Genomic DNA, 132,401 nt, shown 5'->3' with positions numbered 1-132,401 from the left:
CAAACAAATATACTTTAATCTTATTTAGAATACTTTTCATTTAAATGTTGTATTAAATATTGAAAAACAATTCAACAATCACTCATTAATAAAGCTTTCACACCTTCAATATAGCTGGTTTTTAATGCCTATACCGCCCGATGATAGTTAACATATTTTGCAGGGACAGCGACAGTTCGAGCTCGTTCTTTGTTTGCATTAGGACACTGTGACGAGGAGTTTTGAGTTAAATTATATGTTTTCACTGAGGCTACGAAAGCCTTATATCATTTTTATATTTGGGTAATTTCACTCAATGGAGCACCGGATTCGAGTGGTAGAAATCATCTCGGAAATCATAGTTCTCCCATAAGGAATATTGCGCGTATTGAGAAAAAAATCAGTTTTGGTGGTTTTCTTGTAGGGGTCTAAAAAATACGAGCGTAAGCGTTTTTGAAATTCATCGCAGCAACCACGGGGTTGGGCACTTCTTTCATACGTAGCGCATATGGAGCGCATTTCGTATATATCGTAAATATTGGTAAATTTCTCGGTGGCAGCAACCGTGTTGAATTTCATTTTCCATTGCTGTCAATTTACAAAGGTTGAGAAAATTATGATCAGTAATTCCGCCAGATGCAACGGTTTCGTGGCCTTTGCGGCAGGCATGGCGATCCTCGGTGTCCGTACCGGGTCGGATGGACGCTCTGTGGGTGGTGATGTCTTTGTCGGGCCGAGTTGTCCCTCGTTGGTGAATCGACGGCACTTGTATACGCCATTCGAGCCGGGCCACCGGATGCTTGGGCTGCCGATTCAACTCCAAAGATTTCTGCCCGATGAAAGGAACGCAGTGCGTTCATCCAGCCAGGTGCGAAGCTAAAAAACCACCAAGCCCACCGCGAAGTCCAATAGAACCGCTGCACAATGCCCAGAAAACCGGCCAACCGCAGGCGTTCTTTTATAATGTAACACATTAAGGGGGTGGGGTTGGGGGTGGTTTGGCTACGGTGTCGAAGACTGTTACATTTGAGAAACCGGATGTGGCCACCGAGGAACATGGAAAACTTGTCCAGAAGACGAAATTGAACTAGAGACACTCTATATTCAAAAATTTCTATATGTAGCATGATCAGTTTCTACTGTTTCCTCAATACGGTTCTGGATGTGGCCAACGGAGAAATGAAATGAAATCAGTTATCGTATGAATAAACTTGATGAAAATTCAACAAACTTTTGATCTTTGGTTCGTGCAGTGTGATTTTTCATTACATTCTGTTTCTGTGTGAAAAAATCAAGCTTTTGTAGTTTGCACGAAACCATCTTTTTGTAAATGTTTTGGTCTATTTTCCCCGTCGTCTTGCGCCTTTTAGCGCCAACAAAATCAGGCGGCTTAACGTTCAAAAGGTTCTCCTTAGGACATTCCCCGATAAGCGTATGCCTGGGCAGCAGGTTCGCCAACGAGGGGAGGGGAGCCTGCCCGACGAAGCCAACAACGCCCGCAGTGCCTCAATTCGATGGTACGGTACAGCTTATCCCGAAGGTCGCAGATTCCGGCACCAGTACGGATGCAACCGAGCCGGCCATGAAACTCGCAGAACCGCAGATTCCGTCACCAAACATCAGTCAGCTAACACCAACAAGCAATCGACAGCCAGCAGCAAAAGTCCCTACGATTTTGCTCATATTGACAATCAACATGTTTTTAATTTTTTGTCTAAGCCTACTCTCTTGCCTTCTCTATAGGTTTTTCCATTGCGACGGTATCTTTCTGCGGCGATTAATTGGAGCGCAGGATTCTAATTTTTCATGAAATTATTAATACATTGTAGAAAAAAGCAAAAACTGCTCGAATGGAAATGCTCCATTTTCGTTGTATTCTGTATGAAGTTCACTCAATTCTGACAGATGACACGGTTAACCAGTTTTAACGAGAACCAGAAAAACTTTTAGAGTGCACGTAAATGTTTAATTTTTTAGACTATTATATCACAGATAAACAGACGTGACTCTCCATACAAATATTTTTTGAAATTCATCGTCCTTCATCAAACCACCAAATCACGGCGACGCCAGCGCTGCCTGGTGAGCTTATGCCGAAGCGCAGCCCAAACATACCAATACAAACCCATTACTGTCATGTGTCATGTCAGTGTATGCGTGAGACAATCAAGCCTTAACGATTGTAATCATCAACAGCTGATTTAAATAATGTTGTTGTTGCTTATCGTCAGTACTCGATGAAATAAAAATTAACACCGACGGCCGAAGATGACGGCCAAACCATGCGGCAGCATCAGCAACGACGCACCACAACCGCAACGACAGAGACCAAACCACTGGTCCTCCCCGTTGCTCCCAAAAACATCCGCGTTTCGTTTCGAAACATCCGCGGGAAACATGTTCACGGCGGACAACTGTGGATGAAGATTGAGTGGCGCTCACGATCGACGCAACATCACCAAAAGGACGACCAGCAGCAGCAATCTGAGCAGCAATCCATGAAGGATAAGCAGGTTGCTTCAAGGTTGCTTCAAGGTTGCTCCGAAGGAGATGACTTCACCACAGAATCTGGCTTCCTCCGCAGTAGCGGACGCCTCATCAGCAGCCTCGGCAGCGGCAGGCCTACCGGGTTAATAGTGGGGTAAAGGGTATGTCCTCGCTAGTCAGCCGCTCATCTGACCCTGGTCGAAACTGCCCCAATCTTGTCCCGCAACGTGCTCACGCTCAACTTTACAACAACAAAAACACATTACACACACTGAGGAAAGACGGGCGAGCTGTCACGACAGCAGCGCCATCAGCGCCGGGTGAGTGGATGCCGAAGCTAAATTGCATTTGAAATAACCGTTTTGGCTCGGTTATTGAAGGACGATGGTTCCGAACTCGAGTGTCCCGTCTGTTTGTCTGTGATTATATGTTGAGATTTTTTTCGTTTTCAGATATTTAGATACACAGCTAGATACAGAGCGAATTTATGAATTGTTAAACTAATGTTTAACTTTTCGACCGTATGACCCGAGGGGCGAGACACAGTTAATCAACTATAATTAATCTAATTAATTGGAGCTGATTTTGGTTGATTAGCTAATTGATTAGCGCTGATTTGACAACCCATTCCCATCCTACGTCAAATTATCTTGGCATGTCGAGAAAAGTTGTTTTGACAGCTACAAAATGAGTTTTGCTTTGAAATGAGGGAAGAAAAAAAAGATTTCCTTGAAAACGAATTTTTGTCGATGGTAAGTTGACTTAAAATGTAAATCTTGCCCATTTCTTAAGTTTCGTTATCCTACAGCAGAAAACAGATTTAACGTCACCGTCTCTCGTCGAAATAGAGACTGGTTTAGTTCCTGCACATCCAGCGGCAAATGATCAAGGAAATTGTTGGGTCCAGTGTTGAAGAAACCGTAAGATCCGGTGGTGGCGCACAAGAATAGGAAGTTTTCCGGCCAGCCGTATATCGTCGTGGTTCATTCCGGGCCGAATCAGGACTCGCCGAGCAGTCGACTCCAGAAGTGGTACTCGCTGTTTGCTGTTTGATTCGGTGGTTCCGATTAAGATACCTCCCGGGGGAATCATGAACAAGCAATCAATGCAGACGACGCCGGTTCTGTTCGTGATTGGCCAAATGTCCACCCCAACCCGACGAGACAGCCGAAATCCAACCTATAGCTTTCGAACAACAGCAGCAACCTGGCCGCGACCGGCGGTTCAGCGATTATCCCACAGCGGCCACGGCCTCACCACCAATTGCCGCGAAACGAAAGCACCGCATGTACCCGTCTGCCGGCACCGTGGACGGGGAGCAGGCCAAAGCTGCTCAAACCACAAACAACCCGCCAAGCGAGGCCCAAAGGTCCCAAAATAATCCCGCGCCGTAAAGTTGGTCCTTCAGCAAAGCCAAAAGGAACTGGATGTGGCCATCATGAGCATTCTGCCGGACGCGGACAAGGTTCCGGAAGTTAAGAAGAAGGCATCCCCAGTCACCAACTTACAACCAGCGGCTTGGAGATTCAAACACCATTGATTGTTTGTCACTGTGCAGTTTCGGTGTTTACAAAATAATTAGTTTTTATTTTTATTAGTTTTTCACGGTAATAAAAAAAATCGGTTCTTTTGTTGTTTTTCTTTGGCCACAAGGCCCGATGATTAGTCGCCTTTTAGTAATTGTTATGAGACAATAACTACCCCGTTTGGGCCCAGTACATATTTCTGAACGGAACAACCTGATTTAATAATTAAAACAGAATGTTGCGTCTAAAATAACTTAAATTCAATAAAAGAAAGTTCAATCTTGGACAGCCTTTTGATGATACCGGTCTAACCGGAGAAACCCACAGCTCTGCATATCGTCCAGAACCGTGGAGTTTTCCGCCCAGAAGGCTGTTCTGGATGATGACGAAGCACCACTTCCGACAAATCCGTTCGGTTCCGTATAGCCTTCTGTAGACATTCCTGCGCAATCCGTTTGTGAAAATTGACAAGACTTCCAAGCTGTTATTGGCCAACCCGGCCTTTTCGTTGAAAATCCTCATAAAAGTCGTTCCGGAGAAAATCCGCAACGCTGTCCGCTTCCTCAGCCTACTAAAACACTTTACTCCGAGCACTGTAGGACGCCGACCTACTTATTTCTACCCTCAGCAGCTTCTCCATCCATCCAATGGGTAGTTTGGTCTTTAAGACTCCGGTTTCAAAACAAATTTGATAAATTTCAGATTAGTTTCCATTATCCATGCGAATATTTTTTGTTTTGCTTTGATTTGTTTGACGTTTGTGCGACAGACCAAGGCAAATAGAATGGTGGGAATGCGCAAATTGATTAGCGTAATGCTAATCAACTAACTGAAATTTCTAATCAACTAGGCGATAATCTTAATAGATTAGGGCATGTGTCTCACCCCTCGGTATGACCCCTAACCTACCTATTGAAATTTTTATCTTTATTTTTCTTTATTTTTTATTTTGTAAATTTCTTTTCATTTTTTATTGTTATTTTTTTAAAGGTTTCCATTATTATTTTTTTTATTTTTTAGATTTTCTTTATTCTTTTATATTTTTAATGTTTTTGAATATTTTATTTTTTTTATTTTTATTATATTTTTACATTTTAAAATGCTTTAAACTTTTTTAAATTCTTAAATAAAATCGTGCCTGATTCGATTTTGCCGTGTATAGTTCAATTTGATGCGGTAGCAAACAGGCTAAACACCGGGTAGATTTTTAGATTTTAAGATTTTTAGATTTTTAGATTTTTAGATTTTTAGATTTTTAAATTTTTAGATTTTTAGATTTTTAGATTTCTTGATTTTTAGATCTTTAGATTTTTAGAATTTTAGATTTTTAGATTTTTAGATTTCTAGATTTTTAGATTTTTAGAGTTTTAGATCTTTAGATTTTTAGATTTTTAGATTTTTAGATTTTTAGATTTTTAGATTTTTAGATTTTTAGATTTTTAGATTTTTAGATTTTTAGATTTTTAGATTTTTAGATTTTTAGATTTTTAGATTTTTAGATTTTTAGATTTTTAGATTTTTAGATTTTTAGATTTTTAGATTTTGAAATTTGTAGATTTCTAGATTTTTAGATTGTTAGATTTTTAGATTTTTAGATTTTTAGATTTTTAGATTTTTAGATTTTTAGATTTTTAGATTTTTAGATTTTTAGATTTTTAGATTTTTAGATTTTTAGATTTTTAGATTTTTAGATTTTTAGATTTTTAGATTTTTAGATTTTTAGATTTGTAGATTTTTAGATTTTTAGATTTTTAGATTTTTAGATTTTTAGATTTTTAGATTTTTAGATTTTTGGATTTTTAGATTTTTAGATTTTTAGATTTTTAGATTTTTAGATTTCTAGATATTCAGATTTTCAGATTTTTAGATTTTTAGATTTTTAGATGTAATGGTTTTGAAATCTAGATCTTAAGATCTTCAGATAGTTATATTTTAAGATTTGAAGATTTTAGATTTTTTACTCTTACACCTTTTAAACATTTTTAATGTTCAAACCTTTAGGTATATTTAGGTTTATAGATTTCTAGATTTTCAGATCTACAGATTTCTAGATTTCTTGATGTCTTGGTTTTCAGGTTCCAAAATTTTCAGATTTCTATATTTTTTTATTTTTTAAGTTTTATATTCTTATATTTTAAAATTGTAGTTTCATGATTTCCAGGATTTTTTGCCTTTTATGGCATACCCTTCAAAAGGGTACCGAATCTGTACTGATTTTGACAAACCCTTTCGAAAAGAGTGACGCCGAGTGAACTTGAAAAAAGGATGAAAAGTAAAAGGGTAGAAAGTGTCCTTTTGAGGGATAATTTTGATTTAGAGTGTAGATAAATCCCGTTTTTTCCTAGGTTTTTTCCGATTTTCAAAAAAGGTAACATTTACCCAAAAATTGGCAACATTCGAATAGCCGTGTACTCATCTTTGTGTGCGATGCAATTTTGCTGCATGGACTTTCGATACTTTTGACAGCTTGACGTCCAGGTTGACGTTTTCTCTCTTCGCTCTCCGGGATTTCGTCGCGTCAAGTTGGCAATCGGCACGCCGTCGACCGATCTTTTCATCATCCGGTCCTTGACAAGTTCAGACGTAAGTTTGCGCGTGTGGCTAAATTTAATTCTGATTTTACTTGCATTTGCTTTGCAACTGAAGTGAATTTTGATTAATTTGTTCCCGTTTGTGTCGTTTCAGTTGCTCCGAATCGTGTAAATCCAGCAAAATGGTTACCGCCAAGAAGCAGGTTGGTTAAATTGAATCTCGTCGAAATTGCACGTGGAGTTCTAACATTTTTGTGTTTTCCTTCCCCCCAACAGAAAAAGGCTTTGGATAGCATCAACGCCCGTCTGGCGCTGGTCATGAAGTCCGGCAAGTACTGCCTCGGATACAAGCAAACCCTGAAGACCCTGCGCCAGGGCAAGGCCAAGCTGATCATCATCGCCAACAATACTCCCCACCTCAGGTAAAGTGTCCGCCGATTACTGAGAAGTAGTCTTTCCGCCCGGAACATGTCCGCTTTTGGAACCACATATGGAGTAGCCCTTCGAGCGCGCCACTGAGAAGTATGTGTTCCGTTCCGGATGCTTTTTCTCTACGGGAATGGCTATGGAGTAATCGCTCTCGTGGTCGTCGTCGTCGTCGGGGTTGGTGCGTGTGGTTCCAAGGGTTTGCAACGGACGGATCCGGTAAGTTGGCCGCCGTAATCGCTAACCCTTTTTGGTTCTTTCCCCCACATATATAAAAAAACAGGAAGTCCGAGATCGAGTACTACGCGATGCTGGCCAAGACCGGCGTGCACCACTACAACGGCAACAACATCGAGCTGGGCACGGCCTGCGGCAAGTACTTCCGCGTGTGCACCCTGTCCATCACCGATGCTGGAGATTCGGACATCATCCGTACCCTGCCGGAGGCCCAGGCCGCTGGTACCCAGTAAGGGAGTGGGATCTTTCCTTTTCGTTTATTGATATTCAATAAATGTGTGTAAATGTTGCGCAAGAAACAGTTCAAGAACACCTTTGAAATGTGTAAAAAAAGAGCATTAATAAACTGTAAGATCACTTGAAACCATCGAGAGATCTTTCTTTCCCAAAAGACGACTGTTGTTGTGAAATATCCGAAATTCCAAAAGGAACTAGCTGTAGCTGTTTCAAAACGAGAATGAAATAAAAACATCACCGAATTTAGAAAATTTACCCCTTTTTGCCTTTCTTACTAAAGAAAGGTATAGTGTTTGCTTTTGGCTCCGACGCCAAATCAAGCTTCGTTCCCAAATCATTTCTCGAGAAATATTCATTCGAAAAATCTGCAAAAAATCATGGACGTTCGATTTTTGACGCCCGATCGTTTGACAATGACAGAATTGGTCTATCTTCAATATCCGAATTTTGGCGCTTAATTTACTGTAGAGCACGCGTGACGTCCGTGTGTGGTAAAAAAGTGCTCAATTTTGTGGTAGGGGGTTTCTCAGAGCCCACATTATGGATTTAGGCTCTTTGGGCGCATTTGAAAGGGGATGTGCTGAACCTGAACCAGTTCCATACCAAATTTGAATTTATCCATTTTTTAAGGGGCCTCGGAGTGTGTTTTCGCCTGATCAGGCGGTTTTCAAATGAAAATTCGGTCGAAAATTGAAGTATTGAAATCGTTTATTTATCCAAAAAATTGTATTTTTCGAGCCCTACATCCTCCCAAATTTTCATCCATGTCGGTAATGTGGTTCTAGATTTACAGCTTGAGGACTAATTCACTGTGAGGGGGAAAAACCCCTAAAAAAGGTAAAAGCTAATTTTCACCAAATTCCAAAACTATTCCTTTAGCATTTTATCTAATTTTTTTTCTCCATATCATAATCTAGACCATACTCGAGGTTCTGAAACAAATTTGACCTCATTCGGATTTACCGTTCAGATTTTAGAAAATTTCCATTTTTGCCTTTCTTACTAAAGAAAGGTATAGTGTTTGCTTTTGGCTCCGACGCCAAATCAAGCTTCGTTCCCAAATCATTTCTCGAGAAATATTCATTCGAAAAATCTGCAAAAAATCATGGACGATCGATTATCGTCGCCTCGTCGGCAAGTTGTCAAGTTGAGCTTCACATGCAGACGCGAGCAATGCTGGCGCGTGATGCTGGCGCGTATAGAGTTTTGATACTAGATTGCTCCCTTTTAGTGCAAGTTGCTTTATCGATTGCTCGTTCATCACACATCGCCTATCATGATTATCTATGCTAAGCTTCAGTGAACGCAAACTAGACGCAAGCAGCTATCCGTTCTGAAGCCCCATGCTCATTCTTTTGTATTTATTTTTTGAATTGCTCATTCTCTGATCGATCTCTGAGTGAACGAATTTCTGGTGAGCGTCCAAGCTTCCCATGCGCCAGTGACAACGCACATCGCGGGCAGGGCTGAGCTGTAGGTTAGTCGAGGTTAGTCGTCGACTAACAAGTTCTTTAACAAAAATGTCGCCCTCCTTAAACCATTTGGCGCCCTTAGCAGGGCCCAAGAGAAACTTTGCATTTTGCAAATTTGCCAAGTTGCCGATTTGTGCTGCGCTTTCTTGAAAAAGATAAAGCGCCACCTCAAGAAGCCCCAGGGCGCCCAAAATGACATTTTCGAAAATTAAAAAAAAGAGCCTAAGGGAGATCAGGGCTAAGCTGTAGGTTAATCGAGCCGCGTTTGTTTGGAATCAACTAGCAGTGCTCTTCAACTTGTTCCGTTTTGATGATTCTTTCCTTTTTCTAGATGCTGCTACGTTGCTTGGGTCGCTGTTCGTTTTATGCATCGCTAGCATACAATGACCGGTGTTATGGTATATCTGGGTCGGGCCTGTGTTGAAAATATACTTTTTTGTTCGCTGCGATGATTAAATTTATTGCGGCTGGAGTGGCTATTTTTTGCCAAATCAATCAAAAACTTACCTTTAGTAGGAGTGAAATTTTCACTAACAAAGATTTTTCAAAAATTCAACCATTAGTAACTCTTTGGAAAGGGTCGATTCCTTTGAAAGAGTAACACTGCTGAGTGACTTGTTTTGATCATTTCTTAGTATTTGAGCATTATTTCAGTTTCAATTTTAAAACGATTAATCAAATTTAAACATATTTTTGGAAAATGTTGGTAAGCTATCTGAAATCCTTCGTAAAAAGAAAACATTACGAACATCGCAAATTGTGAGCTAATTCTCTGCCTCACAAATAATTTGTTCTGATTTAAAAAACGAAAATGCTTGTGTGCGAGCACAGCTTACACCCGACCATGGCAAATGAGGCAAAAACCAGCGCTTTTCAGTTTTATGAAAAAATCATGTTGAGTTTTGAATTGGTTCTTGAATGGACCATTCTTTATTTTGCTATTTCTTTGAAAAAATTCAACTGCCGTTATCTTCCTTTTGTAAGAAAGGCTCTATCTCACCCCAGGTGGGATTAAATCGGGTCTAGCTCATTTCCCCGAATGACATTTCCCCGAATGCCATTTCTCCGAAAATCATTTCCCCTAAATGGCCACATCCCCGAATACCACTTCCCCTAATCAGCTACATCCCCGAATGCCATTTCCCCGAATATCATTTCCCCTAATCGGCTATATCCCCGAATATCATTTCCCCTAATCGGCCATTTCCCCGAAGTGACACTTACGCCAATTGCCGTTTATTTAAATTTAAATTTTCATATCCCCTAATCATCATTTTCGCTAAAGTCTTTTCCATGACTAACAGTTATTTTCTTTCTCAATTTTACCGAACAAACAGCTTTTTGGGTATGCTGTTGATTAAATGTTGTAAATTGGGTAGTAAAGCTCTTTGCCAATTTTTATGATCAACGGTAAAAAAACATAATTAAAAACCATTTCTGATGACTTTTTTTCATTTTTATGCAAATAAAAAGTTATTGACAAGACAACATTTTTTCGATGGATCAACTATGGTCCCCTTGGAACGAGCTGTCAAGTAGAAGGTTTTATGCCAAGAAGGGCCGTGGAATGATTTTTTTTTTAAATGAATTAAAAATCCATTTTAAATCCTTTGCGGTCGTTCAAAGGGTCATTGTACTTAGAAATATAAGCCTTATCGTTGTAACAATGATATCACAAATTATAGCGGAATTAAAAGGAACAACTCGTCTCTTTGTATTCATAGTAAAACATTCTGCTAAAACGCTCAACCAAACCACAACAAATTTAAGCTTAATTTTAGGACCCAATTACAGTCCAGACTCGATTATCCGAAGTTTCGATTATCCGAAGTTCGATTATCCGAAGATTTGTATGGGACTTGGAAAAATCGAATAAAAAACAAAATTTTGTTTTCGTTTTTTTTTCTTCTTTTTCTTGTTTTAAACATCAAATTTGGGTTCTGCGACCCCATTTTAGTAAAATTTGAATAGTTGATTGCCTATTAAATAATAAAATGCTTTTTTTTTCAATATTTCAACACCGCCATATTGGGCTTGGGTTTAAAAGTTCTAAATCACTTTAACGTAGTTTAGGGGACATACGCTCGACAATAAAAAATAGGCATAACAATTTTTTTTCGTGATTCGATTATCCGAAGTGAAATTTTTCCGAAGCCTTCGGATAATCAAGTCTGGACTGTACTAGATTTTTTTTGTTCAATTAACATTTGTATTCAACCGCATAATTAGATGTTGTTTTTGAGAAATTTGCAAGGAAATTTGTCTTTTTTCGAATTTTGTCAAAGAACCCAAAAATCGGACAAATAGGTACATAAGGCTGGTTCAAATTTTATTTAAAGTTTTTGTTGATTATACTTTTCGCCAAATCCCAATCCAGCAATAAAATGATCAGTGTGTACGGGGTTCTGTACTACGTTTTTTGAATCATAAAAAATAACAAAACTGTTATTGCATTATTATTATCATGTCTATAAGAAAAAAGTATTTGTTTTGAGAATATATGTATAAAAAAAGGTCTGTAACAATATTCATTGTATTTGAATTTGTATTGAATCCCACCTAAAATGCTACTTCTGTTCTGAATGAAGCCAAAAAGAAAATTGATTATTCAAGGCCAATGCGAACCTTTAAATATGTTGTTTGATGCGATAAAAATTGTCATCATTTTTTTTCTTTTAAAATGCCATTTCCGCTTGACCGCGTTCGGGGAAATGGCATTCAGGGAAATGACTATTCAGGGATATGACTAATCGGGTAAGTGGCATTCGGGATTGTGGCCCATTCGGGAAAATGGCATTCGGGGATGTGGACGATTAGGGGAAATGGGAAATTCGGGTAAATGGAATTCGGGGAAATGACTATTAGGGGAAGTGTCTTTTCGGGGAAGTGGCATTCGGGGAAATGTCCCTTCGGTAATATGGGTTTCGGGGAAATGTCATAGATTCGATTAAATCGGGTTTTTTGTACATTGGAGTAAGATTAAATTTTAATCGATTCGATGTAAAAGTACATTTTCTCAGCAAATTTATTCTAGATGAAACAAGCTACAAATCGTTTTTTTAATTGATATTAACAGTCAGGACCCGATGCCTGATTTTTCTGATACATTCTTATTGGAATTCCATATAAACTGTAACGGGAATCGCAGGCACCGGGTCCTGACTATTAAATTGAAATTATTTCCAGATGAATCAGAAAACAAAATTGTGAGAATAGACCTATTTTGCGGCTGAGTGGTTCTCTACGTTTTCGCAAATCGACCTTTCTTTGTTTTGTTTTATTTGATTGAAACTAAGTCCATTTCTGGAGCTTTTTTTTATATATATACCCAATTTTTTTTATTTATATACCCAATACCCCTGACTCAAAGCGGTTTCAAAAACACCCAAAAAGCAAAAGTTGAAAATTTTGTTTATTGGACCTTTTTAAAAAAAACTCCAGATTTCATTGAGAGAATACGTATTTTTAAATGTTCGAAACTTCTAAAAAATAATCTCAAATTTTTGAATCTTTTTTTTTCAATGGTCTACAGATAGTTTCCCTAATTTCATGATTAGACCAAATCATAAAACATTAGAATATTTTGATTGAAAAGATGAAAACAATTCGTTTGCGAGATTTCGTCAATTGAAGATTACATGTAGGATAATTATTAGGTGCTCCAGTCCAGACTACGAAGGCCTTGGCAAAATTTCATTTTGGATAACAGAACACGAAAACAAAATTTCTCTTGTTTTAGGTTGTCGAGCTCAAGGATAATCCCTAAACTACGCTAAAGTGAAAAGAGCAATTCTCTACTCATTTTACAGTTAGTGCCCATCTTCGTCCACTTTTGAAAAAAATATTATAATATTTTGTTTTTTTGAACTTTGTTGATATGACCCTTAGTAGCTGAGATATTGCCATGTAAAGGTTTAAACAAAAAAAAATGATGTTTTTTAAGTCTCACCCAAATAACCTAATATTTTCTAATGTCAATATCTCAGCAACAAATGGTCCGATTTACAATGTTAAAATGTGAAACATTCGTGATATTTTCCGATCTTTTCGAAAACAATATTATATTTTTTTTAAATCAAGACTAACATTTCAAAATGGCGTAATATTGAATGTTTGGCCCTTTTAAAATGTTAGTCTTGATTAAAAAAATGAAAATATTGTTTGCGAAAAGATCGGAAAATTTCAAGAATCTTATCAGCTTCTCAAAAATATTTTTTTCAAAAGTGGGCAAACATCGGGCACTAATTTAAAAAAATGAATAACTGCGATTTTTTTTCAAAAAAGTAACCTGAAAATGGTTATAACATGAAAACGACGCACTTTATCAAAAATTTTGATTGCAAATTCGATTTTATACAGAAAAATAAAGTTGAAAAATGTTTGCGACCAATATTGCGTTTTTTAAAATCGATATTGATTCAAAAATTCATTACTCGGTCAAAGAATGTTGTCCCGTTCTGGAAATTTCTGAAAAGTTGGCATTTGATGTCCCATAAAACATATCAGAAAATAAAAATAGTGTGTTATTGCAAATAAAATTTTAGTGACAAAAAGTGAAATTAAAAATCACAAAAAAATACCGTTTATCATTCTTTTTCAGTGTAGTCTTTATTCATTGTAGGTATGAATAATATTCATACCTACAACTTTGCCGAAGACACCAAATCGATCAAAAAAATCCTTCAAAAGGTACAGATTTTCGAACAGTCGTATAGCATTATCATTTTTGTATGGGCAGCTGCCAAATTTGTATGGAAAATTTTATGGACAAACTAATGATGCAAAATGGCTTTTTTGGGCATACCGAAGGCACTTCGGAAGGCACCAAAAAAGTTTCAGCCGGATTTAAAAATACAAGAAAAAACGAATGAGCTATATCTCAGAGATTTGCTCAATAGTATTTTTAAATCCAAGATAGCGGCCAAAATGGTGGTGATGAAATATTGAAAAATGTATTTTTTTAAATTAAAAGACAATCAACTATTTAAATTTGACTAAAATGGAGTTGCACAACTTAAAATTTCTGTCAAAGACAAAAAATAAAAAATGCGTTTTTTTTGTTCTTGTTTTGATAATCCGAAGTCCCAACAAACATTCAGATAAAGCGAACTTTGGATAATCGAAGTCTGGACTGTACTTAAGAAAAAAAAAACATTTTCATTGTTTCGAATTCCTTGTGTGACTATATCTCAGAAACTAATTGCCGATTTACAAAGTTCCAAACAGAACCCCCTCCCCCTCCCCCTTTCTTCAAAATCGGCTCCAAAAATTAAAAACTTCAACGGAAATTCAAGTTTAATTAGCAGAAATCATTCCCCTGCGTTTAGAATTGCAATTTTGTGACTTTTTGATGTTTATTTTTGCTGAACAATCGCAAAGCAACTGAACTAGTGTAAAATGAATTTTGAAAAAAAGTTATTGAAATGTTGAAACTATGACATGTTATTGAATTTTTTATATTTTTGCAGAGCCGAGCCAACTTTTTCAAATATTTGCATCGGCCTAAATCGAAAATTTAAAAAAACAGGTATTTTGGGAATTCAACTGTTTGTGATAAAAAGATAAATTTTTAAAATCGGATTTTTTCATGTACCTTGTTTCCATAAGTCCATATCCTACAACTTTGCTGAAGACACCAAATCGATCAGAAAATCCCTTCAATATACAGTATTCCATACATTTACATATCTATTTTGTATGACCAGCCCCCAAAATTTTTTGAAGACTTGTACGGAAAAACTAACCATGCAACATTGCATCCTTCATCTAGGATCATCTATAGACATCCTTACTGTTGGTTGTTTTCCAATTATTATCGTCTGTCTGCTGTTTTCATAATTTTAATTTTTTTTTAAATTGAAATGAAGTTTTAAATATGTATAAATTATCAAAATAAAAGAAAAAAAACATTTTTATTAAATTGTTTAAAAAAATTTAAACTATTTTAAAAATAGTTTTTTTTATTTTAGCAAATTTTGATGTTTTTTAATTTTTCAAAATATCAAAGAAATTAAGACATTTGTTAAAGTAATTTTAGGTTTAAAATATATTGAAAGATTTTTTTTCGAATATTTTTTTTTAAATAAAAAAAAAATATGGAAATTTAAAAAATAAATAAAAAATAAGCATTCAATTTTTAAATACAAAAAAACTAAACATCCGTTATTCCCGAAATATAGATTGGAATTTTTGAATTTCTATTTATTTGCGTTTGATTTTTTTAACTTTGAAATTTAAACAATTGTGATTTTGATCAGCAATCTCAATCGAGGATTTGAAACAAAGTAAAACTAAACTTTTTTTTTATTTTATTTAAAAATTCAAAACACAACAACAACTTTTTATTATATTTAAAAAAATGTTGAGGTATTTTGAAAACGATGAAAAGCTTAGAAAGCGACTATTGGAATCCAATGAACCATGTTAAATAAATTTACGAAATCACGACAAAATGAAATCTACTTTTAGGCGATTTTAGGAGCACAAGGGAAACAAATTGATTGTAGCCGGATAAATGTTCTATGTCACAAAAGTTTCGCCTTCCTCACCTCACTGAGGCAAGGCTATAAAATCATTCGAAAAATGAACTTTTTAAATACACCTCCTAGATATACCTTCACGTATACCTAAGGTTACCAACTCTTGCTGAGCAAAAATCCGTACACTTTGCCGTAACAAAAACTGGCAATGAATTATTTAGATAAATTAAATTTAATAAATTTGAGAATTAAAAATACAAAATTGTGTCGTTTTTACAGCTAACAAATTTCACAAAATGCTATCAGAGTGCTTATGACTTGCACGTTTAAAAGTATTCCAAAAATAAACCGTGATTTGAATCAAATCATTATGTTCTTCATTTTCTTTTTGTTAAACGTTTAAAAGTTTACGAAATGTCAAGTTTGCTTTTACGAATAATATCGTTCTTAGTGTTTTCACGAACACTTTTCCAGAGTTTTTTTTTTATTGAAAAGGTCATTGAAAAGGTAACATGTGAATCACAACAGTTTATAGGACCTTTAAAAAAACTCTAGATTTGTTAATTCAAATGTTCAAATGTTTTCACAAGTCTTGGAAAGCTGTTGGAAATTTATAAATATATTTAGTAAAGAATTTCTAAAAGAACAATTCTAGAGTTTTATTTAAAAGGTCCTATCAACATATGAAAGACAATAGTTAAAAAACTCTAGAATTATTGATAAACAAGATTGAATTGAGGAAACTCCGGAAAACTCTACCTTTTTAAATCAAACTTACAGAAAAATAAAAATTTCTAGTTAACAAAAGCTTCGACCAAATCAAAAAGCAATTCAATGATTAAAAAGTTGTTAAAATTCCGTACAAATCCGTATTATGCGTAAAATTCCCTACAAAAATTCCGGCCTGTTAAAAATCCGCGAAGAGGTTCGAAAATCCGTATGGCAAGGAAAAAATCCGTACAGTTGGTAGCCTTACGTATACCTATCGACTTAGAATCAAATTCTGAACAAATGTCTGTGGGGATGTGTGTAGACACGATTTTTTTCCACACGATTATCTCAGAACTGACTGAACCGATTTTGGCCGGATCCGCCTTATTCTGTTCGTTTTGAGGTCCCCTAAGACCCTATTAAATTTTATTTTGTTGAGTAAAGTATTTAAAAAGTTATGCCAAGAAAAAGATTTTTGTAGATACAAAAAGGGTGATTTTTTGCATAACCTCAAAAGACCGGGTCTTTTTGTTTACGTGCGAGAGTCGCGCCAGATGCGAAACGCCCGGTTGCCATATTGCTTCAAATGAGAGTCTGCATGTTTCCTGGAAAAGTCTGTATCAGGTATATATTTTTTCATAAACTTATTTTCATTATTACTTTGTAATTGTGAGGAAGGCACCACCCACCTAATGGTGGATTAAGAAACGTTGTTGCATAAACATTGGACAGTTATGCAAAAACGGACAGGGCAAAAGAAACCGAAAAGCTACGATATCTTACATGTTGTATGAAACATCGGTAGACAAGCTACTACAAACGAGTATATCTCTAGCTACAAAATATATGCGCCAGCATTCTCGCGCCAGTATTCGAAGCTCAACTTGACAACTTGTCGACTTGTCGGCGAAGCGTCGAAAATCGATGCAGTGTGATTTTTTGACGATTTTTCCGATGAAAATTCATTCTGAATCGTCATATTTACGAATATGAAAATGACTTCCAGCCATAAAGTAAAACCTATACCTTTCTTTAGTAAGAAAGGCAAAAAGTAAATCGTTCTAAAAATTGATCAGGATAGATAGATGTCAAATTTGTTTCAGATGCTCACTCATGGTCTGTATTATGAATGTAGAAAAAATTTCCGATAAAATTATAATTGATAAATGTTGGCGAAGGTCACCTTTTACCTTTTTTTAGGGATTTTTTTCCTTATGGTAGGTTAATCAAACGGCTCTAACTCCAGAACCAAATTACGAATCTCGATGAAAATTTGGGAGGTTGTAGAGCTCGAAAAATGCAATTTTTGAGATAAATAAAAGATATGAAAATGAAAAAAATTTACTATATTTTCATTTGAAAACTGTGTTTTTTTTTATGTCAGGCCAAATCCGAAAACAGATGGATATTTCTAAATTTGGCCTCAAAATGACCCGGATTCAGCACACCAGCTTAAAAAATGCACTTAGAACAATTAAAATTGAATGCTTAATTTCTAAATTTTTCTATGTATTTTGTTTAAAATTTTTGGAATTTTAAAATAATTCAATTTTTAAATTTAAACGATTGTGACATTTTGATCAGAAATCTCGATCAAGAGAGCATAGGAACAAAAATACCTTAACAATTTGTTTTAGATTTAGCATATAATATCATATATAGAATGTATAAAATATTAAATTTCTGATTTTTTATTTTTTCAGATTATCTTTTTTTGAATATTTGAATATTAGAATTTTTGTTCTATCAATTATTCAAATTTTTGAATTTTCAAATTTTAGCGATCGTAATATTTTGATTGGGAATCTCGAACCATGAGTCGAGAAATTGGTGATCGAGTGCAATGTTCCCCACGACTTATTAAATTTCTGAATGTTTTTCATTATCATTAGCTCAGCTATCGAAAGATTTACCAAAACAAATCCTTAAATATGGAGAATCGCCAAATTGGATTAATATAGATCCAAAGATAGGATTTTTTTGCTTATTTCCCAAAAAACCTTGAAATCAAGTTTGACCGGACATAACTTAAAATTCAATTGCTATTTATTCAAGATTGATTTTCTATATTTGTAATACAATTAACCGTTGATAAATTAAATTAAAAATCTCTATTCAAATCTAGATTAGAGTTAAAAACTTATCCTAACTTAATTTACCAAAACTACAGCTCAGTTTGAACCTTCACTTCGCCAATGTCGTGATTTTCGTTTTCATCCGCCGAGTTCGCTATCTATTAGAAGGGGAGGGAAAAGAAAATTTTGCTGAAAAGGTGCGGATATGCCAAAAGAAAAAGAGGGGAGCGAGTGGGGCCAGGTTAATCTAATTCAAATTTCTTCAACCAACCAACTAACCGCAAGTTGACCTTCGGGGGAACCTTCTCCATTTAAGCGTATTTGATTTTTTTTCGCTCCTTCGGTGCAATAAGCATGGTGAGAAATGAATAAAAAGTTAGGTTTAAGTTTGTTTTTCTCTGGACGAACGTTGTTTTTATTGAAGTGTGACGAAGTAACGTCAGAGTCATGCGTTTGAGAATAAATAAAGCAACCTCCTCACTGCAAGGTTAGAAACATTTGAGCAAACAATAATGAAGTGTAACCCTTAACCTTTTGGAACCCCTGAACCGACATTGAAATCTGGGAATGTTCGCGCCTGTGTGCGATTATTTGACCTTCTGCTTGTCGGTGTCCTTCTTGGCGCCGCCACCTCCGAGGATCTTCCGCCGCTGGGCGAACATGTGCAGGTACATCTGGGGGAAGAGCGGAATGTACAGCGCCATCACGGTCCACAGGAAGTAAAAGTAGGAGAAGGTAAAGTTGGCCGCGTTGGGCATTTCGATGCTCCACTGTTTGGACTCGCGCACGAAGCTCTGGGCCCAGTAGAAGCAGAGCAGCTCGCCGGTCACCCCGATCGGGTAGAGCGCGATGAAGGTCGTGTAGCGGAGGAACACGAGCAGCTTGGGCACGGCGTCGACCAGGTTGAGCGCGTAATAGCCGTACCGGATGATCTCGGTGACGGACCAGGCCAGCAGGGCTAGCGGGAGTCCCGGGGAGGTCTTGCCGGTGGGGGTGGCCATCACGACGCCGCACACCACCATCACGCGGGAGAGCACCTGGAAGGTGGTGATGACCGGATTGGACGGAACGATGCGGGTCGCTGCGTGGAGAATCTGCCCGAAAGAGGAGAAGAAGAGGGTGATGAACCATTACGCACAGTTGTAAAAAAGAGAAAGTTTACGCTCTCACCTCAAGCACTGCGGCATTTTGGAAGATTTGCACGGTCGTGCCCAGGTACTCCCACAGGGTCTTGCCGCTGCCCTTGTCGAACGTGTAGTACCCGACCAGCTGGTACAGCATGTACGACCATCTACGGAAACCCCCCAATGAATGACCATCAAGCAAATCTAAAGCGATGTCGCCAAACTCACCCCGCAACCTGTGCGCCGTTGTACAGGATCAGGTACAGCTTGGTCAGCGCGGACGGTTCCTTGGGGGCCATTTCCGGATAGCGTTACGTAATAGCGAGACGGCTTTTGACCCTGTCGGGTGGACAAAAAAACCCTAATACGGAAAATGTGCAACGTAACTCCAAAGTGGTCGTAGAGAATAGTAGGCGACGACGAGCAATTCTGCTTGCGTGCACACAAAACACTTACTACTGAATGTGGTCGGGACAGGGGCAACAACAGCAGCAATCAGAGGAACCAGTCAGGGGTTCATTTGAAATGTAAATAAGAAAGGGAGAAGCGCAGACAGACGGGGGGAAAGTTGTGAGTGTGGCAAGTGGAGAAAATGATAAAGGAAAGCTGTCAAAAATGTGAGGATGAACTTGAAAGAGTTCATTTAGACAACAGTTATCAGAAACAGCAATTTTGGTGTATACCTTCAGGCGTAACCAAATGCTTTATATCCCAATCACTGACTTCACGTTCAAGTACCTCATAGTCTTCGACTTCGAGATGTGCTTAAACGACAAACCTGCAAATCACACAGGTCTTCCGGCCAGGTGCTTGATTCCGAAGTTACGATGGAACATTTTCACTCGCAGTTTAGCTCATAACCTCTTGGTGGTTAAGAAAGACGTCTGATAATTTCTAGGTTTATTTCCCTAATGACACAACGGCATTGTTGATACTCTGTGATTACTTGATCTTTTGTGAGGCAGCTTCCCACCAGCCGCTCGATTCTGATGTTACTATCGGACATCTTTACCGTTGCCGGACCCATAACCTCCTTGTGGTTGAGCAAAAACATCCGATATCTTCTAGGTTTATCCGACTTATGACATAACTCAATGTTGTTGACACGCAGTGGTTACTAGATTGCTTCAGTCGTCACATCAACTAGTTGTTTTTGGGCAGCTTCATTGTATGCTTTGCATCTTTCTTTCATCGGTAATGTTTTCGGTATCATGATTTGTATATTTGTATTTTGGGTACAAGGATTCGTTTTATCTGCTGTTATCTGCTTGTCTTTCTTTGGAAATTGTGGCTAAGCTTCAGTAACCAGACGATACACTCGGATGTCGATCCTGCAACAAAGAAATAGTAAGAATTATGTTATTTTGTAGCACACTCAATCCATTGAGTCATTTTGACAACAATGCATGTCAATCCAGGATTTTCGGCACAAATGACACCGACCAATTTCAAACCAAAAGCGTATTATTCAAACATTAACACTCAAACGCTCGGGTAGTCATTTGACCCCTATTTTGACAAAGAACTTTGTCCTAAGGTTTCTATACGTGGTGTCAATCCAAAATTTTCGCGAAGCGAAAACGTTACGTGACGAATTCCCCTCTCGGCAAATTTCCCCTCTTTTTGGTGCACGCTGGTTGGATGAACGAACGTTTCCCAATCAGTCGATCGAGAGACGTGAGATTGATGTATCTAAAATCTCCCCCACTCCACCTCATAATTTTCGGATCGTCGACGAGCCAACAAAACTCGGCTCGGTCGGTCCCGAAAATTCATTCTATTGCTGGACGACGACGAGGACACATCAGAAGCAGATGGCCTGGTGGCCCGGTAGCAGACGGCCTGGAGGTCCGGGAGCAGATGGCTTGGAGGCAAGGACCAGCTAAGACATGCCGGTCGCGTGAGTCGATCATTGGAACTTGCCACCACCTGGAGTGGCCGGAGGCCCCGCGGTTGTTCCGATGGGGGGACATTTGCCGGACCGTAAGAGTTGGGGCAATATGGGTATCAAACTTTATGGTTTTTGATACTGGATATGAAATTTGACATTTCGGCAGTAGTGGGTACAATCCGGAGTGGCCGGAGGCCCCGCGGATGTTCCGATGGGGGGACATTTGCCGGACCGTAAGAGTTGGGGCAATATGGGTATCAAACTTTAGGGATTTTGATACTGGATATGAAATTTGACATTTCGGCAGTAGTGGGTACAATCCGGAGTGGCCGGAGGCCCCGCGGATGTTCCGATGGGGGGACATTTGCCGGACCGTAAGAGTTGGGGCAATATGGGTATCAAACTTTATGGTTTTTGATACTGGATATGAAATTTGACATTTCGGCAGTAGTGGCCACAATCCGGAGTGGCCGGAGACCCCGCGGATGTTCCGATGGGGGGACATTTGCCGGACCGTAAGAGTTGGGGCAATATGGGTATCAAACTTTATGGTTTTTGATACTGGATATGAAATTTTACATTTCGGCAGTAGTGGCCACAATCCGGAGTGGCCGGAGGCCCCGCGGATGTTCCGATGGGGGGACATTTGCCGGACCGTAAGAGTTGGGGCAATATGGGTATCAAACTTTATGGTTTTTGATACTGGATATGAAATTTTACATTTCGGCAGTAGTGGCCACAATCCGGAGTGGCCGGAGGCCCCGCGGATGTTCCGATGGGGGGACATTTGCCGGACCGTAAGAGTTGGGGCAATATGGGTATCAAACTTTATGGTTTTTGATACTGGATATGAAATTTGACATTTCGGCAGTAGTGGCCACAATCCGGAGTGGCCGGAGACCCCGCGGATGTTCCGATGGGGGGACATTTGCCGGACCGTAAGAGTTGGGGCAATATGGGTATCAAACTTTATGGTTTTTGATACTGGATATGAAATTTGACATTTCGGCAGTAGTGGGTACAATCCGGAGTGGCCGGAGGCCCCGCGGATGTTCCGATGGGGGGACATTTGCCGGACCGTAAGAGTTGGGGCAATATGGGTATCAAACTTTATGGTTTTTGATACTGGATATGAAATTTGACATTTCGGCAGTAGTGGCCACAATCCGGAGTGGCCGGAGACCCCGCGGATGTTCCGATGGGGGGACATTTGCCGGACCGTAAGAGTTGGGGCAATATGGGTATCAAACTTTATGGTTTTTGATACTGGATATGAAATTTGACATTTCGGCAGTAGTGGGTACAATCCGGAGTGGCCGGAGGCCCCGCGGATGTTCCGATGAGGGGACATTTGCCGGACCGTAAGAGTTGGGGCAATATGGGTATCAAACTTTATGGTTTTTGATACTGGATATGAAATTTGACATTTCGGCAGTAGTGGTCACAATCCGGAGTGGCCGGAGGCCCCGCGGATGTTCCGATGGGGGGACATTTGCCGGACCGTAAGAGTTGGGGCAATATGGGTATCAAACTTAATGGTTTTTGATACCGGACATGAAATTTGATATTTCGGCAGTAGTGGCCACAATCCGGAGTGGCCGGAGGCCCCGCGGATGTTCCGATGGGGGGACATTTGCCGGACCGTAAGAGTTGGGGCAATATGGGTATCAAACTTTATGGTATTTGATACTGGGCATGAAATTTGACATTTCGGCAGTAGTGGCCACAATCCGGAGTGGCCGGAGGCCCCGCGGATGTTCCGATGGGGGGACATTTGCCGGACCGTAAGAGTTGGGGCAATATGGGTATCAAACTTTATGGTTTTTGATACTGGGCATGAAATTTTACATTTCGGCAGTAGTGGCCACAATCCGGAGTGGCCGGAGGCCCCGCGGATGTTCCAATGGGGGGACATTTGCTGAACCGTAAGAGTTGGGGCAATATGGGTATCAAACTTTATGGTATTTGATACTGAACATGAAATTTGACATTTCGGCAGTAGTGGCCACAATCCGGAGTGGCCGGAGGCCCCGCCGATGTTCCGATGGGGGGACATTTGCTGGACCGTAAGAGTTGGGGCAATATGGGTATCAAACCTAATGGTTTTTGATACCGGACATGAAATTTGACATTTTGGCAGTAGTGGCCACAATCCGGAGTGGCCGGAGACCCCGCGGATGTTCCGATGGGGGGACATTTGCCGAACCGTAAGAGTTGGGGCAATATGGGTATCAAACCTAATGGTTTTTGATACCGGACATTAAATTTGATATTTCGGCAGTAGTGGCCACAATCCGGAGTGGCCGGAGGCCCCGCGGATGTTCCGATGGGGGGACATTTGCCGGACCGCAAGAGTTGGGGCAATATGGGTATCAAACTTAATGGTTTTTGATACCGGACATGAAATTTGATATTTCGGCAGTAGTGGCCACAATCCGGAGTGGCCGGAGGCCCCGCGGATGTTCCGATGGGGGGACATTTGCCGGACCGTAAGAGTTGGGGCAATATGGGTATCAAACTTTATGGTTTTTGATACTGGGCATGAAATTTGACATTTCGGCAGTAGTGGCCACAATCCGGAGTGGCCGGAGGCCCCGCGGATGTTCCGATGGGGGGACATTTGCCGGACCGTAAGAGTTGGGGCAATATGGGTATCAAACTTTATGGTTTTTGATACTGGGCATGAAATTTTACATTTCGGCAGTAGTGGCCACAATCCGGAGTGGCCGGAGGCCCCGCGGATGTTCCAATGGGGGGACATTTGCCGAACCGTAAGAGTTGGGGCAATATGGGTATCAAACTTTATGGTATTTGATACTGAACATGAAATTTGACATTTCGGCAGTAGTGGCCACAATCCGGAGTGGCCGGAGGCCCCGCGGATGTTCCGATGGGGGGACATTTGCCGGACCGTAAGAGTTGGGGCAATATGGGTATCAAACTTTATGGTATTTGATACTGAACATGAAATTTGACAATTCGGCAGTAGTGGCCACAATCCGGAGTGGCCGGAGGCCCCGCGGATGTTCCGATGGGGGGACATTTGCCGGACCGTAAGAGTTGGGGCAATATGGGTATCAAACTTTATGGTTTTTGATACTGGGCATGAAATTTTACATTTCGGCAGTAGTGGCCACAATCCGGAGTGGCCGGAGGCCCCGCGGATGTTCCGATGGGGGGACATTTGCCGAACCGTAAGAGTTGGGGCAATATGGGTATCAAACCTAATGGTTTTTGATACCGGACATGAAATTTGACATTTTGGCAGTAGTGGCCACAATCCGGAGTGGCCGGAGACCCCGCGGATGTTCCGATGGGGGGACATTTGCCGAACCGTAAGAGTTGGGGCAATATGGGTATCAAACCTAATGGTTTTTGATACCGGACATTAAATTTGATATTTCGGCAGTAGTGGCCACAATCCGGAGTGGCCGGAGGCCCCGCGGATGTTCCGATGGGGGGACATTTGCCGGACCGTAAGAGTTGGGGCAATATGGGTATCAAACTTTATGGTTTTTGATACTGGGCATGAAATTTTACATTTCGGCAGTAGTGGCCACAATCCGGAGTGGCCGGAGGCCCCGCGGATGTTCCAATGGGGGGACATTTGCCGAACCGTAAGAGTTGGGGCAATATGGGTATCAAACTTTATGGTATTTGATACTGAACATGAAATTTGACATTTCGGCAGTAGTGGCCACAATCCGGAGTGGCCGGAGGCCCCGCGGATGTTCCGATGGGGGGACATTTGCCGGACCGTAAGAGTTGGGGCAATATGGGTATCAAACTTTATGGTTTTTGATACTGGATATGAAATTTGACATTTCGGCAGTAGTGGTCACAATCCGGAGGGGCCGGAGGCCCCGCGGATGTTCCGATGGGGGGACATTTGCCGGACCGTAAGAGTTGGGGCAATATGGGTATCAAACTTTATGGTTTTTGATACTGGATATGAAATTTTACATTTCGGCAGTAGTGGCCACAATCCGGAGTGGCCGGAGGCCCCGCGGATGTTCCGATGGGGGGACATTTGCCGGACCGTAAGAGTTGGGGCAATATGGGTATCAAACTTTATGGTTTTTGATACTGGGCATGAAATTTTACATTTCGGCAGTAGTGGCCACAATCCGGAGTGGCCGGAGGCCCCGCGGATGTTCCGATGGGGGGACATTTGCCGGACCGTAAGAGTTGGGGCAATATGGGTATCAAACTTTATGGTTTTTGATACTGGATATGAAATTTTACATTTCGGCAGTAGTGGCCACAATCCGGAGTGGCCGGAGGCCCCGCGGATGTTCCGATGGGGGGACATTTGCCGGACCGTAAGAGTTGGGGCAATATGGGTATCAAACTTTATGGTTTTTGATACTGGGCATGAAATTTTACATTTCGGCAGTAGTGGCCACAATCCGGAGTGGCCGGAGGCCCCGCGGATGTTCCAATGGGGGGACATTTGCCGAACCGTAAGAGTTGGGGCAATATGGGTATCAAACTTTATGGTATTTGATACTGAACATGAAATTTGACATTTCGGCAGTAGTGGCCACAATCCGGAGTGGCCGGAGGCCCCGCGGATGTTCCGATGGGGGGACATTTGCTGGACCGTAAGAGTTGGGGCAATATGGGTATCAAACCTAATGGTTTTTGATACCGGACATGAAATTTGACATTTTGGCAGTAGTGGCCACAATCCGGAGTGGCCGGAGACCCCGCGGATGTTCCGATGGGGGGACATTTGCCGAACCGTAAGAGTTGGGGCAATATGGGTATCAAACCTAATGGTTTTTGATACCGGACATGAAATTTGACATTTTGGCAGTAGTGGCCACAATCCGGAGTGGCCGGAGACCCCGCGGATGTTCCGATGGGGGGACATTTGCCGAACCGTAAGAGTTGGGGCAATATGGGTATCAAACCTAATGGTTTTTGATACCGGACATTAAATTTGACATTTCGGCAGTAGTGGCCACAATCCGGAGTGGCCGGAGACCCCGCGGATGTTCCGATGGGGGGACATTTGCCGAACCGTAAGAGTTGGGGCAATATGGGTATCAAACCTAATGGGTTTTGATACCGGACATTAAATTTGACATTTCGGCAGTAGTGGCCACAATCCGGAGTGGCCGGAGGCCCCGCGGATGTTCCGATGGGGGGACATTTGCTGGACCGTAAGAGTTGGGGCAATATGGGTATCAAACCTAATGGTTTTTGATACCGGACATGAAATTTGACATTTTGGCAGTAGTGGCCACAATCCGAAGTGGCCGGAGGCCCCGGGGATGTTCCGATGAGGGGACATTTGCCGGACCGTAAGAGTTGGGGCAATATGGGTATCAAACTTAATGATTTTTGATACTGGACATAAAAAGTTGCATTTGGCCATTATCTGAAATTAAGCAGTTAAAATATGCTAATGCTAAGCAGTTAAAATATATTGCTTATTAGGCAGGAAGTAATAAATAGACTACTGCAATGCACATTTTTTTGTGCCACTGTGAAAATCTGTTTCTGGAAATTTAGAATAACTATCTCGTAATCATTAAGAGCCCTGTAAAGGGTAGTTTTTAATGTCTGCTGTTCAAATTTCCTTTACTGCCGCCGATTGCTTGCAACAGCCTTGCAAAAACATTCCCGCATCTTGGTAACTTTCGAGTGGTGAAGGAAAGTAAATTGATTTCACTTCGATTTCTATTTCAGCTCCACTTGCATTTCCGTCCCCTTAGTTCGATAGGACGGTTATTATAAGGGGGGAATTTGGACCGGACATTCTAATCGAAAATTTCAACAATCATCTTGCAAAGTTCTTTGTCATACTGGTCATGTGTAACATAACCACCTTCACCTTTTTTTTCTTAAAAATCTCATAACTTTTGGTAGAATTGACCAAATTGGATGCTTCCGGTTGCAAAAGATCCAGATTTGTCTATATTTTGAACTGTCAGATGGGGGACAAATATGGTCCACTTTTACCGGAGATATTCCGGATTCCGTTGGGGTACCTCGACCCTCCTATTTGGAGTTTTGGTCAATAGAACAAAAACCATTGCACAGAAAAATGCCGGAAATGATGCAAAACTTCAAGGCATCATTCTAATACATCATCCTGCATAGACACATGGCATGGCCAAGACCTTCGGGCACCGAAACAGGTTCCAACCGAAAACGGTTCACTGAGCTGATGTCGATTGGTGCCCAGATGGAAGCGGTTCCAGTGCACCGTATGACTTAACCATGTCAATTATTTTTGCTGGATGATGTATTAGAAGGATGCCTTGAAGTTTTGCATCATTTCCGGCATTTTTCTGTGAAATGGATTTTGTTGTATTGACCAAAACCCCAAATAGGATGGCCGAGGTACCCCAACGGAATCCGGAATATCTCCGGTAAAAGTGGACCATATTTGTCCCCCATCTGACAGTTCAAAATATAGACAAATCTGGATCTTTTGCAACCGGAAGCATCCAATTTGGTAAATTCTACCAAAAGTTATGAGATTTTTAAGAAAAAAAATAGGGGTCAAATGACTACCCGAGCGTTTGAGTGTTAATCAATCGCCCCCGCAAATCCTCGCCGCTCAGCGGCAGCAGTCACTTGACCTTGGCGTGACGTTCGGCACCGCCACCAAGTGCCTTCCTCCGCTGGCCAAACATGTGCAGGTACATCTGCGGAAAGAGCGGCAGATAGCCGAGCGCCATGATCCAGGTGAAGTAGTAGAAGGAAAAGGTAAAATTGTAGCGATTAGGCATCGCCACGCTCCACATGTCCGTCCGGCCGATGTAGTCCTGGGCCCAGTAAACGCTCAGCAGCTCGCCGATAAATCCGCCCGGGTACAGTGGAATGAACATGGTGTAGCGGAGCCAGGTCATCGAGCGCGGAACCCGCGCCAGCGCCAGATGCATCAGGTAGTAGCTGTACCGGATGGTTTCCGCCAGGCTCCAGCAGAACACGCACAGCGGAACGCCCGGGGACAGCTTGCCGGTGGGGGTCGCATCGATGGCCGCCACCACCACCATGCTGCGGCCAAAGACTTGCGCCAGCGTGATGAGTGCATTGCTCGGGACGAGCCGGAACAGCGCGTGGAAGAACTGTGTGAGATTAGATTGCGTTAGTGATTTATCGGGGTTCAAAGTTCAGTCGAGCGCTCACCTCGAGGAATGAAATCACCTGGAAAAAGTACACCGCCGAACCGACTCGAGTCCACAGGGCTTCGCTGGGTTTGCCTTCGACGAAGAAGTGCAGCACAAACTGGACGAAGATGTAGAACCACCTGCAAAAACAAGCTTGTTTTAGTTGAGTTGATTTTGAAGGGTTGCCTCGCGAAATTACCCGAGAAACTGCGCTAAGTTGTAGAGGATCAAGTACAGCTTGACAGCCGCACTTTGCTCCTTGTTTCGATCAGCCATGATGGCGAGTGCACTCTGCAGTACGAACGAATAAAAATGATTTGCAGTTTAATTTATGAATACTTAATGAGAGCACTTTTCCTCCTTCGAACGAAATCGTTCGCCGGCTTTAAAATAGTGAACGAACTTGCATAACAAAAACAACACAACCAAAACATGACAGGGCTGCCAACGTTGACGTTTCGAAATGAACCCACAGCGTTCATTCGCCGAACGCGTTCAGCTTACTCACGCAGTCAGTCGAAATCCGAAGTCACGTCAAGATGGGAGCGAGCACCAGGACTGGCAAATTTGCCGTCGGCTTTACGGCGGTCGCGTTCCTCTTTATCCTGATCGCGTTCGTGTCCCCGTACTGGCTGCAGACCGACGGCCGGCTAGAGAATCCCAAGTTTCACAATCTGGGTAGGTTTCGGGGCTTGCTGAGCTTTGGTTGGGACTCCAGGGTGGGGTGTGTCACCCGAGTGAATTCCATTAGTCTGGGACGCGGCTACTGCGATCTGTCAGCGAGCGTAAACAAACTTGAACCCTTCTTTTTTTAGGCCTCTGGGAACTCTGCTTAAACGACTTCCAGGACATCCACCGCTTCTACGACACTCGCTTCTCCGGCTGTATGTGGATCTTCGAGGAGGAGTACTACATCCTGCACGATTACATCCTCCCCGGATTCTTCATAGCGGTTCAGTTCTTCTTTACGCTATGCTTCACCCTTCTCCTCCTGGGAATCCTCATGACGCTCCTCTTCCTGGTTTGCTCCAAGGACAACGATCGGTACATCATGCTGCTGCTGACGAACGGCACGACCATGGTCGTCGGTGCCATCTGCGGCCTGATTGCCGTCCTAACGTTCGGATGTTACGGGGACAGCCGCGACTGGATGCCCAACTGGGAGCACAACGGCATGGGGTGGGCATTCGCGCTCGGGGTTGTCGGCGTGTTTGCGCTCTTCCCGGCCGGGATCCTGTTCATCGTGGAGGCGCGACGGGCCACCTACCGCCGGCTGAACAACATTGCCAACGGCGAGATGGCCGCGTACACCATGGACGAGCGGAAGTACCGTGGAGGGCACACCGATATCTAAGCGGGGGAGAGCGAGTATTTTTTTTAGGTTTTAGATTTTAGACTAGGAGATGCGCAATTCTCAGCGACGAAGGAACGAATGAATATCAAACTAGACCTAGGTAATTAGGCTAAGCTATAGAGACAGAGCTAACGCTTCACATTCCGTCCGGATCGTGCGTAAGGGTCACGATCAATGTATTTTGATGCAAATTTTTATCTTTAACGAAATAAAGAGGTTTTTAAATAACACAAAAGAGAAGTTTTAATGCTTTTAACGAAAGCTATAATCACAATCCTAAATCTTCAATTGGTTTTAGAACGTAATTTTGCTTAGCTGGAGACGGTGATTTTAACGGATTCCAGACTGGATTTCGCCTTGTATATATGATGATTTTCCTTAATTGGGAATTCAACCAATTTCATCTGAACCAGGTTCCATTACCGGCCGTTCCACTCGTTCCACCGTGCACAAGGGACAAGGAATATGATTTGGAAGACGAAAAGAGTCGATGCTTCACTTTTTTTTAAGGAGACTGTGTTTCTGTGTATGTTTGAACTGCTCTATGAAATGCTACTTTTAATATGTATTTTGATGCAAGTTTAGGGTAGCTTTATTCCCCTTCAGTGTTTTGCGGAAGTCTTTCGAAAGATGTTTCCAAAATACTCAACTTATTGATTTCCTATTAGTTCCAAGCAATTCGCATATAATTGAAAATGAATTAAAATGTTTTGGATGTGTTCTCAATATATTCACACAACAAATAATCCTGTGATCTTCTTTTACAATTTCCAAGGAATCCATCGATGAATTAAAAAATATTTAAAATCGGAGTTATTCCGGTGACTGTAAAAATGTAAAGATCAAGCCCCTTCAAATGAATTTTTAATAAACCTTTAAAAATTTTGTATTTCCCAATTTTGACATTATTGATAATTTTTAAAACTAATTTTAACTCAAACATACCAAGTCTTCCAATTCTCTCCTAAGTATCAAGTTCAAACTTAATCTAATCAAAATCAAATACTGTAAAGTTTAACAAAAGAGATAACAGTTGAATTTTGTATAAAATTAGGATTACACATTTATAGCTAAAATTTATTGAAAGAAATACAAATAAATAAAATAGACAAATGAGCATGAGCATGAGCATGAGCATGGTTGACTGCCAATGAGCTGCTACTCCGTTATTGACGGATCAGCTGAAGTTACACAATGAACCAACAGATGAGTAGTGGGAGCTAATCATCCTCACTGTATAACCCCTGAAGATCTCTGCTTTAAGTCAATACCGGCGCCCCCCCAAGGAGATGCAGTTCAACAAAGGTAGGAATGTTAGTCCGATAGTTGAAGTTGCAGACTCATCAGACACAGAGTTTGTCGCTCTATACCTGTTGACACCGCATGAGACCGTTGAATCCACAGCATCTCCTTCAAGCATCACGGGAAGTGGGGGAATTGTGTTAGTAGGGGAAGGAAAGGGAAGGTCAGGATTCATCTTGGTAGATGATATGACCAGAATGTGAACCATAATCGTTGCCTTCTGAGCTACGACGCTATGAGAAGGACTTATCATTCGCGTTTTTTTACTTCTTACCGCCGGCGTGCCATCCGAGCAACGATGCTTTGGGATGGGCTTTCAAAACGAAATGAAATTATTAGTCACGTATTATTCGTTATCATGTAAACTTCTTTGCAACAAACTTCACCACGAATTTGCCCAGTTTGGACCGCGAACAACCAGCTCAACTATAGAAATTCAACATACACACGACGACACGAATCCTTCTTTCAATAAATTCAAGAATCTTCCACTACTTTCTCGCGAGTACTAATTTATTCCTCAAACGCGAATTTCCCGCCGGCGTGCTTTCTGAGCAACGATGCTTTGAGAAAGTCTTTCAAAAGAAAATGCATGTTTTACTAACTATTCGACGACGAACCTTCCGAGCGGCGGTGCTATGGAAAGGGATTATACTTGAAACAATGTAGAATATAATATCAACACACATTTAATTAAATGTCTCGAAAATTTTCGCAAACAATACATTATTTCGCGTTTAAGAACCAAACGGCGACTACGATTATTAAAGTTAGCACGAACACAACTCGAATTGTATCTAACAACTTGACCGATTCAAAAAACTACTATCGAACGACGAACGAGAACAAATTTCACCGCGAGACTGTTCGTATTTTTTCAGTTAAGTCCAGTTTTTTAACAACCGCGCGCGCGACCGAGAGAGCCCGACGATCGACTGGTCAGCTCGAAGGCCCCAAATCAACTGAAATCTTCTTTTATCGTTTCACTTCTCCTTCCCCCACAATGAATCTTCCAGAATTTTCCGGAATTCTATTTTTTCACACACGCGCGCGACGGAGAGAACCCGACGATCGACTGGCCTACTCGAAGGCCCCAAATCAACTCACAAATAAATAAAATAGACAAATGAAGAAAAACGCAATTTCTAAATATAATCATAATTGACAAAAATTGATGCTAAAATATCACAGGATTTAGGCATGCCAGTCGTTAAAATAGAACTCGTTAAAATACTTTATTTTTTCAAGTTTCAAGTCTTTTTGGGATCTATGGTTTCAAAATTACTGATTTATTTGTGTAAATATGCACTTATTATATGGAACTTTTTTTTGTGAGTATCCCAAAAAATAATTTGAAATAAAATATAAATATTGAAATATATTACCAACCAAGAAATTTTACAATTATTTTTTCAATCAATTTTGAAACCTAGACGAAAAGTTAAAAAAATGACATCGAAAAAATAAATTTTGTTGTTCTTCTTGCTTAGTTCAATTTAGGAAGTTTACTAAAATTTAATAAATTCTGTTTAGAAAAAATTGTTTAGAAAATTTAAAATAGTCAATACAATTTCAAAAACGGATAAAGTGCATTTTCCTACTCTGATTATCCATTCTAACCTGTTTGGATTAAGTTTAAAATATTTTTAGCTTAAGTGAAACTTTGACTTCAAAAACAAATCGTGGAAACTAAGATATTGTTTTTTTTAAGTTTAAAAAATGCCAAAAAAAAATGCGATTCCTTCATTCTATCACGGGTATGAATCTTCAAGCAATTCCAGTATGGCGACTTGTATTAGAAGGAAGTGAGGCATTTTCGCTAGTTCTCACTGTTCTGTGTTCTGCGTGAACGTCCGCAAACATCGGCCACACACATACTTATACAAAGCGCCACCAAGAGGCAAAAGGTAATTACGAATATTTTTGGCACTTTCGTTAAAAAACATGCGGTTTTGCAAAAACAAATAACAAAACTAACTTTTAAGTGTAGTTTGACTATCAAACTTGTAAATTGTTGCTGATTTGTTCGAAAATAATACGTTTTTTGCAGCACCTCTTTTGGACGGACATTTCTGTTGCCACCTTTTGGTTCCTTGGATTAGCCATGGATAATTTCACAGTGTAATAAACAGGGCAGCTACCACCACGCGGCGCCACTGTTTTGCATGAGAAAATGATACACGTCTTTCAGACGAGTTTCAATTCCCTGATTCTATGGAGACGAAATGGCCTACTTATCACCAAAAATAACAGTGCTGAAATAGTAGTTTTTTGCAATTCCGTTGTAAAACTGTCAACTTATCCTGTATTTCTGGAGAAATGAAACGGCCTTCTTTTCTCTTCCAGAAATAACAGTTTTTGTTTTCTGGGTGTTTAATTCATTATTCATTAAAAATAAAATATCAGGAGCGTTTGGTACGGTATGTCCACGCATCCTTCCTCCCCTGTAGATTCTGTGAAATGTGATCCGTTCACAGAATCCTCTCTGCGGTAAACACAACGCAGTAGGGCTGGCCGCTTTAATTTTTGTATTACATTTTCGGGTGATCTCGGATGTATTGCAATGATTAATATTGACAAGAAAAGTGCTTGGGGCGTAATCTAATCACAAGACTTTCCAGCATGCTTTCATCGGACTGGCTGCGTTTGTGCTAGATTAGATTAGATTAGATTAGATTAGATTATTCATTAAAAATAAAATATCAACCCGCAAACGCCTTCCAATATTTTTTCTTTGCAGTTTATGGTTAAATACTGATTTTCACCCATTCCTGTTTCCCGTTTTCCCCGAACAATTTTACATAAGAATCAATGCATGTCTCAAACTAAACCAAACCATTGCCGAGAAGCAGCTTTTAAAAAATAAAAAGCTCGGAATTCCATATGCAATACTGGTTGCGCCATGTACCAGTGCATTGAATTACAAAACCCTGAAAGTAGGCCTTGAGCGCGAGCGTAGTCCTCCTGCTGTTGTTGTGTGCTTGTCCTGTGGACTAGCACACAAATTCACCGTATACTATTTTTTAAATTTAAGATTATGCAGCAGTTGCCTACAGTGGTGTACATTCAACTTTTGCCTAATTTGCTAATGATTATTTGGGATGAAATCTTATTTCAATAAATAACCAGGTAGCAGGTATTGATCAGTGCGCCCGAGTGCTTCTAGCAGATGCGGCGAATAAAGCTAATTTAGGTAATCTCAAATACTCAAAACTTTAAAATTCGATATCTCTGGAACGAAACATATTCCTTTCTGTCGATAAGTGATTCTCATGTTAAACAAGCCTTACCCGACAAACTTCGTTCTGCCTTTTTTTTCGTTTGTTGACGTTTTTAACTTTTTTGCTTCTTCAGCCTCCTGTGATCTAAATTTGATGTTACGTAACTTTTTCCATACAATCTGCAGATTTTCCGGAATCGGTTCCAGAGTGGCCAAAGTTGTAACTTTTTGGCGTAAGAACCTTCCTTGGGCTTACACGAACCTAACGCAACAAAAAGCGCCTCGATCCGACGTTCCGTGTTCAACTGATTCGCGTTCGAACAAAACCGTCGAAATTTTTTATATATATAGAAGACAGATAGATAGATTGGCCGGGGAATACGATGGTGAGGTCAAATTTAAAAAATAAATAGGGCTGTTTTGAGATACAGCTATTTAAAGTTTTCAATTGCGCAATACAGGTAGAAAACATATCTTAATCTAAATTTTGATCACAAAAATGGATTCTACGCCCAATTTCCTTCAAAATTGAGTCTAAGACCGACCCTCTAAGATTTGTGGTTCCTGAGTTATCGCCGTTTGAAGAAAGGGTTTTGCTCAAAAATCGGCAAAAAGTCGATTTTTTGGGAGGGTACAAAAATGGAGGGGGTGGTCTGACCCATATGCAAAATAAAAAAAAAAAAAATAAGAGGCCAGAGTTTCAACATTTCATGAAAAAAGGCCGGTTTGTAATCATTAGTTTTCAAAAAACCTAAGTTTTAACGATTTTTTTGCGCAAAAAAAAGACATTTCGCAGTACTAAACATCGAACATCCACTAAAACTCAAAATATTTTTTAATTTACTCAAACATGTTGAACAAATTTAAATTGAGTTTAGCTGATTGCTCTCAACAAATCATTGAAATTTCGTCATCTATAAAAAAATTTGGCCCCCCGATTTTTTGACCATTTTTGAAGGGGGAGAGGGAGACAAAAATTTTGGAAAATAAATATTTAGTTTTTTTTTTTTAATTTATGATTGTCAAACAATTCAACTTGTGTATGATGCATTTTAAACCCCTTTTTTAAATGTTGAATCCAAGGCTTGTATTCTCATTTGATGCCTCAATGTTCATGTGTAAAAGCGTTTGACGATCTTAAAATTTAAACCAGTGCTGAAATTGAATGAAAAATTAGAATTCACAAAAATATGTATAAATGGTTTCTAGTTCAGTAAGTAATTTGATATAACTTGCCTAAAAAGAAAGAATTTCATGTGTTACAAGTTTACATTTAATTTAATCAATTTTTCCGCCAGCTTGAGCTCATGAAGCTGAAGACCACTGACAAAGTAATCCATTAAAAATATATTAGCAATCCAACCAAAGGTTCATCGCTTGATGAACCCTCGCTCAAGTCTTTCAAGTCGCTGCGGTTGGCAGCTTAATTGACTTACATCCAACGCACTCTGTCGCAACAGAGAGAGGTGCTACACGAAACCTATACGCGGTCGATGGTTTAAAAGCCACTTGAATGTATTGGGGGAAGAAGCGTTCATTCATGAGCGAGGAAACCTCGCAGGGGGTGGAAGGACATACCACTACATCGGAACAGGTGACACACCTTGCCGCGAAGTACCCACACTCTGACACAACGCCGAGCGGTTACGCGGTCTGGTACCTTCATTGTATTAACGGTAACGGCTACGACAAGCTACAAGGCACGGTCAGTCCGGTTTTGTACTCCACGCGCGCGCCAGTATACGTGTGCGTTAAGGTGGATATCTCAGCGAAACTTGAGTCGCGAAGGGGTGTCTGCTGCTGCCTTTGCTACTTATTCTTTATGTTTGTGCTGGCATCTGCTTCCCACCGTTGTCGCAGCGGTCGTCGTGTCGTGTAAATGCAAGCAAATTCGGAACTTATATCTGGGCGTGCCAAGACAGCGTAAGTTGCGTGAGTCGTGTTGTCAGTATCGTTGCAGCATCCGAAACGTGAAGAATTCCAACGAAAGAGAGTGTGACGGTTCGTACGACGAAGGTGGAAAATGGCGGTGGCCACAGCGCCAAGACGGTCGTAAACAGAACAGAACTAGTAGGCCGTGAAAAGGTGTTGGCGAAGGAAACGCAGCAAAGAACTTCAAGTGCCGTTTCCAGCAGGAATATCAAGCAAACACAGTTGTGCAATCCAAAGGAAACCATCCAAGCAATCGACGACGACAGAACGTAGAGAATTCAATTAGTGAATCACAATCGCAATCGTAGTAGACCCGACCAGAGGGGTGAGGTAACCATGGCGCGACGGCAAAAGGGTACCTCATCAGCTCCATCAACACCTACTGGTGAGGGTGCGTGTATCGTAGTGTGCGTCCATTGAGCTATCCAAAGAAAGTTGTTTACCCTCGGACATTCGGACATTCTAGCGCAGAAGAGAGGTCATAGTTCTCTTAATTGCCTCCAATAAACGCGCTCACTCCATTGTCAGCGCCTACTGCGCTCTACTTTTCTGAATGGTTTGTGTGGAGGAGGACAGGAAGATTGCAGCGTCGGTGAGCAGGTCATCGAGTTGCGGACGACACGAATTAATTGCCCGACGTCGTGTCGATCGTTCTATATGACTTTGAAATGTTTTCCGCGCCAGGTCATCGGCGAAAACGGGACGGACAGACAGTCGGACGAGTTGCGGTTAAGGCAGGAGTGCAAGTGTTTTCAAAACACACGTTGATTTCAGGGAGCTGATAGCGTGGACTTTGGGTGCGCTCGTGCGGCCTACCTACCTATAGTCTCCGTAATGGGTTGCAGGTCAAATTGAGTACAGGGGCCTTCGTTCTATTAAACTGTAAGCACATTTGCAAAGCAAAGTGTAAGTGAAGAACAGTTCCGTTGAATTATTCATGAGTGAAATTTTATGCCTATTGATTGTGTATTCTAGGCGTTGGCTAGAAAAAGAATGGACTAAACGGGAGGGTTATGAAAGTAACGCTTGTAGAATGTAAACCATACGAAAAATCCATCAGGCCGATGCAAAAGCAAGAATTTCCACATTTCAATGTTTTTTTAAATGCATTATACACCCGTTGATTTACAAAATTGCGGAATTCTCTGATTAGCTTGCAATACGTCGTAAAAGCCTACACGACTTTCGACACTTGTCTGATTTTTTTGCTGAAACAAATCAAATTTTTATTGTTTCTCAGTAAAGAGCATTTAGAGGACGCATTTTTGAATTTGATAATTCGTAAATTGATCGAGAACCGATCGAAAAACGGCTTGTTTACAACTAACGCTTAGGCTCTTGTACATCAAAAATTCAATAAATATAAAATATGTTTTGAATAAACCCGAACATGCTAAAAATGATTCTAAATGCAGAGGAGTGCACTTTAAATTGATTTCAGCTGATTGCACTTGAATTTAAATTAAAAGTTTTATGTTGCCTCCCGATTTTTGTGCCCATTTTTGAGCTGTTTACCCTTTTCACTGTATTCTCCTTTTTTTTGGGGTAGAAATACAATCAATCTTTGCTATTTTTTAATCATCCATTTATTGTTTTAAACAAGTTTCAGGCTGGTCACTCAAGTCGAGAAATCGGGAAAGTCGGGAAACAATATTTGTAATATTTTGTACAATTTACAAATTAAAATTAAAAAAAAATATAAAAACTGAAATAACAAGCCCTGATTTCAACATTTCAGTGCAAAAAATTGATTCAAAGTGCATTGTACACCTGTCCAGTTGTTTTGGAATAATAAGTTTCCAAATATCTAAGAAGGATTTTTTTGACCCGAATATTAACTTTTTGCGGTCCTGTACACTGGAATTTCACAAAATTTCAAAATATTTTCAATCGATCTCAACCATGCTTCATATGTTTTAAACGCAGAAAAAAAGCATTTCAAAATGTTTTCAGTCGAATAGACTTCAATTTTCATAAAAATATGAAGTTTTTTGACGACACTTCTTTACTTTCTGATTTTTTGAGCCTCTTTTGAAGGGGATGACATAAACTGTCTCTTCAAATATTTCACATAAAATAAGTGGTAAAACATCAAATCTTCGCAAACCTGATTATTTCATTAAAAAAATTAAAGCAGATAAATCAAAATAGATTCAAGAATTTAACATAAAAATTTACATAATTTAGCTTTAAACATTTTTCAAGCGAATTCTTAGACATTTTTCTTAATTTTTCGAAAGAATAAAAGCAGCAATAATGTTTTAAGCGTTCTTTGATTAATATTAAAATAAAATCAAAAATAATATTTTACACTCAGTTTTCTTTAACTTTTTGTCCTATATGTTTGCCAACGTTAAAAATAAATATTGAAATTATAAATATTGTTAAGCTTTCGGTTATTTTTCTAAGACTAATTGTTTATGTTTCTACTCTTAAACTAAATAATAAGTGCTTCCATTTTTGTTTTTTTGGGAACTTGTTCTCAAGTTTCTGTTTTTATGAAAATTGTCAATAGTTTGTTTTTTTAAATTCATTTAGATTTTTTATTTGTTGATATTGACTTTTTATTAAGAGTTTTTTGCTTGAAATCATTCTTCAGATAAGAAATGTATTTTATTTAAGTTTCTGGAAAAGTCAAGAATTAGAAAATGGGATTTGAGTGGTCACCCTGTAAGATTGATTTTTGAAAGAGTTTAATTTCTTACCAACATGGAATGCTTTTTTAATGCATTACACTGCCGTTCTACGCATAATTGTCCCATGTTCAAAAAAGTGCAACTGAGAAAAACGCGATTGATATTTTTCGACCGATTTTTGTGTTTCTACGCATAATTGTCCCGTGGGTTCCTATTCGCCCTATGTGTCCCTAAACGCCCCAGTTAGCAGTTTATCACACTTATTTGTGATTCTCTTGCTATACAATAGGTAAACAAGACATAATGCTTAGTAAAACTAATGATTCCGTGTAAGAAAATACTTGGTGGGACAATTATGCGTAGAAGTTTAGCGATGGGACAAACAGACTTGGTGTTGTTTTCAATGATTTTCTGAACAAAGTACCAGATTTTATGTGTTTTTCTTAAAGTACACATCAAACTAAACTTAAAAATGTCATAAAGTCAAAATCGTCCAAAACTGACATGGGACAATTATGCGTAGAACGGCAGTACAGCACATTAAAAAAGTTAAAATAAATGAAACAATACAGGAAACTTGATTTCCCGTGATCAAACATTAGGTCTATTCCCGTACCTGCAGAATTGCAGAATTTCTGCAACTTCTGCAGAATTCTGCAGCCAGCATAAGTCACTTTTTAGCAGCACGTTCCCGTACTTTTCAGCTCGCTCTCTTCATCTCTCTCTTTTGCAGAAGTTCTGCAAGGAGAGAAGCCACAAAACTTTTGCCTGGGTAGCGCGTTCCAGTACTTTTTCTGCAATATTGTACACAGTTGAGTGGATTTACTCAAATTGGGTATTAAAGTTTTTTTTTTATTATTTAAAAAAGGGATTGACAAAAATTGTAATTTGTAATTGAAAGAAGTTTACCTCTAGAACGGTGACTTATTTTTTGTGCAACTCAACATTTTATTTAAAAGATGCTTATGATTAGGTAGACATTTAACATTACAAACAATTCAATTTTTTTACATCAGGTAAAAAATAGAAATGAGAGTGGCAAAAATGACAAACAAAGGTTTAATATAGAAGAGATCATAAATACATGTTTTGATAGCAGAGCATTTGAAGGTTTTTTTTTTTTAATTCAGGACATAACATAACAAAATTATGGATGTCACATGGAAGAACAACGGTGACGCAGCAAAATTGAAAAATATTAGAAAGTTATTGAATCACAAACTCAAAAATATGGAAACACATAGATTACGAAATCATAACTAAAAACTAATATTTTTAAATTGAGTAACTAAAAAAAAATCAGGTACTTGAGAAATTTAAAATGCAAATATTTATAGAAAAATAAAAAAAAACACAAATTCAACGCTTCAAAAATTCAAATAATAAAAAATTAAGTAATTCAAAATGTTTGAAGTTTAAATAATCTTAATATAAAAACTCAAAATAAAAAAATTAAGGTTGAAAAATACAAAAGGTCAGACCTCAAAAATTCAAATATTTTGAATTAGAAATAAAAAAAAAAATCAGAAGTTTGAACTTCAAAAACTCAAAATCCACAGTTAAAAATTTCAAAGAAATTATAATTTGAAAAACGTAAAATTTAAAAAAAATTGTGAATAAAAAAAATATTATGATTGAGTTTCAATTATAAAAAATAGAAACAGTTTGTACTCTATTATTCGACGGCCTCTTCAAAATTTCTAATCTCTAAATCCTCTAAATATGCGTTTCTAACCTAGAATATGACTCCAAAATATGTGTATTTTTTATGATTTAAGATGGCGGCATTTAAGAATTTAAGAATTGTGGTGTAGAGTATACCGTATAATTTTTAATAAAATTTATATCAATTTTAAATAATATAAAATATGATGTGTAAACAACGTAACTCATTTTCCAGCAATAATTTTATGGTCATCAATTGTATAATCAATTATATTGATTATTTGTTTGGAATAGTCTTATACCTTTTTTATGATTCCTTCATTGAAAGTTCAACAAAATACTTTTAATATTTTGGTTCATATAAGACAAATTAGTAGCACCGTCACAGGTACAATTTATAATTTGCCAATTAAATTTACCTATAATTTTAACACACATATTTAGTCTGTTCAAAAACAACTGAGGATCAGTAATCAATCCTTAAACAAATATTTATTTGAAATTTATTCAACTCAAAAGCAATGTGTCTTTTAATAGTTTTTTAAAAACAATTTATTTTTATGATACAAATTGTTTGATGAGTTAATAGCCGTGCTGTAATACTGGATTAACTTAACAACTTTTGATCAGGTTGCTATACCATTACATTCATGAACTAAGCCTGAAATCGTTAACATAAAATATCGTACTCAATAAAACCAGACATTAAAAAAATACCCCAAAAACCATCAATTCCAAATATACAAACGTCCCTTCAAAAAGACTACTTAAATTTAGTAATAATACAACATCAAATTTATTGCAACTACATAATAATAAAATGCTTGATTTAACCCAACTTGCAAATTTTATGTAAGCGTGTACTCACACCAACTTGCAGTTACTTTTCAACACGAAAGAGAAGAGAGAGCTTGCAGAAAAGTACGGGAACGGTTTTGCTGCAACTTCTACCTCTCTCATTGCAGAAGTTCTGCCTGAGATAAAAGTTACTTTTGCTGCAGAAAAGTACGGGAACGCTCTGCTGCCAATTTCGTGCAGAATTACAGAATTCTGCAGTACGGGAATAGACCTATTGATGAAACATTCAAATCAAAATGTATTAATATTAAACTTATTAATTTTAACTATGTTTTTGCTGAAATCAGAAAAAGTCTGAAATTCTCTGCAACAAATGTTATTAAATTTGATTGACTTTAACTTTTGTCATACTTTGGAACAGGAAATTACATGTTAAATATTTCTTCAAAGTTTATGTCAAAATCGGCTCGAAAAATCGGGCCCTCATTTTTTACAAAAAAACTTAAACATTTTAATGGAGATAGAACTTTTTTCATCTCAAAACAAATTAAATGCATTTCCTTGCGTTAATAATTAAGCATGTTTGGGCTTTTTTAAAAATTAATCCTATTTTTTTTTTGAATTTCAAGTGTACATCACAGCAAAAACTTTTATTCCGCAAAAAAAAAATGTTTCGTAAATGCTTAGATATTTTGATAACTAAAGATTGCAAAACAACTGGACTGGTGTATAATGCATTTTAAAACACTTTTTTTTAACTAACTTTTTTTCTTCCAAATAATGAAACCGTGGCTTTTTCAAATGTATCAAAATTAGCATTATTTTATTCACATTTTGTAAAGTTTATTTCCCTCGATAACTGAAAATTGTTATGATATGTTATTACAAAAAAGCATTCAAATTGCCTATCAATAATTTATCTGATATTAGAGATTACTCCATCAATTTTCAATTATAACACATTTATTATGTTGGAAAAGAACCATTTGGAAACAAAGACATTTTCGATCGGTTCTGAATCAGTTCACTTATACTTGATTCCAAGACTTTTTTTTTATTTTTTTCATATGAATTTCTGTCAATTTTTCACAATCAAAATATAATTTGTAAAAAAGTTTACTTTCGTGTTCTTCAAATTGGTATGGCGGGCCTTTTTTCACGTCAATTTCAAAACGGCCTCATGGGCCACAAAAGTCAGCTTAATTTGGCCACCCCTGACTTTAAAACATTATTTTACGAATATGTTATATTTTGTGTGAATCTTTAATCATCCATGAAATCTGCTTTTTCAAAAAATATTAGGCCAACATTTGATCAAATTTGGTTTGAAAAAATCTAAATGTTTACCAAACACACTAATTCGATCCGATATTTTTCAAGGCACTTTTGAATGAACAGCTGTCAAATTTGTATGGCCACAAGCCGGCAAGGAAGTTATGAGAAATAATAATTTGAAAATGAAGTCTTAAAAAAAAGAGAAAAAATATTTCAAAAACTAAAATGATAAAGTGGCATTTGTCTGGGCACCCTAAATTAACGACATTCTTCCACAAAGCCTATAGTTGTGTACAGTTCGCGTGTGACCCATTTTCACGGTAGGCTCGCTATCACGTGTGTCCGTTTCGGCCAGGCAGGTCAGTTACGTCCTTCCCACAAAGTCCATTGTCCTGTCCGGGGTATATGGTTCAGTGCATTCGTTCTCTATTTATACGGTTATGTAAGGTAGAATTATTGTTTGATGAGTCAACGTGTTCCAATAGAACAGGGCGGTCATCTTTTGTTTTTAAAACAACTGCTGAAAATACATCGTAATTGTTCTATTGTTGGCAGGTTGTAAACTTTTTGCGCTATAGTGAAGATATTCGAAGTGGAGAAAAAAAAATATCTTATCGGCTTCCCAACGGGGAAACACAGAGGTAGAAAAAAGAATGCAGGTGCTAAATGCAATTTGTCGTTCGGAAAAACTTCCCACGCTTCTCACTCGTCAACGTTGATGAAAGTTGCTCCGTTGTTCGGCTTCCAGCAGTAGTGGCCCCGATCAAAATATCGCTCCGCGACGGCCCCCTTGGAACCCAGCGCACAGCAGGCCGCCTCGAATCCAACATTCACGCAAATCGGTTCCAGCAGGCCGTCCAACATGGCCGCCACAAAGCCACTGGTGAAGCTGTCCCCTGCGCCGGAAACGTTCACAATGCGGTCCATCGCGCGACCCCGGTAGAACCGGCACTGAGTTCCAGATCCCAATCCCGGCGATTTGTAGTCACCAGTGTCCGCGCTGAAGAACGGAACCTGTTCCGATGTTCGGCGAATCACCACGACGCCGTACGCGCCCAGCGTAACGATCACGTTGTCTACGTGACGGTTGACGAAGCTTCCTAGGAGGCGAACTTCGTGCAGCAGATCGGTCAGTTCGAAGTCTTCGACCTGGGTCGCGGCAATCGCACCCTCGTAGCGCAGGTTCCGCGCAATTTCCCGTAGTTCGTACAGGTTCGGGCTGATGAAGCGGATGGCCTTGGCTGCCAAGGTGGAGGCGTTGAAGGGTTTGGCCGCGAAACGCATGTCCGTGGGCTCGAAGAACACTGCAAAGATAGGGGGAAGAAAATAAGGCGCAAATTAAGAACCTTCCCGACTTCATTGCCCTGTCTAACTCGGTGCGAGTCGGTCGTGTTTAGCGAGTCTCTTACACGCGAGTTTTTTGTGCGATTTTTTCGGCGTCTTCGACGGCGATTTCCCGTTCCGGCGGTTGCAGGTGGTGCGGACCACGTTCCGGAAGAAGTGGACACGGCGACGGCCCAGAAGCGGCAGTTCCCCAAGGCAGCTTCCCGAGTTCCCGCTCCCGTGAGGCGGCAGCAGGAGAAGGCGGCGGCAGACGCAAACGAGCGGTGGTCGCAGGAGGCGGCCCCGGAGAGTCGACTGCAGTCGACGGACCAGTTTCCGGCCAGGCCAGGTCGGAGACAACCCCGGTGTTTGTGTGTGGCTGGCAGCAGGCAGCACAACAACAACAACAACAAGCGCGCGCAAACGAGCTTCCCGCGCATCCCGCTGCGGGCGGCAGCCAGTGCGGCCAGTTCGGCGGTGAGTGCAAAAGGCGAGTTTTTTGTTTGCTTTTAGTTTTTTTTTTCTCATAGTTTTTTTTTTTTTCTCCTGTTAGTTTTTTTTTTCTCATTTCTTTGCGTTATTTTAGTCTCATTATTTTTAGTTTTGATTAGTTTTCTTCCGTTTTTCCGCAATCATGGATCCGACCGAGTCGGAACATGAAGAATCTGAATTCGATTCTACCCTTGAGGGTGATGAGGACGTGGAAATGGCGGACTCCGTTTTGGGAGTTCCTTCAAACACCACCAACAGGGACCTCTTCCTGAAGGATAAGGATGCTGGCGGTAAAGGGGGATCCTCGGACGGGTCTAAGACGAAGAAGCGAAAGCGTCCTAAATCAGATCCGAATCCGGTTCCCCCTCAACCACCAATTCCTTCCTTGACTCCAGACCCGATTCCTCCCTTGACTCCAGACCCGGTTCCTCCCTTGACTCCAGAACCGATTCCTCCCAATCCAGATCCAATTCCTCCTAAAACACCGGTGCCGAATCCGGATCCAAATCCCCCTCCGCCCCTGAATCCTCATTCTCAAAAACCGATTCCTCGTCCTCGTCAGTATCAAGAGGGATCGCAAACGGAATGGGTGGTCTTCTTCCGGCCCAAACAGAAGCCGTTAAACTTTGTACAGATCACCAAGGATTTGCAGAAGCACTATCCTGGGGTGGTCGAATGTACCAAGCTGAACAAGAGCAAGCTCCGCGTGATCGTGAACTCCGCGGTGCAAGCTAATCAGATCGTAACTGATCTGCGGTTCTGCATTGAGTACCGTGTTTGGATTCCGGCCCACAAAGTCGAAATCGACGGCGTGGTGACCGATGACAGTCTGTCGCTTGTCGACCTCTCAAGGGCGGTGGGACGCTTCAAGAACCCTAAACTTCCTGCTGTGGAGGTACTCGAGTGTCGGCAACTGGGCAACGTCACCACCGAGGGTGGCCAGAAGAAGTTCATTCCTTCTGCTTCGTTCCGGGTGACTTTTGCAGGGTCAGCTCTGCCGGACTACATTGAGCTGTACAAGCTTCGGCTTCCAGTTCGATTGTACGTTCCGCGAGTGATGAGCTGCGAAAACTGCCAGCAGTTGGGACACACCAAGACCTACTGCAGCAACAAGAGCAAGTGTTCAAAGTGCGCCGGCCCCCACAAGGACGTGGATTGCCAAAAGCAGGCTGAAAAATGCCTGCTTTGTGGCGGGGAACCGCACAAAACTCGGCAGTGCCCAAAGTACAAGGAGCGCGAGGACAAGATGAAGCGATCCTTGAAGGAACGCTCCAAGAAGTCCTTCGCGGAAATCCTTAGTCAGGTGACCCACTCCAATCGCTTCGCTCCTTTGGCGGACGAAGATTCGGGGGATGAAGATTCCGATGTGGAGGTCCTCTTCCAGAGAGACGAGGAAAGTGACTCTTCCGGGCCAAACCCGAAGCGCAACAAGGCTTCCAAGTCCAGAAAAGCCGCTGGCGGCAAGGGTAAGGAAAGTGACTCGTTGAACTTCGAGGAGGATTTTCCTTTCGGTCCGTCAGGTAAGCCCGCTCCGAAGCCGACACCGAAGCCGGCACCGATTCCTCTCAAGCCGCTGAAGCCCGTTCCCAAGCTGCCAAAGATCCCCCTCAAACCGGTTCCTCAACCGAATCCGATCACCGATGCCTTCAAAGGAGTCCTTCCTTTTTCCACAATCGTGGAATGGCTGTGCTCTTTCGTGAGTGAACCGACGCGTTTAATCATAAAGCGGTTTGAGCCTCTCGCTAGACACATCGGGAAACAGCTTGCTACCACGATGCCCCTCTTGTCGTTCATTTCCTTTGATGGGTAATACACCAAAAACGAAAAATGGCATCTCCTTCCTACAATGGAATTGTAGAAGTTTAACCCCCAAGTTAAACGATTTTCAACAATTCGCATTCGAACGGGACTGTGATGTGTTTGCGCTGAGCGAAACGTTTCTTATCGGAGATGAGACGCCAGCTTTCCGGGGGTACAACATCATCACAGAGAGCAGGGCAGGACCAAATAGAGGTGGAGGCGTACTGATTGGGGTCAGGAAATGCCACACCTTTAGAAAGGTCACGCTCCCGAAGCTAGGAGGAATCGAAGCAGTCGCAGTACAGGCCAGGATCAGAGGACTGGACATTTGCATTGTATCCGTCTACGTTCCCCCACAGGTGTCGTTAACTCGACAAAAGTTGTGGGGTATGCTTGAGCTGTTGCAGGCACCGCGACTGGTTCTGGGTGACTTTAATCTTCACAGCACCGAGTGGGGAAGTCACAAAACAGACCCTCAAGCATATCTGATTCATGAACTGTGCGACGACTTCCAGATGACCCTCCTAAATAGGGACAAGCAAGTTACGCGGATTGCAACACCACCAACGCCAACCACGTCCGGCACGAAGGCGAGTGCCATCGACTTGTCGCTCTGTTCCAACAGTCTGGCAGTTCTCTGTGACTGGAACGTGCTTCAAGATCCTCGTGGCAGTGATCACTTGCCGATCGCTATTCTGGTTAGCCATGGCCCACAGCAATCGACAACGGTGGAGATGCCTTACGATCTGACGCGAAATATCGACTGGAAACAGTACGCGGAGGCAGTCTCCATTGGAGTTGAGTTGCGAGATGGGTTGGCACCGCTTGAAGAATATGCGTATCTGGCTAATTTGATCTATGACAGTGCGTTACAAGCTCAGACGAAACCCGTCCCGGGACCGTACATCCGAACGCGCCCTCCACTCCCCTGGTGGGACAAGGAGTGTACGGATCTCTCGGCGGCCAGGTCTGAAGCTTATGTGGACTTCTGCAAGTGTGGAATCCGAGCGAACTTCCAAAAGTACAGAGCTCTTGATCGCAGGTACAGTAATACTCTGAAGCGGAAGAAGCGAATGTACTGGCGGGAGTTCGTTGAAGGACTACCAGCAGATACGTCCATGAGCACTCTGTGGCGCGTTGCGAGGGCCATGCGTAGAGGTTCCGTTCCGAACGAGAGTGTGGAAAAATCGGACAAGTGGATATTGGATTTCGCCAAGAAGGTGTGCCCGGACTCGGTGCCGACACAACCATCATTCGACGTTGTTGATGGGAGCGATGCTAATCCTCCCTTCTCGATGGTAGAGCTCTCCATAGCACTATTGACGGGCAACAACACTGCTCCTGGTCCGGACAAGATCAAGTTCAGCTTGCTGAAGAATCTTCCGGACGTCGCCAAGCAGCGTCTGTTGAAACTGTTCAACACGTTGGTGGAGCAGAACGTAATTCCACACGAATGGCGACAGGTCCGGGTGGTTGCCATTCAAAAGCCCGGTAAGCCGGCGTCCGACCACAACTCGTATCGTCCAATCAGCTTGCTGTCGTGTCTACGCAAGTTGCTGGAGAAGATGATCCTCGACCGCCTCGAACCATGGATGGAACGAGAGCACTTGCTGTCAGACACGCAGTATGGCTTCCGGAGAGGCAAGGGAACAAGCGACTGTCTAGCCTTGCTGGCCACAGGAATCGACATAGCCCGTGGTAAAAAACAGCAAATGGCTTCTGTCTTCCTAGACATCAAGGGTGCATTCGATTCAGTCTCCATCGATGTGTTGGGAGTAAAGCTGCGGCGGAGCGGTCTCAATCCGACGATGTGCAACTTCCTCATCAACCTGTTGTCAGAAAAACACATGCACTTTGTGCAAGGTGATCTGGCAATCACCCGGATAAGTTACATGGGTTTGGCACAAGGCTCACGCCTAAGCCCATCCATGTATAACTTCTACGTCAGCGATATCGACGATTGCTTGACCGGAGACTGCACCCTTATACAGTACGCAGATGACGCAGTGGTTTCAATCGCTGCCAAGAAGGAAGTCGATCTGCTAGAACCCTTGCAAGATACCCTGAACAACTTGGCCCATTGGGCAGTTGGAAAGGGTATTGAATTCTCTCCGGAGAAGACGGAACTGGTCGTTTTTACGGGGAAGCATGAACCGCCGCAGCTCAATCTTTCTCTCTCGGGAAAGACTATCGAGCAGTCGGACCACTTCATGTACATGGGTACCATCTTTGATCAGAAGGGAACATGGGGGAAGCACATTAACTACCTGAAGCAAAAGTGCCTGCAAAGAACTAATTTTCTGCGCAGCGTCTCTGGCAACCGGTGGGGTGCTCATCCTTCTGACCTGCTTCGACTGTACAAGACAACGATACTCTCAGTGCTGGAATATGGCAGTTTCTGCTTCCAAACAGCTGCGAAATCACGCTTGTTGGTTCTCCAGCGGATACAGTACCGAAGTCTTCGCATTGTCTTGGGATGCATGCACTCAACTCACAACATGACCCTCGAGGTCTTGGCGGGAGTATTGCCTCTGCGAACTCGTTACTACGAACTGTCTTACCGGTTCCTGATCCGGTGTGATTACAGGAATAAACTGGTAATTGACAACTTTGAAACGTTGCTGAACCTTCACGTTGAGTCTCGGCGCATGCTTCTATATTATGACTTTATGTCATCGTGGGAGGGGAGCCCGAGCACAACGGTACAGCGCACGCCTCCGTTAACCAGCAGCACCCTGATTGGCTTCGACACGTCCATGAAAGCCGATACTCGCGGTATCCCAAACCATCTTCTGCGGGGAGTTGTACCGTCGATCTTCGCATCAAAGTACAGCCATGTTCCTCCAAACAACAGATTCTTCACCGATGGCTCCAAGCTCGACGGCTGTACGGGCTTCGGTGTTTATCATGAATCTTATCAGCTGTTCTTTAAGCTGAAGGACCCGAGTTCGGTTTATGTCGCAGAGTTAGCCGCGGTTTACTGCGCACTGCGAATCATCGAGACCATGCCACCTGACCACTACTTCATCTTCACCGATAGCTTTAGCTCTGTTGAGGCTATCCGGTCTCTGAAGCCGACCAGGGAGTCTACGTTTTTCCTCACGGAAATACGTAAGACTTTAAACAACCTGGCGGCTCAGTCCTTCAGCATCACGGTGGTATGGGTCCGCGCTCATTGCTCGATTCCGGGTAATGAGAAAGCGGACTTGCTCGCCAAGAAGGGTGCTGAGAGTGGAGACATTTTTGAAAGGCCAATTAGCCTACAAGAATGCTACGGTTTTCCGAGGCAGCGTGCGCTTCTGGATTGGCAAACACAATGGGACGGCGACACCAAAGGACGTTGGATGTATTCCATACGACCTAAGGTGCAAAGAAAAGCCTGGTTCAAGGGAATGGACTTGACGCGTGGATTCATCAGAACGATGTCCCGCCTTATGTCGAACCATTACTCGTCCAAGGCTCATCTGTACCGTATCAACATGAGTGATACGAACCTTTGCGACTGTGGGCAGGGTTATCAGGACATCGACCATCTCGTATGGGCGTGTCCAGATCACCAGGCTCACAGTATTAAGTTGAAAGATACCCTCAGGGCCCGAGGAAGACCACCAGAAATCCCGATGCGAGACGCGTTGTCTCAACTTGACCTTGATGTTCTCTATCCGATCTATCAGTTCCTCTCAGATTCCAAAATATTCATTTAGTTTTCTTTCAGTTAGTTTTCCTTCAGTTAGTTTTCCTTCTGTTAGTATAACTCGCCTTCGCACAAAGCCGTCGTTTCTGGATTGCACCGGAAGCAAAGCAAGAACGCCCCAGCAGCTGGACACCGAGTTGCGGCTGAGGACAAAACGCAAAGGCCAGCAGAGCCAACCAAGACCCCTACACAATCCCCCTTCCCTTCCCACGCCTTGTCTTTAACATCAATCCCTTCCCTACTAACCCCGAGTAGGCCGCGGGTAATCGGCTCCCCTCCCACTAACATTTACACACAAGATCCTCTGTAATTATTAAGCCAAATGTAATTACAAAAGCCGACTCGGTCCTAACCAGGTCCCAGTACCGAAAAGGACCTAATAAAAATAATTTTATGAAAAAAAAAAAAAAAAGGCGCAAATTAAACCTTGACCATTGTCGTTGTGGTATCAGATAAACGTGCTGGTGGGAAACTAGTTGTACTTAGAGATTGTTAGTTTTGCATGTGTCGTTCGCTGCTGATTGGTATGAATCACCAATGTGCATTTTACATTGCTCTTTATGCATCCGTTACTGCTGAGTTTCGATTTTTTTTCACACGTTCATGTCCCTTGAAAATATTTTTGTTTTAGTTATTATAATTTCTGTTAAAAATGCTAAATATTTAGAATTAATGAAACTATTTGCTTCTCAAAGTTTCATTTCGACGCTGTCGTGCTATCTTATCGCACCCGCCATTTCAACGTTCCGAGAAAAACGCGTTTTAATGTTTGACCTTGAATAAACAAAAACTAGAGCACGCAATGTAAACAATAACAAACACGTTTTGTTTGGCTGACCAAACTGTGCATTGTCCCGAAGTTTGGTTGAAGTTGGTTGCTGGAGTCTCGAGTTATAATTACAAATGTTTACGGTAATCTAACTTGTACGTGCGTCAAACGCGTTCTGACCTGAAATCCCTTTGGCCAGTTGTCGCAATTACATCAATTTTCAGGGAGTGACAAGTGACATGATTGAAACTTTTTTATATGTAGAGTGACAACAATGCACGCAGTTTTTCGGATTTCGTTGAATATCTCAGATGTTAAATCTAATTTTGGGGATCTGTGAAGGTCAAAACGCGAGGCATTGTGAGCTTCACAAAATGGCGTTCTTAACTCTACTGGCCCAAAATGAACGTGCGACAAGTTAGCACGACGGCGACGATTTTCAATATTTTGAAAAATTATGTTTTTTTTTGAAAATAAATATTTTCTGTAAACAAATTTGTCCATACTTCTCTGTTTCATTGAATTTGGGGCTCAACAAACCTTGTAAAAAAAAAGTGTATCCTTTTCACTTGAATGACAGTTTACATAAGTTGTGAGAGCAATTCCAGCTCAAATCAGGAATTTTTCTGGTACTTTTGTACTCGACCCTCTCCGATTTCAATGAAACTTTGTAGACATGTTATCCTAGACCTATATAAGCCAGTTTTGTGTATATGGAGCCAATTGTACTCGAAAATAACATTTGAGAAGGGCGTAAGGTATTTAAATAATTTTGTATTTTGCAATTTAAAAATAACTGTATCTCAAAGCCGTTGTGACGTTTCAAAAAGTGGTCAAAGACAAGCTTGTAGGAAATTGGACGAGCTTTCTGAAAAAAATACACTGAAACAAAAATACACGCCAATTATATGAGATTTTTTGATTTTTAAGTCTAAAACTTAAATTTAAAGGTGATGCCACGATTTCTTTTCGTTCAAATTTTTTGAGGAAATAGCCTAAGATGTTACCAAAAGACTGACGAAAAATGCAGGATGGTATGTCTCTCCTAAAAAAATACGAAAATCATTTACTGAAACTGTTTTTTTTCAAATTTTCAAAAACCGGTAGTGGGAATCGATTCCCCAGACAATTTTACATAAAAGTCTCCATATTCACCATTGTCCTATGTCCAATCCTTGGGAAGATACAGCGGCTTTAAAAATTAAAATGTTGAAAAAATGGGTTTTTTGGTGGTTTTTGGCAATTTCTATATGACAGACTTGGTTTTTCAGTTTGGTAAATATTTTTACCGGAAAGCTCGTCCAATTTCCCATAAGTTTGTGTTTGACAGCATTTCAATTGGATGTAGGGGCTTACAGATATAAGCTTAATTACATTACTAATAACTCAAAATAGAATATTTTTTTCAGTGTGGTAGAAACCTGGATAGTAAATTAGCTTACGTAAATATCAAAACGAGTCAAATCAAAAAGCTGACAAAGACAAACTTATGGGAAATTGGACGAGCTTTCCGGTAAAAATATTTACGAGACTTGCCAAAAACCACCAAAAAACCCAATTTTTCAACATTTTTATTTTTAAAGCCGCTGTATCTTCACAAGGATTGGACATAGGACAATGGTCAATATAGAGACTTTTATGTAAAATTGTCTGGGAAATCGATTCCCACTATCGTTTTTTTTAATTTTGAAGTTTAGACCACTTTAAAAAAAAAAAACAGTTTTAGTAAATGATTTTTGTATTTTTTTAGGAGAGACATACCATCCTGCATTTTTCGTCAATCTTTAGGTAACATCTTAGGCTTTTTTCTTAAAAATTTTGAACGAAAAAAAAATCGTCACATCTCCTTTAAATTTAAGTTTTAGACTTAAAAATCAAAAAATCTCATATAATTGGCGTGTATTTTTGTTTCAGTGTATTTTTTTCAGAAAGCTCGTCCAATTTCCTACAAGCTTGTCTTTGACCACTTTTTGATACGTCACAACGGCTTTGAGATACAGTAATTTTTAAATTGAAAAATACAAAAAAATATTTAAATACCTTACGCCTTTTTCAAATGTTATTTTCGAGTACGATTGGCTCCATATACACAAAATGGCTTATATAGGTCTAGGATAACATGTCTACAAAGTTTCATTGAAATCGGAGAGGGTCGGGTACAAAAGTACCAGAAAAAAAAGAGGGATACAGTTTTGATTTTTTTGGTCCTGTTTTTCTCAATCGGCGAGAAATTCCGGGGGAGAATAGGCAATTCTAAGCGTTTTTCAAATGTTTTTTGCATGTTTTTTTGTTAATAGAATAGTTTTATTTATTCATGCAATTTTCTCAAACATTTGTTGAAAATATTAAATGGGGTTTCTTTAATAATTAATTTTGAACGTTCACACTCATTGAACATAAAAAGTAACATTTATGTGAGTTTTTGCACAGTTTTGAGCTTCCAAATTTTGAGAATATATAATAATAATGGATTTTAATTTTTTTTTCTGAATTTTTGCTTTTACCAAACAACAAAAATTTACTTAATTTTTTTTTGAAAAAAATGGCTGAGTTTAAAAAAGAGTAGTTTAGTCGCATAAAAAACCTAATAATAAATGTACTGTATTCAAGCACGAAAAGCTAGGATATGATTAACCCAGAGCAAAATCTAGATTTTTTTACGGGTTTCCCTGCCATATTTTACAGAATTGACCAAATTCTGGTGCAACCATGGGCGTTATAGGGTTAATACAAAAATATTTGATGTAAGTTTTTGCATTGCAGGTAATGAAAAAATGTTTAAAAAACAAGTATTTGTCTCTTGAAAACAAGCCAAGGAAAGAATGGATCGAAAAAGGATGAGAACCAATGCTCTAAAATACGTAAAAATATATAAAGAAAAGTTTACTTTTTGTGTTTTTTTTAATTGTTAATTTCTACACTGTCAAAATAACCCTGCAAAGTTTCAAAAACACGATATTTCTAAACTATTTCCTTTTGTTCCAAATGATAAAATGACCCTTCGGATTTATTGCAGCTTTGAAAAGAACATCAAATATTCCCTAAAATTACATGTTCCAATATTGTTTTCAGTATCAAATCGTTACTAACAATAAATGCCAGATTTTGAAAATATTCTAGCCTTTTATAATATTTTTTTCTCAATTTTGAGTTAGCCATCAAATCTGGCAACCAATGTTACATAAAAGTCCCTATGGCATAAAATTTCCAAATTATCACTATAACACGTATTTTTTCAAACATTCAAAACTGAAAAGGGGTAGTACCGCCTCTCCGTCACGAGAAGTAAAAAAAAATCACCTCGGATTTGTGATCATTAGGGTGGTCCAAATCCGGGAAGTTTTTTTTTTGTAGAGCTGGTCTTAACAGGGCAACATGGTAAAGCTTTAATACCAACTTTGAACCCGTTTTTCGAGTATTCTTAGCCAAATACCGTAATCCAGGGTGACATTGATAAGATTTTAATTTATTTTTGGAATATTTTCCAACTGGTAAGGGTTTTCTCAAGACTATTTTTTAAGCATGTTCTGGGGTAGGCCACACAAGGTTGCACTATTAAAAAAAAAGTTTTTTTAAAAGTGTTTAAAAAAATCGTTGCGTTAAAAATTTGAATTCCGGGGTGAGTTTTTCTTGTTGAAATCAGATTTAATGTGTTCAAATTTTATGTTTACGTCAAATGTAGCATCAATAAGGTTGCTAATATAGTTTTTAAGAAAAAAAAAATGTTTCAAAACACGTAATATATATTATTTATAAACTTATTTTACTTTTACCTAGTGTAAAATTGTCCAAAGAATCCGAAAATGCATTACGTTTTCCGATTTAAAACCATGTTCATTGAGAAAAATCATGACACTTTGAGCATATTAAAATAACGCTATTCATCAACATTTTCTCAGCTATCTAACCTTTTAATTTTTTCAAAAATTTTATGAAAACTTCTTCTAGCAGTACTTTGAACACTTCTGTACCACGGTCAATATGATTCCTTACCATTCCATAAGCATTTAATATCTTATATTCATTTTGCGGAAAATCTCAAACCCATCAAAGTCTTTCGGTATATATTAAATGAGATTTAATCTTTAAAATCAAAACATTTGGGCAATTATAGAATGTTTTAGGTTTTTAATCATTTTTTATATTTTTCAAAAAAACTGTATTTTTTTGTAGCAAAATTGCTAGAGATTCTGCCGCCTTGATTTTTTTTAAAGATACATAACAATTCCCTTCTAAACTATAATTTTCCTTAATGTTGAACAGAATTATAAAAACATCAAATTTGCTTTCAAAATACAAAACTATCCAACGATCGCCTTGATCAAGATATCCCATACGACAGTTTGAATAAAACACAACGATTGTTGAAAACTATTTACGATGTGGGAAAAAAAAGGCTAATTTGCATTTGACCAAACCACACGAGACACCACACATGTGAACAGACAGAGAAGTAACTAGAATCCAACACATTGTGCAGTTACACATTAGAAGCTACGAGGCATATGAATAGTTGAATTGAGGAATGACCTTTCAGCGGATAGACTCGTCACCACAACAATGCAGCGGTTTGGGGTTAGCGGTTTTGGTCTTCAACTTAATTACCGGCAGTACGGGACACAATCGAGAACAATAGTGCCGTACACAGTTCGTGTGCGATATGACCTTTTGGGACGAAATTGTAAATAGTTGTAAAGGTTCATAAAAATGCAGCAAAAAAGTCACCGATTGAGCTTTTTAAAAAAGATGTTTTCCATCATGTTGAAGCTTATGTAATAGATGCGATGCAAGGTTTGTAGAGCAACCTGGGTCATGACCTAACCTGCGCAACGCGTTGTTGCTGTAGCAGTGGGTCGTTACGCGTGAGTTCACACGTGGTGAACATCGTATCGAACATAATGCTAGTTCGCCCCTAACGGTTCGATATCATCCTTTCTATAAAGAACCCATCACATCGATTACCCTCTGTCAGTATCAATTTGCCAACGTATCCTGCAGCAAGACTCGTTCCACTGTAGTTCCGACTACCTGCCGCCAGAACCATGCTGAAGTACCAGAAAAGGTATCGTGAGCTTCGCGTGCCGCCGTTGAATTAGCGTGAAAATGTGCAATTAGAAAAGTTTTCAAGTGTGGTATGATGAAGCAACAAGTTCTGGAGTGCAACTCGATCAAAAAAAAAAAAATCTCTCAAAAAGTATGCGAAACATGTGTCGTCACGCTTGGATGGTTCCCCTATAAAAAGTGTTCCTTTAGGAAATGATAAACTTGTTGCGATGTAGTTCCCCCTTTTCGCGAAAAAACAGGAAGCACAAATAAAACAAGAAGAAACTTTCGCGAACTGTGCCACCGCCACCGCGAACAAACAGTGCCCACCAAATTTGTGAGAACACCAACATAACCTCATTCTTTTCCCCCCTACCCCTCTCTAGTGAAATTCCCATGATGAAGCGTCGCTCGTTGGCCGGAAATTGCGGCGTCGGGGTGTTTGTGATCGCGCTGGTGACGGTGCTGGTGGCGTTCGCGACGCCCAGCTGGCTCGTCAGCGACTACCGCATCACGGGCGCGAAGCTGGACCGGTTGGGCCTGTGGACGCACTGCTTCCGGTCACTGCCGGACGTGAACGACGACTACCAGCGGCGGTTCTTCGTGGGGTGCCGCTGGGTGTACGACCCGTTCACCACCGGCTACGACGAGATCCGGGGCTTCCTGATTCCGCGTGAGTATTTTGTGGGAAAATGAAACGATTGGAAGATTTTTTTTGCTAATTTTAAGGGAACAGTTAAATTTTTATATATCATATTGATACACGCCAGTGTTATTTATATAATCGAAAAAAGACCATAAGCTATGAAATATATTAAAAAATAAATAAATTGAAATTACTAGCTATCAGTTGTTTTGCAAACATTGGTATTAAAAATATCTGCATTGGTGATGTTTTTTTGCAAAAACATAACTTTTTGCGGTATTGTGCATTGCAGATTATCAAAAAATCGAAATATTTTTTAAGTTAATTGGACTTCTAATAAAATTTTAAAGTTTTCGATTTTTTTTAATTGAAAAAGTAGTTATTTAAGGTGACACGGGAAGGCAGCGCTATATTGACACCACGACTCGAGTTATTGGAAACAGCTTTGAGTAAAACGCCGTAACTTAAACAAATTTTGTCTGTTGCACCCATTGAATACAACTACAACGATAACTAGCAATCTGTTGAGTTCAGAAATTGATTTAAGCTGAACAGAAGTTTTCCAAGAATTGGCATCCCGTTTCACCTTGAACAATGTAAGTATAAAAAAAATAAAAATAAATACCGTTTACTCACATTTTCAAAAAATTGAATATGGGTATAAAAAAAAAATGCAAGGTTTTTCACAAAAAAAAAATCAGAATATTCCACATGACAAACGAGAAATGTCACATATATTTTTTTACTTTGTTCGAATTGTTACTGTAGAATTTATTTTTTAAACATCTTAAAGCAGAACTGCTAAATTCTAATAAAAACAAAAATTGAATGAGATATTAATAAAAAAAAAATTAAATTTTAAAATCTACTCTAGTCAAAATTGTCTGCTACGATTTCAGGATTTTCTGTAGTTTTAGTTTTTACTGTAAAATGCTCGAATTTTCACAAAATATCATATTTTTTTGAAAACTCAAATTTTCAAAAATTGAAAGAAATGTTTAAAGGTAAAGGTTATTTTAAATTTGAATTTTAGTATTAAAAACACCACGGTATTTTTTAAACTTGAAAATTGCATACTAACGTTTTAAAACAAGTGATTTTTATTTTTAAAAAAAATCAGCATCGTTTCATACCCATATCAAACGACACCAAATTTTGTAAATTTTTTGATCTTACGATGAAATACTTTAAATTTCTCAAAATAACGTTTTTAAGTCGAATATGGGTAATTTTTTGAATAGATTTTAATAAATTTAACAAATACTCAAATTTGCTCAAAATACTCAATTTTGTGAAAATACAAATATTAACATAAAAGAATAAATTTTGTGTAAATTTTAACTGTGTTTGTTTATTTATATTAATGCAAGTTACGGAATTTCTAGTAATTTAAAAAAAGTAAAGCGTGAAAATTTGACTTTTTGCACTTAAGAGCGAGTCCACGAACAGGCCATACCCCTTTGTATGGGACGTCGTTTGGACCTCACCAATCTGCCTGAAATTTTCAGAGGTTGTTTGTACATATAAAAATAGCATCTGGCCAAAATATGAGCACTCTAGGTCAACGGGATGTGGGCCAAATCAGGACACAAAGTTTAAAGGTTCAAAAACGTAAAAAATCTTAAAAAGGCTATAACTTTGGCAAAATTCAATTAAATTTCAAAATTCAAAATGCATCTGAAAGGGCTTTGTTGAGTTTGAAAATTATGCTATTTTTTCACTAAAATGCCAATAACTCCCTTTAGATTTAAACAATCGGGATGCTCTACCCTGCATTTTGTTGCATTTTTTGAGCCCTTTCAGATGCATTTTGAATTTTGAAATTTAATTGAATTTTGCCTAAGTTATAGCCTTTTTAAGATTTTTGACGTTCTTGAACCTTTAAACTTTGTGTCCCGATTTGCCCCACATCCCGTTGACCTAGAGTGCTCATATTTTGGCCAGATGCTATTTTTATATGTACAAACAACCCCTGAAAATTTCAGGCAGATTGGTGAGGGCGATGCGAGATGGGTATGCTTTGCTCGAGGACTCGCTCTTAACAATCTAATGTAGTGAAATATTGAACCACAGTTTTCAACATTAGATACCTTTACAGTCCAGACTCGATTATCCGAAGTTTGATTATCCGAAGGTTTGTATGGGGCTTCGGATAATCTAATCACGAACAAAAAATATTTCTTTTCGTTTTTTTCCTTTTTCTTGTTTGAAACATTAAATTCGAGTTATGCGACCCCATTTTAGTATTTATATATACTACAGTAGTTGTTTGGTAACTGGGCTGAGAACGTAGCCCAGTCACCGAATGTTGCTCGTTAACTGGGCTGAACAAAAAATAACGAGGGGACCACCGATGCATAATATTTTCCAGATGAAATATAAAAATAAAAGTTGCTCAAATTTATTTACAATGCTTACTTTTCATATTTCTTTAATTTTAACTTGAAATTAAACAAAAGTTTGAAAAAAGTTTTTAATGATTGAATATAATTTTTGAATCCATTAACCCCTCGATCATTTTGATTTGTTTTGGTTTTTTGACGTTTGCCTGCTTTTTAACTGGGCTACGGCCCAGTTATCGAGCGCCCAGTTAAAAAGCAGCCCAGTTAAACAACGCCCAGTTACCGAACAACTACTGTATATATTTTTTTTTCTTGATTCGATTATCCGAAGTTATTTAAAAATATCCCATATTTTAAATCATGAAAATAGAATTGTTTAAAAACGCTAAAATCTAGTAAAATTCTTTATTAAATTTTGTGTAGCTTCACTATTTTTTTTAAATAATAATAACAGTGTTATACTTAAATTTTCATAAAATATAGTTTTTTCAATACCTTAATTTTCATAAAATTAAATTGCAATTCAAATGACACAAATGTTTGTATTGATGTTCATGAAATCAGAGTTTTTAGTGAAAAAAATATATATAATTTTCCCTTAACACGCATTTTTTTAACACTCGTATTTTCGAAATTTGCAACATACGCAATCCTTCAACAAAACTGGAAATGAATTATATTTATATTTGGTTCAAACTTTGTGAGGTGGGAAAAAGCCATTTTATGTCATTGGCTCACCCATACAAGAGTCCATAAAATCTATAACTTTTGAAGGAAATTACTTATCGATTTGGTGTCTTCGGCAAAGTTGTAGGTTCACTATTCAGAAAAAATAGATACACGGAAAATATTGAGTCGATTAATATTTTTATTTTCACAAGAAAAAAATCCCAAAATCGGTATTTTTAATTTTTTTGAATTTTTTTGATATTTAATAAAGACAAATAACCGCAACTTTTGAGCCATTTTTATGATTTTCAAAAAATGTGTTTTTTGGAAAATATATAAATTTTATTAAGCAATATTTTTTACTTCTGTTTTCAATGTAAAATTCAATTTGCAATCGAAAAGAGCTTCACAGATTTTTTATAAAGATGATCGTTTTCTAGATTATAATTTTGACCGAAAAAATCCCGTTTTTCGATTTTTTGAAATATGCATGCAATTTAAAATATTTTTTTCGATTTTCGATCCATTCAGAAAATTTCGAATAAAATTGCCTAAGAGACATTAAAGATAGGACCTTTGGTTGCAGAAATAAGGCGAATAAAAGAAACAAGAAATTTTATTTTTTCAAGTCTCATCCAAACATCCAAACTAATGGTCCAATTTTCAATGTTGAAAAATGAAAATTTGCGAAATTTTATGATCTTTTCGAAAAAAACATTTTGATTTTTTTTTAATCAAGACAAACATTTTATATGGGCGTAACATTGAATGTTTATTCTTTGTGTTATAGCAAGTTCTAACTATTTCAAACAAACCTTTCCTCAAACAGTTTTAGCTTCCAAACTTTGTGAATGAAGCCCATTCAACAGCTTGTTACATCTCGCTATATATGCATAGAGTTTCGCGTGTCGGAACTCGGTGTGCTTAGCCTAATCTGTTGTGTACATTTCACGTCACGTCACCATCACCGCCGCGTACAACTCCCTCAACCTACCACAACAGGAAGAGCTTTCAGCTGACACTGACATGCATTCATGTTTTTTTCTTAAATAAAAAAAACGCTCACATTTTTTGACAAACTGATTCCGTGCCGGTCACGGAATAATGGCGGTTCCCGTGACCAATTTTACGAGCCAACGCCTTTCGTGTGATGGCCACTTTTCTAATGTATGGTTTCGTTTGTGCTCGTTTCGTTACAGCTTTTATGGTCGCGACCCAGTTCTTCTTCACGCTGTGTGCCATCGCGGTCATTCTGGCGATGATCATGGTGCTGTTCTTCTTCCTGTGCGCCGGCCCGGACCAGAAGTTCTTCGTCAAGCTGATTAGGGTAAGATGTTTTGGGATGTTTTTTGAAATTTCAAGATTTATTAAACTAAATTGATTTTATTTTCAGGCCATCGGATTCCTGAACATGGGCGCCTGCATCAGCGGAGCCATCGGCGTAATTGTGTTTGCCGTGTTTGGCAACAAGGACAAGTGGATGCCGGAACATGCCAACAACTGGTTCGGCTGGTCGTTCATACTGGCCTGCATCGGAGTGGTGGCCTGCGGGATTGCTTCGTCGTTGTTTTTCACCGAAACGCACGTGCAAGCTCGCAAGCGGAGACAGCTCAAAGAGTCCCAGACTCGCTTCCAGATCGACAGCGAAACCAAGGCTTAAGGGCCAGCCTAGCTCATCGAAGATATACGCGCACACTTTTTTAATATAGCGGAAATCGAAAAGTACAATCTCAAAAAATGCCTTTTACGATGATCAGACAAATCTTTACATCAAATATGAAATTTTTATCGAAGCAACAAATCAAAATTGTTTCTTGAGCTAGAACAATCGTACTAAACTAATCGTAACACGAATCCGTCCGTTTTACTCTAGAATCTCTAAGTTGACTTATTTTTTACGACATTTTAAACGGTTCCATTACCCCTTTTGAATGTAAATAGAATGTAAGCTTTTCGCCCAGCAAAAAAAAAATAATATCGAAAACATTCCACTAAAATAACCCTTTTCTTTTTAAACTCTAGAATGCCAAATTAGACCAGTTATAGAGGTGTTAATTAAAAGTCACTCAAAAAGAAAAAAAAAGTTCGTTTACTTAACGCACCCACAAAACGTGCTGCTAGAAACCAATCGTTTGAGTGTTTTTGCATTCCATTTTGTTTTAATTTACAATTTATTACTTTTTTGTTTCTTTTATTTTACCCCAAAACCGAACTTCTTCCTCGAAGGAGTCGAAATACTGCTGCCTTGAATAAGATAATAAGTGGCCTTGCCACCCTTGCGGGAAAGCTGGACAAATGGGGGCGAGCGTTGTAAGTTTCCCGATTGGTGGCGAGGGCACACGAAAGGTAACATTTTAGTCTAGCAATATAGTTAAGGTGAAAACTGTATCGTTAGTTTACACTCGAAGTAATAAAGATTTATTGATAGGAAGTTGTGTCTTGCGGCACCTTTTTATGGATATATCACAATCCCTTCAAATCCATATCAAGTCTTTGGTTATGTTTATGTTAGCATGGAAAACTGTCAATAAGCGCATAGTTGTCTTATCTAATGTTATAATTTTTTGCAATATTTTTAAAAATTGAATTAAATATTATCATCACATCTTTGTCAACTTCCGTTTTTCTTATTTTTCGGATTTGCTCTACGATTGTTTTTATTCCTTCATATTTGAACTTGTTTCGTCTTGGTGTTTCGGACATAAGGTCTATTCTACAACCTTTAATTATTATCTTTAGCATGTTTTCTTTGTTTTTATATTTTTGTACTCTTATATTTTACGCTTGTTTTTCTATATTTTTGTTACGATTTTTTCACCAAAATTTATCGAAAGTTCTGAAACCTGGGCAATAGTGCCCAACTAAAATAAAGCAATGGAACATGAAACAAGTTAAACCATCAAACTCAGAATTTTATGTAAACTTAGTGTTTTTTTAAGATAATAAGGCAGTTGCAAATATTTTTCAAAGTTTATGTCGCCCCCCCCTCCCCCTTTAAAATCGGGTCGAAAATCAGGGGGCAAAAAAAATATTTTTTCAAAAAACCTAAAAATTTTAACAAAATTTTGAGTGCAATCAGCTGAAAACATTTTAAAATGCATTCCCTTGTGCTTATTATCATGTTTTTAAATGTTTAAGTTAGTTTAAACATAATTAAATTTTTGTGAAATTCCCTTGTACAGTACTGCAAAATGATCTTTTCGACCAAAAAAAATTATTTCCTCAATACTTATAGATATTGATAAAACTAATGATTGCAAAACAACAGGGCAGGTGTAAAATGAATTTCAAAACACTTTTTTAATTCAAATGTTATAACCATGGCTTGTGTTTTAAATTTTAATACCTTTAAATCCCCCCCCCCCCCCCCCCTTGACTTTGGCTAGAGTCGAGGGACATAAACTTCAAAAAAGATTTCCAACGGCCTGAGTAATTAAAAAATATAGTCGTTTTAAAATTCGCCAACAGGACATATTGATTTTGTTTATTAGAATTGTCAAGGAAATTGGGATCTTTTCAAATACCAAAAAAGTAATTTTCTTTTAAAAATATTTTTTCGGGTGCCTTCCCTTCGTGATAGGTGCAAAAATGATCAATTTTTATAAAAACTTGAACCTAAAATTGACTGTTAAAACAACTTTGGAAACAAAACTCTAACTATTTTTTTGTGAATTCTTCTTTGTGAATTCGATTTTACAAGGTGTCTGAAAATATGAAAAATACTTATTTGGAAATTAAACTTGTAGTCAATAAAATTAAATAAAGATGGAAACTCTTATTGTACATTTTAACAATGTTTCTTTGCATAGTTCTGATCAATATTTACAATTTAACCGAAGACACCCAAATCGATCTGAAAATTCCTTCTCAACATTTAGATTTTATATATTCGAGTGGTTCTTTACGATCTCGCAAATCGACTCATGTATTTTTATTTGGGTGAAACTTTGTCCATGTCAAAAGAAGCAATTTTTCATCATTAGTTTTTTCCAAACAGGCCTCCATAAAATTATTCGGGGATGGTCATGCAAAATGTGTATGAAAATGTATGAAGGGATTTTCTGATCGATTTGGTATTTTGGGCAAAAATGTAGGTATGATTAGGACTTTTCAGAAAAAACAGGTAATCGGAAAAAACATATTTTTTCATTAAACGTTTCAGATTAAAAGTTGAATTCCCATAAATAAGTATTTCTTAATTTTCGAAATTTTTTGATACGTTTTAGGGGACTAAAAGAGACATCTTTTGAGCCCTAGTGGTCGGTGGATGGTGGTGGTTATAGAAATTTTTGGAAAAAATAATGTTTTTCGAAAATTCTCTGAAATCGGGGAAAAAATATATAAAAAAAAACATTTTTTTTAAAGCAAAATCGAATTTGCAATCGAAAAGTATTTGACTTTTTTTTTGTTGATAAAATGCACCGTTTACAAGTTAAAGCAACATTCAGGTAAAGAAAATTAAAAAAGGAAAATAATCAACTTTTTTTTTACTAAAGTGCGAAAACTTTAAGATGTTCGCGATGAGCAATACTTTAACTTTTTAACGAAAATGGACAATTTTTGGACCACCCTAACATGGCGTAGGTCACCCTAATGGCCAAACAAAAAAAACAGGTCTATTTTTTTGTGCCGAAGAACCCCCACTCTAATTTTGAGCCAGATTGAAGCATTATATTTTTTTTTAGGTTGAATTGAAAACTGCTGAGCAGTTCTCTACGGAATCGGTCTTTTTTCTTTAATTTTGATATTTGTATTTTTTAATCTGGCTGAAACTTTTTTGGTGCCTTCGGTATGCCCAAAGAAGCCATTTTGCATCATTAGTTTGTCCATATAATTTTTCCATACAAATTTGGCAGCTGTCCATACAAAAATGATATGTGAAAAAACAAAAATCTGTATCTTTTGAAGGAATTTTTTGATCGATTTGGTGTCTTCGGCAAAGTTGTAGGTATGGATATGGACTACACTGAAAAAAAAATGATACACGGTAAAAATTTTTTGGTGATTTTTAATTTCACTTTTTGTCACTAAAACTTGATTTACAAAAATACACTATTTTTAATTTTTTCTATTTTTTGATATGTTTTAGAGGACATCAAATGCCAACTTTTCAGAAATTTCCAGAACGGGCAAAAATTTTTTGACCGAGTTATGATTTTTTGAATCAATACAGTTTTTTTCAAAAAATTGAAATATTGGTCGCAAAAATTTTTCAACTTCATTTTTTGATGTAAAATCAAATTTGCAATCAAAAAGTACTGTAGTGAAATTTTGATAAAGTGCACCGTTTTCAAGTTATAGCCATTTTTATGTAACTTTTTTCAGAATAGTCGCAGTTATTGATTTTTTAAAAATAGTGCCCATGTTTGCCCACATTTGAAAAAAATATTTTTGAAAAGCTGAGAAAATTCTCTATATTCTGCTTTTTCGGACTTTGTTGATACGACCCTTAGTTGCTGAGATATTGCCATGCAAAGGTTTAAAAACAGGAAAATTGATGTTTTCTAAGTCTCACCCAAACAACCCACCATTTTCTAATGTCGATATCTCAGCAACTAATGGTCCGATTTACAATGTTAAAATATGAAACATTCGTAAAATTTTCCGATCTTTTCGAAAAAAATATTTTGAAAATTTTTAAATCAAGACTAACAGCAACTAAGGTTCGTATCAACAAAGTCCGAAAAAGCAGAATATAGAGAATTTTCTCAGCTTTTCAAAAATATTTTTTTCAAAAGTGGGCAAACATGGGCACTATTTTTAAAAAATCAATAACTGCGACTATTTTGAAAAAAAAAACATTAAAATGGCTATAACTTGAAAACGGTGCCTTTTATCAAAATTTCACTAAAGTACTTTTTGATTGCAAATTCAATTTTACATCGAAAAATGAAATTGAAAAATTTTTGCGACCAATATTTCGATTTTTTGATAAAAATTGTATTGATTCAAAAAATCATAACTCGGTCAAAGATTTTTTGCCCATTCTGGAAATTTCTGAAAAGTTGGCATTTGATGTCCTCTAAAACATATCAAAAAATAAAAAAAATAAAAATAGTTTTTTTTTGCAAATCAAGTTTTAGTGACAAAAAGTGAAATTAAAAATCACCAAAAAAATTTTTACCGTGTATCATTTTTTTTCAGTGTAGTCCATATCCATACCTACAACTTTGCCGAAGACACCAAATCGATCAAAAAATTCCTTCAAAAGATACAGATTTTTGTATTTTCACATATCATTTTTGTATGGACAGCTGCCAAATTTGTATGGAAAATTATATGGACAAACTAATGATGCAAAATGGCTTCTTTGGGCATACCGAAGGCACCAAAAATGTTTCAGCCGGATTAAAAAATACAGAAAAAATCGAATGACCGAAATCTCAGAGAATTGCTCTGCTGCAAAGATTTAATTTTATATCTCAAATAGATATTTTTTTAGATATTTCGCTGTCACTGTCCTATACAATTTTATTGCAAAACATTAATCACCAAGAACCAAGATCAGAACAATTTTAATTAAATTTAAATTTCTCGGGAATTTCTTGGAATTCCCGGGAAATCGGTTGATAATTTCCCGTTTCCCGGGAAATTTAACCCCGGAAAATTGGACGCTCTTGTCTGGACTGATATGAACATCATAAAATATTTAAAAACAACAAAAAACGGTTTGCAAAAAAGAAAAATCTGGAAAGAAACACCAGACTTTTTTCGGAAAACAAGCTTTCTTTTTAAAATCTTAATTCAATAGGTCACCTCAAACCGTCAAATTAAATCGAAAGACCTCAATAATACCTGTCTAAACCGACTATACCTGCACCGCATTCCACCCTTAAAAACAACATTCTTCTGCTACAACACGCACCCACACCACCTTACAAGTGACTCATACGCCGTTAATTGAAAAGGTGTGTCTACCCTTCCCTTTCCTCTTCGGTAACCCTTCCCAACCCACCCTTCGTTGCTCATTTTGCTTTGCGTTTCAAACTCAGCAGAATGAACACAAACACCACTGACGGACGCCTACTTCGATTCAACTTTCCAACGTTGGCAGCGCGCTCCGTTTCATTCAACACTTCATTCACACTACCACTGAGCTGGTTCATTCATGCAACAAGAAGACGGCTCAGTCACAGTTTGAAGGAGTGTCGTCGAGTCGTCGAGGCGGAGTGAGTGTGTCTGCTTGTGGGTTGTCTGGAGGAATTTTGGAGCACCGAATTGTGGGACTTGATCGAGCGTTTGCCGTGCCTTAACCATGTCCTCGACCATCGAGAAGAACGAGTACCCGAAGGCATCGAGTAAGTGCGGTTGAAATTGGCTTGTTCTGAGGGGGGAACTTGAACCTCCTCCACCCATGAAATTGGCGACATAAGTTTGGTGGTGTTGTTGTTGTTGGTTGCGGATGAACCTGCTAGGTGTACACACCTAGTGGAACAGTGAAGACTGGATGAGTTAGAACAACGAGTCGTAAATGTCTATGTTTAATTCCAGATGCCTTGGTACTCGGAGCCATCCTGTCCTATGTGGCGTCGATCTTCCTGATGATGAGCTTCTGCTCGCCGTACTGGATCGAATCGTACTCGGAATCTTTCAGTAGCTTCAAGAACATGGGACTTTGGGAGTACTGCTTCAAGGACTTTACCTATCCGTACTATCAGTACCCGCGGCTGTTCAACGGATGTCACCATATCTTCAGCGAGGTATGCCTTTTGTCAGCTCGTAACTTCAACCAAACAACAAAAATCCCACTTTTTTTTTAGGAGTACTACGTGATCCGCGAGTACCTGCTGCCGGCCTGGTTGATGGTCGTGCAGGGCTTCGTGACGATGGCCTTCCTGCTCACGTTCGGCTCGTTGATCATCATGGCCTGCGAGCTGGTGCGATGGCCGCTGAAGCTGGTGCTGCGGTACGAGTGGATGCTGACCACGGTTTCGTTTGTGGGCGTTGCGTCGTCATGTGAGTATGAGGGCTATGAGGGCAACAGATTCTGATAGGAATGCTGATGAGTTTGGCGCGGTTGTTAATTAGTTCCTATAAGAATTATGGGATCGATATCAGGGAAGGCACTTGTGAAAATACGAAGTCCCATCCAAAAGAATTCCGGAGCACCAACATGGCTCCCATCGAATAATGCTCTAAATCAAGGAATGTGAGCGAGGGATTCAAACTTATTCAATTTCAACAAATCATCAATGCAGTTAACTTTACGCAGTAGGCCTGGCCACTTTATTGTACGCGATGCGGAGTGACGTTATAACTTCCTTCTAAATTCCAAGGCATGTGGTAATGTCTCTTGTCTTGGCTCTGAATACCTGTTTGACACGTTGCGTTCACCACGGGATTAATATCGACGTCCTCTGGATTGTTATTCCAGTTCGCGGTTCAATTGATCCACACTAGGGCTGAGCTAGGGTAAATTTGAATGAAATAAATCTTGAAGACTTAGCTTTATTTACAACTGCACGAAATATTGCGAAAACATGTTTACTGTAGCTATTATGGAATACCACCTAGAATAGCACTAATTTTTGTTATGGATTATTTAATTTATTGTATTTTTTGTTATTGTTCAATGTCAAAAGATGGTGAGCAGGCCTAATCAGCTCAAAATTATGAAACATCGACCGAGAAACATGGAAATTTTCCAAACATGTTACCTACAAACCGGTTGGTTTTACCGAGGATGAGTTGAGTCAATTAAAAAAAAAAAAGGTTGAAGAGAATTTTAGGAGATTCATTTTTTTAATGTTAGCTACAAAAACTGTTGGAATAGCCAAAAAATAAGCTGAGTCAGCTTAAGATACAAGGTAAATAGAACTAGCTTTAAAAATTGATATGAAACAAGTTGCTAAATTATTACATTTTCAACAAATTGCTTTAAATATACTGCCCAGAAAAGCATAGTTGTTTAATCTGCAGGAACATTTTTCAATTTTTGGAATATTAATATTAATAATATTTCGAGAAAAAATAGAATCCTGCGTTCCAATTAATCGCCGCAGAAAGATATTGTCGCAATGCAATGCTTAGGCTGGTACAAATATTTTTAAAAGTTTTTGTCACCCCCCCCTTCAAAATTGGCCCGAAAAATCAGGGGGCAAAAAAAATATTTTTACAATAAACTTCAAAATTTCAATGAAAGTTCAAGTGCAACCAACTGAAATCAAATTAAAATACATTCTCCTGCGTTTAAAATCATTTTTAGCATGTTTGGGTTTATTAAAAAATCTTAAGATTTTTTGAAAATTTTCGATGCAAAATCTTTTTTTTCGATACAATTTTTGTTTTTGTCAGATCTTAGATTTTTTGAAAACTAATGATTGCAAAACAACTGAACTAGTTTAAAATGCATTTTTAAACACTTTTTTCATTTAAATGTGAAGATTATGGCTTGTTATTAAAATTTTTATATTTTTTTTTATTTTTTTGCCCCCCCCCTTGACCTCGGCCAGGGCCGAGGGACAAAAACTTTTTTAAATATTTGCATCGGCCTTATCAATGCCCATGGTAACGAAAAGTTGTTGATATTTTTTATGGATACAAACACACATACACCAGTATTTGTTTACGATTTGGACTGCGGCTATCATGCGCTCATATTCTTCAGTACCGTAATCTGGGGTGAATCGGGACTACATTCTGAATAGGGACAGCAGTTTTTAGATCATTTAAAGCTTATAAATTTGGAAATGGATGTACACATTTTGTTGGCCTGAGTCTTTTCTAACCGAAACCAACCAGAAAAATCAAAATATTGTGCTCCAACATGGTTAAAACTGCTGTCCCAATTCACCCCATGAGTCCCGATTGACCCCAGTTTACGGTACTCTGATATAATCGGGAAAATATATTGTCTTGATGAAGAAATAATCAAGTAAAGCCAATTATTTCTTTCAACTCCTTGATGCCTAAACGGTGAACCTCGTTGGATAAATGTACGACTCGTGCAGAAAAAATCCTCTTTTTGCAATTTGTTGCATAAACTACTTTTTTAAGCGTTTGTCATTTAAGCTGGAAATAGAATCAATCTTGGAATATATTTAGGATTTGGCTATTTGAGTACTTGGGATTTGGGCTCGATTTTCCCATAGGAATAATAATTCCCGAAAAAAGTAATTATAATCTATTCAAAACATATTTCCTTAACCCTTTCAAGCCTGAATTTTAATTTGTTTTAATAAGGGTGCACAGCAACCAAGGAAGCTGTTATCTTCTAATTCCAAAATTGGTAAACTTATGGACCCAAAATAAGCAAATTTTGTTGTAAATTGCTTAGTAGACAGTACTTTAGGGGATGAATAAAAAATTATATCGATAATTCCCGTAGTTTCGAAAATACTAAAATATCTGTAACAAAAATCTTGGTGCAAAAGCTCTGGTTGATGTGCACCGCTAATGAAGGGAAAATGATTCTTATGACCATAAGAAAATTCTAGGCTAGTTTAGAACATTTCGATTTGTGGATCATATATGACCCAACAGGCCTGAAAGGGTTAACGGTGCACATCAATCAGAGCTTTTGCACCAAGATTTTTGTTACAGATATTTTAGTATTTTCAAAACTACGGGACCTTTCGATAAAATTTTTCATTCATCCCCTAAAGTACTGTTTACTAAACGATTTACAACAAAATTTGCCTATTTTCACAATTATATTGTTGCAGGATTGGGTTTGTAAGTTTGTAAATTTTGGAATATGAAGACAACAACTTCCTTGGTTGTTGTGCACCCTTAAGCAAAAGTTAAAATAACTGAAATGTATTGTGAGAAACTTTAAAAAACAAATAAAAACGTAATAAAGCATGTTTAACAAATTTAAAAAAAATCAAATTCAGAGAGATAATAATTGTTAATTTTTTGACAAATTTGTAATGCTTGTAAAATGATTTAAAATATTTGATTTTTAGAAAAAAAAAATAAATAAAGCATGGCACACGTGGAAGGAAAAAAAATAGTTTATTGGTATTTGAACTAGAAAAGTTAAACAAACTATATTAAAACATAAAAAAACGCTAAAGTTTCCATATCGGGTTTCTCAAGTTATGATACCCAACCCACCACCGAGTTACAATGGTTTCGAAAGGTTAAACCAAGAATCGCATAATCATGCAAAAGTTCGCGTGAATTTCGAAAAACTCGGCAACTCAATTTAAAAATCGCAGAGCAGCAGATCGTCAGTGTGCCCTCTGAGCAGTGTTGCTATAAAAAGGAGTTAAAAAGTTTTTTTTACGAGACTCAGTTTTCAGTGTTACAAATTGAATAAATTCAAAACAAAATATTTATTTGTTAATAGGCGAATTTAGGGATGACTAGGTTTCGTAATAAAAAAAAACTTTAGGAGCGAGTTTTTCACCAATGTGAAATTTGAGCCCTCTACGACAAATTGAAGTGGGGTAAAACGGGCATTGAAGTTTGAGATCCAAAAAACATAAAAAAATCTTAAAATTGCTCGCATTTTCGTAAAACTTCATAAATTCCAACTCTTTTAGATTCATTCGAATGGTCTTTTGAAGCCCTTCAAAATGTGCCAAAACATCCAAGATTGGTTCGACTTTTTCCCATATCTTTTGCAAAATACTGTGAAATATAGAATTGTTTAAAACCTTAATATCTTTTAGCAACAGCTTCCAACATTCTCTAGAACAAACCGAGCAAAATCTTCAAATACTGCCTCTTAACCAAAAGTTTAACATAGATAAATCAACACGTATTTTCTGTTCCTTTCCAGCATTCTTCATGTTCTTAGCGGTTGCCATCTTCGGTGGAAACGCCTACCGTCGCGATTGGCTGATGTACCCCAAGTTCAACGTGCTTTCGTGGTCGTACGCCCTGGCCGTGGTATCGTTCATGATCCTGGGACTGGCCGCCCTGCTGCTGTACCGGGAAGCTAAGAAATCCTACGAACTTCGCCGGGAAGCTAAAAATCTGGTAATGCAGATGCAGATGCACGAACCGGGCTACCACCCGTCGCACCACACCAGCCGAAGCCTGCACAGTGGCGGATACATATAAACTGTTTTGTCCTGCAGGATCAGTCTAATCTTACTCTTTATGTAACAATGCTAATCGCTGACCATTTCAGCAAAGGAAATAATTATCAAATTACGCATACAACGGTAGATGTGCTTCGAGAAACACACACACAAACACAAAAACAAATGAACACACAATCTCACAATCATTAACTGTAAAAGACACGCAAATTGCACGCAGGGAACCAAAAGAAGCAAGCAAAAATCGCCCAAGTCTCCTCGGCAGCACCAGAAGCAGCAGGTTGATATTCCAATCAGAACTTCTTCCATCACCTTTATCACTATTATACAAGGAAGGACCAATCCAACCACAGTGCCGCTGGCGCTCGCGAGGGGACGTAAAACACTGCACTAAATGTGGCCTTAGACAAACAAAAAAAAACATCTTTGGACGCGAGGTTAATTAATACTTCGTCCTGTTTTTAATGTTCGCCAAGCGTAAAACCAGAGGGAAACTTCGAACTTTTCCAATTTTACTACACTATACATTTACAACATATACTAAAACATGAAATCAATTTCCACAGGAAAAAAACACACAAAACAAATCCAATTAGTAGTTTTGTAGTCATTTTCGGTAGATTTACGACGTGCCCTTCCGGGTTGCGTCACATATCCGTAAAAAATCGTACTTTATTAGCAATCTTTGGCGTTCGATTTGCAATACGTTCTATTCTAACTGATAGGTTTTTATTTTGAGTCATCTCGCACGACATTCCGTCCTTTTTTAAATCCGTTTTCGAAATCAAAAAATGTTTAACTGATAAGTTAGTTAAGTTGTTTATCTTAAGATTTGTTCAAAACTTACACAAAAAAAAACAAACGAAAGTATTGCGATAAGTTGCGTTTTGCGCTTTAGATTGTTCTCGATTAAGTATTTACTTTCAAGAATCTCGAATTTGTTTGCCGTCCAATTTATTATTAACGATCGAAAATACGAAACACACAAACAATAGCATCGGACATGTTTAGTTGTAGATAACAATAACTAGGGAAGCATTTTGAAGCGATTTTTACAAACATATACACACACACACACTAGAGTAGGAAATAATCCAGGATAAAATCTGAGCATGTAGTTTGTACACCATTTTTATAACGAGTCGTATACACTTATACCTCCTTTAATGGAAATAAATGTTGTAGAAAGTAAGGAAAAATTATTAATTTCCTTCGAAAATGGCCCATATCGACGTTTGTTTCCCCGCTTGAATGTATTAGCCGTCAAGATCAGTGTCTAGCTCCGAAATAGTATCCTCAAGTATCACTTTTCGATACAAGTGGTGAAAAGTATATGGTTTACCGAGTTGGATAAATACGAAGAGTGCTGAAAAAATCAAGTTTGGCAACGAGTTGCTTACAACATTTTTTTCAATTCCGAAAAGGCTTCTTTAATGGAATTTTATGTCAAACATTCATGTGTTTAGTAAATTCATCGTTCAAAACAAAAAAAATATTGAAAAATGTTACTTTTCGATACTAGTATTGAAAAATTCCACTTTTCAGCACCCATTTCAGTGCTGAAAAGAAGAACTGTAAAATCTGGTTCAGGACATATGATTGTTTTTTAAATATAGTGTAGAACAAGTTTGCAATCGGAAAGCAGCATTTTTTTGTTTTTTTCGATTTTTTGAATTTAAAAAATAAATAAAAAAAAGCACTCAAGACTAAAATATTTTCAACGAGCTGACAAAATTTCCTTTAATTTTCTTTCATTTTATGAAATCGGAAAATTAGTTTGTGAGATATAGCCTCACAAAGAATTCGAATCGATGAAAATGAATTTCTCCAAGTCGTCGCTTGTGTGCTACCTTGTGAAATGTCCTATCTCTTTACAGCAGATTTTCACTGTTAAAAATTGAAACATTTGCGATTTTTTTTGATCTATTCAATACAAAAATTAAAAAAAAAGTTATAATTTGGTTTTAAATATGAAATAAGTAAAATTATCTATTTTGAGACCTTTTCAAAAGTTAAGCGTGATTTAAGCATTTTGAAGTAAATTTCAATCAAAAGTTTTACACTGAAAATTTGACCATTTATTTCCGAGTATGTTAGTTGAAAATGACAGGCTAATTACGTTTTCAAAAAAGATGTCTTTTTAGTCCCCTAAAACATATAAAAAAATCCTAAAGTTGAAAAATACTTTTTTTTTATTAAAAAGAAAGAAATACAGTCCAGACTCGATTATTCGAAGGCCTTGGCGAAATTTCACTTAGAATAGTCAAATCACAAAAAAAATTTTTTTTCGTTGTCCTATTTTTGATTGTTGAGATTAAGTATGCCCCCTAAACTGTTCTAAAGTGATTTAGAATTTTTTAATCCAAAATGGCGGTGCTGATATACTTAAAAAATGCATTTTTTTAAATTTAATATGCAATCAACCGGTAAAATTTGACTAAAATGGGGTCGCTGAACTCAATTTTGATGTTTAAAGTATGAAAATATAAAAAAAACCCGAAAACATTTTTTTTGTTCATGATTTGATTATCCGAAGTCCCATACAAACCTTTGGGTAATCGAACTTCGGATAATCGAGGCTTCGAATAATCAAGTCTGGACTGTATGTATGAAATAGATGACATTTGTTATTTTTGAGTTAAAGCTTTTTCAGCAATGTTTGCAAAAAAAAACCTTTTTAAAACGGATAGTTCATCATTGTTTTCAAAAATAATCTAAACTGGTTCAAGAAATCTGGGGCACGCTGTTTAATTTTTTTTATTAGGTTTTCCACTAAGCCACATTTTTACCAATATGTGGATAAGCCCTTTTGAAATAATAAAAAAGTAAGGTTTAGATAAAAAATTGTCAATTTCAAAATATGAAATAAAAACCTTAATGAGGCAATAGAAAGTAAAAACAACAACTTAAACTTAATTTGGCTTCCACTTCCAAAAAAGCTTTAAAAGTACTCTGACATTAAATTTCGTTTTAAATATTGAAAAAAAAAAAAAATAAATAAAAGCTGAATTTAAGGGTTTCAATCTAAAGATAAGATTGTTCTATGCTAAACAGAACACAAATCTAAACATTAGCAAAAGCATGGTAGAAGCAGTTGTCCCAATTTGCATCTGTCAAGTTGATGGGACTGAAAAAAGAAATAAAAATTGATAATTTTGGTTGCAGTTTTTTACAACATCTTCGAAAAACGATCAAAAGTTTCAAAAATTCAAAACATTTGGCAAATGCAAACCAAAGATTAAATTGCAATTTTAGGAAGTTTCATGTATGACTAAATTATTTCCACAATTTTTATATTCAACTGAATGGTAACTGACCCGGAATCTAGAATAATCTCGTTATTACGAATTTAGTCCAATCGGATTATTCCACACTCACCCGGTTTCCCATGCTGGACGCAAAGCTCGAATATGGCCTCCATGGTGGCGGTACTAACGTTGGCATCCAGCACCACCAGCGGAGCGGCCCGAATCAGGTCCCGGTGTGAATTGATCTGGAACAATTATGAAAAATGCTTAATTTCCCATGAAATTTGACCATCATCCAGCTGAGCGCTTCTGTTTGTATTTGGAGCAATAATAAAAAAAGCAGTGTCAAGCGTTATAATTTTAAACGAATTGCCACAAATTATCACGCAACTGCACGCGGTCGGCCACACACGGGTTGGGTTGTGTGGGGTTTCGGGTGGGCAGGATCATCTCATCAATCAACCCCCAAAAACCGCACGCTGATTTATTGATTGATGATAGTTTGAATGTTGCAATTTTCCGCAAATCGTCAACAACTCACCCAGTCAACCGAGATGGCCCCGTGGACGGACATGTCCCCGACGCACAGCTTGCAGTCCCCGCGGTTGTCCAGCAGGATCGAGCAGTTGGCCGTCGGATGGTCACCGGTGGTCAGCACCGGGGCCCGGCAGTGGTCTGGCAGCAGGCGTTTGATGAGGTCACCGTTCTGAAATTAATGGAACTAAATTGTACGATTACTGCCTTTCAAGTTAGTGCAAAATGAATCGATTCTGATGTAGATTAGAAATCAACCTCAAATTTGTTTTATTAAACTAACCTGATCCGTGCCAACGGCCGAAACAAGACGGACATCGCCGTAGATTTTCCAGATGCCCTCGCCGATGTTTCGTCCTACGCCACCACCAGCAATATTCACGTTGGCGTGATAAGTAGCGCCATCCAGCTGGAAAATGGAAACAAAAAATAGATGAGATAAAAACAAGCCAACATCTTACAAAATAAAGGGTGATGACACGTTTCAGGCTTCAAAACGACACTGTCGTGCGATCTTGTCGCACCGCCATTTCGACGTTCCGAGAAAAACGCGTTTTAATGTTTGACCTTGAATAAACAAAAACTAGAGCACGCAATGTAAACAATAACAAACACGTTTTGTTTGGCTGACCCTTCTGTGCATTGTCCCGAAGTTTGGTTGGGGTTGGTTGCTGGAGTCCAGAGTTATAATTACAAATGTTTACGCGTTCTGACCTGAAATCCCTTTGGCCAATTGTCGCACTTACATCTATTTCCAGGGAGTGACAAGATAGCACGACAAGATTGAAACTTCTTTCATATGAAAAGTGACAACAATGCACGGAGTTTTTTTCGGTTTTTATTGAATATCTCAGGATTGAAATCGAATTTTGGGGATCTGTGAAGGTCAAAAGGTAAAGCATTGTTAGCTGCACAAAATGGCGTTCTTAACTCAATTTGGCCCAAAATGCACGTGCGACAAGGTAGCACGACGGAGACGAAAAGTACCTAAATTTTAAGAAACTGAAATATAATAACATTTGTACCATAAAGCTAAATAGACTGGTAAACCGTCAGTAGAGCTGAGAAGTGGTCTTACTTGAACGATGCATGTTCCAAAAATGACTTTACAGGATTTTTTTTTAGACTTATGAGTAGGTATATAATTTCTTTTAGTAGACCAAACGTGCAAACTTTTGAGATATACTGCGTGGCGTACGTATTTTTTTTGGCTAATTAGAAAATTATATTATTGCGATTTTTTAAAAAGGTTTTTAGTTGTTATTGTTTGCGATTAGCCTGAATCGAAGAAACTTTCTCAAAAAAAAAAAAAAGAATATGAACTTTAAAAATTTCGTTGCAAAAACTTTGTGTTTTTGCCTGCCTTTCTTAAATATTTTCTCAAAAATATGAATTGAATTTAAAATATTGCAATAAATGATCATTTCCCGACCTTATTGAATGTAGATGTCAAACCATCCTGTACTTTTCTTTCATTTAAAAATAAAAATTTAGAGCACACCTGGTATTTTTTCAAAGGATTTTTTTTAACAGTTTAGGACAATATTTCAACATTAAAAAATACCTTTAAATTTATTTATGAATCAATGAATTTTTTTTTTGAAAAAAAGTTTTTTAGTCCTTTCAAAACATTATTCTTGATTATAAAATTATTCTCATTTTTTTTTACTTTGAAAATTAGACTATTTGTTCCCGAGATATCGCTGAACAAAAGTGAGGGCTTATTAAGCAACACTTAGAAAATCTAATTTTACCATACTGCAGCAACCAAAAGCTGTATCAACAAAGTTTAAACATTAAAAATGTAGGGAATTTTCTCGGCTCTTCAAAAAAAAAAAAAATGAAAAACTGCAACTTAAAAAGAAAACGTTGCAAATGGAAACAACTTGATAACAGGGAACTTTATCAAAATTTTACGAAAGTACTTTTTGATGAAAATTTGATTTTACATTAAAAAATGAATTCAAAATTTATATTTGATCTTTTTTTAGATTTTTTTTTTCGATTTATTGCCCTTTCTGTAATTTTCTGAAAAGATGGCAGGTCCCCTAAAACTTAAAAAAATAGTTTTTGGAAATCAATTTTAGTGACAAAAAGTGATTTTATTTACGTTTATCATTTTTTTTTGTGCAGTCCTCATCCATACCTACAATTTTGCCGAAGAAACCATATTGATAAAAAAATCTTATAAGATACATATTTTCGAATTTTCACATCCCATTTTTGTACCGACAGCTGCCAAATTTGTATGGTAAATGGGCATGGCTTGACGATGCAAAATGGTTATTTGGGCAAAAATACAAAAAATCAAATTTGAAAAAAATGCTGATTTCGTAGAGAACTGCTCAAAAAATGCAAAAAATATAAGAATTTATTCATGTTTTTTATCCACGCATTTCACGTCTGTTTCCGATCTGTGGCCTTAAAAACAAAATTTGATGTATTTTTTGAAATTCCGTCGTGAAACTACTTACTTTTCCTGTCATTCTCGAACGACGAAACAGCCTACTTTTCTCTACCAAAAATAACAGAATCGAATAGAAACACTTTTCAAAACAAATGCTGAAAAGTTCTACTTTTCAGCACTGAAATGGATGCTGAAAAGTTGAACTTTTCAGCACTTGTTTTGAAAAGTAATACTTTTCAACATTATTTTGATTTAAACGGTGGATTGACTAAATACATGCACATTTGACTTACAATTCCATTCAAAGAATTCTTTTTTCGGCATTGCAAAAAATGTTGTATGGAACCCGTTGCAAAACGTAATTTTTTCAACACTCGTCGTATTTATCGTTGGATACATGTACGACTCGTGCTGAATAAATCATCTTTTTGCAACTTGTTGCATAAACTACTATTTTGATTATGAATGTTAACAGTAATGTAAAACAATGTTATTTGAGTAGATTTAAATCAATTGTATATTTTTTTCATTTTATAAAAATTTCAGCCACACATATTTTTTTCCTTATTTTTTGTGAATATGTTTAAGGGAGTTTGAGAAAAAAACTTTAAAAATTGCATTGGCCTTATAATGATAACCAACAAAAAAAAAAGAAGAAATTGTTTCGGGAGTGCTTTTTGAAGTTTGGAAGTGGTTTAAAATTAACATAAGATATTGTTGCAGGACCGAATTGGCAAAATTTGCTTTGCGTTTGCCTCACGAGACAGTTTGCTGATTTTGCATATGGGTAATTCTTCGGCAACTCACCCAGCAGTTGCCCGACCCATCTTCGATTTGCGTGAAACTTTGTCCTAAGGGTGATGTTTATATGCAAACCCCCTTATGTTACTATATCATTTTTTTTACATTGTTACACTCTTAAACTAAAACCCTGCAAAGTTAGAAAAAACACGAAATTTTAAAATGAAAAAAAATGTTCTAAATGTAAAAATGACCCTTCTGGGTCAATGTATATTCGAAAGGTACATTAAATTTCCCTTAAAATGCCAGGTTCCAAAAAATTTTACAGTTGAGTAGCAAAAAATGGCAGAGTTCTAAAACTTTTTGAGTTTTTTATCGATGAAAAATACGTTTTTCGGAACTTTGAGTACGCTATCAAATCGGGCGTCCAATTTTACATAAAAGTCCCTTTGACACCAAATTTCTATCTCATCACCGTTTCAGGCTGCAAATTATTGAAAAAAACCTATTTTTTCGCATGTTCAAAAATGGAAGGGGTCGTACCGTCCCTCCGTCACAAGGTATGAAAAAACGGACCTCGGATTCGTAATCAGGGACAAAAGTTACCCCTTAGGACAAAGATTCACGCAAATCGAAGAGGGGTCGGGGCAACTTTTCCCGATTTCGTGTGAGTTGGTAGAGAATTACCCATATGGGACATTTATGCGAAGATAGGCAGAACACGTGTCTTGAAGGACAAATGCTTTTTTAAGTAGTAGTAATAATCGCATTAGCATTTTATGCAAAACTTATGCACTTGTAATAGCTCATCCATATGAAGGAAAAGTCACTTTCCCCTGAAAGGAACAAACAAGACGTTGATTGATTGAAGCAAATCCACCATTATGGGCCTCATTTCCGCGGCAGTGCTGCCAGTTTACACACAACGCGAGGTTCCACGCCATAAATCAGTTCATTAATGTGCTAATGAATTTGAAATAATGTGGAAAATTACAAAGTCTCGTCTCGTTTCAGTCATTGGCCTGTAGGGGAGAGATCTGTGTTCCATATCTGGAGTTTTTTTGAAAAGGTCCAATAAACCAAATTTCCAGGTTTTGCTTTTTGGGTGTTTTTGAAACCGCCTTGAGTCAGGGGTATTAAAAAACACCCAAAAGCAAAAACTGAAAATTTGGTTTATTGGACCTTTTTAAAAAAAACTCCAGATATGCAATGTATCTCTATCTCACTGGTGGCCAATTTTCGCGCCAAGACGACGGATTGTCTAGCTCTGGCAGCAAAGTGGCAACTAAACTGGGAGTAAACTAGCGCGTGTAGAGCGATTAAAATTTGATGAGCATGGAATGGCGATGATTGATATACGGTAGTGGCTTCGGCTAGCGAGCATTTCAGTCTATTGCGTTGTATTTGTATTAAAAATGAACGATCTGAGAGATACGCTTATGGAAAATTCTCTTTTCCTTTAAGAAACAAAACTTCTCTTTAATATCAGTGCAATGACTCTTATTATAGAAGTTCGTAAGGTAAAACCTGTCTCAACCGGACAAGTGACTTTTTTACTCTCCTTTCTTGGGACGAGCAGAAAACATCCCCCAGCGAATGTAAATGTTTCCAAACGTTGGCAAACATAAATCTTTGCACACCACAAGCAAAAAAGAACCCAGTGGATCCGGGGGCTAAAGAAAACACGCCACTTCCGGAGTGGCCCCAACCTGATGAAAACCCAAGACTCCAAGATCGTTGAACTCTCTCGAAATAGAACAAAAAGTTTCAGTTTTTATTGAAATAAAGTTGCGATTTCTACAAAGCACACGCTAATTTATGCTCCACCGGACATCTCCGGCCATTCCCTAGCGTCGGGAGTGGGGCTTGCCACCGTTGATGCCGCAGTGCTTGCAGTTGGGGTTGCTACAGGCTCTGGTGGTCGTCGCACCCGGAAACGCTGCTGCTTGTCCCCCTTGCGGCATCTGGTGCAGCAGCTGTGGCTGTTGGGACAGTTGACCAGCCGGAACCGTACAGGCGGCATCTGCGGGGAAATCGGGGACGGAAATGTTTGGGTTTTAAATTACGCCTTCAGGGAAGGGGTTGCGTGGAATACTCAATCAAGTCAACTCACCAATAAAGTATTGTCCGGCGCCGTACGACGAAGTTGCGGACCCCTGTTGGCCGGAAGATGGCTGTTGTGGGAAGTGGTATTGTGGCGGTTGGGATTGTTGCGAGGGCCCCGTAGGCATGCCACCGAGGGTTTGTTGCATTCCCGGTGGGAACATCATCGGCGGACCGGCGCTCGGATATTGCTGGAAGTGGTTGGCCTGATGTTGCTGTTGGGGGTAGAATTGTTGGCCTGGGGCGGCCATGTATTCGCCACCCATCATCGGGTAGGATCCGTCGTGCTGTTGGTGGGATCCTGTAAAATAGGAGAACCAACAGTGTGCACAGTTGCAGGCCAGTGAGGTTGTTTGGTTATTTACCTGATTGGTTCGGTTTCATCGTTGGTTCTTTGTTCCGACTGGTTAAACTGCAAATTCTTTTCCCGAGGATTCCGCTGAACAATGCCAATTTTCAAAGATAAATGATTTGTCAGTATAAACGGATTGCTTTGATTAACATTTTAGCTAAGAACAAGATTGTGGTTCCAGTCAACTCTTAAATATGTATTTTTTACCTATTGGGTAATTCTCCGCCAACTCACACAGCAGTTGCCCCGACCCCTCTTCGATTTGCGTGAAACTTTGTCCTAAGGGGTAACTTTTGTCCCTGATCACGAATCCGAGGTCCGTTTTTTGATATCTCGTGACGGAGGGGCGGTACGACCCCTTCAATTTTTGAACATGCGAAAAAAGAGGTGTTTTTCAATAATTTGCAGCCCGAAACGGTGATGAGATAGAAATTTTGTGTCAAAGGGACTTTTATGTAAAATTAGACGCCCAATTTGATGGTGTACACAGAATTCCGAAAAAAAGTATTTTTCATCGAAAAAAACACTAAAAAAGTTTTAAAAATTCTCCCATTTTCCGTTACTCGACTGTAAAAAAATTTGGAACATATCTTTTTATGGGAAATTTAATGTACTTTTCGAATCTACATTGACTCAGAAGGGTCATTTTTTCATTCAGAACAAAATTTTTCATTTTAAAATTTCGTGTTTTTTCTAACTTTGCAGGGTTATTTTTTAGAGTGTAATAATGTTGTACAAAGTTGCAGAGCAGACAATTACAAAAATTTTGATGAATAGACATAAGGGGTTTGCTTGTAAACATCACGAGTTATCGCGATTTTACGAAAAAAAGTTTTGAAAAAGTAACTTTTTGCGTTTCTCTTTGTTTCGTCGTCCGTGTCTGTCGCGGGTGACCATGAACGGCCATGATCGGTGACGACCAACTTTTTCAAAACTTTTTTTCGTAAAATCACGATAACTGGTGATGTTTATAAGCAATCCCCTTATGTCTATATATCACAATTTTTGTAATTGTCTGCTCTGCAACTTTGTACAACATTATTACACTCTAAAAAATAACCCTGCAAAGTTAGAAAAAACACGAAATTTTAAAATGAAAAATTTTGTTCTGAATGAAAAAATGACCCTTCTGGGTCAATGTAGATTCGAAAAGTACATTAAATTTCCCATAAAAAGATATGTTCCAAATTTTTACAGTCGAGTAACGGAAAATGGGAGAATTTTTAAAACTTTTTTAGTGTTTTTTTCGATGAAAAATACTTTTTTTTTTCGGAATTCTGTGTACACCATCAAATTGGGCGTCTAATTTTACATAAAATTTCCTTTGACACAAAATTTCTATCTCATCACCGTTTCAGGCTGCAAATTATTGAAAAACACCTCTTTTTGGCATGTTCAAAAATTGAAGGGGTCGTACCGCCCCTCCGTCACGAGATATCAAAAAACGGACCTCGGATTCGTGATCAGGGACAAAAGTTACCCCTTAGGACAAAGTTTCACGCAAATCGAAGAGGGGTCGGGGCAACTTTTCCCGATTTCGTGTGAGTTGGTAGAGAATTACCCTATTATGAAATATTTAGTTTGAGTTTGATTTAAAAAGGTTTTATAAACAAAGGGAATTCCATAGCATAAAAGACCCTTTTTTAAATACACGAGAAATATTGTGTTACTTAAAAAAATAGCAATAGTCTCTTTGATAACGTTTTTATTTTATTTTGGCAGATAAGATTTGTTATAATTCAGGTTCACAAAATCTTTAAACCTTATAAAAAAGGCTAAAACCACAAAAGCATTTCAAATCTCTTTCAAACATACTTGCTTGTTTCTAATCAAAAAGTTGATTTTGAGTTTTTTGAAATTTTTCTCAACACATCGAAAATGGTGTCTTCAATATGCTGTATTTATCTATCATTTTACCATAACACATTTGAATGGTTTCTCGCAATATTGCAAATATTTGATTTATATTCAATGTTGGCACTTCCGTCACTTTGATAAAAGTAAACATTTTGAGTACCGTAAAACGGGGTGACTTTGATAGGTTTGAGATTTTTCCGCGAAATGAAGAGTACAAATTAAATACGTACGGAATGGTTTGGAACCATACTGAAGAACTTTTCATAATGTTTTGAAAAGTTTAAAAAGTTAGTTAACTATTATTAAGAAAATGTTGAAGAAAGGCATTTTTTCAAACTTCTCAAAGTGTCGTGATTTTCTCAATGAACATGATTTTGAATCGTAAAACGGAATGCATTTTCGGATTCTTTGGACAATTTTCCACAAGGAGGAGGTAAAATAAATAAATCGATAATGTTATGAAAAATACAATTTTACCTAAAATTTATGTGTATTTTGTTAAAAAGCTTATAAACTTAGTTTTCTAAATATAAACATTGATTTTTTTTTCTTAAAAACTATATCAGCAACCTTAGTGATGGTACATTTAACGTAAAAATAAAGTCTGAACACCTTTAATCTGATTTTAACTAGAAAAACTATGACTATCAAAGTCACCCTGGAATTTAAACTAAGAATTTTTAACGTAAAAAAAAAACATTTCAATAAACATTATAGAAAAAACTTTTTTTCAAAAATAGTGCATGGATTTTGTGTGGCCTACCCCAGAAAAACCTTACCAGTTGAAAAATATTCCAAAAATAAATTAAAATCCTATCAAAGTAACCCCGGTTTACGGTACAGATTCTGTATTTAGCTTAGATCAAAACGAAATAAAATCAATTTTCATCAATTTATAGATGATTGAAAAAGCAGTTTCTCTGAATTAGAAGAGTTCCCCGAACCATCGTGGCTCATTCAATGTTTATAGAATAACCTTTAGACAAGCCGTGTTTGCTAACCAAAAAAGTTTTTTTGAATTTCCGCTTCTTTTTACATTTTTTTTTTTGTTAATTTATGTATACAGTAAAAAAGTTTAATTAAGTAAAGTTGAACCATTGGTTGGTTTATAATAACTCTTTTTTTATGTAATTTTACCTCAACTGATGTGAGATATGTAAAATAACACAGAAAACATGTATTTTTGCACATTTTAGAGCTAATTTGATTAAAGTTTTGACTTCACAATGGGTTTTTTTTAACACACTGATTTTTTTTATCGTCCTCAATTTTGCTTTGATAAGGCTTAATATAACTCTTTGTCTTTTCGAAAATCAGTCTTCAATTTGAAATTTTCTTACCTCAATGTTTCTAGGACAAATTCATAGAAAATTTTCTGAATTGGACAACTGTACACAATTTTTTAGAATCGAAAAGCTAAAGTCTTTTCGTTAAAATCAAATTGTAAGTGACGATCTCTCTAAAATGGCAAATTTTATCAAATTACTTTTCAGTACATTTTGATTGCAATTTTGATTTTGTATGAAAAGTGATGTTAACAAGTTTTTTGCCTTTCTTACTAAAGAAAGGTATAGGGTTTGCTTTTGGCTCCGACGCCAAATCAAGCTTCGTTCCCAAATCATTTCTCGAGAAATATTCATTCGAAAAATCTGCAAAAAATCATGGACGATCGATTTTCGACGCCCGATCGATTAACAATGACAGAATTGGTCTACCTCCAATATCCGAATTTTGGCGCTTAATTTACTGTAGAGCACGCGTGACGTCCGTGTGTGGTAAAAAAGTGCTCAATTTTGTGGTAGGGGGTTTCTCAGAGCCCACATTATGGATTTAAGCTCTCTTGGGCGCATTTGAAAGGGGATGTGCTGAACCTGAACCAGTTCCATACCAAATTTGAATTTATACATTTTTTATGGGGACTCGGAGTGTGTTTTCACCAAATCAGGCGGTTTTCAAATGAAAATTCGGTCGAAAGTTGAAGTATTGAAATCGTTTATTTGTCCAAAAAATTGCATTTTTCCAGCCCTACATCCTCCCAAATTTTCATCCATGTCGGTAATGTGGTTCTTGATTTACAGCTTGAGGACTAATTCACTGTGAGGGGGAAAAACCCCTAAAAAAGGTAAAAGCCAATTTTCACCAAATGACAAAACTATTCCTTTGGCATTTTATCTAATTTTTTTTCTCCACATCATAATCTAGACCATACTCGAGGTTCTGAAACAAATTTGACCTCATTCGGATTTACCGTTCAGATTTTAGAAAATTTCCATTTTTGCCTTTCTTACTAAAGAAAGGTATAGGGTTTGCTTTTGGCTCCGACGCCAAATCAAGCTTCGTTCCCAAATCATTTCTCGAGAAATATTCATTCGAAAAATCTGCAAAAAATCATGGACGATCGATTTTCGACGCCCGATCGATTAACAATGACAGAATTGGTCTACCTCCAATATCCGAATTTTGGCGCTTAATTTACTGTAGAGCACGCGTGACGTCCGTGTGTGGTAAAAAAGTGCTCAATTTTGTGGTAGGGGGTTTCTCAGAGCCCACATTATGGATTTAAGCTCTCTTGGGCGCATTTGAAAGGGGATGTGCTGAACCTGAACCAGTTCCATACCAAATTTGAATTTATACATTTTTTATGGGGACTCGGAGTGTGTTTTCACCAAATCAGGCGGTTTTCAAATGAAAATTCGGTCGAAAGTTGAAGTATTGAAATCGTTTATTTGTCCAAAAAATTGCATTTTTCCAGCCCTACATCCTCCCAAATTTTCATCCATGTCGGTAATGTGGTTCTTGATTTACAGCTTGAGGACTAATTCACTGTGAGGGGGAAAAACCCCTAAAAAAGGTAAAAGCCAATTTTCACCAAATGACAAAACTATTCCTTTGGCATTTTATCTAATTTTTTTTCTCCACATCATAATCTAGACCATACTCGAGGTTCTGAAACAAATTTGACCTCATTCGGATTTACCGTTCAGATTTTAGAAAATTTCCATTTTTGCCTTTCTTACTAAAGAAAGGTATAGGGTTTGCTTTTGGCTCCGACGCCAAATCAAGCTTCGTTCCCAAATCATTTCTCGAGAAATATTCATTCGAAAAATCTGCAAAAAATCATGGACGATCGATTTTCGACGCCCGATCGATTAACAATGACAGAATTGGTCTACCTCCAATATCCGAATTTTGGCGCTTAATTTACTGTAGAGCACGCGTGACGTCCGTGTGTGGTAAAAAAGTGCTCAATTTTGTGGTAGGGGGTTTCTCAGAGCCCACATTATGGATTTAAGCTCTCTTGGGCGCATTTGAAAGGGGATGTGCTGAACCTGAACCAGTTCCATACCAAATTTGAATTTATACATTTTTTATGGGGACTCGGAGTGTGTTTTCACCAAATCAGGCGGTTTTCAAATGAAAATTCGGTCGAAAGTTGAAGTATTGAAATCGTTTATTTGTCCAAAAAATTGCATTTTTCCAGCCCTACATCCTCCCAAATTTTCATCCATGTCGGTAATGTGGTTCTTGATTTACAGCTTGAGGACTAATTCACTGTGAGGGGGAAAAACCCCTAAAAAAGGTAAAAGCCAATTTTCACCAAATGACAAAACTATTCCTTTGGCATTTTATCTAATTTTTTTTCTCCACATCATAATCTAGACCATACTCGAGGTTCTGAAACAAATTTGACCTCATTCGGATTTACCGTTCAGATTTTAGAAAATTTCCATTTTTGCCTTTCTTACTAAAGAAAGGTATAGGGTTTGCTTTTGGCTCCGACGCCAAATCAAGCTTCGTTCCCAAATCATTTCTCGAGAAATATTCATTCGAAAAATCTGCAAAAAATCATGGACGATCGATTTTCGACGCCCGATCGATTAACAATGACAGAATTGGTCTACCTCCAATATCCGAATTTTGGCGCTTAATTTACTGTAGAGCACGCGTGACGTCCGTGTGTGGTAAAAAAGTGCTCAATTTTGTGGTAGGGGGTTTCTCAGAGCCCACATTATGGATTTAAGCTCTCTTGGGCGCATTTGAAAGGGGATGTGCTGAACCTGAACCAGTTCCATACCAAATTTGAATTTATACATTTTTTATGGGGACTCGGAGTGTGTTTTCACCAAATCAGGCGGTTTTCAAATGAAAATTCGGTCGAAAGTTGAAGTATTGAAATCGTTTATTTGTCCAAAAAATTGCATTTTTCCAGCCCTACATCCTCCCAAATTTTCATCCATGTCGGTAATGTGGTTCTTGATTTACAGCTTGAGGACTAATTCACTGTGAGGGGGAAAAACCCCTAAAAAAGGTAAAAGCCAATTTTCACCAAATGCCAAAACTATTCCTTTGGCATTTTATCTAATTTTTTTTCTCCACATCATAATCTAGACCATACTCGAGGTTCTGAAACAAATTTGACCTCATTCGGATTTACCGTTCAGATTTTAGAAAATTTCCATTTTTGCCTTTCTTACTAAAGAAAGGTATAGGGTTTGCTTTTGGCTCCGACGCCAAATCAAGCTTCGTTCCCAAATCATTTCTCGAGAAATATTCATTCGAAAAATCTGCAAAAAATCGTGGACGATCGATTTTCGTCGCCTCGTCGCCTCGTCGACAAGTTGTCAAGTTGAGCTTCACATGCAGACGCGAGTAATGCTGGCGCGTGATGCTGGCGCGTATAGAGTTTTGATACTAGATTACTCCCTTTTTGTACATGTTGCCCTATCGATGGCTCGTTCATCACACATCGCCTATCATGATTATCTATGCTTAGCTCCAGTGAACGCAAACACGACGCAAGCAGCTACCCGTTCTGAAGCTCATTGAGTTATCTAATCCCGATCTCACGCACACTAGCTTACCATTTGTTTTTGCTGGCGACCACAAATTTGAACCTAAAAATCCTTCGTGTACGTACACGCAATACATGCGCACGTAGATAGCTCTATGCTCATTCTGTTGCTCTTTTTTTTCTTGCTCATTCTCTGATCGATCTTACGAGTTTATTTGTTTGTTAGTATTTTGGTTCATCGTATCGGCTCGTCGGCAATAGAGTTATCTAAGCCCGATCTCACGCACACTAGCTTACCATTTGTTTTTGCTGGCGGGTACAAATTTTAACCTAGAAATCCATCGTGTACGTACACGCAATACATGCGCGCGTAGATAACTCTATGAACCCAGCGTGCGTTTGTCGTAGTGAATTCTCTCCGAGCGCTCAGTCGCAGTATGCATCTCAATCCAAAAAACGCCTAAATGCATACTACATAATTTTCTGGCTTGCTTATTGAAAGCTCACAATTATGCCTAACGCCTAAATGTCAGTTTAGTGAATTCCAGTAGGCGTTTCAAAGCTTTCAAGAACATTTATGCGGCTTTACCGTTACATCTTTTACAACACGGCAAATTCTCGGGTGCCAGTCATTTTGTAACCACTTCAACGCTCCGGAGCAAGACAGAATTATTTTGTTTTCTCGTTAATTCTTGATATTTTGAAAAGTGCAAAAAACACTCAGAGAATACGAACAATTTAGCGATAAGCAGAAAACATTACGAACATCGCAAATTGTGAGCAAATTCTCTGCCTCACAAATAATTTGTTCTGATTTAAAAAATCGAAAATGCCGAGCACAGCTTACACCCGGCCATGGCAAATGAGGCAAAAACCAGCGCTTTTCAGTTTTATGAAAAAATCATGTTGAGTTTTGAACTGATTCATGAATGGACAATTCTTTATTTTGCTATTTCTTTGAAAAAATTCAACTGCCGTTATCTTTCTTTTGTAAGAAAGGCTCTATCTCACCCCAGGTGGGATTAAATCGGGTTTGATATATTTAATTTTTTTCCCTTTAAATTCTATTAAAAAAGGAAAACTCGGCGCAAATTGTGATATTCCTAAATTCTAAATTTTCTGAATTGGATCTAAAATTTCACGACGGAATTGCAAAAACATATTTTTGCATTAAAAGTAGCATTATTTATAATTCCAGTCTTTTTGAGTGACGAATACCTTTCACCGCCAAAAATAAAAATTCCGAAAAGAACTTTTCAGCATTCATTTGAGTGCTGAAAAGACCAACTTTTTAGCACATGTATCGAAAGGAAACGCTTTTCGATACTGTTTGGAAATTTTACACTTATCTTAACGGCAAATATAATTCAAGTAGGAAAACACGCATCACTAAGAAAATCTTTTTTAAAGAGTGTTTTCCGGAATTGCAAAAACAAAGTTGTATTCAAAGGGGCAATGCACAGAAAAAAAATCATGGCAATATTACATCTGGGGTACATCTTTTATGTCAGAAAAAATGTGTAATTTTACCTCTGAAAATGTGTAATTTTACCACTATTCTGGTGTAATGTCGCTTTTTCAGTATAAATTGAGGTTAAATTACATCATAAAAGAGGTAATATTCAACCTTCCAAAATTAAACCTTCCAAATTTACACAATTTTTTACTGTGTGTTTTAGAAAATTTTATAACGAAACTTGTTTCACATAAAACTATAATCTGCTACATAACCAGAGCGTCAACCCCATTGATTGTATTTATTTCACAGTTAACGTTTTGAATAATTACCAACCGGATGATACATAAATTTCCATTACAGAGCAACTGTACCCAACATAACCTCGACACGTTTACAGACGCATTTACGGTTGATTTGAGCAAAAGTCTTAACTAGTCGATTTGAAATGCAAATTTTGGTTTAGAAATTTAAAACATGTCCTCCACCACAACAAATGGTCATTACAGTAACTTCCCTTCACCACATACTGTGAGTAAGGGTACGTCCACGTATTACGTATCGGATCAATAAATTAGTTTATTAAACAGAATTTTTATTAAATTATTAAGTTATAATTTTTAATAAGTATTTATAAATTTTGCTCAACAATAATTAAAACAATGCCAAAATAACCGTAAAGTAATTTATGAATATGCTCTATAACAAGAGGGTGTGTTTCTGTTCAAGCGGACATAAGTGCCGAGGATTTAAGTCCAACGAGCTTTTCGAGTGGCCTCTTTCGCGTGCTCTATTTGACCTAACCATTCTTCAGCCAGTTTGGACATGGTACTCTGTGTGCCAAGTGCTCCCGAAAGGAACAAAATGCCCCTTTCCGGTTTGCCACACTGCCGCGGCGCCGTCCAAGCCCTTTCGTCCAGGATGGCTGGACTGTTTCGAAATGTTTCAATCCTTCGGGCGCGGTTTGCTCTGGAGAGCAAACTAAAGTGTGACTATGGTACATTCGTTCCTGGTCAAGTTAAAATTGGAACAAATCTCTTTTACCTGCTAGATTTTTTTTATTTCTTATCTAGATTGTTGATATCATCAACACTGTTTTAAGAAATATTTAAGCTAAATTTATTTTTAAATTGAACTATGAGTAAAGGTTATCCACTTTTCAACACCAATTCCCCCATTATCCATCGTTGACTGGAGTGAATTTCATGTACAAATATCGTTCACCGTCATCGTGTGGCACTGTGGCAAGAGGGGTCCGTGTAGATTCGTACTCGTAATCCACTTGCGGGGCTTTGGCTTCCACAGACCGCCGCCAGGAAAAGTGCCCAGTCAAGGGTCACCACACCACCCTACCCCTCACGCTAAATAGAGCAGTCGCACAGTCGGAAATGACTTGTTCAGCAGAGAAAACAATGGCGTTCCTGCTGCTGTACAACGAATTCTACGGAGATATGTAAAATCACTGCCTCGCAAAGCACAGTTGGGCGGGAATTTTTCTTTGCCCCCGTTTTTTGCGGGAGGAAAACGGGGGTCGTTTCGACTGTTTAGTTAAAATGTGACTGTGGACGTGTAGTGTTGTCCGACAAGGAGGACGGGAGAGTTGATTCATGCTTTTGTGCTGTTTTGTTGAATGCAAGTTCTGTTGAACTGTTCAACCGAAATGGGGTTGATTTAGGCGAGTCATACTCGGTTTCTGGGTAGTTATCAGTTGGATAGATCAGCAGGATGGAAATACAAGAACTCGGGAACTCGATCATTAAAAATTTAACCTTTTACAATTTTGACACAATATCGTTGTTGTATATTTTTCAATTCCTAACCATAAGAAGAAATTGTCATAAATAAAACTGTACCTATGCTTTTAAAATTGGTTGATTTACTGTAAGTAATGATTTAACGTTTGCACCCAGTCCTTCGCTTCAAAATTGTTGTACAAAAAAAGTAAATGCGTTTATTGAAAGGTCATTTGAGTACTCTACGATTTCGCAAATCGACTTTTCTTTGATTTTTTATATTTGGATGAAACTTTGTCCATTCCCTATATCAAAAGAAGTCATTTTGCATCATTAGTTTTTCCATACAATTATGGTGGCTGGTCATACAAAATGGGTATGTAATTCATGAAATTCTGTTTCTTAAGAAGGGATTTTCTAATCGATTTGGTATCTTTGGTAAAGTTTTAGGTTATGATTAAGACTTTTTTTTAAATAGGTACACGATGCAATTGTTTGATTTAACTTTTTATGACTAAAAGGTAAATTCCCAAAATACGTATTTTCTTAATTTTCGATATTTTTCTATATACTTTAGGGTAGGTACTAAGAAAAGACATCTTTTGAGCCAGAGTGCGTGATGGGTCTAAATCTGGTTTAGAGATGATTTTTTTGAAAAATAGTGTTTTTTGGAAAATTTCGAAGCCTTGGACAAAACAAATATTATAAACCAGTCAAGTCAAATTTGTAACTGACAAATACTTTACAATTTATTTTAGATAAAATGTACAGTTTTCAAGTAATAGCTACTTTTAGGAATAAATTTTCAGTTGTAAAGGTTTTTGGATTAAAAAAATGATTCTTAAAAAAACACATATTTTTGGAAAGGGGAAAAAATTCTATAATTTTTTCTCTGGAACTTGAAAATCGGGCAATTAGTTTCTGAAATACGGCCTCACAAAGAATTTGAATCGATTAAATGAGTTTTTCTAAGTGTCACTAAATAAGCCTGTAATTTTCAACTGGCGATATCTCGGAAACTGTTCCAAATTTGTTGTTGAAGTATTTCTCAAATATTTTATAATTTGGCCTAAAATATGAAATAAGGAAAATAAACTATTTTAAGACCTTTTTTAAAGTGAAGGTTGAACTGTGGTCCCATACTAATCATTTTCTAAAATGAGCTTATTAATAAGGCCAATACAAAATTTAGTTCAGTTTTTGTCTTACTTATGTAATTCAAATAAAATAAAATATCAGTGATCACTAGGGTGCCCAGAAAATGGGACTTTTTTCCAAACCTCGCTCTACAAGCTGAATATTGTTCCTTAACCTATTTTAGGACTCTGGGCCAAATATAAGCAAAATCGGTCAACATTTACCCATTGATACTCAAAGGTGAAATTTGTATGGGAAAAATCGGAAAAATGTATGGAAAACCCAAGTTTCATACGGTTTGGTCTGCACGATGCGCTACTTCCATCCAAATATTCCCAAAAGTGAGATTCTTATTGAAAATTTAATGCTCTACAGCTTTGTAGAACATACCAAAGCTGTTAAACTCGATCCTGGAAAGTTATAAGCGATTTAAAAAAGTATGAAAGTATTTTTGTATGAAAAACATTTTTTTCACCGACTTTAGGCTCGGGTATCAATGGGTTAATCTCATCCAAATTCGCTCAAAATTTGCACAGATGCTTAAAATAACCCATAAAACCGTTTGCCGCTTGTGGAGCAAAGGGGTCATTTTTTCTGGGCACCCTAGTGACCACAAATCTGGAAAATCTATCTGGAAAAATAATATTAATTGAAAATGTTTGTTGACAGCCTTCTATTGAAAAAAGAAAGTTTGGGAACAAAGATCCGAAGACTAGGTAAACAATTGGAAAATCACTTCCAACATTTATCACGATGTGTAGGGTACCATTTTTAACAACTTAGCCAAATCAATAATTGTCTACCATGAAACAGGTAAATAATGGAAGTCGTACACCCTTACTTATTTACCAATGTTTAGAAAAGTCCATAAATGTTTTCATTTATTTGAAAATGTCTAAATGAAATCATTTTTCTAACAGTTTCTTATACAATTTCTTTTTTGTATTGCAAGGTGGCCGATTTTTGATTAATATTTCAAGACTTTCCTTCTCAATTCTTGTTAAGAAAAAAAAATCTTGAAAGATTTTATGGTTTTGAATAAAAATATGCTGTGGGGATAAAACTGTTTTTTTTTCATCTCGCAAAAAAAATTAAACCCAATTTTGAACGATTGAAGAATAGTTTCGCAAGGGGAATGCTTCCATTTCCGAAGAAAATTGATTGTACGTAAGAAATATCGTTTGATTGTTACAAGAAAATTTATCTTACAGTTAGAATTGTCACTTTAACAGATCTTATTTATTACTCCAAATAAATATCAAAACCGCAATTTGATATCAAAATTGTTCCATTTTAATCGCATTTGCCATTCGACCACTTCCTATCCCAAACCCATTTGTCGTCCTGATGGGTTACAACCAATCATTCCTCCCATTTATGGCAAATGGCCCGGTAGTTTGCTGGACACAACAATCCCCGAACCAAACCCGGCGAGAGACATTAATTTTGTAAATAGAACAATATCCACCGGCTATCTGAACATGCGATTCGATGGTCATAAAATTGATTTTCCCGGAGTCGTCGTCTTTTTTTCTGCTTCTTGTTTTTGTAGTTGGCATCCGTCAGAGTACTACAAGAATGTCTGGCTTGGCTGCGTTCCAAAGGACATGGCCTCGCAGCAGCAACAGAGCAAAGTGAGCAAAACGAAAAAAAAAAATCGAACATCCCCACGTGAACCCATTTGCTCCTCTTTTCGATGCCCGCAGGATCCTAAAGAGGACGAGAGCGGCGGAGGCAACGAGTGATGATGATGGCCTATCATACTGCCACTCTCTATACTGCAGATCGATTCTCGGTTTCGACCGCAGTGGCATGCTGGCTGGCTGGTTGGCACGCTGACTTTATTGCTCAATTCTGGGGTCTCGGAGCATTACGAGCCCTTTCAGCAAATTGCACTCAACGATTCGACACCTGTGGTTTAAGCGGGACGAAATATCATCAGCGATGGTGTTGTTTTGAAGGAAAAAATACGAAACTGTCAGCAAATTTTATGAATGTTTGTCTGGGGATTGGTAATGGATTTTCTAATCAACGGAAATAATTTTATCAAGTGAGGCAAATTTCACAATTTGAAAAAAATTACAATATTTAAACTCAGTGAAAACTTAAACCAGTCATAATCACAGCAAAAACATTTTTGCTGAAGCCACAAACCAGTGCCAATCCTTTGTACATATTTCCCAGCAACCCTCGCCAGATCCGTAACATCAAGCGCAACAGAAAATTGTTTGGCCCTCGCCTAAATATGGCAAAGCGAGCAAAACCACCAGGCAAAAATCCAATTAAATACGACAAATTACTTCCGGCCAGTGGCCAACTCGGAAGCGGTTGGACAGGGTCCAGCAAAAATCTGCTCCATGGCCATCAGCATTTATGCTCTTTTTACTGTTGTGGGGGAAAACTTTATTATGTTTTTCTTTTCGGGAAATCTGGCCCAATGTCAGCAGAACTACACTAACTTGCACTGGTTATGAAATGCTGCTTGAAAATTAGAGTACTAGGTTGCAAGAAGAAATAATAATTCCATGAAAATAGACCAAGCTGCCCATAATTAATTGCTGTAAATCCTTTTCGAGCTGATAATATCTCTTTGAGCTTCACAGCATCCAAAAACAAAAGAAAAAAAAATTGCTGCTTCAGTTAATAAATGGCATGCATAATTGCATCGAAGCAGTCCAAACGGGGGAGAAAGTTGCCCGCTGTCAGCTACAGCAGAATCCATTCAAGTGAGAAATTGAAGAAAGCACTCTCGAGTTGCGACATCATACGGCATTAGCCCGGAACGAGTGTGCTCTATTAACACATTAGATGAATGCGGAGGACACGAGACGGAATGCTACCCTGCTGCTTTGTGTGTGCAGAAAGTGCTTAAAAGTGTGAAAAAATGAGCTTTTATTCCGCTTTCAAGGAAACAGTGGAAAACGTAGTTAATCACGTGCACTTAAACGCATTCACTGTTGGATTTTGAGGACGGAAGAGTGGGATGAAGTTTGCGCTTGACCTAGTCACAATTCTAAGGAAGACTATTGGGGACGTACTCTTCAATGGCAATATAGTTCAAAGCAACGATCGAATCTAAAGAAAACTTAGGCGATTTAGAGTCAATTTCTCAGATGAAATGGTTCCTTAATCTTAAAACGTTAGTGATGAAAATTCAGTTAACTCATTAACCCTCTACAGCTTCATCTCTCTCAGCAATTTGCATTTGAAGTTATGTAAAGAGTTAATCTGAAATGGTATGGATATTTAGTTAGTTCAGTTTGGTGTTAGCTAGTTTCAATAAAATTTGACTTTGTGCAAAACATTAAAAATGACATTGCACAATGGTCCAGATCGCAAAATTAGGTGGAAAATGGGTGTCAGTAAAATGGTGATGTTTGGTGTATTCAGAAGAGTTGTTGCAAATTGAAAAGGGCGACTTTTGGTTTGGTTGAAAATTAGGGTGGTTCACGATTAGGGTGATTTAAAAAATCTAACTTTTCAGAAATATTTTTGGGAATTTCTTTGTCTTCTAGAAAGCTTTTAGGCTTGCCAATCCAAATAACTTTGTCCAAAACACCATAATTTTATCTCGCAATCAGCGCTTTCTACTACCAGCATCTGAGCAAATCTTCAATCATCTGTTTTTTGGAAGTAGAAATTCAGGGTTAAGTTTTAGAGAAAAGTAATGATCGGGGCACTTTTAGAGCTCTGAAAATCCTACATTTTCATTTTTTGACAAGTCGTTTTGGACTTAAGGGTCAAAAGGTACGGCCATTTTAGGTTAAAAAGATGCAAATTAAAAACTTAAATATCTCGAAAAGGCGTAGTCCAAATTTCAAGTACCAGTGCCACTACAAACGTCGAAAAAATCCCGGGGTGTTTTTCTTTAAACTCGAGATTCTTTATTTGAAAATGTCTAATTTTCAAGGAAAAAGTGTATTAGACCACCCTAACAAAATTTGAAAACTGTAAAACTATATGTTTTTCAATGTAATTTTGCCCGCTTAAACCGAATCTGCCCTCAGAATTGAGCCAAATAATCAAAAATTCGCAGGAATCAAATTTCCGAAGTAAAAAATTTAGCAGGGTTGGATTATAAGTATCCGAAATATTGTGAAATATTAAAAAGTTACATAAATCATTTATTCAAATATTTTTCTTCTTTGCAACGTCCACACAGGACAAAAGGATTTTCAAATATGATTGATATTTTTTTATATTTATGAATTTGAAAACATTTTTTTTTAAATTTTGCAGAGTAGGGGAACTATACCCTTTTTCAGCCTATTTCTATTATCGGCCTATCAGTACTTTGATCATGTATTACAGCTTTAAGTGTTTTTGACTGTTCTAAAGTAATAAATAGCTCAAATAAAAGTGAGCAAGTAACTCTCCATTGTTGATACATTTGAAAATGTTGATTTAATAGCAGAAAACGGCAAAAGGGATGAGAATTGGTCGAACGGCTTAGAGTGATTAAAATGGGTATATTTCACCTATATATAAAATTAATTTTTTCAGCGTGAAACCATAATAAAAATATACAAAGAGGAACACCCGGTTATTTGCAAAAAATGTTCTTGGGGTGAGGTCATTCGGTCAAAGTGATTTTTTACGGTTTTTGCCATTTCTCATGTTCTTTCGGTAAACGATTAATGTTTGTATTTTTTTTTATCTGGTTGAAATTTTGCGTAGATGTTTCCTATGTCCAAATAACAAGTTTTTTTGATTTTTTTCGTCCGTTTTAATTTCCATACAAATTTGGGGGGTAAAAAATGGTATTTAAAAATTCAAAAATCAATATCTTGACAACAGAATTTTTGATGGAGTTGGTGCCTTAGGCTTCGTGTTTGTTTACCTCGAAGGTAACGCACCGATTTAGGTAGGACCAGATTGTTTATCTTAATGGTAAAGACAAAATTCTAGAGTTTTTTTTTTATGAATGGGTCCTATTAACTAATTTGTTTCATATGTTTATTATAATAGGTCCTTTAAAAAAAAAAAAACTCTGGAATTGTTATTTTCTCTGAAGATTCGTTTACACTGATATACACACGATTTTATGATGTTTTTATTTGATAAAAAGTAGTAAGTGGTGAAAAAATATAAATAAATATAATTGTAAAATTATAAGGCTGGTACATTTATTTAAAAAATAATTAATTAAGTAAACACCAAAGAGATAAATTATCAGTTTTGCTCTACAACTTTTTATTGATATTTTTTTAATGCCGATTTGTGAGAGATTCAACTCTAACAGTCCTTTCAAATAATTCCAATTACATAACACTGAAACAATTTCGCAATTCGTTCAACGAAATTCCGTTAAACTTTACCGAACATTAAAACGCATTCTTCTCTCTGCCAGTGCAAAATAAACATTCCATCAGCCGTTGTTCAAGACAGGGCTGGTGGCGGCGTCGGCGGACGGGTGTATAAATAATGTGACGGCTTGATGGATAATGTCCTCTAAATGAACTATACGCACTCGTAAGTATAACATCGCCGGCAAAGTATGCAATTACGTGGATCATTTTACGATCCCAAGCAGCAGCAGCACCACCTTTTTATGACTCTTGGTTTTTGCAGCAACATTGCTGACGGAACGGAAGTTTTCTCATTTTTTTTGTTGTTGCCCCGGCCTCCTCCCCAAAGTGTCCCCGTTGGACTCGGCGATGGCATCCCTGTGTGACATAACAAGGACAGAAAGTCAGCAACGGGGTGAAGAGTACAAGGCAAAAAAGCGTATTGTTGGTAGAACACTTCGTCAAACTTTCCCTTCTTGGTGAGTGTGAGAATTTTTGCACGTTGTTTCACATTTAGAAGAAAAGTTGCAACATTTTGATGTGATTTTTTCTCTAAATGTAAATCAACTTTAATTCAATTTTAAACAAAGTTTTACAAATGCATCTAATCAAACTGGAACGAATCAATCGTCTTTGAAGTTGCTCTGATATAACTAAGTGATGAATGAGCTTTTACACGGGACAACTGTGCAAGCTCTCACAGCGTGGAAAGTTCTCCGGTATGTCAAACACCCTGGCAAAGAAAAACTCCTCCACTGCTGCTGCTGCAGCTGCTGTGTGGGAAAAAAACTGATGGTTGGCAAAGTTCGAGAGGACCAACGCCAAGAGAGAAAATCAATTTTTCATCCTCGTGCCAGCTTCCAGTGCATCCGGAAAGATCGAAGGTTCTTTCTATAGGATTACACACACCAGAGGCTCATGTATGGAAGTATGTCGAGGGGGGAGAAGAAGTTCACTTGAAAAGTGCCACGCAAGGGGACCTGAACTACTTTGCCAAAGGGAAGAGACCGATGATGCTTGAACGGGTTCACAGCCTCGCGCGGTTCTGTGAGTGATGTCCTGAAGTGCCCAAGACAGGCGCGGCCTCACTACCTACTTGTAGGTTGGAGCACTTTTGCGCGTTACAGCCGGGTCTTTTTTTTTGTTGCATCATTCTTCGACGATGTGATCAATATTAATGGCGAATCCAGTGCGGGAAACTGTGTGTGTGAGTTTGATGTCAGAATGACATCATTCATTTATTTAGTTTGTTGAATCTGTTCAAGGAATGGGCTCACGTAAATGAGATAAGACAGCTTATTGTCAGAGGTTGGTGGAAGTATAAGGTGTAGGAAGCTAAATAGATTTAGATAGTTACGAACTAACCACTACTCTGTAACATGTTTTTCTAATGATGGGATGGTTTCAGCAATTTTGAAATGTTAAATTGTAGATAATATAATTTTTTAAACTATGGGTGATTCTCAGTCTGACTTTGGATTAAGGGGTAACTTTAGTCCCTGATCACGAATCCAAGTTCAATTTTTTATATCTTGTGACGGTGAGGTGGTACAACCCCTTTAATTTTTGATCATTTGAAAAAAAGAAGTTTTTTTTTTCAATAATATGCAGCATGAAATTAAGTTTTTTTTGGAAATATGGTGTAAAAAACTGCAAATTTTACGTTAAATGCCGTTTACAATTGCTTCGCGTGATTTCCCTTTACTCAACTGTCATGATTCGTCAAATACTAAATTTTAAGGGAAATTTAATTTTCTTTTTAATCTGCAATAACTCGTACTCGTGACCAAAGAGCAAAGTTTTACGGATATCTAAGACGCGTCCGGGAAAATATTTACGATTTCGCGTGAGTTGGTGGAGCATAACCCAAATAAGAATTTTTAAATATTAATTTTAATTTGCAATCATCGGGTGAAAAAACGGATCTTTTGATGCCGCCAGTTTCTGCCTATCAAAAGTATCATTTTTAATGTTAAAAAATTACGAGGAATTGATTGGTGGTACTCTCATTAGCGACAAATGACGGGAAGTGGTCAATTTTACCCCATTTTTCCTTTTTTAGGGTGTTTTTATCGAATATCTTCAACTGCCGTAGTTTGCCGCACTTCCAAAGTATCTTATTTTATGTAAAAAATCACGAGAAATCGATTGGTGACATTTTCATTGGCGGCAAATGACAGCAAGTGCCCATTTTGCCCCAGTTACCCCATTTTATGTGTTTTTCGTCAATATCTTGAAATTTTTTTTTTTCCTACAGTTTCAACGTCTATTATTCTCATAAGCGGCAAACGACGAGAAGGGCCAATTTCGCCCCATTCACCCCTTCTTTATGCGTTTTCTTTAGTATATAGAATTGCCGTGGTTTCCTAAACTTTAAATAAATGTTATTTTATGCAGAAAATCACGAGGAATCGATTGAGAACACTCTAATTTGCGGCAAATGGCGACAAGGGGGGAGGAGGTCAACACATCTCAATTTTACATTAAGAAGCGGCAAGATAATAATATAATAAAACAATATTTTTATATAAAGTAAAGAACATGTTTAATTTTTGAAACAATGCAAAATCTCACAACAATAATTTATTTAAAAAAAGAAAGAATTCAAAACCTAACAGGAATTTTTCAAAATTATATGCTGAAAATTAAAAGAACTTCCCATCAATGCAAATACTCACAGAAATAATAAAGATTGTTTGTTTTAAAAAACTAAGAATGCAAAAATTCAAAGAAATTATTATAAATTGTTCGCAGAAAATAAAAGCACTGCTCGTGTTTTGAAAAATGCAAAAAGTCACAGAAATAATACAAATAGTTTGCCCTAAAAAGTCAACTTCGTTTTTTTTTGCCTTAAAAAAAATCAAAGAATTCAAAACAAACAGAAATTATTCAAAATTATATGCTAAAAATTTTAAGAACTGCTAATGTTTGAGAGAATGCAAAAACCCACAAAAATAATTTGCTTACAAAATATTAAATAAAGCTAGAACTGATTTTTTTCTTCAAAATTATGTGCATATTTATAAAACTAAAATGCCAAAAAAATACAAAAAATAAACTCATTTTTTCAAGAATGCAAAACCTCACTCAAATACATATGTTGAAAACATAAGCTTATGTACCTATAGATGAAAATATTAGAATAAAAATATAAATGGCTTCAATACATTATCTGCAGTGCATAGAGCATTACATATTAATAAAATTTGAGTCTTTTTGATTAAGTTTTTCTTTGTCAATTCGGCGAAACGACATTCAGCGAAATTACCTGAACCTATTTTGGGCAGTTTTTTCGTAAGAAAATGTTAGTTTTGAAATTGGAATTTTTTTCCGTGTACTTATTTTTTCAAACATTCAATATTACGCTCTTTTTAAAATGTTGGTCTTGATTAAGAAAAAAATCAAAATATTGTTAAAAAAGAAAAGATCGACAAATTTCACGAATTTATTTTAACATTGAAAACTATTTAGTTGCTGAGATATCGACATTACAAAATGGAGGGTTGTTTGAGTGAACCTTAAAAAAAATCAATTTTCCTGTTTCAATCAGTGGTCCAATCATTAATGTTTCTTAGACGAAATTTTAGGAAATTTTCTGAACTTTTCAAAAAAATATTTAATGATATGGACAATCATGGAAACTTTTTTTAAAAGTAAAAAAAAAAACGGAGTTTATCAAACAAGTTTATTTTTCAATTACTATATTTTGAAAACGGTGCAATTAATCAAAAAACTTGTACAGTACTTTTAGATTGCAAATTCGAGGTCGAACGAGGTCAAAAAAAAAAAATTAAGAACAGAATTTAGTTTTTTTAAATCATTATTTAAAAAAAAAAATTATAACTCGTCGGCAAAATTTTGGTCCATACTAAATGGCTTAAAAGATGCGGAATTTCTAAAACTTATAAAAAAAAAAAAAAAAAATAACAAATACGAATTTGGGAAATTGATTTTTTGTGAAAAAAGTTTATTAAAAATCATCAGTTATTTTCCCTTGTGTCTATTTTTCCTCAATAGTCCTCATCAATATCTACAACTTTGCCGAAGACACCAAATCAGTCAAAAAATTCCTTGAAAAGTTACAGATTTTCGAATATTTACGTACCATTTTTGTATGAACAGCTGCCAAAATGTTATGGAGATTTGTATGGGTGAACCAATAATGATACAATGGCTTCTTTGGTGATAGGGAAGGCCCTCACAAAGTTGGTCAAAATCGGCCGATTTCGTAGAGAATTGCTCAAGATTTCTTACTACTTGAATTAATGTACTACATGCTAAGCATCATGCGTCTCCATGAAATCATTAGAAATGTTTGTTGTTTTATGGAGACGCATGATACTTTATGTTTGATGCAAACCAATCCATGAAAAATAGGATTGATCTTGTTTTTTTCTTCCTATTGCTGTTTTAGCTGAATCCAACTTTAAGTAGGAATCAATAGAGTCGCATCGCAAATTACCTCCGATTCTAATTCAATTTGCTGCGGCAAACGTACTAATAATTTCTTCCATTGCATCGCGGCGTTGGTGTTGAACACGATCTGCGCGGCATCGCACGACCGGTTTCACACCCACTTGTTGAATCAACACCACCACCGGTTTTTCCTTCGGCATTGGTTGGCTTTTCCCCAAAGCTTCTAATGCAGCCATCCAAGTGGAAACTTTCCTCTCTCTCCGTTTCCTTCTGTGTCAACCCTCCTTGCTAAGTGGAAAGTGGAAAAATCCCAGCTTCTTTCGTCGCCGTTCGTTCTTGTCGTGAGGGGTGAAAATTGCCGCAAATTAAAATTTACACTTGGCTGTGGAAATATTGGCCATCGTTCAACATTTACCCTGGAGTGGAAATTCGCAATTTTGCAGTGGGCCAGAGATCGATTCCACGACTGTGGGAGGATTAAGTATCCAATTAAAAGTGCAAACATTTTCGCCCAATTTGTGCAGCACCGTTTGCCGAAAGGAAAAGCCCTCGTCAGGATAAAGGGGGCAATCGAACCAAAAAACGAACGAAATTTTTCACGACGTCATCGTTTTTTCCTTTGATCGAGTGTGGTGGAATGCTTGTCTTTCGCTCACTCACGGAGAAGAAAAAAAAAAAACAAAACATCCTAACATATTGGTCAGGGAGGGGTGAAAAACAAGAATGAGAGAAAAACGAAAAGCAAACAAGAAGGATAACAAGTACCGAGTTTTACTGGTAATGGTTGTTGTTTTATTCCGCAACAATGGCCGCGTGCGCGAGAGTCGGAGAGTAACAGCTGTTTTTCCACCAAAACTCTCCCGCTCTCCCATTTTTTCTCCCTCTCAACTGTGAGCAAATCTTGCGAGAGTTGTTCTCCGTGAGAGTGACGCCAAAAGAGAGAAAAAATCGCTGCTCTTACTCTCATGAGTAAAAAATTGTAAATAGAGAGAGGCTGTGGAAATCGATGGGAAAACACCAAGATGCATGAGGAAAAAAAAAGACAAAAAGAAGACAGAGACCCGCTCTCCGCACTCACCGCAGGAAAAACGATGACAGCGACGCGTTAGAAGAAGTGGAACATGGTTTCATTAGCGATGGGTTTGTTTTTTTATTTCGGTGTTGTTGTGAGGAGGCTGATGTTGCAGCCGAAAGATTGATGGTCTGTTTTTTCGCCCGAGAACGAGAGAGCGATGAGCTTGTTAATAATTTGAGTAGATTTGGTGAATGGTTTGTTGCTGGTGGTGCCGCCCGGATGGAATGAGACGCCGCCGGCACTGGGATTTGGAACAATATTTATCTCCGAACCGACGACTGCCGCTGGAAGGGGATTTGTGATTTACTAAGATATTTATTATTGATGACATTTTAGAGTAGAAGATAGAGGATGGGTAGCATTTAGAAGATTTCTTGTTGTGTACATTACTTTTTTCTCTGATGAAAATTGAATCGAATTCATACATTTTTTTAAACTGTCCCAACATGCAAAAAAATGATTGCTGAAAAAAACTAAATTCAGCATATTTAACTACTTACCCCTGTAAAACTCACCCCGCGTCTAGACGCTTTTCAATTAGAAAATATCAATTTTTAACTTATTTTGGAACTTCAAAAGCATTGAAAGGAAGAAATAATATTTTTGTTTAAATAAAATCTTGGGCTTGAGGATTCTGCATGACTCATGTGGCTTTACAAATGTTTTGAAAAAAAATATCTGTAATCTAAATACTTCCTTCCTTGTTCCTAAGTAATATTTCCTTATTTAAATTTCTAAACAAGTATGTATTAATGTTTGTTTTGTCCAGAATATGCTTAACAACTTTGTCGCAATTCGTATGCTTATAAGGGTGATCCAAATCCGGGCTTTCTCGGGCTACCCCCTGAAATCAAAGATTGACCCATCACTAGGCTAAATTCCAAATTTGAGCTAATTCTGACAACGGGAACTCCTCCCGCTAATCGTTTGAAGTTTGTATGGGAAAAATTGTCGTGATCATTTTTATCATTTTTGTCATTTTTGTCATTTTTGTCATTTTTGTCATTTTTGTCATTTTTGTCATTTTTGTCATTTTTGTCATTTTTGTCATTTTTGTCATTTTTGTCATTTTTGTCATTTTTGTCATTTTTGTCATTTTTGTCATTTTTGTCATTTTTGTCATTTTTGTCATTTTTGTCATTTTTGTCATTTTTGTCATTTTTGTCATTTTTGTCATTTTTGTCATTTTTGTCATTTTTGTCATTTTTGTCATTTTTGTCATTTTTGTCATTTTTGTCATTTTTGTCATTTTTGTCATTTTTGTCATTTTTGTCATTTTTGTCATTTTTGTCATTTTTGTCATTTTTGTCATTTTTGTCATTTTTGTCAATTTTGTCATTTTTGTCATTTTTGTCATTTTTGTCATTTTTGTCATTTTTGTCATTTTTGTCATTTTTGTCATTTTTGTCATTTTTGTCATTTTTGTCATTTTTGTCATTTTTGTCATTTTTGTCATTTTTGTCATTTTTGTCATTTTTGTCATTTTTGTCATTTTTGTCATTTTTGTCATTTTTGTCATTTTTGTCATTTTTGTCATTTTTGTCATTTTTGTCATTTTTGTCATTTTTGTCATTTTTGTCATTTTTGTCATTTTTGTCATTTTTGTCATTTTTGTCATTTTTGTCATTTTTGTCATTTTTGTCATTTTTGTCATTTTTGTCATTTTTGTCATTTTTGTCATTTTTGTCATTTTTGTCATTTTTGTCATTTTTGTCATTTTTGTCATTTTTGTCATTTTTGTCATTTTTGTCATTTTTGTCATTTTTGTCATTTTTGTCATTTTTGTCATTTTTGTCATTTTTGTCATTTTTGTCATTTTTGTCATTTTTGTCATTTTTGTCATTTTTGTCATTTTTGTCATTTTTGTCATTTTTGTCATTTTTGTCATTTTTGTCATTTTTGTCATTTTTGTCATTTTTGTCATTTTTGTCATTTTTGTCATTTTTGTCATTTTTGTCATTTTTGTCATTTTTGTCATTTTTGTCATTTTTGTCATTTTTGTCATTTTTGTCATTTTTGTCATTTTTGTCATTTTTGTCATTTTTGTCATTTTTGTCATTTTTGTCATTTTTGTCATTTTTGTCATTTTTGTCATTTTTGTCATTTTTGTCAATTTTGTCATTTTGATCATTGTAATCATTTTGATCATTTTGATCATTTTGATCATTTTGATCATTTTGATCATTTTGATCATTTTGATCATTTTGATCATTTTGATCATTTTGATCATTTTGATCATTTTGATCATTTTGATCATTTTGATCATTTTGATCATTTTGATCATTTTGATCATTTTGATCATTTTGATCATTTTGATCATTTTGATCATTTTGATCATTTTGATCATTTTGATCATTTTGATCATTTTGATCATTTTGATCATTTTGATCATTTTGATCATTTTGATCATTTTGATCGTTTTGATCATTTTGATCATTTTGATCATTTTGATCATTTTGATCATTTTGATCATTTTGATCATTTTGATCATTTTGATCATTTTGATCATTTTGATCATTTTGATCATTTTGATCATTTTGATCATTTTGATCATTTTAGTTTTTTTTGTCATTTTGGCCATTTTGGTATTTTTTGTAATTTTGGCCTTTTTGTTTTTTTGTCATTTTGTCATTTTGCTCGTTTCTAGAGTTTTTTTTGAATAAGCCCTATAAACATATGAAAGACGATAGTTTATACGACCTTTTTTTTTTTTTAAAAAAAACTGTAGATTTTGTCCTTTTTCAGTTTTAGTATTTTGATCAGTTATTTTGTTTAGTCATTTGCCATGATGATTCTTGGCCATTTTGATATTTTTTTGAATTTTGGTCATTCTGATCAATTTGGTCATTTTGGTTATTTCGGTCATTTGCATTATTTTTGTTATTTGGGTCGATTTGATCTTGATGATTTGGGTCTGATATTTTGTAGAAGATAGACATAGAAGGTCAGAAAAGATTCAATTTTCAGAGTCATTTTGAGAAGTTAATAACAACTAACCAAGTAATATTCATAAAACTCAATTACATTTGTTTGTCAAGTTCAATTCACCCACCAGCACTTATCCTCAAGACCGAAAGTATACGACAGTCAACCACCCGAAACCCGGGTGGTCCATTAGTGGTTCCTGAATCACAAACCAGCAGCCGGAAATGGTCACTTTGCACTCAATTATTCATAACGTTCATTGGATTTGCCTCGATTCCTCCTCCTCCATCGCCACCTTCTTCCGAATCGCAGTATAAATAATTCCGCACCACTTGCCTGAACTGTTGTTGGTTGGACGAGCCCGATTTTTTGCTGCTGCTCCTCCTCCGCTGAAAGAAGATCGTTACGGCGGATTCTTAGCACAAAAAAAAAGAAACACACTTCTGAGTACAACAACAAGTTCACAACAAACGTATTTTCTTCCCGAAATCTCATTAATACTCGAGCAGTTTCGGAAATGCGCTGCTGCTTCTTAGTGCGGAGGAACATACACAGATTAAAGCACCTTCAACCACACCCACACCTACATGACAACGTTTGCAACAGAGCTTGAAAGAGATTTAGAATCAAATTTTGTTGGGAACGTTCATCGTAAGAAGATCGCCCACGTTTTGGATGGGGATGTTACAAACACTTTTTTTAATCGAATTTCACGAGCAACACAATATTGTCCTATAAATAACATTTTGTATGGATGAGATATTGTACGGTGCTAAAATCCGGTTTGGAAAAGAAATATCCTTGTGTGTGTGTGTGTGCAACCAACCAAACGGGACCACGCGGCCGCCTCTTACAAATTGAGTTGTTTCCATGTATTTTAGATTTGACATCCTATACATGCAAATAACTCGCATAGGCATTTGGAAGGTGTTAGCTCTGCCGAGCTTCGGTGACCCATTTCTACGCAGGCTAGCCATGCGCGAGGTACCTCAGCTTGAATCGACAAGCCCCGCCCTAAAGAACATTTGCATCAATCGGATTCAAACGTTATTTAGAACTTCCGAGTTCTTGTCAAGTGGACAAAGACCCAGCGCGTATATAGTTTGTAGTAATAGTATTCCTAATTTATCAATCCAAAGGACGGGGGATTGAACCCCGGTTCGAGCGACTTTGATTTTTCGTTCATGTTTAGAGTTTAAAAAAATCATATTTTCTTAACTTTGTCGTTTGGAGCAGATGTGAATCGAACCCAGCATCATTCGCTTACAAAGCGAACAGCGTAGCCAGTCAGCCACGGCTGCTCCGTATGTCCAATTGGAATTTTCTCACCCGAAAAGCAGCATCATCCGTCAAACCGGCAGCGATTACACACGCATTGGGCTTGACCAAATCGATCATGGCGTTGTAGCTTTAAGATGTCAACCGTTATTGATGACTCCCGTCGGATGTTAAAGGTCATCATAAAATCTGCAGGAACATCGCAGGAACCCACCACAACCGCACGAGCACTTTAGTTCAAACGAAAACAGTGAAAGCGCGCGCACCTTAATCCTTGCCACTCACGAAGAACACACAAAAACGAACATTTTTCCCAAATTTTCGAATCGAATGTTAATATTCCCGTGTATTCTCGGACACCGGGATTGACACCCATTCTTTAGATTTTGCCGTTTGCGTTCAAAAATTTTAAACCGATCAAAACAAAAAAAAACCTTTTCTTCCTCACTTCAGTCATCTTTACATCAGAGCAAACGCTAAAACTGCTTTCTCTTTCTTGCCAACACACCGATGCTTATCAGACTTATCAGACTGGACAAATATCTCGCTCTATCTCTCGCTTTCGGGTCTCTTCAGTGCTCTCTTCCGCACCCTTTTTTATGCTGCCAGGCTGTTCACATCGCAGCAACTCACAAACATAGCGTCACCGGCAAGCTTGCAAAACACTCCAAAAGAGAGCAGCATAAATTCTCTCTCGAATTCCCCTCCCTCTCCCACAACCGAGCGGTCGCACAAATACTATCGTGTGCTTGCAAAAAAGATTCCCAGCACGATGATCCACCACCAATACTAGCACACGTCTTCTGTTTCTGCTGCCACTTCAAAATCAAGCTGTCATCTTGGAGACGCTTGGAAACCAAATTTATTTCGCGAATTCCTCCCAGTATTCTTGGGAAATTCATAAAACTCCAACTTTTTCACAAGACTAATGTACACACGCGACGATTTAAACACTTTTTGCCACATTAACATTTATATTTCACAATAAAAAACGCATTTTGAATTCGCGAACCGTTTAGGCCAACCAACCACGCCAACAGTAGAGGCTCATCTCACCGGTTTGGAAAAGAAATATCCTTACTTTGAAATTATTCTGACTCAAGCTGAAAGCGATATAGGAATAGGATACGTTGCACAGCTGGAATTCCTGCAGAGCTATTTTGAACTGCACAATTTGACACAGAAAAAAAAGTTTAATACGTTTTAGCTAGACTTTACACTTGAATCAAAAGTAACAAAAAGAACTTTTTTTGTCTGTGAATATCTTTCATAAAGGTTACACTCCAAGTTTCCTCCGCAAACCAAACTGCAGAAAACCCTTTGTGGTGTACATACCTACAAACATGCAGGTAAAATATATGTAAATTCAGTTCCAAATTTACGACCTACTTACAATCCGATTCAACCGAAGAAAGGCAGAGGAAGGGGTTCAACGGGAACAGCGGACAAGAAAATTGCATTGTGCTTTGACTTTCGGAATCCAACGGATCAGGTGTTACATCCGGTGGAAATGGTCCCCCCATGGTCCTTCTTGACGGTAAAGGTTGGGAGAGAAGTTTTGTGTGTGCAAACATATGCGCGTCCAATTTTGTGAAGGGCGTCCGGAGTGCCACTCACACAGGCACTAGCGCACCACCGAAAAGGGAAATCCGTTTTGATGGTGCAATGAAATTGCATTACGAAACCCAAGTGACGGGTGTGTGTGTGTGGGACGTTTTTGCGATGGGCAGCAAACGTGAGCCGTGACAAGCGAAAGTAAAGTGAAGGGCAGCTGAATTATTAAAATTACTTTGAGAGACGTGATTAGAGCTAACTAAAAATAGAATGACAATAGTCAATTAGGCCGTTGCAAATATTTTTCAAAGTTTATGTCCCCCCCCCCCCCTTCAAAATTGGTTTGAAAAATCAGGGGGCAAAAAAAAAATGTTTTCAGGTTGTACCAGCCTCCGGCTGAAAAACTCTATAATAAAGAATAAAAAATAATATATTTTTTCAAAAAACTTCAAAATTTCAATAAAAATAGAAGTCGAATCAACTGAAAACAATCTAAAATACATTTTTCTGCATTGATAATAATATTTCGCATGTTTGGGCTCGTTAAAAAAAAGGTTTTGAATTTTTATGAAATTCCGAGGTACAGAACCGTAAAAACGTTTTTTTTTTCGCAAAAAATAAAATTTTCGTCAATACTTAGATATTTTGGAACCTAATGAATCCAAAACAACTGGACAGGGGTATAATGCATTTTAAAACACTTTTTTCATTCAAATGTTGAAACCATGGCTCGTAATTTCAATTTTTATACTTTTTTTTTTGTTTGCCACCTCCCTCGACTTTGGTCAGAGTCGAGGGACATAAACTAAAAAAAAATATTTGCGACGGCCTTATCTTAAGTAAAAAAAGTATATTCAAATTTACAATAAAAAAAGCTTCGACAAAAATAAAACGATACCAGAGCAGACGGAAATAACTTGGGAATAACATTTTTTGATATTTGAAAATACTAGTGCAATAATATTTTATGTTATTTATAACAAGATTTGTTATTCGTCGTTATGATTTTTTTGTTATTGGATTGTTATTGTAATAACAGACTTATAATATTTTAAGTTATTCTTCGAACAAATCTTTGTTATTATTTTTTGTTATTTTTACAACTAATCCGATCTTCCCAATAACAGTTGGAGTTATTCTTCCATAACCAATAACAACTTATGTTATGATAACATAAACTGTTATTAAACCCTTTTCGCATTCGCATTCGCATTCGCATTCGCATGGAGATGGTGATCTTAGCGGGTTGCAGACTGGATTTCGTCATGTTTGTGTGATGATTATCCAGCCCAGGTTGCTTAGAAATTGATTAAAAGGAATTAAAACCAATTCTACCAGGACAGGACAGCCAGCACCATGAAAGCCATCCATTGCCGGCCGCTCCCATCTCCACCATTCACCGGGGCAGGAATAAGGATTAGGAGCACGGGAAGTGTTGATGCTGAACTTACTTAGAAAAAGGTAGCGAAACCGCAGGCTCTTTTTCCCAGCCCTATTGTGGAACTCGATCAAACTGACCGTTTGATCAAATTTGATTGAATTTAAACAACAGAGCTGCGTAAGCATCGCGTGGAGTTGGTAGTTGTGAAAGGTAAAGGTCTGGGATTCGCCCTAAGCAAGCGATACGACCATTGGCATAAGTGAGGTTAAAGGGTAAGTTATTATTCTCAAGGCAGACTATCGGAAGCTGCTGTTGAGACTGTTCCCGTTTACATTTGATAAATTAAGTCTTTTATAAGATTGAAAATTTACTCTCAAGGCAAGCAATCGGATGCTGCTGTTGAGAAAATTTAAAGTTTAGCTGATGGAGTTTTTATTTACTTAAGTGTTCTTTCTTAGACAGCCGGCTGCGGAAAGATCGAACAAAATTATATTATATCAGATTGATTTCAGCATAGCGATTCGAATATTCCGAGATATTATCCGATTTTACACGACAAGTTTGATCACGCTTAAGAAGTTAAATGTGCAAATTTCTTCAAATAGTTTTGAATAGGAAAAATATATTAATATAAACATCAAACCGAAAAACTATTTAATAGGTTAGAAAGAGCTAAATTATCCGACGGTAATGCAAAAATCTTTCGTCCCCGAGAGATATCGCGCTTCGCGGTGAAAATCATTCGAATATACGATAAAACGCGACTTTTCGTGGGGGTATTCCGTACCGTGATTTTTCGTGCGATTCCTTAAAAATGCTGCAAAAAATGTTTTATCATATTCATACTTGAACAACAATTTTTTTTTCTCGCACACCTGTCAATTGATGAGCCGGATCAATAAATATATTCCTATCATAGAACATTCATGAATATAAAATGTTGAGAATGTGCAATTGTTGTTCACAATTAATAAAAATAAAATAAAAAAAAAGAAAAATTGTTTTTGGGCAGAACATCAAACTTTACGTTAAGAATTGTTGATAAATTATGAATAACCTATCGATAAATTTTTAAATTTTTTAATGTATGGCATCACTGATCAGTTGATCCGGCTCAACTTTTGGACACTCACTCACACTCACACATAAAATATTCCTATTGGAATTTTCTCACCGGATTTATGCACTTGATGATGATTCATCTCCGAAGATCGGCGACACCCGAATACCAACACCTGGAGCCAGCTGCCAAACCTGCTTCCTAATGTTCGGCAACTGCAACACGAAGCTCGGCGCTCTTCCTCACACCGTCGCACAAAGAGCCCCCGTCGACCCCACAGATGGTTGGTGTCATCGACTGACCAACACCATTACACTTACAATCTGTCTTTGCACGACTACACACACTCTCTCTTCTATACAGGCAGAACACAAAGGCATATTCGCTCCTTCTGCTCTCCTCTTCAACAACACACACTCACAACTCTGCTACAGAATGCTCTCCACCACGTTTGGTTTCTTCTCTTTTCCTCCATTTACACGAATACCACTGAGAACCAACAGCACCAATACTATTTGGCTCACTTCCCCTCCTCTCACTGAATGAACTCGCGGTTTGTCCGAAAAAACATGGCCGTCAAGCAAAAATTGCCTCTTCCACAAATTATAAACACAGAATTATCGGATAATATTTGCGAAATTCGCGAAAACTCCTTCACGACGGCACGAACCAATGATTCACACAGCACTTAACAGAGCACTCGAGGCGGTACTTTGTGTTTTTCACGAGTAAAATTGATTTAAAAAACGAGCAATTAATAAATGTGACCGAGCCGCGCAACACTCTCACTCTCTTCACTGTTATTAAACCCTTATGCAAAAATAGATTTTTCAAGAAGATTCCATAACACTTTCTGTTATTTTAACAGTATTTGTTATTGAAATGGCATGAATTTGGTTATTACCCTCTGCCCGGGTATAAAACAACAACAAAACAATGTTAATAAATAATACCGGAAGCTGTAATTTAAAAATATCTGTTATGTTGGATGATTTGGCATTTAAAAGTGATATTTCTCTGCGGACGTAACTTTTTTGGAAATATTGTAACAACACAAACAAAAACGCTTAAGGGCACCGTCTCGTCAAACACACCACTATTAAGATAATTTTCTCTTTTTTCTAAGTACGAGTAAATAAAAAAATGAATTATTGAAGAATAACTCATTTCGATGGCCAGGCCATCGGTGCGTTTTAGTAAAATAGTTTTCTAATGATTTGAGATTGTTTCAAAATGTATCAAGTTGACCTGTTTTTTTTTTAAAGCACCAAAATGTCTGTGGAGATGTGTGCAAATGTGTTGCCATTTTTAAGTAAAACGGTAGAATGCCATCGCCATTTTTTGAAAATATAGAAAATGCTGGATTTTACGTCGGAAATTCTAATTCAAAGCGATGAAAGCAGAAAGGTTCCGCAATTTATCTCCAGTAGGTTTGCTATTTTTCCGCAAAATGAAGAGTACAATTAAAATACGTACGGAATTGTTTAGAATCATACTGACCGTGGTAGAGAAGTGTTCAAAGTACCTCAAAAAGAACTTTTTATTAAAATTTTGAAAAGTTTAAAACGTTAGTTAACTATAGTTAAGAAAATGTTGATGAAAGTCATTATTTTAAACTTCTCAAAGTATCATGATTTTCTCAATGAACCTGATTTTGAATCGGAAAACGGAATTCATTTTTGGATTCTTTGGACAATTTTTCACTAGGAGAACGGTAAATAAGTTTGTAAAATTTATTATTATTTAATAATAAATAATATGTGTTTTTGAAACACAATTAAAAAAAATCTCCAAATTTATAGGCAATTTTAGTTGAACAAATTTCATGTAAATTGTGTAAACTTTTGATTCGTGCTTCGAATTCAGTATAAAATACAATATAAATCAATAATTTTATAAACAAAACCAGTTTTAATAAATTTCACGCCAAATTCCGTCATTTTAAGAATTTTACCTAGAATTTATATGTATTTTGTTTAAAAGTTTATAAACTTAGTTAACTAAATATAAACATATTTTTTTTTCTTAAAAACTATATCAGCTACTTTAGTGATGGTACATTAACGTACAAATAAAGTTTGAACATCTTTAATGTGATTTTAACAAGAAAAACTATGACTATCAAAGTCACCCCGGAATTAAAACTAAGAATTTTTAACGTTACTATTTTTCTAAACACTATTGAAAAAACTTTTTTCCGAAATAGTGCATGGACTTTGTGTGGCCTACCCCAGTACATGTTTTAAGAATAATAATCTTGAGAAAAACCTTACCTGTTGGAAAATATTCCAAAAACAAATTGAAATCCTATCGAAGTCACCCTGGTTTACGGTACATAAAAATATTTGTTCAGTGCAAAATATTGCAAAAAAAAAAACAAAATTAAAACAAATCAGGTATTTTTTTTATCTCTTAATTCCAAGCGATGACTTATACTTTTTAAATGGAACATTGTAAGAAATCCATTTCCAGGAGTTGAAACAATATTTGAGTACATACCTACAAATATTTAGTTTGGTCAACATAATTTTTTTTCAGGGAAATTTGAGGGTATAAGAATGTAGCTAAAAGCAACAAAAACAACAGGTTTTCTGATATCTTAGATCCGAATTTGCATAAACAAACCTGCAAAACTAGGTAACTGGTTTTGATTTTACGAAGCTGCTGCTTTCAGCAATAAAAAATAAATAAATTATGGCTTATCGAAAATTTTAAGAAACAGTAGGGGAAAGTGGGGCAAGTGTAACAAGCCTAGGAAATGCTCGTTATAACCCATCAAAAACGTTAAAAAATCTGTCGGATTATTCTATAATCATCTTATTCCAGGTCTTGACTAAGACTATGATAGAACAATTTTTCAAAAAAATCCTGTTTTTTAGTGTAAAAAACTGATTTTAAAAATTTTGATTTTCCGTACGTTTTTTCTCAACTAGTGGGGCAAGACGAACAACCCGTTAGGGCAAGAGGAACAATGCATGAAACAACATGCTAATTTGCTATCAATTGAACTGTTATCACTTAGGTACATCAGATTAGAATGTATTTGAAACGTGTCTTTCATTTTTAGATTAAATAATAATATTTTACTAAAAAATTTATTGCTATTGAGAAAAAAATTATAACTTAGATGAAAAAAAGGAAATTTTCATAATATCACTATATTTTGAATGGACAATTTTTTTAACAATTGTTTATCAGTTTTTATGTACTTTTATGTATTTATTTCCCAAAAAAATATGTTGTTGTAGCAATTCGTAATATTTTCCACACTAAAAATCCATATGGTACACTTTCCCCACCTGAACAAGATTTTTTAAAAGCTCTCAACAAAAAAAAAAAAACAAAGGTTAAATCATACTTTATAAAAGGTGCAAATCATTGGTATTGACACTACTGATCTAGGAAAAATAGCATTTTGATAAAATGAGCCTTAAAACGAACCCTTAGCCTTATTTTATACTTTCCAAATATTATAAGAAAAGAAAGGTTTTGAAAAAAAAACTTCATTTAATCTTATGCCCCGTGGCGCTTACGTCGTTTTGACGGTTATGTGGTAGTAGAATTAACTAATTGCATTGCTAGCAACGATTCCTCATACTGTAAATAATCAAAATTGTAAAAATAACGGCCGTACGAGCGATTGTTCCTCTTGCACCATATGGTTGTCTTGCCGCACGCAAAAACAGACTAGAAGACTTTATTTGGTGATTTGGTGGTTTATTTTAATTTTGAGTTAAACTTTGACCAAACAAAATCTTTACAAAAATATAGGAGAAAAAAATCTTGGGAACGGATTTTCTTTTTATTTTTTTCATTACATTAATTGAAGTTGGTTTTGAGAATTCAACTGTCCATATTTTTTTTTATTTAAGGGGTGTTTTTAAAACTATAGTACAAAATGGTTGAAAAATGTGAGTTCCTTATTTTAGAAAAAATATTGTAAATTCTAAATATCAAATTACAACAAAATACCAAAAATGGCAAATTTTATTTCAAGTTTTTGTCTCCCTTTCCTTTTAAAATTTTCCCCCTAAAAGTGAGGGAAGCATAAACAATTGATTGACTTCAATTGAAACTTTAATTGAAACAACATGTAAAATCGATTGTAAAATATTCAAAGTACATTATATAATGTTTGTTTCTGAATTTTTGATGAATTTGCCTTATTAAGCTTTTAATAAATTTGTAATTTTGGGATCACAGATTGTTCTTAGACGTTAAAATATAGGAATGTTTTTGATTGGTACTATAACCCGGGCAGACGGTAATAGCAAAATTAATGCCATTTCAATAACAAATACTGCTAAAATAACAGAAAGTGTTATGTAATCTTCTTGAAAAATCAATTTTTGCATAAGGGTTTAATAACAGTTTATGTAATCATAACAAAATTTGTTATTGGTCTGATATTTGTTGACAGCCAAAAAAACTTTGGAATAACATTTTTTGTTATGGAAGAATACCTCCAAATGTGATTGGGATGATCGCATTAGTTGTAATAATAACAAAGATTTGTTCGAAGAATAACTGAAAATGTTATTAGTCTGTTATTACAATAACAATCCAATAATAAAAAAAATCATGACGGGGAATAACAAATTTTGTTATAGGGGAAATATGCCCATTTTAAGCGGTCGTGTTTGAATGATGCTGGATAATCTGGATTGTTCCTTGAAATTCACTAAAACCAAGTACACCAACGAGTAGAGCAACTTTGTGTGAACATTTCTGTTTATTTTCAATTTTATTAAAAGTTATGCTATTCCTTTTACAAGCATTTAAAAACAATATTTCAAAAATGCATTCTAATCAGTCAAGTGCATTGGGCCACGCCCATTTTTCTATTTTCAGCTTAGTTCTTTTTTTCTTCCAGCGCTCTTTTGGGTCTGCTTAGTGCTGCCAAAATTGATGAAATTTTATGCGAACATTCACGAAAAGTAGCATTTATAGCAAAAGTTTCCTGGCAGCACTTGCTCACTCCAACAGGCGCTGCACCAGCATGTTGGTGGTGTTGGTGGCCACCCTTTGTTCTTTATTTGCCTTCGCTTCTCGCTCGGTTTTCTTCAGCCTTCGATTGGAATGGGTAGTCAAAATTGAAACGTCAAAAGACTTAACGCGTTTGTTTTTTTGATGGCGCTTGCTCATTATTTACATCTTTCGGGATTATTTTTTAAATGAGTGACTAACTAATGTGCAAAAGAACATGTTGCCGATAGTTGGAAGCAATTTTATATCTTAAGCGCTTTGAAAACGTTAGTGCAAGTGAAAAGATATTGATGGCGACTTTCGTTAAGCAGTTAACCTCTCATCTTGCGTGTGAATGTGTGTGCCACCAAAATGATTAGAAAGTGTCCCGCAAAATAGAAGTTATGATCAAAAGTGCATTAAGTTGGATCTTTTTTGGCCAGTAAATGGCATAAATTTGCGTGCTTACTCGAGGCGCTGGTAAGTTTATAGCCTAAATAGTATTTTTGAAGCTTTAGAGTTGCTTTGGAGAATTTGAACGGTGCGCGTCGCGGTTATCACGCAGGAATTTCGTTACCGTTTCCGTCTTTGTTTTCCCCCCGATTGTGTGTGTATTTCGACCCGGGTGATTTCGCGATTGTTTGACAGTTGCTTTGGAGGATTTGAACGGTGCGCGTCGCGGTCATCACGCAGGATTTTCGTTACCGTTTCCGTCTTTGTTTTCCCTCCGATTGTGTGTGTATTTCGACCCGGGTGATTTCGCGATTGTTTGACAGTTGCTTTGGAGGATTTGAACGGTGCGCGTCGCGGTCATCACGCAGGATTTTCGTTACCGTTTCCGTCTTTGTTTTCCCTCCGATTGTGTGTGTATTTCGACCCGGGTGATTTCGCGATTGTTTGACAGTTGCTTTGGAGGATTTGAACGGTGCGCGTCGCGGTCATCACGCAGGATTTTCGTTGCCGTTTCCGTCTTTGTTTTCCCCCCGATTGTGTGTGTATTTCGAACCGGGTGATTTCGCGATTGTTTGACAGTTGCTTTGGAGAATTTGAACGGTGCGCGTCGCGGTTATCACGCAGGATTTTCGTTACCGTTTCCGTCTTTGTTTTCCCCCCGATTGTGTGTGTATTTCGACCCAGGTGATTTCGCGATTGTTTGACAGTTGCTTTGGCGGATTTGAACGGTGCGCGTCGCGGTTATCACGCAGGATTTTCGTTGCCGTTTTCGATTGTGTGGGTTTTTCGGTCCGAGCGGTTTCGCGTTTTCGCATTTTATTTGGTTTTATCTTTCCACAGCCGGCTGTCTAAGATTGAATCATTTATGCTAAACTCAACACCAAATAACCGGGAATAGTCTCATCCGCATCATCCGACTGTTTGCCTTGAGAATGCATAATACATCACACTATTAAACCAAATTTATTGATTATAGGGTCGCATCATCATCCTCTATGTTGAATCCTGGCCATTACCCTTACCCACTAACAAAATCCGAAGTAGAAGTAGTTTTCCGGCACACGTGGGGGTGTGGATATCGTATAGAACCCACCCTTGGTAGCAACCTGTGCTAACTAACATTCCCGTCCCAATCCCCCGAGATCTACAAACTGACATGGCGGGCGCCGTTGGTGGCCAATGACTTTTACCTATTTGCTACAGATCTAGTTTTAATGATCTTGATGTTTTATCTTTTCAGCGCATTCATACATGCTGTTGATAAGGGAAACACCATTAGATCGTTCAAGCGTATGGTCGGTTGTATTGATAGGATATTACGGTCCTGTTCAGCAACGGAGAAGGACAACCATGGGTGGTCTCTCATGCTCATGCTCATGCTCATGCTTAAATAGTATTTTTGAAGCTTTAATCGAGCATCAAACTCTCCATATGACGAAGATAAGTGTTTTATTAGAAAGGGTATATTGCCCCTAAATAACATAAAATGTTATTGGCCTAGTATTTTCAAATAACAAAAAACTTTAATCCCACGTTATTTCCGTCTGCTCGGGAACTGTTATGATGTATGATGTAAATTTGTTTGAAAAAATACAAATATTTCGAAAAGCTGGAGATTTTTAATTAATCTTACCAATTTTCAATTGGTTTTATTTAATGAAATTTGTATGAAAGTTTTAGATTTTTTCAATAAAAATATATTTATTACTTTTAAATTTTGTCAACATAGAATATATGTCAAATTAGGCCGATGCCCCCTACCTCCCTTGATTTCGGTCAGAGTTTAATTTTAGGAAATATTTGCATATTTTTAGACCTTTGCAAAAGTTCGGCATATCTATAAGATTGCTTACAAGTTTTAACAAATCAACACGGAGAAAAACACGGAGTTCTCAAAATCATGAACAAGCGTTCATGAAATTGGGCACCACGATCAAAGAATTCATGGTATATGGAATTCCATGGTACGGTTTTCAAAAAAGTACCATGGAATTTGAAGATTGTCGGAACTCATTTTTCTCCGTGTACTTTTGGGGTTTTATTTATTTCCGATTTTTGTGACCACACAAAGGAAACAGTCGGTTAAGACGCGATTTGCGATAGTCAAATAATAATTTCTTTTTTTAAAACGTACCATGAAATTTGAAAACTTTATTCGTGATCCCCGATTTCATGATCGGTTTTAGGAACTCATTTTTCTCCGTGTACCTTCTCTTCAATAAGCAATCAAATGCACAAGCGGAACTATCACAAAAACATGCATTAAATTAAAATGCTTACATAATCATCTTACACCCAAAGTTAAAGAACGAGGGGAAAGTCCTCCCGAAAAGAAACGCGAGGAAAATACTATTTTGCATGAGTAAAGACCTCTCGCGTGTTCATTCGTTCATTGACGAGTTCATCCTATTGAGTGGCTTATATGGACAAATGACCACTACTTAGTCACCGAACCATGGTGGCCTATACGGCAAAGGCACGGTTCAATAAGCCGAAGGTCTTGAGTTCGAATCTTGGTACCGGTACTTTGTTTTTTGATAGATGAACTTTTTTTGAAGATGAACCCATGAGTAAAGTACTCACGGTAATTTCGGGATTTATCCTCTCCGTCCGCACACAGTACCATTTTACTACCGAATCGTGCTCTTTATCCTCTTGTATGCCGATGCCCAGTTCTGGGTGTAGAGTTTAAAATCTAGCCCCAATTATTCCTCCAACGGGATCCCAAACCTTGGCCCTTGTTAGACGCTTCCCGTATCAAATCAACCTGATTGCAGCTCGATGAACCGATTTCTGCCTTTGGGGGTGATGTGCAATGAGCATAAATCAATCAGACGATGAATATTTCATAGCTGGGTTCTGCTGATCCCAGAAGGTGCACCTAGGAAAAAAAAAAGAACGTCCGACGATCCGAATCCGTACCATGAACATAAGGTAGCAGCCAGCAAACTCCTCAACTTCACATGCATGGTTCTTGGGATTCTCGAAATCCAATCTCGGTGGAGTTCAGGTGGACTTTGACGAAATTCCATTGCACTTGGATGGGTGGAGCAGCGGAACCGTCTGTGTCTGCAACGGCCACTGCTGCTGGACATGGCTGCGGCTGATTTGGGCTAGCAGAACCATTCGTTACGGACAGAGGGGGATGGTTAAAAATTCAGCACGAACATTTTGGACGGTTCCAGTCGGGTTTACAAATTTAGAATAAAATTACGGAAATAATTATAAAAATGTTTAGTCTTCAATTTTTGTTTTTATAAAACTAGGGTTTGAATTTCAAGATTTTTTGAATTATTTCGTCAAATTTGTTGGAACTTTCTCAAACCACACTTGACACCGAGGAGGAGTGCCGTGGATTTCGGCTGACAGAGGTGTAATTTATTCCGGGCCAAGTAAGTTTGGCCCAAGGTTGCCAGATTCAGCTGGATTGGGGCACAATCTTCTCGGAACTTGGTTTGGGGCATTTGAGCCAGTCCGCTGGGACGGGCCTACATAAATCAAAGTGTGGTGTGGCGAAGCATTCCCACGACAATGACAATGAAGGGGATGACCTTTCCCCCCTCCAGATTCATAAAGCGCCTCTGCATTTCGCTGGAATTGAGGAAGATATTTACTGCTAGAAGCGGGAAGAACCAGTTGGACTGTTGACGGTTATGGAAATTGGCAATGCAGAAATAAAACGAGAAGCGTTTCCGGTGACTATTAATCACACTTTTCAAATTGTTTTATTCCGTTCTGTGATTTTGTTTTGCAACTGACGACTATAACTGCTTTTCTTTTTAAAAACTATCAAAAAAGTATAACGTCTTTTCGGAAAATTGTTTAATTCTGAAAAAATATTTCAAAATAACACACACAATTTCACCATTCAACACACGTGTCACCCCCAGGAGCCATTCCGCGTGAAATTAATCATACATCGCCGTCATCGAATTTCCACCGCGGTTTACATGCCAATGCTCAAAGTGTGGCGGCTCGGGTCTCGGATTAATTGGCTCGTAAAATGTTCAACATTCGTTTTTCGCTCATTTCGGCTTTGTGGAAATGGGGCAATTTTTTGCAGCTCGCTCCAACCCCAACCCCGAATTCAGGGTTTCAGTGGTGTGGAAAATGATATTATTTTTCTGGTAAACCAACGAACAACATACCGCACATCACTTTTCCTCCAGCTTTTTTCCTGCCCTGGTGGTGGTGCACGAATTTCACTTGATGTTTTAATTAGAAAATGTGGGTTTTATTTTTACTACACGTCGGAATAATCATCTATCCAAATGGCGGGGTGTTTTTTTTTTAATTTTGCTCCTCCGGTTGGCCTGGAACATTTTTATAACCAGTCAAGCCAGCAAAAAAAAACTGTTTGTTTGTTTTGATCTGTAGCAGTCGGAGATAATTAATTTCTGTTTGATTTGCCATTGCATGATACAAACCAAACCGTTTAAAGAATACTGTTTCCACCCCACTTTGATTTTGCTGATTTTTTGTTGAGTGGAAAAGAAATTTTACACCTTGTATGAATTATTCTAAGACATTTTTTATTTAGAAAATGGAAAGAAAAGGTAGAGAATTTTACTGTTTTTCTCGTAATAAAATAACCTGACCAATTCTTTTGCTCCTTTTTAAAAAATCCAAGTTTTATTCAGCGTTTTGGTTGTAGTGGCAAAATAAAAGAAGAAACCCCCCCAATGTTATTACATATTTGGAAAGATAATTGATTTTTCTACAAAGAAATACCATTTTCCTGAAATGATAATGTAGCGTGACAGGACAACATCGTAAAACTGGACTTTTAAAAGGCACACTACAAAAATCGCTACAGTTTTGCCCGCTTGATTTTTTCAAACTTTTGCTCTTCTATACATTTTCACAAATTGATAAACGAATTGTTTGCTCCTATAATTGGGCAAAATATTTTTTTTTTTAAATCATGTTTGCATAAGTTTTAGATAACAGAAACTTGCGTAATTGGATCTATGATACAAAGGTCATCAAAATTTAATTGGCAGTATTGCCAATTTTTCGAAAAAGCTTCGATTTTCGAAGTCCTAAACATTGTTAAAATAAAATTAAATTTGCTATCGAAAAGTACAGTACCGTCATCTGGGGCGAATCGGGACACATGGGCGTATTGTGACAGCAGTTTTAGCAATGTTGTAGCCTAATATTTTGATATTTTTGAGTGGTTTCGGTTAGACCAGATTCAGAGCAACAAAATGTGTACATTCATTTCCAAATTTGAAACTTTTAAGTGATTTAAAACGCGCTGTCCCTATTCAGACTGTAGTCCCGATTCGCCCCCCAGTTGACGGTACAGAAATTTTGATAATTCTCATGTATTTACCGTTTTCAAGTTAATTTGCCTCAAAGTTGTTGAACATCGGACCAATTGTTGCTGAGATACAGCTTCTGAAAGAAAAGCAGCAGGAAATATCTTGATTTTTTTTTATTAAAAAAACGTGGACCTTTCAAACGAGTCCACAACCAGGGTTGCCAGGTTGCCAGATAAATATGGGAATGCCAGATTTTTCAAGTGTCAGCCAGATTAAAGATTTACCCTTCTCTGTGCCAGATTTTGATAGATTTTGCCATATTTCTCACTTTATGCCCATTTTGAACAACTTTTTGATTCAAATGAACGGATTTAATTGAAAATAAAAAAATAAGAACGTGTTTTTCTTAGCGAAAATGTAAATTCAACATTTTTGAGGTCAGTTTAACCATCTGAATCCTACAAACATTAGAAATAATTTATATAGTCCCTCCCCTTCACTATTTAGATTTGTTCGATTTTCGTCTGCCAGATTTTTCCAGATTTTCAATCGATACTTTGCCAGATTTTTCAAATTTTGACCTGGTAACACTGTCCACAACATTGAATATCTGGCAACCCTGTCTCGAGTTATGACCACTTAAGTGATATTTATGTATTTTTTTCAAGCCGGATCTCACTTAAATGTATGAAAACGATGTCCGGATCCATCATCTGACCCATCGTTTGTTAGGAAATTGATAGACCTTTCAAACGAGTCCACAACACTGAATATCTAGCAACCCTGTCTCGAGTTATGAGCACTTAAGTGATATGTATGTCCTTTTTTGAAGCCGAATCTCAATTAATTGTATGTAAACGATGTCCGGATCCATCAACCAACCCATCGTTGGTTAGGTAATTGAAAGACCTTTCAAACGAGTCCACAACATCGAAGAACTTTCAACCCTGTATCGAGTTATTACCACTTAAGTTATATCTGTGTACTTATTTTTCTGGATCTAAAAAAATAGCTGTGTATTAGGGTGCCCAGAATATGGGACTTTTTTAAAAAAACCTCGCTCCACAAGCTGAATATTGTTCCTTGAGCTATTTTAGGACTCTGAGCCAAATATGAGCAAAACCGGTCAACATTTACCCATTGATACTCTGAAGTAAAGTTTGTATGGGAAAAATTGAAAAAAAAAAAAAATGTATGGAAAACCCAACTTCTTACGGTTTTGTCTGCAGGGTGCGCTACTGCCATTCAAATATTCTAGAAAGTGAGATTCTCATTGGAAATTTAATGCTGTACACCTTTGTAGAACATACCAAAGCTGTAAAACTCGATCCTTGAAAGTTATAAGCGATCTTAAAATGTAATTTTTGTATGAAAAACATTTTTTTTCAGCAACTTCAGGCTCGAGTATCAATGGGTTAATCCTAACCAATTTCGCTCAAAATTTGCGCAGATATGTACCACTCATATTACCCATTTTTGGTAAAAAGTGAGGAAGGCATCAACCACATAGGTGGATTAAGTTAGTTTTTTCAATAAAAGATCTAGAAATAAGTTTTCTTTACATCACTAAAACAGTGTTGATATTTCGAATCACGATAACTGTAATTAAGATTTATTGCAAAATATGTTTGACAAACTTGTGTCATAGCATCAAAAGATGGAATTTTTTTCGCCTAAATCATTAAAAAACAAAAACAAACATGATCTTTGGCGCAATTTATTTTTTGAGTGAATAATCAATTTATAAATTTGGCGGAGGCTTGTTGCATAAATGTACGATTCTTGCTGAAAAATCGTAATTTTTTTCAGTGAAACGTTATTTTCCGTTTTAGTGTAGCGTCCGTGTGTTTGATCAAATCAAAAACCAATAAAAAATGTTGAAAAGTATTACTTTTGATACATGAGCTAAACAGTTGTTTTTTTTTAGAACTCAAGTGTGAAATATTCAGCAATGCTATTTTTAATGACTATGTCTTGGACTTTTCGTCTCCATAGAGTTATAAGAACAGTAGGTATTTTCTAAACGGAGTTGCAAAAACTTGTATCTCAATTGCAATTTTATTTAAACAACTACAAATCTCGTTTTTTAGGAGTGAGATTTCCTATGTTTATAGGACCATTTCGAATAAGTAAATCTCTAAGTAAATCTTTCCCTGTTCCTGAGAAGAGGATTGGCAATACTGATCGGAAGAGGTTGATCGTCTAGAGTCTCCGGGGTTAAAATAAATTCTTTACATCTAAATTAGTTTTTTAGTTCTTTCCAGGCATGTTTGTGGAATAGTCACAAAAAATAACTTTATGAAAAAATTTAGATCTTCACAACGGTCGATTGCATGTCTTCAGCAAAATTGGTAATGATTAGCACTTTTCAGAAAAAATGATTTCACTCTTAAAACAAAGTTTATTTTCAAACTTTATTTTTCGAACCAATTTCGAACAGCTTCTCAAGATTTTTTTTTGATACCAATTAAGGTTTCCAATAAAAAAATTTCAGCCATAAGGGCGCCTTCAGTCAAATTTTCAAATTGAGCATTTCAATACAATTTTTGAAGTCGTAGGGGCGCTTCCAGTCAAATTTTCATATTGAGAATTTCAATACAATTTTTTAAGTCGTAAGGGCGCCTCCAGTCAAATTTTCATATTGAGAATTTCAATACAATTTTTTAAGTCGTAGGGGCGCCTCCAGTCAAATTTTCATATTGAGAATTTCAATACAATTTTTTAAATCCTAGGCGTGCCTTCAGACAAACTTAATTTAACAAATATCGCTCCTCGACTTGGCGACTTTGCGACTTACTGCGACAGCACTACACTGGAACACTGAAATGTTTGGTTGACTTTCCAGAAAGAGTTCATATGACTTGAAAAAAAGAAAAGGGCGCTTCAAAATTTAGCTAAGAAATTTGTGAAACTTGGTGCAAGCCCTTTTATGATCAAAAATATCGTTTAACTTGAATATTTTTCCTTAAAAAAATAAATAAATTTAAGCAAACAGCTACGTAGATGTCATCTACTCAAATCTACCCATAAGCACACCCCTGTTTCCAAGTGTCCCCTAATTTGCCTTCAATTATCAACAGACGATAAAAAAGATCAAAAAAAAATTATTAAAATCATAAAAACCATGCTTTTTTTTACCCATTGCTAAATCAGCAGTTTTCGACATCAGCTAATTTCTGCCAAAGTTGAATTTAATACTTTTGCATTAACCTCTTACTATGCATTCAAGTAGAAGCTAAATTAATAATTAATTGATAATAGATTCCGTGTATTCAAATTTATAAAAAAATGGTTTTTAATGTTTCGAATTAATAAAAAAATAATCAGGAGAAGAACTGAAGTTTAAAATCAGCTCTGAATTAACTGCATTAAAAAAGAACAAAACCTCGCTGGACTTAATAAAGACATTAATTGGAGCTAATCCTATCAGTTTAGATACTCTCAACCGTTCATTTTTCATCCCTTTCAAGAGACGTCAGTATTTATTTCGCCCCATTCGGTATAATCTTTCTCCCCGTTAGTTACAGCAAAGTGGATGATCCCCACAAACTGTGCTATTCCCCGCTTTGAAAGATTGTTCATTCCCTCACATTTAGCACGCAATATCTGACCACGCGGAGTAATCGGGTTTAAAATCTGCTCCAAGTGAACGATTTTCACCTACTTTTTTCTCTAGCCTGGGGTAACCTTTCGGCAGGTGGCCACCGCGGTCCCCGCGGAGGGAAGGTGGATTGATTTATCGGCTTGCTGTAGTGCGAAGAAGAAATAACCATCACCAGCACCAGGTTGGTTGGTCGGTCAATCTTGCTAGGCTGGCACCCCCATGAGGAAAGGGGGGCAGGTCGAATTTATCAAAACAAGCTGGCCAACATCAAAACATTCTCTCACGGGGGGAAAAACTGTGCGGCGCGTTTTCCAACCCCCGTACCGCACACTTCAAGAGTTGAGTCCCGAGCCAGAGAAGACCATCAACTTAAATTGGAAGAGCCGGAGCGAGTGGTCTCAAGTGGTCTAAAAATAACGAACTCTCGTCGCCTCGTTCCTTGTTCTGACAGTTCGAAGTACTGCCGACTGAGGGTATGAGATGGGTGTTTGAAGGGAGGGATATTTTTCACCGGGTGGCATTAATTAATTTGCAATTTGTTAGAAAGTCCAACCATTACCGGGCTAGAAGCTAGGGTGTTTGAGGGGGGGATTGGCACAACTCAATCAATTGGGAGTAGTTCGAACTAGGGCAGTTCTGGTAGAGGAAAATGGTGTACTATGCTAAATTTGAGTGAAATTAATCTTAAACAATATAAATTTTACGATTTCTGCGACCTTAAACCTCGCGAACAAAAACATATGCTAATTTCGGTGAAACCCCTTTGATGGACGCGCAGTTCAAACCAAATGCCTTCAAGGAAGGGAGGCTGTTGAACCACCCATCTCAAGTGTCTGACGCAAAGAAAACATCCGCTGCTTGGGGCAGCCGTGGCCAAGATCACGATCAGTACTTCCCCTGAGGACGTGGGTACTCAAAAGGGGAAAGTGGTAAAGATTAGAAATGTTTTTTTCAAATTTAATCAAAAATGTATTCCAAGAAGGCCGGACCTTAAACGGCTATAAGCATTTATGCTGTCTGAAAAAGTGAAATTTTGAATTATTTTGATTATTTTATCGTTTTTCAAAAGTTAAAAAAATAAATATTTAAAAAATACTTTTTGCGAAGTACAGTTTAAAAGCTACTATTATTTTTGAGAATTCCATGTGGAAGTTTTCGATTAATCCGATAAAATTATGTTCAGGCCTGGACGTTCAAACACAGTTAAAACAGCATTTTGGACAATGACTTTTTGAACTCTTTTAGCTAACTTTAAAATACTTTTGGATTTTTTTTGAAATGTATTAGCAAATCCTATCATGGGATTTTCTAAAAATTAAAAAAAAAAGATTCAAAAGGAGATTAATTTATTTTGACCGAATCCAACTTTGAGCAAAATCAAAACATTTACATCAGATTTTTTTTAAAACATGTAATAGTTTGTCATAAATTTGATAATTTGCCTGAAGGATTTATTTTATTGAAACAACTGTTGGAAAATTGTGTACTTTATAAAAAATTGCAAATGAACTTATCGATTAGAAATTCGATTCTACATTTCATAATTCCCCAAAATGTCCAATCTTCTCAAAATCATTCGAAAATTAAGAAAATTCAAATCAACTTTTACAAAGCATTTTTGCCATCTACCACTTAAAACCCACTTCTTAACCCTCTACAACCCAATCCCGCCATTAGACGGGCTTCGATTTAAAAAATCGCTAAAAACCAATTTTTCAACCAATTTTTGATCTTTAAAAAGCATTGGAAAGAAGAACCATTAAAATTTTAGAAAATTTATGGGTTGGAAGTTTTACTTGTTTGATGTGACTTTGCCAATGTTTTTAAAAATGTCATATTTTTAGAGGTCAACTTTGGCAGTGTTATTTTAAGTAAAAAGAAGTATGTAGTAGTTTTTCTAGTGCTCCAGACTATGCCTCTACGCATTTATTTACAATTTAAATGATAATGGTGCCATTTTATAGCAGAAAATGTGAAAAACATGCAAAAAATTTAAAAAGTTACTTTAAAAACATGAAAAAATTAGAAAGGCAAAATGTAATGATAGGAGGTGGTAGAGTAGGCCAAATACTACCAAAAACAAACATAAACTAAACAAGATAAATGCAAATTAAAATACTAAAAATGAAACAACAAAACATAAAACAAGAGAAGTAAAGTTTTTCGTAGAACAAAAGTTGCTCAAAATGACCTCCAAAACACGGGAAAAATAAAAACTTTCGAAAAAAAAATTTGGGCAGTAAAGGGTTAACCCACTAATACCCATTACCAGCCTTGAAAATTTGCTTCAATTTCAATTTTTAACAATTTTTAAATCTCCAAAAATCACACAGTAAAAAATTGTGTAAAATTTGAAGGTGTAATTTTGGAATGTTGAATATTACCTCATTTATGATGTAATTCAACCTCAATTTAGACTTAAAAAGTGACATTACACCAGAAAAGTGGTAAAATTACACATTTCCAGAGGTAATTTTACCATGATTTTTTTTACTGTGCAAGAGCTTAAAAATTCAAAGAAATTAAACGGTCGATTGTTAAATTTGTTCTATCCTGGGCAGACGGTAATAACAAAATTAATGCCATTCCAATAACAAATACTGTTAAAATAACAAAAATTGTTATGGAACATTCTTGCAAAATACATTTTATCATAAGTGTTTAATAACAGTTTATGTTATCATAACAAAATTTGTTATTGGTCTGATATTATTTACAATATTTACTGTGTATGTCAATTGTGTGTCACCAAATGAAAGTTCCTTAAAAATATCGGTCAAATTTCTTATCTTAAATCCACCTACCATTCTCCCCTAAAATTGAACCTGCTGACTTTTCCAGCGGCAGCGAAAACCAATCAATATCGTAGTGTAGTATAGTTGCTCAGTCTAACCAGTTCGATTGTTATTTGTGAAAATACGCTCGAATTAATTTCCATCTGCCCAGCAGCACCGCCACCAACAATCTTAGTTTGGCGTATGGTAAATATTCCGTCCAGAGGGTGGTGGTGGCCATCGGTAAATATTTACTTCAAAACTTAATTACGACCACCCTCTCTCTCTCTCGCACTTTTGCTCTCTGACGCCACCAATCAACCACCCCCTCCGGGGAACACGTGGTGGAGGGTGGGGGAGCTGCACTGGTTCTAATATTCAACGTCTGTTAGCGGGATGCACGTCTTTTGGGAGCTCCCCCACCAGGGAGAGGAGTGAGGGGGTGGAAAAGTAACGACTGTTTATACACGATGGGGGAAGGTGGAACGTTACGTTAGTTTTTTTTTCTCTCGATTTTGTACTACACAAACATTTCAAGCGAAAAACTCAAACCGTCGGACTCGGAGTTGATTACGGCTCGAGTTCATTCGGTTAATTTGACGTGCTAATTGGTGCAGTTAGGTGTGATTGAGAAACTGGAAATATGTAGCAATAATTGGTTTGAAGTTCAGCGGAGCGCCAAGGTCAGAACCGATGTGGGGGAAAAGTTTTCAGTTTATCGCAATCGTTAGTTTCAAGCGAAACTGATAGAATTTTGGATTTCACTTAGAATTATTTTGGCTGGAAAAGAATATCAGGTGAAACTCAATTATTCCAAAATAAATCACTTATTTGTACCTTTCGACGGGAATGCTTGATTTAAAAATTTTCGATGTACATGTAAAGTGTTGAAATTCTGGCTTGATATTCCAATTTTTATATTTTTTATTTTCCAAAATGACCAAAATGATCAAAATGACCATAATGACCAAAATGCTAAAAATAACCAAAATTACGATTACGACGATTGCGACCGAAAATACCAATGTGACCAAAATGACCAAAGACCAAATGACCAAATTGAGCAAATTGACCAAATTGACCAAATTAATCAAAATCACCCAAATTAATCAAAATCACCCAAATTGATTAAATTATCATATTGATCAAAACTACCAAAATAACCAAAATGCCCAAAACGACCAAATTGACCAAAATGACCAAATGACCAAATGACCAAAATGTTCAAAATGTCCAAAATGACCAAAATGACCAAAAAGACCAAAATGACCAAAATGACCAAAATGACCAAAATGACCAAAATGACCAAAATGACCAAAATGACCAAAATGACGAAAACGACAAAATGACAAAAATGACAAAAATGACAAAATGACCAAAATGATTAAAATTACCAAAATGACCAAAATGACTAAAATGACCAAAATGACCAAAATGACCAAAATGACCAAAATGACCAAAATGACCAAAATGACCAAAATGACCAAAATGACCAAAATGACCAAAATGACCAAAATGACCAAAATGACCAAAATGACCAAAATGACCAAAATGACCAAAATGACCAAAATGACCAAAATGACCAAAATGACCAAAATGACCAAAATGACCAAAATGACCAAAATGACCAAAATGACCAAAATGACCAAAATGACCAAAATGACCAAAATGACCAAAATAACCAAAATGACAAAAATGACAAAAATGACCAAAATGACCAAATTGACCAAAATTACCAAGATGACCAAAATGATTAAAATGACCAAAATGACCCAAATGACCAAAATGACCAAAATAACCAAAATGACCAAAATGACCAAATTGACCAAATTGACCAAAATAACCAAAATCACCAAAATTACCAAAATTACCAAAATTACCAAAATTACCAAAATTACCAAAGTTACCAAAATTACCAAAGTTACCAAAATTACCAAAATCAAAATTACCAAAATGACCAAAATTACCAAAAATGACCAAAATGACCAAAATGACCAAAATGAACAAAATGAACAAAATGACCAAAATGACCAAAATGACCAAAATGATCAAAATGACCAAAATGACCAAAATGACCAAAATGAACAAAATGACCAAAATGAACAAAATGACAAAAATGACCAAAATGACCAAAATGACCAAAATGACCAAAATGACCAAAATGACCAAAATGACCAAAATGACCAAAATGACCAAAATGACCAAAATGACCAAAATGACCAAAATGACCAAAATGACCAAAATGACCAAAATGACCAAAATGACCAAAATGACCAAAATGATTAAAATGACCAAAATGACCAAAATGACCAAAATGACCAAAATGACCAAAATGACCAAAATAACCAAAATGACCAAAATGACAAAAATGACCAAAATGACCAAATTGACCAAAATTACCAAGATGACCAAAATGATTAAAATGACCAAAATGACCCAAATGACCAAAATGACCAAAATAACCAAAATGACCAAAATGACCAAATTGACCAAATTGACCAAAATAACCAAAATCACCAAAATTACCAAAATTACCAAAATTACCAAAATTACCAAAGTTACCAAAATTACCAAAGTTACCAAAATTACCAAAATCAAAATTACCAAAATGACCAAAATTACCAAAAATGACCAAAATGACCAAAATGACCAAAATGAACAAAATGAACAAAATGACCAAAATGACCAAAATGACCAAAATGATCAAAATGACCAAAATGACCAAAATGACCAAAATGACCAAAATGACCAAAATGAACAAAATGACAAAATGACAAAAAAGACCCAAATGACCAAAATGACCAAAATGACCAAAATGACCAAAATGACCAAAATGACCAAAATGACCAAAATGACCAAAATGACCAAAATGACCAAAATGACCAAAATGACCAAAATGACCAAAATGACCAAAATGACCAAAATGATAAAAAAAAGATCAAAATGAACAAAATGACCAAAATGACCAAAATCACCAAAATGACCAAAATCACCAAAATGACCAAAATGACCAAAATGACAAAAATGACAAAAATTAGCAAGTATGTACCAAAACCGGAAATGGATTTAATTTGTATTTTTTGATTTGGCTCAAACTTTGTGGGGGCCTTCCCTATGACCAAAGAAGCTATTTTGTGTCATTGGTTCACCCATACAAGTCTCCATACAATTTTGGCTGCTGTCCATACAAAAATGGTACGTAAATATTCAAACAGCTGTAAATTTTGAGTGAATTTTCTGATCAATTTTGTGTCTTCGGCAAAGTTGTAGGTATTGTTGAGGACTAATGAGAAAAATAGGTACACGGAAAAAATTGCAGATTTTTTAATACAACTTTTTTTCACAAAAACTCTATTTCCCAAAATACGTATTTTTTTAATTTCGAGATTTTTTGATATGTTTTAGGGGACAAAACTCCGCAACTTTTGAGCCAGAGAGAAACATGGTCAAAAATCTGTTGCCGAGTTATAATTTTTTTTAAATAGTGATTTTTGGAAAAAAAAAAATCTAAATTTCATGCAAAAACAAATTTGACGAAATTTTTCAATGTAAAATTGAATTTCCAATCGATAAGTACTTTACAGATTTTTTGATAAAGGGCTCTGTTTTCAAGAAATAACCACCGAAAGTTTGATTTAAGCGAAATATTTGCAGTTTTTCGTTTTAAAAAAATAGTGACCATAAGTGACCATTTCTAAAACTTTTTTTAAGAGATGAATGCACAATGGTGTAAAGTCTCTATAATAAAAAAAAACTTTTTTTTTGAATTTGCTATAAAATTATCTAAGAGACATTGAAGATTAGACCTCTGGTTGTTGAGATTTTTTTTTTTGTTGAGATACAGCGGCCTAAAAAAAAAGAAACATGAAAATTGACGTTTTCTAAGTCTCATCCAAACAACCCACCATTTTCTAATGTCGATATCTCAGCAACTAATGATCCGATTTTCAATGTTGGGACCATCCATAAACCACGTGGACAGCTTTGGGGAGGGGAGGGGGGGGGGTTGGTTGGCGATTGTCCACGCTCCATACAAAAAAGATTTTATTTGTATGAAAATTGTCCACGATGGGGGGGGGGGGGGTTTTAGATTTCCAAAAAAGTGTCCACGTGGTTTGTGGATGGTCCCGTTATAACAAGAAACATTCGTGAAATTTTCCGATCTTTTCAAAAACAATATTAAAAAAAAATCAAGACTAGCATTTTTAACGGGCGTAATATAGAATGTTTGGCCCTTCTAAATGTTAGTCTTAATATAAAAAAATTCAAAATATTTTTTTCGAAGAGATCGCAAAATTTCACGAATGTTTCATGTTTTAACATTGAAAACCTGAGAAAATAATTAAGGTCCTCTACTTGTTTTAAATAAGTATTTTTGGTATCGTTCGCAAGCTTTTTGAATAAAATTAATTATTATTTTGAAAATGAAATTTCCAGTGCTAATTCTTTTGGCCTAACAATTGTTTCTCTTTTTTAAAATTGGTGTTTGGAAAACATTTTTTGCTGATTTGGCAAATTAAGGTCACGCAACGGGGAATAAATTCCCATCGCGAGTTCGGGAGGCAGGGAAAATCTAAGCATATTGTGAATATATTTACTAACAATCTGTCAGTCAGTCGCTCAGCGTGAGCAGCGCTCCAAGAGTTTCTGACCGTTTGGGGCAAAGAGAGAAAGAGAGTAGGGAGAATAATAATAAAAGGAGAAGAGAATAATCATTGGGGGTAAACAAGTGGCAAGTCGATGTAA

At 37.2% G+C, this 132,401-nt stretch overlaps 8 protein-coding genes across 11 annotated transcripts; 4 read left to right on the top strand and 4 right to left on the bottom strand.

Moving 5' to 3' along the window:
• The first annotated feature begins 6,468 nt into the window (after nucleotides 1–6,468).
• Nucleotides 6,469–7,577, top strand: LOC120424012 (60S ribosomal protein L30). The gene is made up of 4 exons (XM_039588026.2): nucleotides 6,469–6,575; nucleotides 6,678–6,726; nucleotides 6,800–6,945; nucleotides 7,233–7,577. The coding sequence occupies exons 2-4, from the start codon at nucleotides 6,706–6,708 to the stop codon at nucleotides 7,417–7,419; spliced, it is 354 nt and encodes a 117-aa protein (XP_039443960.1). The 5' UTR covers nucleotides 6,469–6,575; nucleotides 6,678–6,705; the 3' UTR covers nucleotides 7,420–7,577.
• Nucleotides 7,578–18,109: 10,532 nt separating this feature from the next.
• On the bottom strand, nucleotides 18,110–19,830 carry LOC120424007 (very-long-chain (3R)-3-hydroxyacyl-CoA dehydratase 2-like). Of its 2 annotated transcripts, none has more exons than XM_039588019.2 (4): nucleotides 19,741–19,830; nucleotides 19,513–19,645; nucleotides 19,331–19,451; nucleotides 18,110–19,254 (listed from the first exon to the last, which is right to left on the bottom strand). In XM_039588019.2, the coding sequence occupies exons 2-4, from the start codon at nucleotides 19,581–19,583 to the stop codon at nucleotides 18,748–18,750; spliced, it is 699 nt and encodes a 232-aa protein (XP_039443953.1). In that variant the 5' UTR covers nucleotides 19,584–19,645; nucleotides 19,741–19,830; the 3' UTR covers nucleotides 18,110–18,747. The 2 variants fall into 2 exon arrangements, with proteins under 2 accessions (XP_039443953.1, XP_039443954.1); XM_039588020.2 differs by having other exon boundaries at nucleotides 19,513–19,623; nucleotides 19,741–19,759.
• A 154-nt stretch (nucleotides 19,831–19,984) lies between these two features.
• On the bottom strand, nucleotides 19,985–28,639 carry LOC120424008 (very-long-chain (3R)-3-hydroxyacyl-CoA dehydratase hpo-8-like). Its single transcript, XM_052710226.1, has 4 exons — nucleotides 28,502–28,639; nucleotides 28,322–28,442; nucleotides 27,772–28,260; nucleotides 19,985–20,615 (listed from the first exon to the last, which is right to left on the bottom strand). Exons 1-4 carry the CDS (start codon nucleotides 28,576–28,578, stop codon nucleotides 20,583–20,585), a joined length of 720 nt encoding a protein of 239 aa, XP_052566186.1. The 5' UTR covers nucleotides 28,579–28,639; the 3' UTR covers nucleotides 19,985–20,582.
• A 60-nt stretch (nucleotides 28,640–28,699) lies between these two features.
• LOC120424009 (transmembrane protein 182-like) lies at nucleotides 28,700–29,896 on the top strand. Its single transcript, XM_039588023.2, has 2 exons — nucleotides 28,700–28,980; nucleotides 29,118–29,896. Exons 1-2 carry the CDS (start codon nucleotides 28,842–28,844, stop codon nucleotides 29,654–29,656), a joined length of 678 nt encoding a protein of 225 aa, XP_039443957.1. The 5' UTR covers nucleotides 28,700–28,841; the 3' UTR covers nucleotides 29,657–29,896.
• Nucleotides 29,897–36,039: 6,143 nt separating this feature from the next.
• Nucleotides 36,040–61,693, top strand: LOC120424004 (uncharacterized). 3 transcript variants are annotated; one of them, XM_039588014.2, is made up of 4 exons: nucleotides 36,040–36,179; nucleotides 55,992–56,278; nucleotides 60,462–60,589; nucleotides 60,656–61,693. In XM_039588014.2, the coding sequence occupies exons 2-4, from the start codon at nucleotides 56,002–56,004 to the stop codon at nucleotides 60,920–60,922; spliced, it is 672 nt and encodes a 223-aa protein (XP_039443948.1). In that variant the 5' UTR covers nucleotides 36,040–36,179; nucleotides 55,992–56,001; the 3' UTR covers nucleotides 60,923–61,693. The 3 variants fall into 3 exon arrangements, with proteins under 3 accessions (XP_039443948.1, XP_052565547.1, XP_052565546.1); XM_052709587.1 differs by lacking the exon at nucleotides 36,040–36,179 and adding an exon at nucleotides 36,204–36,495; XM_052709586.1 differs by lacking the exon at nucleotides 36,040–36,179 and adding an exon at nucleotides 55,590–55,624.
• LOC128093409 (pseudouridine kinase-like) lies at nucleotides 43,012–76,128 on the bottom strand. Its single transcript, XM_052710017.1, has 5 exons — nucleotides 76,116–76,128; nucleotides 75,321–75,493; nucleotides 75,045–75,209; nucleotides 74,634–74,748; nucleotides 43,012–43,788 (listed from the first exon to the last, which is right to left on the bottom strand). Exons 1-5 carry the CDS (start codon nucleotides 76,126–76,128, stop codon nucleotides 43,187–43,189), a joined length of 1,068 nt encoding a protein of 355 aa, XP_052565977.1. The 3' UTR covers nucleotides 43,012–43,186.
• Nucleotides 66,371–72,026, top strand: LOC120424003 (uncharacterized). Its single transcript, XM_039588012.2, has 4 exons — nucleotides 66,371–66,560; nucleotides 66,754–66,962; nucleotides 67,023–67,218; nucleotides 70,991–72,026. Exons 1-4 carry the CDS (start codon nucleotides 66,518–66,520, stop codon nucleotides 71,272–71,274), a joined length of 732 nt encoding a protein of 243 aa, XP_039443946.1. The 5' UTR covers nucleotides 66,371–66,517; the 3' UTR covers nucleotides 71,275–72,026.
• A 3,809-nt stretch (nucleotides 76,129–79,937) lies between the features above and the next one.
• On the bottom strand, nucleotides 79,938–80,812 carry LOC120424010 (uncharacterized). Its single transcript, XM_039588024.2, has 3 exons — nucleotides 80,654–80,812; nucleotides 80,299–80,589; nucleotides 79,938–80,208 (listed from the first exon to the last, which is right to left on the bottom strand). Exons 1-3 carry the CDS (start codon nucleotides 80,670–80,672, stop codon nucleotides 80,033–80,035), a joined length of 486 nt encoding a protein of 161 aa, XP_039443958.1. The 5' UTR covers nucleotides 80,673–80,812; the 3' UTR covers nucleotides 79,938–80,032.
• Nucleotides 80,813–132,401: the final 51,589 nt, after the last annotated feature.

This window comes from Culex pipiens, chromosome 3 (assembly GCF_016801865.2).
Source record: "Culex pipiens pallens isolate TS chromosome 3, TS_CPP_V2, whole genome shotgun sequence".
NCBI lineage: Eukaryota > Metazoa > Arthropoda > Insecta > Diptera > Culicidae > Culex > Culex pipiens.
This window is presented reverse-complemented; position numbering and strand designations above follow the sequence as displayed.

Excerpts from the sequence above, each read along its gene's own strand:
- LOC120424012 (XM_039588026.2), top strand. The coding sequence starts at position 6,706 with ATGGTTACCGCCAAGAAGCAG. Across the intron at positions 6,727-6,799 it reads TGGTTACCGCCAAGAAGCAG|AAAAAGGCTTTGGATAGCAT; the intron begins GTTGGTTAAATT and ends TCCCCCCAACAG. Across the intron at positions 6,946-7,232 it reads AACAATACTCCCCACCTCAG|GAAGTCCGAGATCGAGTACT; the intron begins GTAAAGTGTCCG and ends ATAAAAAAACAG.
- LOC120424009 (XM_039588023.2), top strand. The coding sequence starts at position 28,842 with ATGGGAGCGAGCACCAGGACTGGCAAATTTGCCGTCGGCTTTACGGCG. Across the intron at positions 28,981-29,117 it reads TCCCAAGTTTCACAATCTGG|GCCTCTGGGAACTCTGCTTA; the intron begins GTAGGTTTCGGG and ends TTCTTTTTTTAG.
- LOC120424008 (XM_052710226.1), bottom strand. The coding sequence starts at position 28,578 with ATGGCTGATCGAAACAAGGAGCAAAGTGCGGCTGTCAAGCTGTACTTG. Across the intron at positions 28,443-28,501 it reads AACTTAGCGCAGTTTCTCGG|GTGGTTCTACATCTTCGTCC; the intron begins GTAATTTCGCGA and ends TTGTTTTTGCAG. Across the intron at positions 28,261-28,321 it reads AGGTGATTTCATTCCTCGAG|TTCTTCCACGCGCTGTTCCG; the intron begins GTGAGCGCTCGA and ends AATCTCACACAG.
- LOC120424007 (XM_039588019.2), bottom strand. The coding sequence starts at position 19,583 with ATGGCCCCCAAGGAACCGTCCGCGCTGACCAAGCTGTACCTGATCCTG. Across the intron at positions 19,452-19,512 it reads AACGGCGCACAGGTTGCGGG|ATGGTCGTACATGCTGTACC; the intron begins GTGAGTTTGGCG and ends GGGTTTCCGTAG. Across the intron at positions 19,255-19,330 it reads AAAATGCCGCAGTGCTTGAG|ATTCTCCACGCAGCGACCCG; the intron begins GTGAGAGCGTAA and ends TCTTTCGGGCAG.
- LOC120424004 (XM_052709586.1), top strand. The coding sequence starts at position 55,605 with ATGCTGAAGTACCAGAAAAG. Across the intron at positions 55,625-55,991 it reads ATGCTGAAGTACCAGAAAAG|TGAAATTCCCATGATGAAGC; the intron begins GTATCGTGAGCT and ends ACCCCTCTCTAG. Across the intron at positions 60,590-60,655 it reads TCTTCGTCAAGCTGATTAGG|GCCATCGGATTCCTGAACAT; the intron begins GTAAGATGTTTT and ends TTTTATTTTCAG.
- LOC128093409 (XM_052710017.1), bottom strand. Across the intron at positions 74,749-75,044 it reads GGGCCATCTCGGTTGACTGG|ATCAATTCACACCGGGACCT; the intron begins GTGAGTTGTTGA and ends TAATTGTTCCAG. Across the intron at positions 43,789-74,633 it reads CGTCCAGCATGGGAAACCGG|TGTTCTTCGAGCCCACGGAC; the intron begins GTGAGTGTGGAA and ends CTATCTTTGCAG.
- LOC120424010 (XM_039588024.2), bottom strand. Across the intron at positions 80,209-80,298 it reads CGCCGGACAATACTTTATTG|ATGCCGCCTGTACGGTTCCG; the intron begins GTGAGTTGACTT and ends ATTTCCCCGCAG.
- LOC120424003 (XM_039588012.2), top strand. The coding sequence starts at position 66,518 with ATGTCCTCGACCATCGAGAAGAACGAGTACCCGAAGGCATCGA. Across the intron at positions 66,963-67,022 it reads GTCACCATATCTTCAGCGAG|GAGTACTACGTGATCCGCGA; the intron begins GTATGCCTTTTG and ends CTTTTTTTTTAG. Across the intron at positions 67,219-70,990 it reads TGTGGGCGTTGCGTCGTCAT|CATTCTTCATGTTCTTAGCG; the intron begins GTGAGTATGAGG and ends GTTCCTTTCCAG.